Raw genomic sequence first — 142676 nt, forward strand, 5'->3', positions numbered from 1 at the left:
CAGTGCGGCCACGCCCACAAATTTGCAAAGCCGCAACTTTGATGCGGGCGCGGTGGTTTCGGCTACAATTACATAACACGAATATAAATTATGGGCGCGTGTAAATTTTTCAATTGCTTAATGAGCGGAAGTGGCCATCATCGTTATATGTTTCAAGTTGTACACGTCGCTTAAATGAATACCGCACGGAATATGAGTGTACTGGTGTGGGTATCACCGGTGGGTGGTGGGCGGATGGGCGTGGCTCGTCAGGTGTTCCGCATGCACTGTATAATTAATTACAATTAGGCGAATCGGGGTTTGATTGCAGGCAGGAGGTTCCTGTTAATTTGTAAAAGTGTTGCGCTTCAACGTTCCCAGCGAACATTTAATTTATGGGCCAGCTGTTAAATGTTGTACTTTGTGTGACAAATAGCCTGCAAAGTTGCATATATGCACTTTGAGATTTTTCGGGCCGAGGTAATTAAGGTTTCAAGTGTCGCCGAAATGTATGCTACGTTTTATGAGCCACAGCGAATGTGTGGAAAATTGAACAGTTTCAGTTTTAATGGAACATCTTTTATGTGTAAACCGAACTAAAAGTTCCATTAGTGCCAAAGATTAAATATTAAAAGCTCAACATTTTAAATCAGTTCGCTTTTAAATTTTAACAATTTACCCAAAAAGTTTTTTTTACCATAGAAGGTATAATACGATAACTCTGGGTTCCATTCTTATTTTAAGATGCCAGTGATCTGAGCTTTTAAAACCGAAAGTTGTTTTGGTTCATTTGGTTGATATAGTCTTATGAAATTACTATTAGGATCAGTATTTGCTACTAATGGAGCAATAACTTATTTATTTTTTGTGCTTTATGTTTGCGCACTCGGATAGATCTATAAATTCCTTATTTGGTTAGGCCTGCGCCGAGAATTGAATCTCTATTTTATTTCGTACCGAATTCAATTTCATGGCATTTAGAGCAGATTGCGAGTGGCGGCGGTCCGTCGCCGTCCGCCGAGTGACGTAAATTAAATTAGTGTCAGAAGAGCACTGTGTGAGTGAGCGTGAGTGAGTGTCTGTGCGTGCCTGACACGACCGACAAACATAATGACCGACCAACACCAACACTAACAGCAACACCAGCAACAGCAAGAGAACACAGAAAAGCGGCGGGCCGAGCGGCTAAAAAAAGAAACGGCGAGGCAGAAATTGTATGCAAATTATGCTTGACATTGTTTCAGCATACTTTTTGGCGTGTGCGCCAAGACAAAAGCTGACATTTAGCCCAAGGAGCATAAAAAGTGATACAAAACGCAGGAATGAGTCGCGGAAGGGGCAGTGTCTGAGGGGAGGGCGAAAACTTTGTGACATTTTTTGGCGCGCACAACGGAAACGTGCAAAACTGGCAAATTTATAATGAGCCGCGGGTTCAGAGCGCTGCGTCCGCTCCTGCATCTGCCACCCACTTTTCACCCCGGTATTATATATATATTTATATATAATATAAATTTATATACATACTTCCAGCCAGCGGCGTTTTCTTTTGCTCCGCTAAGCACTAAGCGCATTTGTCGCAAGGTTTTGACTTTAAAATGCGGAGTGCCGCAGTTCAAAAGGTTTCAGGTTGCCTGGTTTCAGGTTAATACCAGAAAATGCTTTTAAGAATTTTCATACCTTGATTTATTGGTTCACACGCATATCCACGCGGGCATTGAGCAGAGTTTACTGCCGAGGCATTTGCATTTCAAATATGCCATGAATTGATGTATGGAATTGCTGGGGATTCCGCTAGCTGCAAGTGGTGCACATAAAAAAATATACTCGTATTATTTCCTACTCATCAGAAATTGATAGCGAAATTGGAGTATCTATTATTTAAAATGGCATTTCACGTTTTTCAACAGTTATTAATTAAACAAGCGATCAGGATCAACAATCCAATTTAAGTCAAAAAACAAAAATCATATTAATTTGAAATGCACAATTCAAGTTTCCTTTAAAAGTAATTAATAGTCCATCACCAGTGAAGGACTTTTTTCCCGTGTGCTTAAACTGACGTCAAGGTTCGAAGCAATTTATTGCATTATTTATATTAAATCGCATAGCGAGTGCTTTAATTTAAAATTAAACACACAAAAGAAAGGCCATCAAGTGTGGATTGTCGTCTGCTGAATTCTCCGCGTTGGTGTTGCACTCGAATTTATTTTTCACGCATTTTAAATGTATTTCCCAGCTTAATTGCGATAACGCACCATCTTTTAACAATAAATGAGATAACGAAGGCTCAGTGGACGGCAATTGCAGAGCGATCGACCAACAATAACAACCGCGAAAAACATTGAAAAACAGAAAGAAATTGCCAGAATCAGCCTTCTCTGGGGAGAATAACAATTTGTTTATCTTTTAAACGCCACACAAGGCTTGGCTTGGCTTGGCTTATTAAATTTGCGGCGCTGTCCTCTTTTCATTTTTTGGCTTTCGGGGCCAAGTCCGCGAACTTTGAGCCAAGTAATCAGCTTGCACTTCAGCGGCAAGTGACGAGGAGAGGAGCAGAATGGCGAGGGGAAGGGGAAGGGGGAGCGGACTAGCCAAGCCGTTGACAAGTTGGCTAACTTTTAATGCAGCTCACTTAAAAGTTCTTGCCGGCTGAAGCGGCAGCCTTGCGTTTACTTTATTAAAAGCACGACGAAATCTTGATGCAATGTCAGCGCGAAATATTTCCATACGGAATGTTGCCTCGCTGCCGTTGGAAAATCTGTCTTAAAGGAGGCTCTTAAAGCGCCACACAGTGTCAGCCATTTTAACTGCATTAAACATGCTCGTACGGAAAAGCCGAGTAGGAAAAAAGGACGTCTGCTCCGCTCGAAAGCATCCGCATCACGGAAAAGACAGACGGAGGGAGCTGAGTCGATTGCCTGGCACTTGGACACATGTAATAATTCAATTGTGTGAACATCTATTAAGGAAGATTGATGACAAGCGCCGGGCAATGAGAGCAGCCATTCGTCCCGACTCCGCTGCATGTCCTGCAGGTCCTGGCTGGCCGGACTGTTGAGTCGGTGTCGGTGCGTCGCCGGAAAAAAACGGATGCACACGGACACACAAGCAGGGGATTCGCTCATACACAGGATAAATAAATAAATGCGAGGCGGGGGCAGGCAGATGGAGCAGCATCTATCATACAGGCGGCAACTCAGCGCTTCCTCCTCACGACGTCACACGTTTCCAAGGTGTGTGGGGCAGCTCGGATTTCCCGATCATTCTGTTTTCAGTACCGAGTAGGAGGAGGATACAGGGGTATATTGTATTTCCTTAAAATTATGTGATACTTTTAAGATATAAAATCTACTTCATCTGTTCAATCAAAGTGAAATGGTTTCATGCATGCCAAACGTTAAATTAACAAATACTGGAGAAAGAATCTACTTGTTTTTACTGAACCATCTAACCATCAACTTTTATCCTCCAAAAGGAAAGAATATCAACTGGGTATCCCATATTCGATTGTCTACCCAACACATCTCCACCTTCCTCTTTTTTATTGTACACCGCAGTCTCGCATGTCAAATAAACGCTGTCAAATGGAAAATAATTCAAGCTGGGTCAGTCGTGGCAGTCGTGTTTAAAGCGCTAACAGGGGGAGCCGTCCAAGCGAGACGGAGCCGAGCAATATTGACTTACTGCCGGGCACTTTCAACCTTATTAAGTTGACACTGGGAACGCCCCGTCCGATTGTATGGCGCTCTTAAAGCCCCGTCGCCGCCCTTTATGACAATACGCTTGAGTGCCCGTCGCAGTGGCTTTAAAAAAAGGAGTGAGAAGGGGAGGGGAGGAGAGGGGAGGAGTGCGATAAGTGGAAACAAGCTGACATTTATGCAGTTTGCTCAGCCAGCCTGCGGGCAAACCGTTCGAGCACGGCGAAAGCAGAGCATACATCTCGGAGCAGAGTGCACATATTTTGCTGTTTCAGCTGCGGCTGCGACTCTCCGGCAGCAACAAAGCCAATACAAGGAACTAACGAGCTTATTTCCAGACACCACCAGCTCAGTCAAAGTCGCAGGAGCTGCGAGCTGCAAGCTGGGAACTGAGTACTGAGTGCTGGGAACTGCTGCCTGGAGGCTACATCACATGCATGATTGACTGCGCAGTTGTGCAGCGAAACGGCTGATAGTCTATATAGAAACATACGAGAATATGTAGGGACAGGACATCGGAGGGATCGGGGCAAACAGGTGGCCGCCGCATCGATTGTCATAAACTGCGGGCACATGTCCCGGGTTTCCCGCCACTTCATTTGGAAGTTTGATGAGTTGACTTCGGTTCGCCGACGGATTACAGCAAATCAAGTTCGAGGTCTCGCTGATGCATTCTGGTAGCAGGAGGATGCTTAAGCTTAAGCCAATTAAGAGACGCTGGCTAAGTAATGGCAGACGGAATCTGGGGAAACGGAGCGTATACGTAATATTAAAGGCAAAGAGATACTCCGCTAGTTGTAATAAAACTGCATTAAAACTACAATGTGAAGGGCAAAAGGTAAGAGAAACTCAAAAAAGAAAAAAGCGCTTAGCTCACCGGCTTCGGCTGCCAGTTAATTAAAAGTTTATTTCTGCTTCCAGGGATGCAGCAAAAGTTTGGCCTCTGAATAATTATCAATCAACTAGGAGTCGATACTTGATCCCAGATTATCAGGGGATACCCTCTTTGTGCAATCAGCAAACAAACAAATTCTACTCGCAAATAGTTAAAACATTCCACTGTATCCCTGGCTTCAAGGACACGCAGCCGCTTGTTATTAAGCTTCACAGAGCAGCACTTTATTAAACTATTATTAATTAAATGCTAGTTCTGCTTATCAATTAAAATTGACTACCATGGCAGCGAAGAGCGGAGGATAAGGAGCAGAGCTGGCTAGTTAAGTGGGATTAAAAGGCGCTTCCTTTGTCTCCAATTCCCCAGTTCTACATCCTGTGCCATGGATGCTCAATCACTCAACTCGCTGCGGAACCGAAAGAGGACAATTAAACAAGCAATTAACAGACGATCAAATTGAGTGAGTTGCCTTGTTGTTTGTCACTTGTCTTTCGGTTTTATGTGGAAAACCAATGCGAAAACACGACGATAGCAAACAGCGAAAACCAATAAAATGAACTTGTCATAAAATTAACGCATTTATAAAGCAAACAATGCGGGATTAACAACAGCGGTCCTGCTCCTGACACAGTCATCCGCCAACAAACGGCACTGATGAATATGCCAGTCGGAAGAAAGGACATTTGTGGCCAAGAGGGAGGAAGCAGAAGTGGAAGGGGAAGGGGAAAGGACGAATGGGAGCGAATGATGGTATAAAAACTGCCGCGTGCCGTATGCCGAACTATAGGCATTTATAGGCCATTTTTATTTGCACGCTGCGGACGAGTTGCGTGAGAAATAAACTGCCACTTCATTTGCACAGTGCCCGACAAACAGATAAGACAAACATCGCCCTGAGCCGGAGCATCAACATCAACAACACACTTCAGATCATCATCGTCGGGATGTTTATGGCAGACCCACGGCCACATAAACCAGTCACTGTTTATTCGCCTCTCGTTAAGTTAAAATTTGCACACGATTTGTCTGAAAAGTTAAGATACTCCAAATTTCATATCATAACTAAAAGATACGGGTTTGAAATGATTATCGTTCATATGAAGTTCATTGTTTTTTATGAGCTTCGATGGGATTCAATGAAATGGTTGGTATATCATAACATGTATAATAGTTTAGTGGATTATAATCAATCAAGGGGACACTTGAAATATTTTGTATTATATCTATTAGTTTAACTGTTTATTGTTTATCACCAGGGTACTTAAAAGTCGTTTTTCGTGCCGAATCCTGATACCTTGTGAAGGAATCATGCCAATATTCGGCTTTATCGACGTAGTTATGAGAAAGTCGCGCCGTTGCTGGGGATGTTGTTGTCACTCCTCGAACATCGAACATTGCACGACATCTGGCGCACACTTTGCGCCTTTGCCCACAAATTACTGCAGTCAAATTGATCGATTGTCTCGTGCAGGAGCGACAGGGACGACGAAGGACCCAAAGGATATGAAGGGGAGATACGTAATGGGGCCACGGGAGGGGGCGACCATTTTATGATATAAGGCAAGAGGCACTGAACTGTGGTAAACGATTTGTTGTTGTTATTGTCTTGAACATTGCATGCCACAAACACGCACACATCCACACACTCACGAGCATACCCATACACACACACACTCACTCAGTTACAGCCACACTCACACAGATGAATTGAATTAAATTGGATTCGTTGAGTTTGTGTAAACAAAATTTTAATGTCTTTTTGCTTTTGAAGTCATTCACTCAAACTCAAGTTGGGCTGTGCAGCCCAGACTCACACACACACACGAGCACACACCCACACAGCTGCACACCGACACAAAGGGCCAGGGGAAAGGGGAAAGGGGGACTTGGAGTCACCATGATGTTGATATGTCTGACATAAATTTCATCAACTGTCTAAGTTAATGACAGTAAATTTGTTTGAAAATTGCTTTAAAATGGCAGGGCAACCGAGTAGCGCAAAAACAGAGCAGAGATGTTGCCGGAGAGACGGGTTCGGTTGAGGCTGGTACTTTTGTTAGTTGTTAAGGTAGGCACATACACAGACACCCTATAGACCCCTCCCCATGGAAGACACTCACGCACACAAAGACATCGCTGGGGCGCCATGTCGCTGTGACAGCCATGCGCCAAAGACGCTGGCGCTGGCAAAAGAAATGACTGAATCCAGCGAAATGTGTCATGATAACTCAAATAAAGAATGGAAGCCAACCCATGCTGAAACCCGCTGTCGCAGCCTCCGCTGTCCGTCCCTCTTAACCCCACAATGGCCCACGCCCGCGATTTCCAGTCAGTCAACCAGCCGCGAAATGCAAAGTGCGCGGCATTCGCGGCAGCGGAAGCGACTCGCACACACACACATGGCGCAGGAAAAAAATGGGGAAGGAAAACCCAGGGGTGGGGGAGAAACTGAAAAAGGAGCGCACAGGATGCGCGGCTAGGATGAACTTATTACGTAAGAGCGAATTTATGAAGTGAAACGAGTTAAATGCCAGGCCAAAAGCAACCCAGGGGGCGTGGCGCGCAACCAGAACCAGTAACCAGGATCAGCCACAACACACAGAGAAAACCGACCATAGTACTGTGCTTTTGTCAACAAAACGATTCATTTTAATAAAGTAAACAACCAGTTCCGGTAACCAAATCAATTTACAATAGGGTAAATCAAGCGAAAAAACCCATTACATTTGAGCATCTATATTTTTTTCAGCATGACCTACTTTTAAAGAAGTACAAATTCATAGCATAACAAAAAATTCACTTAATAACCAATGTTTAACGTTCCCTTTTGTGTGCCTAAAAATATTTCAATACAAATAAGTTGATACAGAAGAACAGGGCAAGATGACAAATAACCTAATAATATCGCAGTGTTTTTACTCCATGTTGCGACAGCTAAGAAATCATTTCGCAGCCTGTGTCTTGTGCCCAAAATTTTTAATCTGATGATGTCAACACAAATTGTGGCCCGCAAGTCGAGAGGGCCAGAAAAACACAGCAGCAGCATAAACGCGGTGGGAGGAAGGAGGGGGCAGGGGTCGGGGGGCAAGGACGTCAAGGACTCCGCAAAACGCTCTGGCTGGCAAAAGGTTAGACGGCGAGTGTCAAGCGCGGAGCTCTCGCCTTCGAGTGGCGCACAGCTAGGATCTGAGAATCTGCGACTGCAACTGCAACTGCCACAGCGGCCTTGTAGTGTCACTTGCAGCACATAAATTTGCGCGGGTTTTTTATTATTTTCCCTTTTTTTTTGCTCGTGCGCGGCATTATACAACTGCAATTTGCAGTGCCGCTGCAGGCGGATCCTGGTGGAGAGGCGCTAATGCAAGGCACCACAGCGTGAAGGATACGGGCATGGCCTGGCTTGTTGAGAGCGTCTCCACCCCGCCCCGCGAGCTCGCAGCTCGAAAATGCTAAATGATGTCAGTGGACAGGTAATCATGGGAAAGGTTTAAGCCCAGTCCCAAGAATGTGTGAGTTGCGATACGAGCGGGATGAAACCACGCTTCTTTACTGCGTAAAAAGTTTTACGCTTTTTGTAATGTTTTTTGTTTCCGATTAATATCATTAAATGTTAATTAGATATTAAAACTCAACAGATGTTTGAAGAAGCTATCAATACTGCCACACTAAAGAGTAAATTTCCTGAAAATAAAAAACTTCATTATTTCAATCCATTTTGCAAACGAAGAGCACTTCTCGCACAGTTGGTATAACTCAATTAATTATACAAATGGGTTTTTTCAAAGATCTACTGTGCATAATCCTTTTTTCTAAATCAACGTATTATATCATCATAGTTCGATTGCTAAACGCATTGTACGTGTCAAAGTAGTACAAACCACATGCGGCTTGCCGCTTGGATGCTTTTAATTAAGCCCGAAATCCAAATACAATTAAACGGGCAAAGTCAAAGCAGTCGGGCGCTGCCCGCGGTTTCCTGTGTTATTAGATACGACTATCGCAACATTTGCTCACCCCTCCCCGGAGAACAAAGCTGGGTGCTGCGAGCCGGGAGCTGAGAGCTTGGAGCGGCCCCAGGTTGTCCTGCGGAGGGACACTCCGCCCCGCAGACCCGAGCCAAAAGTCACGAGTTTGCATGTGTTTGGCCATATCTCGTTAAAATTATCGACAGCGCCCGCAAGTATATCAAATTTACGGCACCCACAGTGCATGCATAACAAGTGAATACTGTTGTGGGGCTTTCGGCAAATGGAAAGGGCGGAGGGGGAGGGGGCGCAGGAGTGGGAAGTGAAGCAGCTTGGGGCGATCGGAGGCAGCAACAATTGCAACATAGAGATAACAACGACGACGGTGGTGCCAAACAACAGTGTCCAATTAAATTGCATTCCGACGCGTGTGCGCGAATTATGGAACCCGAGCGAAGCGCCGTTTATTAAATTTCAATTCACAATCAATAAGCCGGGACGAGCGGAACGGCAAGCAGAACTGAACAGAACAGAGGATGCCCCATGAAGATGCCACGCTGCAATTTAATGAAAGTATCACAATGATTGGTTTCCACTGGCGACTAAGCAGCGGCAAAAATGTCCGGCATAATGAATGGCATCGGGCAAAGACACTGGGCGCCGTTGAGCGTCGTCTTCGTCCGAGTTGCATTAGTCGCCAACATGGAAATGCTATATATAAACCCGGACAGGAGCCTTGGCTGACAGGCAGCTTAAATCCTGCCGAAAGCTCCGACTACCGCTCCTGCTCCTGCTGCTGCTGCCGGTCGTCCTCCTGCAGCTACTGAAAGCTGCCCGAGAAGCATCAGTGTCCACAGCTTCAGCTTCAGCTCTAGCATCACCATCAGTATCAGCGGCCCCAGCAAGATGCATTGTTTGGTGTAGAATTTAATTTTAGTTTAACTTTGTAATTTATCGATGCCGTATGTCGTCGACGACGAGCTCAAGCAGCGCTCCTCTTTTCTAAAATGGCAGCGTCCGAAACGGAAAAAGGACCTTTTTGCAAGATGAGCCTTGGCGGTGGCACACATGGAAAAATTACTAAAAAGCCAAAACTTCGTTTGTATCTTTTTAGCTGGAACTAATTATATGTATTCTGGAATTGGCATGTTCATTATTTCAGTAGTTTCACTAATACATTACAGCAAGGATCTAAGCAAAATTTTCAAAACATTTCGGTAAGGTTTTTTCCCAGTGCTGTGGTGGCTATCAAGCGCAGCTCGCCGCTGACATCGTTGCTGACTACCTTCATTAGTGTTTTGTTTGGCTTTGGCTAACCATGGGGGACAGGCCGGGATCCTTTTTTGATGTGGGCTGGTGCTTTTTGAAGTTTACCCCCGAAAAAGTGCACAGTTTCGCCGCTGCAAGTTGCCAATCTCGCTGCTGCGCTCCCTTTTTCTTCTCCGGTCTTTTTGTTTCCTTGTTTTCCCCCATATTGTTGGCCGGTCGGTCGGTTGGATGGTCGGTTGGGCGGTTCGCCTTACCAGCTGCGCTCTATCTTGCATTTGTCTTCATCGACAGCCAAGTTGTTAGCTCTTTCATTTTTCTTTCGGTCGCAAAAACTTTGGACTCGTTCTCATTTGCCCGCTTTCCACTTAATTCCCATTTTGCCCCAGTATCAGTGGCTAACTCGTTTGTCTTTTCAGTTTCAGTTCGCTTTACGAATACGTATACGTAATGACAATTAGAATTGACAGACAGAGCGCTCCGAAAGTTGCCCCGGCCAGTTGCCTCCGGCAGCTGTTATTGTTGATTGCATCTAATCCCGAAGATTTTATACTCGAACTGCAGCTCGAGGAGCACCCACTCCATTAGTCCTTAATGAACAAGTTACAATTTGGGCAATGGCAGCGGGAACGGCAACAGCAAATGCAACGGCAATGGCAACTTAGCCAACCCATGACAATCCCTCTCGTCGGTCTCATCAATATGGAATTAGAGCCCTTGTTGCAAAGGGTGGAACGATAGTTCTCCTTGGCTTGTTAGCAACCGCATTACGTGATGCCTGCTTTTAATTTGTGGGAGGGGGCGAGGAAGTGGGTGTCGATGGCGGTGTCGGTGTCGGGACATTCACCCTAATCAGGCATCCCAGCAAATCTGGGGGGCGTGGCACTCGCATTTCTGCACTTCTTGGAGATACTTTCAAGTGCACTTCGTCAGTTATTCAGAGTCTTTGTGCGGCCAATTAATATGCTCGCATTACAAATATGCGCTCAATTACGCATAATTAGTCAAGCACGTGTAGCCACGCCCCGGCCATTAGACATTGGATATACAAAGAAAAAGAGTGATTATGGAGGGGAAGGCGGGCAGAGGGCGATGCGAGGTGGTCGCCAGTCTGACTGACTGACTGACAGTCTGTCCGTCCGGCTGCCATGTACATGAAAATCCAATTTCGCGTGGGTTTCATTAGCAGCTCAGCTCAACTCCGCTCCGTTCGGTTCGCTCAGATGTCTCCCACTCGTGTGGGCGACTCAAGCAATTTGGCTGCGCGCTTTCAAACAGAGGAGGACAAAACCGCAAAAAATAATTAAGCACTCGGCGAATTCGCCGCTTGACAATGTCAGCAGCCCCTTCAGCGGCAGAAACGGGAGGCGAAAACAGTAGCACAAATCAATGACTTTCGGGTATTGAAATATTTTCAGCCATCGCTACTCCTCTGATGCGGCTTAGTCTTAGGCTGAGTGGAAAACCTCGTGGCAACGACGGCAAACAACAACGGACATGTGTCGCTTAACATTGTGCCAGAGGCACTCGCAACGTGGGCCGCGATATTGAGTTGTCTGCCCATCAGTCAGCCAGCCAGATAGTCAGATTGTCATCCTGGCAGTCAGTTAGTCAGAGCTCAGGATTCAGTACTCGGGCTCGATGCTCTATGTTCGGTGCTCAGCTTGCTGGTCGGCATCAAATGAAGTGAAATCGATGCGCTGCTGACTCTATTCATATGAGCCAAGTAGGGACAGCGGGACGCAGGACGGCCACTCAGCCAGTCAGTCATTCGAGGACACTCAGAAAAGAATCAGCAACATGGGTTCGGAAGACTGAATGCGTTCGTACAAGGATTATAGCCAGCAGTGTTTTCCTCTTTTTTAAATTCTTGGCAAAATAATGTTTAGGTGGTTTTGATGGTGTTTAAACTAATATTATATAAACTTTGTTTGACTGTTGGTTTGTAATTAAACCAACAAAATGTTTGTGTTTAATAATTAAATGAAACATGAAACTGCCAGAGGCAAATCTGTCCCAAACATTTGTGTAAGCGCTCTAAGAACTACATTGTTCCGCCAAAGGCGATTTATACTGTTTCTAGCAATTAATTTGGTTATTTTTTCTTAGAGTGCATGAATCAGCCAGCAGAAACCGGAGAGCAGCCATCCAGCTGCGGAGGACGACATGCGGGCAGCTGTCAATGTGTCTATGGAAATGCGCGGCGCACATTTGAGTGGATTTGCTAACTGATTTTGTCGAACGGACGACTGGCGGCGCTGCTGATTGCGATGCCGCAGTGTCCGAAGTGTTCTGGCGCTTTGTGCTGACAATCGAATTGTGTTGACGTGGCTGGATTATTACTTCATAAGCTGGGTGAAACAATAAAATAATAATGCGAGCCCAAACCACTGCTATCAATCGCCAATCGGCAAAAGCGAAGCAAAGCAAAGTCGAGCCATCGACATCGAAATCAGTATCAGCATCGCAATGTCAATTATCAGCGATTCCTTGCCAACGGATTTGCCCTGGCAAGCCCTTCCAATTCGACAAACCCATTAACCATTTCATTCGATTTTCGTATGCGAATCCCAATTGCCACTGGCATTCCCTATTAGCAGCGGCTAAGCTAATTTGCTGCCAAAGACATGGCTGAAACGTGGGGATCCGCCTCGGAGTCTCGGAGTCACTCGAGGCCACCACAATGCCAATTGTCACTGCCGGCGGGGCGTGGCCGGGTTTGGTAATAAGCTGGAGGAGCGTCGAGTTCATTTAATTGAGACGGAGATCAAATCAATCAGTTTCGTCGAGACAACGAGATTGCTGTTTGCCAGCTACCCAAGCGAATAAATGCTGTTAAAGCAGCACAAACCCCACAACAAAGTACTTACGCATTATTATTCATCCAACTAAAACTTTGATAAAATGTATTATAGATCACCTTTTCACTGGTGTGCCAGAATGTTTGCAAATTTCTGTGACGAACACTGTAAAAATTTGTAATTAATGCTTTACAAGCTACCAAAACTTGCGCTGTTTATTTTAAAGCTATTAAGCAACAGCTGTGGGTTATTTTCCCACAAAAATTGAAATAAAACCAAGGGGAAAAAACCACATCATCATTTTAATGCATTTATTTCATTGACAGGGCATGCAAACCGAAAAAATGTGCCCTCGGCTGCTGATGCGTCTGATGGAGCCACAATGACGTGACAGGACGAAATGGAAAGAGCCGAAACGAAACGATGGGGCGCCAAGGCAGTTATTTCCGTTCGCAGGCGAGCCCCAAAGAGTCGGGAACCTGTTAAGCACTCAATGCGTATAAGAAAATATTCGGAAATAAGTTCATTCATATGGAGTTTGCCGGGAGCGAGTGGCTCTTCGACGGGCGCACAGTCCGTGGTCGGACCTTTAAATGGATTTTACGGAATCCTCATTTAAATACGCAACGGGAGGCAATCATGGCGAGCAGCTTAGTTCTGATGGGGAAATACCCTAGAATGGGTTGTTAGACTTACAAAAAAATCAAATCAGTTAAATAAATAATCATTCGTTCAAAAAAAGTGGAACCAATTAGTGAATACAAAGAGTACAAAATCCGTTTATTGTTTCGGTTGACGCAGCGAAATTACACAAACAGTTAGCACAAAAATAATATCAAAAACTTACATATACTATTTTCAGTTCGTTTATGTATCAATGAAAATTCTATCAACACCTACCTCTAACAAATCGCTGAGGGTATGCATATGTATGGCTTTTGTGGTATATGGAAGCGAGCGAGCCAGTTCAGTAATCGCATGTGCCTGGCCGCAGAAACAACCCACATGCACACACAGCTGCCCTCGAGTGTGTGTGTGAGTGTGTGTGTGGGAAACCTGGAGGGAAAAGAGGGGGAGGAGGGGTGGGGCAGGAAACCGGGAGAAAATGGCCAAGGACGGAGGTCAGCGGTGGAGCGCTGGACCGGCATAAAAAGCTTGTTCTATGCAGTCGTTTAGCTTAACCGCAACATTATGTCGAATGCTGGAATCTTCAATCTGCTGATGCTGCTGCTGCTCCCAAGCGCACTGATGGGGTTTCGGGTAGGGCGGGGGGTTACTTGGCCAAAAGTCCGGGAATCGCCTGGAGTTTATGGCTCGGGTCAAGCGTGAAGGCAAATTCATTTGCCCCACATCCGTGGAACGGACCTAAATTCCCGCTGAAATATGCAGAGCGATGCGTACGCTGTGTACGCTGGCATTGTTTAATTTTGAAATTTTTGCCCAGAGAACAGCAAACCCGGGGAGCTTAATAAGCAAACCCTGGGAATGCATTCCTCAGCTTTCGGCTTTCGGCTTTCAGAATTCAGCATTCAGCTCCCAGTAGCCAGTTCCCAGACCTTGAATGCCGAATGCGTTTAAATGGCAATTACCAGTCAAACATTTGTGTGAGCGCTTTTCACTTTGAGCAGCAACTTAATTCAATTGCCGCTGCACTCAAAAAGGAAGTTTTTGGAGATCAACTGGAGGGAACGGAGCTCGCACTCCGAGACCGAGTTCCCAGCCATTCTGTCAGGCCCGAGTCCATTAAGTTGCCTTAATTATTTAGCAACCTTAAAAGCGATGCCTTTGCGTTTTTAATGCCGACGAGCCATTGCATTTAATTATGAGCACTTTTGTCTGCTGTGCCGCAGTCGTTACGGAGTTTAACAAACTTTGTCGTCTTGACCCTGCCCCCCGAAAAGGGTCGCCCCAACAATAAATAATACAAATCTAATATGATGGGGAGGGTTCTTCGGCGGCGGGAGGCCAATAAATTGTGGAAAAATTCCGATGGCTGGCCGATTGGCTTTTGCCACCTGACAGTTGAAACTTTTGCCGAAAAGCCCAAGGAGCACATGCACGAAATCATATCCACGCACAACAAACACAAATCTTACCCGCACACACACTGGAATATATATATATGTATAGGATTGTGTGTATGTGTGTGAGAACTTGGGCCTGATCCCGAGACGAAGGCTAGCTGCGTCAACGGCACAATTTCGTAATTTTTATGGCAAAAGTTCTCTAATCAAATTTAATGAATTGTGAAAAAGGCAACAAATATACGACAACTTTCTGGCAAAGTTTGTCCTGAACCCGACTCGAGCATCTCGTGGCTGATATTTCTTATAAGTAGACGTCAGCCCAGCAAGTCGAGGATGCGGCATCGATTCGGTTTGGCGTTGTAAATTGGCGGATGTGATTTTTGTGGGCTGGCATTATTAAATGCGGCATAAAATCAGCCCAACCACTCCGCATTGAAGACTAACAAATGCGCACAGTTAGCAAGGGCAGCCAACAAATTGTTGTACACATTTTCCTCTCTCTTTTTTTTCTTTCATTTTTTTTTTTCGACTATGGCTGCTCTAGCCGGTTGTGTCCTTTGTTGTGCCTTGTGGCTGCCGAAGTGTCCTGGCATTGTTCGAGCACTTTTGCCGGCTCAAAGTTTGTCAATGTAACGGAAAACTGTGTTTAAGTAAATTTTTCATAAATTTTCTGTTTGCTGGTAGGGTGCAGATGAGTTGTGGAGTGTTTCGAATCGACGAAATAAATATGCAAAGCGAAGTTTGGATTTTTAATTTATTTATTTTAAAGCGAAGAGAAAAATGTCTAGGGACAGGGAAAAATCTACGTAAATTTAAGCTCCTCATGCTTTTAAAGAGCGAATCTGTCTAGCTTATACTCTCATTAGGTTAATTGCAGTTGGAAAGTAATGCTGCAATATTTTTCGAACTTTTTGCGTCCGTCACACTGTGTTTGCTGGCTGGCTGCCTTTATAATAAGCCGCCATAAATTGTTATATTTTATTAATGTGCCTCGAACGCGTCGAGTTCGTTGGTTGCCAGTCGGCCATATGGAAGTATTAATCAAAGCAAGAACAAAGAGTGTAGCATACATTTGAGCGCTGCAAAATTTCGGCTATTTTTCATTATACGCGTATTTTCGGGTGCGCTAGCCAAAAGTTTTGTACGCACACAGTAGCACAAGCAATTTACGCATTGCCACAAATATTCGACAGGCCTCTGTGGCAAGAAGGGGGCGGGGGCTTGGTGCCATTATGATTACTCATACGCTGCGTTTGCAACAATCATACGGCACGTTATTAGCTGTGTCAGCCTAACGAAAATAATGACAATGAGAATATGCCAAAAGTATTTGTATTTCCCAGCCCGATATGAACACATACACTTATATATACATATATATTGTATATTTATATATACACGTAGTTGGCCGAGCTCGTTGCCAGATGATGACGACGTCTTAACTCCTCATTTCAGTCGTCGTTAGCGTCTTGGGCCAACTGAATCGTTGAGATTTATGTCTTGGCATGATCTTTTGTGCTGCCAGAAGAGCTAAGAAAATATTTTATGAAATAATACACACAAAAACACGCTTAAACACACAAGCACGCATATGACTGTGTATATACCGGGGCATATACCACTCATTTTGGGCGTTAAGTGCTTTCTGCTGCGTCATCTTTTAAGTATTTGGAGCATAATTAGCTTGCCGAGTGCGTGTGTCGGCGGGAGTCGAGTGTCAAGTTGAGTGTTGAGTTGATTTTGGGCCAACTACAACGAATTCACAGGCTAATTGTTTCGTCAGAGGAGTCTGAACGTGTAATATGTCTGTGCGGTGGGAGTGCCGCCCTTTTGCCTCTTTGCTGCTAAAGCCGGTTAATTACGGACTCCCATTCAGAGTCATTCCGCTCTAAGCCTTTGCTCTTTCGGTCAGAAATGTCAGGAGTCACGAGTCGAATGGAAAGCCACATCAAAGATTCCCGGTCCACGGCCCAACCCTTTCTTCTTTTTTTGTCCAACCTTTTAGATATTTTGCGAATTTGTTAGCTAATTAAACAACGGTTGGCTGGCCATAAATTGCCGCTGAACTAGAAATGCTGGGCCCATAATTTGTATTCTCTGTGTTTTTTTCCTTGGCTCCTGGGCCCGCAAATTGAGTTCATTGCACTTGTCGGCCAGCCAGCGGCATGTTGCAGCCACGCGGCGTATGCGCAATATTTGCTGGCTGTGCAGCATTTCTTTGGCACTTGGCTGGCCAAAACGCAGTCAGCTGAACTTTGACAGTGGCGGGCTGTAATTTATGACTTGTTTTACAGGCACCCCCACATATACGAGCACACTCCATCGATAGATGGCGCCACTCGCTAGCGAAGGACTTGAAATATTTATGGAGCTTTCTTTTCGCTACAATTTTTTCCCCTCGACATTTTTTTTTCGGTTCGCGTTGTTCGCAATGGCTTGCTTTTCGCCCTCTGATGTGGTTTTATCTTGGGGACACGCCCCCACCCCCGCTCCCGCCACCGTGGACAAGCTTGTGCTTCTGGGTGGGCGGTCGGGTCGCTCAGTCAACAGTTGACTTTGCCTTTGTTTATGACATGTCCCCTCATTCATTTTAATTAATTCTAGCCAGCATTTCGCGCCCATGGCAATGACGTCGCAATGCAAACAATAAAAAACAAGCGGACAAAGCGATGGACTTGGAACTCGGACTTTGAATCGGACTTGGACTCGGGATTTGCCTGGACTTGGCGTTGGAGGATCCGGATGGACAAGGACCAGGATGAGGATGTGGGGTTCGCCTATGTAAAAATCACGGAGGCGTTTATGCTGGCCAACTATTTTTATTTTCATTCTCATTTTTATGCTCATTCTTGGCGGCTGCCTTACAAGTTGCCCGGCAACATTGCGATGTCGAGGCCAGGCATTGGGGGCATGGGCATTATTGACGTAGTTTATGGAGCCATTTATGACGATTCAACATTTTTATTTCCACCGCACTGCAGGGCAGCTGGGCGGGGGGGATAAAGCGGAGAAAAAATGAAAGGAACGAAAGCAGCATCAACTTAAATTTACTGCTTGTAAAAGCCGCTCGCTCCGGTGTGGGTAAATAAAAACAAAGGACGTGGGGAGGGCGGCGAGAACAATGCCAAAACAACGACGGAGTCAGCCATAGATAAAGCTTAGATGCGCAAAGCGTATCGAGTTTCTATTATCTTGGGGGAAACGTCGCGACGTCTAGGAGTCGAAAAGTTTTTACGCAAAAGACGGCGAACTTAAAAAATAAAAAAATAAATACCACGGAAAGCATAAAGCAAGAGCGCCAGGAGCTCCGAAAGCGAGCATCCACGGCATCCCCACACAAGCGCATAATGAAGCGCGTCATTATCCTTAAGATACATAAACAATGCCGGCGAGAGCGGCAGCTGGCTGGAGGAAGTGCAGCTGCAAGCTACACCTTGAGAAAATATCGAATGCCATAAAAACATCTGCTTAATAAATACTACACTGAATAGATTCAGATTTTACTTTTCTTTCAGGTGATAGAATTCATAGTACAGGATTTATTCATCCCACAATTAGTTCCATTGTATAATATAGACAATAATTTAAAAGCAAAGTGTATTGCTAAACTATAAGCCAAACAAGCGGCAGAAGAAACAACAATAGACAGGCGGGCAAGCGAGTGGAAAATACTTGGGCATTGTTTCTGCTCAGTGCTTAATTACCAGGCAAAAGTTCTATAGTTCCTCGAACTGGGCGAAAGTTTGCGGCATGCGAGGATTGGACAAAGTGACGTTACACAATTACCTTTGCATTGCTGCCCTAAATGCATTCCGGTAATTTTGATGAGAGCCGTATCACCCTGCCCAGAACCAGAACCATCACAAATATTTTCGAATTGGTATCCGATATCTGGGGTGACCCCCATTTCGATTATGGAATTCTCAATTAGCTTGCATAAACGTTATTGCATCGGCCAGACACAAACATGCAGGCGGAGCAGGCCGGGCCAAATAATGAATTTAATCGAAAAAGTGCATAGAATAATATGCATGCGAAATATTTTTAATAGATCGTTTTAGTGGCATCCTTTTGTGCATGCCGCATGCAAGTTTATTTTCTCAGAGAGCGGGTATTTTCTCTGTTTGCTTTTTGTTTCTTGCCCGGGCATTTATTGGTTTTTGAATTTTAATTAAAATTTGATAGCCAGCGGCGTCGAAAGCAGCAGCTTGGGCCCACGCAAAATGCTGGTTAGTGCAGGAACCTAGATTCCGGGCGGTGAGAGCCGCAGGATTCTGCTTTTATCCGGGCATTCGGGAGTAAGTTTTCCGGGTCTGTCCCTTATTTGTCTACGCCTCTGCCACTTCCTAAATAAGAGCCCCGCTGCTGGTCTGTTGCTGTTGCCTCATATATGCCGTGGTTTGGTTTTTGGCCAAGTGCACTTTCGAGCCACGCAGATATTTGTGCGCTTGTGTGCTCAATAAAAGTTTATAAAGCCAACAAATGCAGCGCCGATTTGATGAATGGGTTTAGCGGAGCGGAGCTCATTGTACCGGTTCGCCAATCAAATTACAGCCGTGGTTTTGGGAGCCCGGCTCAAAATTTCATTTGCGTTAAGCTGGCAAAATTGTTTTGCTTATTATGTTGCTCCAGTGCCGCAGGGGCTGGTGCTTCTGCTTCTGCTACTGCACGGTGCACATGGCGTATGAGTAATGTTTATATGAAAATTATGCAAAATGCATATTAAAAAAAAGGGAAACCCCGTTCGCTCACTCGCTCGTTTGCTGCTCTCTAAACGTTGGATGCAGTAAAAATGTGAGCCAAAAGCTTCTTAAGGATTAAAAACGTCAGCAATTTTGTGGTACACAAAAAATGAGAGGGCAAAAAAAGGAACAATGGAAGGAAGGGTTGGCAGAAAGGGGTAACAAAGCAAAGGCAACGGCCACAAAAATATTTAATAAATTTTACAAGTAAATAAGCACCAGCAGCAGCAGCCAGGCAAAGTTGTAAAAACTGCAAGAGCGCCGGATTTTTGTTGTCCGTGTTGCGGCATTAAGGGGCAGTCATGGGTTAAGGGCTAAGGGTTTGGGGTTGATGGGGGGTCGCTGGATGCCACATGTTAATGATAGTTCGCCAAAGCCGCAGATGCAGCAAATCTGTTGTGCCACACGGCGGTTAAACAGGGGAATGCCGAGCTTTGTGTGCCTCAGTTGAGTGACATGTAAATAAAAGTAAGTCCGTTCGGGGCGACGAGAAAGTGAAACGAATGCCGGTGAACGGCACATTTGGCTTTAATGCTGCATAATCGCCAAACAATTCCATTGCTCACACTCGGCCGACGCTTGGACCTTAGCCTTTTGACTTTCCTGCGAGTGTCAACAGTTTTTGCAAGCTGCACGCAGTGCCATAAACACACGACACAGCCAAAGGACTCGGACTCGGACTCGGACACGGACACGGGTCCTTCTGATCCCGGCGACGGCAGTGTGCAGCTCCTGTCGGCCCGGTTTCGGGTCACTTAAGTTTTATGTGGCGAAACGCGTTACCAAATTGCGTTCAAATTGCGCACGCAGATAACAGTTTTTCATTACGGCACATAAAAGCGTTTGCCATTGTCCTGTTCGTCCCGTTTTCGTTTTCGTTCTTGCTGTTGTTGTTGTTGTTTTGGCACTGCCAAATTGTTACGCCAACACGTGCCGCACTTTGCAGCTCATGTCAGCAGACAGGACATCCACATTCACATCCACAGCCCAGCCACATCCACATCTACTTGCACATGAACGAGACAAGGCAAAGGCAACGCACCACAGCAACAGGCACAGCACAGCTTTGTCCAGTTGATCGCTGGCCAGGGAAACTTGGCACTCCACCTCCCCCAGGGCACCCAATCCCTGCCCACATGTCGCCGTCACATCGCTGATGATTCCATAGCACTTAGATTAGAAGCTTTCCAAAAGCCCACACTCTAAAAAAAGGCCAGTGGTTTTTTTTTCATCCGTGATTCCTGGAATCGCACATCAAATACGGCTCAAAGTTGACAATTGTGGCCAACAATATTTAGTTCCCAGAAATGGTTTATTGAAGCTTAATTTTTATGGAAGTTTTAAAAATGTTTTACGTTTTATATTAAATGGTTCAAGAAAAAAAAGTTGAAATCTATAATATATACATTTTATATACTTTAAATTCAATTTTATTTATTGGCTGAATGACATACTTTCCATATTTTTCGCAGTGCAGACTAGCTTTGAAAGCATGCTTATTTACTGGCGCCAGTCGGCGGACAAGTTCATTTTTCAGCGGCCTAAGCGGCCGGAAGCCGATTCGAGTCGCCCGATTCTGATTTAAATATGTCGTCGGCAGCCGCAGAAAAAAGGCGAATCGGAAGCTGCAGAAATCCAGCATTATGTTATGCGGGGGCACAGAATGTCGCTGGGGAGATTGATGGGCGCCCGCCGAGACTTGTCTGGTGGGTCCTGGTCCTGCGATGTGCGGCTGCCATTGTGTGGCAGGATCTCCAGTTCTTCTTCTGCTAGGCGCTGACAATGAAAAACTTTTGTGCTTATCATGCGTGCAAGTTTCGCCGACATTTTAATTGAAAAATACTTAGCGAAGTCTCTGCGCTCGAGAGAGTGTCGGATGCTCAACTTAAAGCAGCTGTTCAAGTGCAGTGCAAGTGGCACGCATGCCGGGACAACACCTTCGCGGATGTCGGTGTCCTGCGAGCCGATATGCATCCTGGCTGGGCTCGAGTTTAATTGCTGGCTTAAGTTGCTGGCCCACTAACCTACTCTCCGCCGTGTTCTCTTTCTCTTTGTGTTTTTTGGCGCCTCGCGCTCTTCGGGCCACGACGACGATAGTGTTTTTAATTTGGCCGGGATTAGAACGGGCTCCGTGCTTAATTTTAAAAAATCGAGCCGAGGAGGAGGCGAGGATAGAGGCTCCCGTGGATGTGGGATCACGTTCTGGCTGGCACGTTTCGAGCTTTCTTATTACGCACTCGTAAAAGGAAACGGCTGCTACGGCTGACTTGTCCAACTCGTTCGGGATTATAGCCATTAACTTTGGCATTGCATATCGCTGCGTGACGTCTTTAGCGCGTGCAGCTCGGACCTGGCCTGTTTGTCACTGTAATAAACTTGGCAACAAATTGCCGGTCCGCGTGTCTTTCCACACTCCTCCGCAGCCCTCCCCTGCTCCTTTTTCTTTTCCTGACGTTTAACCCTTTGCTAGCATTTTGACACGCACGTGTCGAAAAAAAGACGCATACATTTTTAAGTGATTAAAAAAGTGCGCACACACAAATTCCCAGCGAGGGAGCCGAGCAGACAATGAGCAAAAACATTTAAATGCGAGCAGCGTGCAAAAAATAAATTGTTGTCAATGCGCGCGGCCGAAAAAACGTTGCAGCCTCTTATCAGGCGGAACAGTTTGGACTTGGCACACAGCATCCACAAGCGGCTTGGTCCTGTTCCGACTCGTTTTTGGACCGGGCCCGAAGCGCTTGGGATCCACACGGCCGACGGGATACGGTTCGGCTGCCATCCTGATCCGAGCCAGGACTTCGGGCCGGCGAGTCGCCTCGTTCCGCCGCGACTTCGAGTGCGAATCAGTTGAAAAAGGTCCTTCGTGCGGGTCGGTTAGTGTAACGGTGTTATTTCGCTCCCACTGGGAAAACAATACAAAATAAAAAAAAACTGGCTTGGCCCAAAAGTAAACAACAACAATAATTAAATAACATTTCGAGTGGCGTACATTCGGACTTATCGCTGGGGAATTCGGCGTGCAACACAGAGTAGACGTAGCAGTATAAATATATAAATATAAACACGAGATACGGGCAGTCAGTGCCCCCAGTTAGCGGGTTATCTCTGGCCCGCCGATAACGCGGTGCTCCGTGGTTCAGTGGCAATTTGCATTGATGAACTGTGCGCGCCGGCCGCCGTGCATAACAAAAACCCATCCGTCGAGCGGGGCATCGATAATCAGAGCCCCAGGACCAGAGCCTCCTGCCCGGTTGTTATCCTTTGAAGTTGTTCCCGGCAAGTGAGTGTGCTGTGTGTCTCAGTCGCAGTCGCAGTCTCAAGCGAAGCTTCAGTCTCCGTCAGTGTGCAAAGTGTGAAAAAGCGGAGAATAAATATTAAAAGCGGAACGTGCGTGGATTAGAAAGCATAAACCGGCAGGAGCGCCAAAGCCAAAGCCAAAGGAGCAGAAGCCACAACAACTTCGAAAGTGCTGAAAGCGCTGAAGTATTCCTACGCGCTCGCTATAAGGTTGGTATTCGGTATTCGGTATTCGGAACTCGGTATCGTTATGTACAAGTTTGAGTACCAGTTCAATGCACTAGCATTGCTCTTTGTTTTCCCCGCTGGGTTCGCATCCTGGGCCTGGGTTTCTCTTCTATTTTTATTAGGGCCGCGCACGTTGGCGCATAATTTACGCTAACTTTTATTTTGCCACGAGCTCTATGCCTTTTTGCTTATTTCCCCTGGCAAGTGGACCGGAAAGTTCGGCGGGCGAGCTGAAAAATTTGAATTTTTCCGTTAAGTGGGTCGCTCTAACTTGCACCTGTCGGAGGCCCTGGGCTTTTGGTCGCCGGAGCGAACATATGCCACCGGCCAACAATCGGTTGACAGTGCGGCCCCGATCTCCGGTCCTCGGTGATTTATGACAATCGAAGACAGGGGATCCTACCCCATTCCCCCTCCCCTCTTCCGACTGTCTGTCTGTTTACCCAAGTAGCTGGGCCTCCCAGTCTCCCAGCCTCCGTCCAACTGGAAACTAAATAATTATGCGGCTCAGGTGGGGAGAAGGCTGAGTCGGGTTGAGTTTAACGAACATTTATGCGAGTGCGGTTGTTTATGCTGAGCCCGAGTTATGTGGCACTCAAGAGGCGTGGCAACCGCACTCACACACTCACTCACACACACTCTCGCATTCCCAGTCGCACTGGGGCTCATTTCCCAGCCGCACTCGTACGCCGTGTGGCACTCGGCTGGAGCAACAACGTTTGCATATGTTCATCAAGAATGAATTAAAAGTTATTTTAAATTCGTGACACTCGCCTAATTTTGCAGGTCTCAAAATGTTTGTGCACGTAAAAAATTAGGAGCTGCAAAATTATCATGGAAAAAAGTTACAATCTAGTTAATATTGTTGGTCAACGAGAATTTTAACTGCAAGAAACTGCAGGAATTATTGGGGGAATGAAATATTTTCATAAGTAATTTGTCTAAATTAAGTTGTGAATCAGCACCTTTAAAAGATAACTCTTTGATAAAAATGCATACTAGAATATTAGGATGCCGCTCTGATTAACATCTTTTACTTGATATTCACCTAAGAATGAAGTAATTTTTTTCTCTGTGCGTTTGTGTGACTCGGAGGACTCGAGAGTGTGTTTTGGGTCCTGTCAGTTGTTCTCGGCGTTGCTGTGTTACTGTGCTCAAGTGGCGGAGGTGTCACCTGGCAGACAGGTATTCTCTGCGACTATGATGCTGCCACTCACGAGCTCTAATGCGAGCACACATATTGCATATGCGAGGAGATATTATGTATGTGAATGTACCGTACATGTGGATATCCCCCCAGCGGGGCAATAGTCTCCGGAAGGACTGGGCCTGGCAAGTGAATTAAATTTCAAATGTTTCTTAATTTACTTTTTCGGTTTCCCGTTGACAGTTCAAATTGCTATAACAAATTTCCTAGCGCTACGCATGCCACTCAGTCACTCGTTCATTCATTTCACTTTGCTCGCTGGCTCTGAGGGGGCGCACATGCATAAGTGAAATATTATGTACAACTGTCGGGTTTGTTTTTCCTTTGCGCATTTTCGCAGTTTTTCCTCGCCGCCTTTTCAGTATGTTTTGCCTTTTTTTTCCGTTCTGGTCGTTGGTGGCGAAAATAAATGAAGCCATTCGAGCGCAATCAGAATTTCGCATTAAAGCGTGGCGCACGCATTGCCAATGCGATTGTCAGATTGAGAGCAGCGAACCCATACGGCAATCCTATTCGAACAGCAGAGTCAAAGTTGAAACAGTTATTTCAGCTCAAGAGGTTGGCTTAGATGGCAGAATGTTGGCAGTGCCACGTTGGGAAATCGGCAGGAGGGGAAAATCAAGCAGGGGAAATCGCAGACAGGTGGCAAATGGAGTCAAATAAATTATTCTGAAAACTAATATTTGCGGATATACAGTAAACGAAGGACTTTTAAGTACCACAGAGTTTTTATTTCCCAGTACGACATTTTACAAATTATATTCCAATATTTAAATGTTCAATAAAAAGGAATTTTGTTCCGATTTTGTTAAAAGAACTTGCAATAAAAATTTGTATCGAATATAAAATCAAATTAAAGAGAAAACATTGAAGGAATTTTGAGGAGAGAAGACGAAATAAAAGCCAAAATAATTTATTCCACATGCAGTGTGCTGCGCTGCGGGCAGAGAGATATGTGGGTTATTGGATAAAAATACAGATGTAGAAAATGAGATAAAATTCAATTTAGTGAAAGCAAAATATTTCAGATCAAAACAAACCATTGAATTCCAAATTCTATAGTATATAGTATACGGCAAGCAAAATAGAGCCATAATATTCTCCGGTATCGCACTTTTCACTCGGCATCCTTGAAGTTACTTCATTACTTCGGTTCCGTTTTGCTGATTTCCTGGTCCTCGGGGATGGGTGCAAAAAGAGTAAACTGCAGGCAGCACTTGAGAACTTGGCTAAATGAAAGGAAACAAGAGGCAGCCATCAGCGTCTGTTTGCTCGGTTGTCTTAACCGCCGAGCGCTAAAAACCATTTACAGTTTCCAGTTAACTCGCAAGGCAAACGCAATTGCTGCGTGCAAAATAAATAAATACTTTGCCAACTTTCAACAGCCAGTCGTGTTTTTGCGAACAGCTCGCAAATTGAACTCAAAAGTAATGCTCTGGAATTACAACTTATTTGGAGTACAGCTGGCGGCGTGAACGCCGTGTCTTCAACCTTTAACTGCTGCCGCGGCCTTTGTTTCGGTGCCGGCCACAAAAACTGTCTCCAGCAAATGAAATTAGTGTCGAAACGCTGGTTCTGCGAGTGCTGCATGCCTCGTCAAATCCGTTTCCGTGGCAAAGGCTCGAAGGATAGCGACAGACAGGCGACAAGCCCTGGCCGAAACACAGGTCCTCCGCCCCCCAAAGTGGGCGTAATCGCTGGCATCGTAATGGCGCTGCCAATGCCTTTGGCAGTCTAGCAACCAACAACCAACAGACTGCCACCAACAACCAACAACTAGCAACCAGTAACAGCTATATCCACAACTACAACATCATTTCACATTGGTCTCAGCTACACAGCAAACTATTTTCGGAAAGAGTTATTAATTTTTAGTTTCTTCCAACTACTAGTAGTTATCAATAAATGGTTTCGAATTCATGTTTTATCCCAAAAACCAATAGACTTTCTGATAAAAGCGATACCTAGTTTCGATTTCCCAACTTTGATTAGCTATTTTTAAACCAGCTGACCTAAAAATCTTTCAAAATTCCATTACACAATATTTTGTGTGTAGTCATTCCAGCTGCCGTTGTTTTCTCTTGTTGCCAATGCCTTTTAAGTTGATTATGGGCTTCAAAAAAGGAGGAAACTAGGAGCTACAAAATAAAGGACAGCGGAGAGCAGGGAAAAAAAGTGGCGCCGTTGTGCTGAATGAAATTGATGAAGTAGTTTCAAAAGCTGCTACTGCTCCTGCTTTTGAGGGAAAAAAACCCTTCCTGACCAAGGTAAATAAGCCTTGTTTTTGCCTCCTGCTCTTTGCAACTTGTTTGCTGCTAAGTTTTTGCTGGGGCGCCGCGCTTTCACCTGCAAATTGAATGGGATTTCGGGGCGGCTGCCTGCGAAGTGCATTGCCCCGAGATCGGGGACAATGGAGTGCACGAGCCGCATTGCATTGTGGCCAAATGGAGTTCTCCGCGGCGAGTGGCCTCTTAGGCTGCGGCCTCGCTTTGATTAACTACAATCAGCGCTGGGGAATCGCTTTCAAAATTAAAATTTATTGCCAATTTGCGGCAGATTCGATTAAGCTTAGGCTCGTCTCCTTTTCGGTCCTGCCACAAAAGCCAAAGCGGAGCCGGAAAAACACTCAGCTGGACATGAACAGCGAAGGCGAAGGCAGCCCGGGCATTTAAATCCAATATGTAAATGAAAACAGGATGGGAGGCAGCAGCAGCAGCAGCAGGATCAGGAGCAGTAGCACAGGGATTGGAGCCGCTCCCCACTTCGAACTGTTGAAAAGCTGTTGAAGTTTATTGGAAAAATATTCAAATCACGTGGGTGGTCTCAGCTCATCGCCCGGCAACGTCGGCTTCCTCCTGGCTGTGTGATAAAAATGGCCAAGAAATTACTTATAGATTGAATGAAATCGTCAGGCCCGAGACTTCGGGCCAGGTTCACTATTGGCTATCGGCTCTCGGCGCTCGGTTCTCAGAGCTTTTGGCTCTGGCTTAGGCATTGCTTTGCTCTGCTGTGCTCTGGTTTTCCTCGAAACATTTTTGATCAATTTAAATGCCCGGCTAAGACAATAAAAAGTCTTATTGGCCCGGCTTAGCTGGGATTTCGAGAGGCCGAGGTCCCCCGACACTGGCGTTATTTTTGGCCCAGATAAGCGTGCAATTAAAATTGAAGTCAGCTCTCCGCCGGCTCTAGCCAAATGGCGAAATGATGTACCGGGCGGGGCCGCTGGTCGAGCTTCAAAAAACTTATCTAATAAGTGTCAGTCGGACAACGACAACGTGGGACAGAACAACAACGTGCTGCGGCTGACCCCCGACCTCAACGAGAAAGTTTCACTTTCACTTTCACTTTTGGGGTTCACGTTCGCTCGCCCAAGACTTTTGTCACTTTTCCGGGCGTTTTGAGAACGGAATCGCCGGAGCGAGGAGCCGGAAAATCAATGCCTATAAATTGCTTGACGCCTGCTCACGCTTATTTATAGCATAGGGATTTATGTTGGGCATATTTATTTATGAACAACAATTTGCCGGCTGCTTTAAGGCTCATTGATGCCCGGGAGAGAGTCGTAAATTAGCAGCCGCCCTGCAGCAACAAATGTAAATAGTTCAATAACAAAGGCGATGCCAGTGCCAATCTCTCGATCCCAATAACAATCACGGGCTGCAGGCAGTCGCTCCCCCCCAAAAGGCACATGGATGGCCAGGAATAACGTCTGTCGAGGGCAGCAATAACAAGTGGACATGTTTTATTTATGGAGCAAACGTAGACGACGACAAACGACATCGAAAGTAGCTGTTAAAATTGTTTTAATTTGCTGTTCGCAGTCGAATACACAGCTGAAGGGCGACAAGAACAAAAACAAGAACACCGTCGACAGCATTGGCAACAACAACAAGCCGTCATCAAATAAAGGCCCAGACAGAAGGTCAACTAGGATGCGAATGGGTCAGTAAGCCAAAGGCAAGGGATCTGGGCATCTAGGTTACAGAAAAGGTGCACGGGAAAAATAGAAAATAAAACGGCCTTTGGGATATATTCCTACTTTACTTTATCCGAACAAAACAATACTTTTTGCTATAAATAAAATATATTTTTAGAGTGCATTGGATAAGAGTTTGATTTAAATGCTTTACTTTGATATAAATCGTTTGAGGCTTTTACTTTATGAAAATAAAACATTAAACAGTAAAATTTATCATTCCCCAGTTACTTACAAGTTTTTATCCTACCGAGGAGCTGTAGATATCCCGCAGCTAAAATGCTTACAGAGTCGAAAGGCAAACAAACATGGGTGCAAATCAGTATGGAGGTCCTTGCGATGGCCTTTTTGTGGCGATGATGTCTACTCGTTGTTGGCTGGTTAAGTGACCAAATCGAGTACCAAATGGCCAACAGTCTGCTCGACCCGATGTAATAATTCAATTGTGCAGCGGACCAATGGCCCAAGATTGATGGCGTGCATTGCGAGTTGCCTTTGGCGACATTTGTGTGACGTGTTGCCAGCGTCTTGCGAATTCCGTTGGATGTGTGTGCGTGTGGGGCTGCCCTTCGAGGCGCAAATGTTCAAGCTGAAAACTTTGCCAACTTCAGAAAACAAAGAAGAAAAAAAAACGAGAAAAAGCTGAGAGCTGGTAGATGGTAGCAAAAGAAAGCCAATGCCTTCAGTGGATTTAAGTTGGCTTTGAGACTGGCAGCAAAGCCATCGTCATCTAGTCATACACTCGTTGCCAGATAAGCATTTATACGCATTAAAGCGACAGCCAACTTTTGACCAACTTTTCCTCTTGGCAAAGTTATCAAAAATTCCACTTGCGCAGTGAATCAAGTGCCATTTACTGATTGTGCCACGGTGCGGCGGCATGAAAGGAGCTGCTCCTCCTAATCCGCTTCACATTTTATCAGCGCTGTGACAGTGGCTCTCACATCCCTGCATCCCTATGTGTGTGTATTCATAAGTTGGCCTGGGCCCTGGGTCCTGAGTCCTTAGTCCTGCGTCCTGAGCCCGGCCTGAAGCGCTTTTAGGCGCTCTTAGCGGGCCCAAACTTCGAGTGGCTGAATGGCTGGCACAGCTGGAAGGGACGGGGTCGTGTTAAATCGACGCCTAATGCCACATCTAAGCCCTTAACTAGGACATTGACAGTTGTCCTTGTTGGCGGGAAAACCCCCAAACCCTCGAACCTCCGGAAGCTCTGGACACCCGAATGCGAGCATAATGAATTAATCGAAGGCCAGACACGCATTTCCCTTTGAGCCGCTAAAACTATTTAAGACAGTTCCTTCACGTTTATCTGGCCGCTTTGGCGATTTCTTTAACGTGCGAGAGCGAAAGACTTATTTAAAATTAATTAGAAGCGCATTAAATGGGATTTTTATTGGACGTGTTTGTGAGGCTAACGGATTCCATTGAGATGACCCAGAGTTGATTCGTGTACGAAAGTGATTATTCAACATTTACTTCCCATTTCTGGTGTATGTCCAATGGCAAATATGCAGATGCGAAGCGGCTTGGGCCGAAAATATGCTTTCTGGGCAGTCAACAGGCATTGCGCATACGACATGTGGGGAATGGAATGAATGGAATGAACGCTCGCAGTGCGGACCAGAAATAACAAGCGATTTTCGGGGCAAAATCAAAAATCAAGTCATTGCATCGAACTACGGCAAACACGGGAACATAACCGGAACGTACGCCCGGAGATAGATGGCCGGAGAAAAAAGGGGAGAGAAAGGAGCTGGAACGAAGCTAAACATTTCCTCAATTTATTGGTGAAATACGATTTGTGCCAAGAGACTTTTACGGACCGACTGCTGAGCTCTGCTCTGCTCTGCTGTGCTGCCTTGCACTCCAGATGCTTTTTGAGGCATCAGGGCATTTTATGCAAATGTGGCAAGTTTATGGTTTGCACTGCAGTTGCTTGTGCTGATGCTGGTGCATGTGCAAGTGCATGTTCTCTACGCAATCGAAGCATATGACTTTTAAGTGAACTGTGGTCATCATTACGCCGAGCTCCTCAAAGGCTTTCGATCGGGCGCACAACATACACGAACATAATTTGGTGCATGCCCTGGCCAGAAAAAGGATGGCCAAGAGAATATATTGCATAAACAGGCCTGGTCACGGAAAATATATGGGTTAAAGCAAGTTAGTGACAGCGACGGGAGGCAATAAGAACCAAAACGTCGGCATATTCCGGCCAGACTAAGCTACCAGTTCAGAGACCATGGCAGCAAGAAAGGGCAACAGAAGGAGAATTCATGTAAATTCAGTCGAGTTAACAATTGCAATTTTTGGATCTGGCCGCCTTTCTTGTGCCATTCGCAGGCTTTTCCTTTCGGTATGTTTTGTGCATTCGAAGCTCTGTTGGCTTACTGCTGCCTCTTGCATATTGACAGATAAATCAATCAATGTTTTCCCCCGGACCGCCCCGCAACGAAGAATGTTGCAAGTGGTAGTCGGCTTTTGGCTGTGGCATTTGGTATTTCATATCAGCTTCAATACGCATGTACACTCGAAGATTTTCAATTAAAACTCAATGTTTTCCGACTTGCAAACAATAACAAAAATGACTAATTTATCCCCAGGCACAACAAGCTGTTCTAACCGAATCGCTCGTTCACTACGTATGTTTTGCTCATGCAGTGCGAGTATCTTAGATAATCGAAAAACTTTTCCCTGCCAAGTCAAATGGCTCGAAGGGTTCTCCAAACTATATGTGTGCTGCGTTAAAAAACGATATCCGATTCGCTCGCAGCCGTTTTCGGAAACCCCATTAGTGCCTGACTGAGGCTATTAAAAGCGAAAAGTCAAAAGCGAAATTCATCCCTTTAACGTGCAACTTTTAGACCATAATTAATCATTTCTTGTGGCGTTTCGAGAGTGTGTGTGCGGTTTGGGGTCCCGTTTCGGAAAGTTTTAACTAAAAAATCGGCATTGGCTGCGGCATCAATTATAATTAGCTGGAGAGCAGGATCGGGCCTTAATTATACAATTGGTGGACCCGCGACGGTGGGCGCACAAAGGGGAGTTCTCAAAACTATGGCTGATTGCCAATAATCAAGTATACGCCGCGTGGCGCCGGGACAAAGTTTTAAAAGCTGCGTGATTTGCGTTTTACGCTTTTAGTTCACAATTTGTCTTCTATTGACGCTGGATATTGCGCATTTTAAACAATTTACGGGGGTATCAATATTTGCCGAATGTGTTTTGAATATCAAATGAGCCCCGAATCGGAATGGAATGCCGCCCGGGCCCTTTCACTCGGTTCAGTTCAGATTGGCTCAGTTTTCGGTTTCGGTTTGGCTGTTTGGCTCACTTGCCCTCAGTCCCTGTAAATTCATTAAAAATTTGCTGCCACACGGCGAACGCAAAACACAAATCCGCAGCGCAAATACAAATTCTGTGGCCTGAAAATGCGAATGAAAACTTTTGTGAGTTTGTGATAAAAGTCCCGGGCTCTCTTTTTGGGTCTTCCGGCGGCTGTTTCGGCGCACTATTTGAGCGTCTATAAATAAACACGGAAGCTGCTGAAGGGCTTTTCCCCTTTCGGTTTCGGGGCTCACGACATAAATCGAATCTTATTTATTTTGGTTTTGCAATTTCTTGAGCACGAGTGTGTTGCTTGCACAGATAAAACGTATTGAATGCCCCAAATCGCATGCCGGCCTACCCAGAAATATACGTTCGACGCCTTACAATCATTTGTTGTTGTTTCTAATGCCCTGGTCCTAAGTCCTTTTAGCACCCTCGCACAAACGGAAGCGATTTGTAGGGGTTGTCAGGGCATAGGAATTTTGTCATCAGGGTTGACCCAACAGCTACTGATTGATAAATGCACAGAGGGAAATAGCGTCATCAAAAAATAAATTACAAAACACCAATGAATGTCAACATAAGCAGTACCCACAAATATAAATCATGAAACCCATTTACCATTTCTTATGTCATGTATATTTTACAATGCAATGAATATAATAATTTATTTATGCATTGAAATAAATTATTTTTCAAGTGGGAAGAGGATACTTTTCTCTCAGTGTCAGGATCTATGGATGCGGTTATCCAATTATTTTGCCAGGACTTCCAATTAGATTTCCGTTAACCAGGCGATAAGAGCATTCGCTGGTCGCCTCCCTCGAATTGTGTGCGCTACATCTTGTTGCTTTATTTATTTGGCAGGGCAAGTTTAGCATGAATTCGGGTCAACTTTATGAGCAGCCACGCAACATTCTGGCCGGGTCGCAGTGCGTGTCGTGTTTTGGGCTGAATCTTTGCGTCTCCTGTGTGTGTTCGTTTGTTTGTTGAATTCTGCAAAATCCTTTCATACAGAAAATGGCAAACAAACACACCCCTCGCCCCCCTGAATGCGCACAGCAACTGCTTGTTTTACAGAGACAAAAGAGGGAGGACGGAGCGAATGAATAAATAAATAAGCCAGAGCCACTGCTCCTCCCGAATCCTTTGAAGGAGCGGCGATGCTGACTGACTGCGCTGGCATTTTTTGCCGGCGAGCAGCGGCAAATGGTAAATGGTAAATGAAATGCCGTGCAAGAATTTATAGAAATTTATTTATGCACCGCTCTGTTTCGCTCCTCTGGCTACAAAGTAAACAAATCTAGGGACGTGCCCCACATGCCCCGGACTCACCAACACACCCACTCACGTGTGGTATGTGTATCCCCAGCACGCACACGCACACAAACTCGGTTAGGATCCTTCGAGCCATGAAAGCGAGCCAGAAATTAAATTTCGTAAATTTGATTCGAAATGCGTGCGAGGAAATTCATTTAGCGCGGATTGTCAAACAATTGAAACGGCCTTTTACACTTAATTGCCTGTTTATGCGTCAATCAGTTTGGCCACTGAGCAGTTGGCCGTGGTTGCCATTATTATCCTGTCCCGGCCACGCCCAAAGGACCTTCGGCCCTTGTGCATTTCGTACACGTAGTGTCACGTTCTTCAAAATATGGAACGCTCACTGATTTTTAATGAAGCAAAGTTGTTGGCTTAGCCCAAAAGGTACAAAGTCAGAAAACTAGAACAAGTCAGGGCCAGAAGGAGCCGAAAAAGTTCGCAGTCCTCTGATTAATACGTGCACTAAACGAGTCCTGCCACCGCTACCTGCTGCTCTCCTTCATCCTTGCTGCTTTGGGTGCTTTTCCTGCTCCTCCCGCCTTTGCGGCCGTCTTCTCTAAAGTCCGGCTACATCGTTACGGTCATGTACGCAATAATTAAAAGTATCGAAACTTGTGTGTGACTCCCTTGTATCAAGCTGTGTGTGTGTGGGTGTGTGTGTGTCGTTAGCCCCCTGAGTGTGTGTGTGTGGGCACTTGTCGCCTGGCCGCGCGGCCACTCACTGTGGCTGATTGCGAACGCAAACCGGTTGGAGGACGCCGCGCCGGTGTGAGAGATATGCCACGTTACGTATACGACATGTGGTCGGTCCGCTGTGTGTGTAGTGGGTATGCGGTACGTGAGCTTCAACAATTGTACGGGATTTCTTTTTTGCTTTATCTCCCCATTCCATTGTACAGTTAGAAAAGAGGGACATTCTTTTGGAAAATCTAATTTTCTTTATATGCCCTCAAAAGTAGGCAACGAAATAAGTATCTTTCATTTAAATTTGGTTTCTCCAACTTTTTAGTAAATTCAAACCCAATTAAATTTTAGAACTGCATTCTATTCATTCAAATTTTTTCCTAAATCAATATTTTTAAATATTATTATTTTTTAATTAATAATTTCGTTTACCATTTTTGCGTTCAGTGTGCGAATGCCGGCTGACTGGCCAGTCAATTTAGGGGCATGGCCGCAGTGGCATAGATTGCCAGCGCAGGGAACAAAGCAAATGACAAATAAACAAACAAACAAACGAATGAAACGAAACGAAACGTAGCCATTGCCGTTGCACACGGAACGTGTGTATAAATAAAAACTTTGCAACAGTCGCCCCGAAGTCTCAGGAAAAAGAGTAAGAAGCGGCAGAAGGAAAGTCGGAAGGGGGGAAATGGAAAACCCAGATAGCCACAGAGCAGCGATGCCCTCACTAATACACAAATACACTTAAGTTATTGTTACTGTTATTTAGTTAGTTTATGCCACTTTGTATTAAGTGTGTTGGTTATTGTGTGTGTGGGTATGTGTGTGTGGGGCGTTGTGCGTGTGTTTGCTCTTTGTCTGTGCCCGTATTTGTTCTTCATTGTATTGCATTTTCTTCTGATTTTCTTGCCGACGCCACCGCAAAACCGGAAACCCATCCAGCGCTCCACGATGAATCAAACAACTCCACTTTGATTTGATTGATTTGCGCTGCGTCAGCTGGGCGCGTGTGTGTTGAAATGGGGCGAAAATGGGGAGGGGGTTCCAAGTTGAGAGTGCAAAATGAACAAATGAAAAATGGGGAATCGACAAAGCAAATAGGAACATGGACAGCATATGGAATTGTTTGCATTGGCAATCAGACAGCCGGCAAATACATTTGATAGGCCGACTTCAAAAATGCCCTCGAAAAGCACTTATTTGAGCCTTTCAAGCATTCGGCGAGTTTCATATGGCCAATATTTCATTTAGCTCGTTTATCATTAGCTTGTTTTACTGGAAAAGGTAGAGAAATATTGTCAGTTTTTAAGACAACTTTTAAAATTATACAATATGTTAAACCTTGCATTAAATATGCCATAAATTCCCTTGTTTACTTTCCTATAATTTGCCTGGAGTATTCAAACACTCAAAACACTCAAAGGAGCCCTTTAAATATTTGCCACTTAATATCCAGCCAATAAATCAGAGTAATGGCAAAATATTGCACCTTAAATTTATATTCTCGCCGAACAAAGCGTCTGAGAAGAGCATTAAGCAGAGTGAAGTATTTGCAATTGATTTTAGGGTTTCCAACCATCAGCAATTTATTCCCCGGCTGCGAGTGTGTGGTGGCACTTGTTCACAAAACACCGAGCAACCCACTCGAACTCGAACTCGACTAGGTGTTACTGCCGCAAAAATATATATGGGCGGTCTAGGCTTAGGCCCCGGGATTCAGATCCACTCGAGAGTCCCGAGTGGAGGTTTCTTTTTTATTCGCCGGCTGGCGGGAACATGAAAATTTACTTTGCATGAATTTGTTCGTCACGCTTGATTTTTTATTTATACATCAAGCGGGCAAACCAAATATGTCACATGGGTGTGCGTAGGCCGTGAACGGATTAGGAGCGTAGCCAGTAAATGGGTTTTGGGGGGCTTTTCGGATGGTAATAATAGATTCAAATCCTAGCGACTTTTTTGTTTCGGTGTGGGAACATCAATTAAGTGCGCTACGTGGGGTTTTATTTTGTAGTTAATTGCAGGAGCGAGCAGTTTCATAATCCCTTTTAGTCCACCTCTGAGCGGGTTTTTACTTTGGGGAAGGACCCATCGCCCTAAAGCACTTTCCGAGACATAAACTGATGAAAACCTAGAAAGGAGAGCACTCCGGTGAGCTCGAAACTTCGAGCTAATTAAAAGTCAAACAGGAACGACTTTTGTCAACCCCACACATCCATATGCAACAACATGGCTTGAATTTGACGCATTGCTCATACGCAATGTAGGACAGCAGCAATGTCGAACAATGGCGTTCCGTAAACTTCGACCGATTGACAGGACGTAACAGAGAGTAAAGGATATAGCTGGAACGAGGGCGAAACAATGCTGCCTGGCCAAACGAAAGGACAACGGGCAAGTCAGCGCAGTTGGAGTTGAATGGCTCACTGGCTGGTTGTCTGACTGTCTGACTGGCTGGCCATCCTGTTGAGGCTTATTAAAATTTTATTGTTCAACCCAGTTGTCTGGCCGAGAAGGAGTAGTTGACACGGCGAGGCGACGTGGGAAAGTCGGAGGCGTGGGCGAGTGGTGCCAAAGACACGATTCCGACGACTCTGCCACAAGAGGGGGCGTGGTCCGTCGCAGCGACGGTGGGCGGTGATTGTCCATTGATGGGACAAACAAAAGGCAGGTGCAAAGCGCGCACAAAGGAGCACTTACCCGTTGTCTTTTGTCCTCCGAGCGGAGATCATCATCCCGGCGATAAGTGGGCAGAGCAGCCACAAACGGGCTGGATTGCGTTCCGGGAACTTGATAAATTACAAGATTTCCAGCCAAATCAAACAAGACCAAAATTAGCGTGAACGACTCTAGGGCCGCAGCGCGCTTCCTGCATTTTTTCACGCATAATACCCCGAGACTCGAGACTCTGGTAATATTTTAATAAAAATGTCAGCTCTTGCGCGCTCGACAGGTCGCGTGACATGCTGCCACAGACAGGTGGTGACACAGCAGCAGCCCCAGCAACTCTGGTCTCAAGTGCCATCCCATCGTATTCTGAAAAATCCCTTCCCCTCCTCCTCGCAAACGCCCTCTTCTTCTGATGTATTTATGATGAGCCCGAACCGATCAAAAGAGAGAGAGGGAGGCGGAGGGTGGGTGTATGTGAAGCACGTTCTGCGATTTTGTGATTTTTTGCTGAAAATCCATTTGCCGCTTGCCGCCCGGGCTTACAGTTTAGTTTATCTGCGTAAAAATATTTAAAGGACCCTCGTGGCCTGGCATCGGAAATCTGGAATCAACGCATGTAGGCCTCATAATTCTGTCAGCGTCATAAACGCGTCGCTTGCCTCAACATGGCAGCTGCATGCGAATGGAATAATAAAAGAGGACACCCAATCTGCGAGCACAAAACCACCCACAACCCCGCCTATTCCGCATCCAATATGAATCTGAATCCGGCCGACTTTATGTTTTAATTTGATTTGATTTGTGTTGCGCTGCGCACACACACTGTATGTGTGTCGTATGTGCAAATATTGTTAAGGCAACCAAATTTGATTTATCACGCGCCCGCACCATTGGATTGCCCCATCCCCCACCCCCATCCCTTCGCCCCGGCGTCTTAATTGGTTTTTGGCGTGCGAATTTCGGGCGCGGAAATGGGCAGGGCAATTAGCTGCACTCCTTATGCCATTTGGGGGAGGGGGCGGCAACGCGGGAGCCCGTTAAGTGGCCACAAGTAGCAAAAAGCTGCCAAGTTCGCCCTCGGCGCAGGAGACAATTGCCGGCGAGGCTGCCAAGTGGAGTGTGCGGTAAAATCTAGGACATTTTGGGAAAAACTAAATCTCGTTTATGCCGTGTGTTTTGGGGAAATCTTAGTTGGAGAAAATACTCATTTGCAATTATTATTTAAATCCGTTTAATCTGGAAATCAAAAGAATATCTGCAATACAAATCCTAATCATTAATAACCAATTAGCCAAAGTTCTAAATTAAGAGTGTATTAAGTTTACTAAAAGATAGTCATTAACTATTCATTGTGGAAACACCAACAAAAGGGTGAGTTAACCATCTTAAAGGATTCTGCCTGAAATACCCCAGTTAATCGGATGAATTGAGCCTCTGCAAACTCGAACTAGAACTGGTGTGAACGCGGCTCGAAGGCGGACAGCTGCTTTTTGCCACCGAAAGTCTGCTGACTGTGCTGAGGATTGAACTGCCATTTTAATTATGCAGCAGGCGGTCGGGCCACGCCAGGCCGACATCAGCGGGTGGTCGTAGCTCAAGGGCGCGCCGAGGTCAGGGCGAAATTAATATATAGAATGGCAAAAACTTTGCCGAGTCGCGGGTGCGCCAGTAGCAACTGCCTCAACTGCTTCAACTGCCTCAGAGGCGGATTGCGGATGCGGCGCGAATGCAGCCGCCAACTGCATAAAATTTAACGAGAGACCCCGGCTGGCTGGCAGCATTCAGAAACAATTTGCTGCAGATTATGAAAATTGCTTAAGAAATTAAATTGCTGCAATGGCGGTGGCCCAGGGAGTTGGGCGGGCTGCCTGGCTGACTGGGCGGGCCAAAGGTCCTGCGGTCGCAGTCGCAGTCGCGGTAACCGCGGGAAATTTGCATTTCCATTTGCGGTTACGGTCGATTCCTGGGCCTGCTCCTTCCTTTCCTTTCCGTTCACTTCCCTTCCCCAACGATTCCATTCCATTCCATTCCTTTCTGTTCAGCTTTGCTCCTTGCGCCTTTGATTTGCCCCGGCACGTAGCAGGCGGTGGAAAATGGAGCACAGCACACAAAAAGGATTTCTGCTGCCTGTCCACTTTCTGCCTTGGTTACTAATTCAATTTGCAATAACAACAAGACCGACAGCGGTACGCTCTAATTATATTGCGGCTGGTTCGTTCGGTCAGCCAAAGCTGCTTAGGCCCTGAACTTTATTAAAAATATTTGCCCATCCCGCTTGAACTTCGAGTGTATTTACATACTTTGCGCGGGAGATTTTACGAGTCCTAGACCATTTCGAGCGCCGAGCACGCGCTGAGCCTATAAAGTGGCCCCGGGTCCGCCCTCTTTATACATTTTTTTACTGTTCAATTAGCATAATGGGCACACCAAAGGAAAGTAGCGGGGGAGCAGACAAGAAGACGCGACTGATCCTTTTGGCAAATAAATAAATGCATAAATATAAATACAGTTGCGGTTGAAAAGGAGCAGAGCTCTTTCCCTTTTTCTTTTTTTTGCCCCCCGCTTTGTGGTCGGTCTTCCGTTCATTTTGAAAATGGTCAGTCGGCAGGCGGCACATCATTTCCGGTTTGTTTACGCAAATCGAGCACATTTCGCATAATTTCCTATTGCCAAATAGCAGTGGGTGGGTGGCGGTCGCTGTGCACGGCATGCCGAAGTTACTCGCCGAACCATTCGCATATTTATATGTGCGCAATGTTTTTCTTGTGGGAAATTTTATGAAAATGCTTTCCAAATTGAATGAAAACATATTGACTATGCCATGACGACGACGTCAACGATGGCAAACGGCAAGAAAAACAACGTTGTTGATGGCTGACGGCGGGGATGGCAAAGCGTTTGATGTTAGCACTGCAAATACATGTCCTGTGTATTTGCCTATAAGTGTGTCGCCTGTGTCTATGTGTGTATGTGTGTGTGTGCGAGTGTGTGCTTGTATCTGTGAGGGGTCCTCGTATCTGAGGGCTTGCGTTATCGCCTGCTATTTGTATTTGCTACCCGCTGTGTGTGGGTTGCGGGGCTTTTTCTGTGGTTTTTTGAATATGTCTCATTTGAAATTGTTCCTCTGCTATTTGCCTGGCATTTCCCTTTTACGTATCCCCCCGCCTCCCCCCTCGTCCGTGCAAATTCCAATCCTGGGACTAACATGCTTCTTGGAATTTGATTTCGAGGATGTCAGCCTACAATGGGGCCGAGAAGGGCACACTGACCGCACTGGCTAATAAACAACAAAGCGCATAAATTGTGAGCCTAGCCAAACAGCCACTGCTCGCCCGACTGCCTACGCCATGGCCAATTGGCTGCAATTTAACAAAATGCATCGGAGCGAAGGACCCTGGGCGGAAAATCCGAAACAAAAAACTCAAATAAAGTACGGAAAAAATGATGAGGGGAGTTCAGGGAGCAGAATGAAGCCAGGCGACGAAGGGATTCCATGGGAGATCAAGCGCTGGAATGTTGTGTACTTTGTGAGTACATATATCTAGTATCAGGAGAGCAGATTGCTTTAATAGTTTACTGCAGGAATTTGCTGGCCATTGACTTGAGTTGTGGAATGTGCAGAGAAAGGTTCAAGGGTTTTGTGTAACTCGTACAAAAATTTAATACATAAGGAATTCTGTTTGCTTTTCTTTATTATTTGTTTTAATTGCTAGTTAGGGCATTAGAAATTCGACTTGTTTCGGCTTATTCCTTATCCTATTAGGGCTTTGTTTAACAAATGCTCGGTTGGCTCCACTCACTCCAAAGCCTTCTCCCTTAAAAACCGACGGGTTTGTCGTTTCTGTCGCTGTTTTTGCCATGTACGTATAAATAACATCCTGCCCCGCCGGCCGCCTCCTTTGACTCGCCGTGCATAATTAAATCAGATCACATTTTAAAATTCCATTTATATTTACCTCTTGTCGGACCTGGGTGACTGTCTCTCGGTCCTCGGTTTTGGGCTTTTCGGGACGGACGGGCGACGGCCCGCCTCGTAAATCATGATTAAAAGCTTCGGGCGACAGGCTAGCCGCCCAACTACTGCTATGCCTAACACGTAGCCCCGAAAAGTCGAAAAAAGGGACCACGGGCGGCAGGACTTCAAATAAAAAGCGCTGCGGCCAGCAAGACGACATGGCTGGCAGAGAGCTAGTTGCCGCAAAAGATGGCAAGCCGGCGAGATTCAATTCTGGAGATACAAGTGGCACAAGAAGAGCAGTTCTGCTCCCGGCCAAGGACTGCGGTGACTCACTTCTCCGCCCGAAAGGATGGGCAAAAAGCTAGAGGATGTCTCCCCACACAGCAACAAAGCGGAAGCAGCAAACAACACGGGAAAAAAGCGGAGAACGTGATACGGTGGGGTAGATCGTACATACTCGTATATGTTGCTCGACTTGTACATAAGGCGAGATAAATCAAATGTGGCGAGAAATTGCAACAACAATGGCTGGCGAAGCCAAGAGAGAAGTCGCCTTCGTCGGCGTCGCAGCTCGTAAAAAAAACGAGGAGGAGGCGGGCAGTGGGGGGATGGAAAAAAACTAGCAAAGCGAAAATGCGAAAAATTTATCCAATTTGGTAAAAATTTAGGTCACAGCCGGGGTTCCTCTCTGGAAGCGGCAAAAGCGCAGCAGCGGCATCCACGGGCCACAGGAAGAGCTCAAGTGCAGCAAGTGCTGGCCCATTGTCTCGCTCTCGTTTGTTGGCGAGCCGAGGAGCTATTAGATAGCGTGGCCAACGTGGCAGGACGAGAAAGGACTCCGCCACTCCACACTCGTGTGCCCGTCCAACGAAGCCAAACGAAACCGCACGGAACGACGAGGCGCAGCCGGCACAAAAGTGAGCCATGATAAATATGGCACAAGAGGGCCGGCAAAATATAAACATAAAGCATAGAGCTGAAGGACCAAGGGCGAAGGAGGCCAGTGACAGGATAGCTGGTCATAGTTCGGAGAAAGTTTGCAACTGCCAACTGGTTACTGGTTACTGGTAACTGGTAACTGGTTTCTGGCAACTGACAACAGCATTCCCAGCGACACACACCCAATTTACAGCAGAGCCCCACCACAACTTCCATTACTGACAACTAATAGCACATGAAATGAGTAAATTATCGCACACTTGGATGGCAGAGAGCTGCTTTCTGCTCGCTACATGCTGCATGCTGCTGGCTGCTTGCTGCTTGCCACCCCTCGTTGCCAGCTAATTTGCAGTGAAAAGAAAACCAACAAGCCACAACATTGCGTATACGTGATATTTGCACTCCGTGCGCTCCCACACCATTATGCGATGTGTCTGCCAGTTGGAAGATAAGCGGCAAAGTGCACCGTAAAAAATCGAATGCATATTTCACAAACACAAATGACACGGGACAGAAGGAGGGAGGGCGAGTAGAAATTGGTAGTCAGAGAGGCAGAAGGTAAATGGAACAAGAAGTTCGAAAGTGTCCTTTCCTTGCTCCTTCTGCTTTTGTCAGCAGTGCAATAGCATTTTCTGAATTATTTCGCACGATATGAACTCTTGCAACAAGTCCCAATAATTCTTAAGCTGCCAATGAAGGAAAAGGAAGCCCGAGCTCCGGCTGCCAGTAACTGGGCTGTTGCTCGGCATTAAATCAATGAATCGAACGGGCGAGCGGATGTCAGTAAGTTGCCATTTTGAGAAATTAAAAGTGCCCATTGCCGTTTTCATTTCCGCACTGCCATCGATTCGCTTCCGCCGCCTGCGGTCAGTGGAGCTCCCGAGGACCTCCCGCCCTTTCAGGTAATTCCCCAAACACAATCCTATTAAAAAGATGCGTAAGGATACTGAAATTACTTTCGCCGGCCAGCCGGCAAGCCGGACGGCAAAGGACCCTCGCAAGGAAACCCGCAAAGCACTCGATAATGATGCCCTGGCCACGCTGATGCGTCCGATAATAAGCTTCCTAATAACCCAAGGCGACCTGCCGAGACGTTTATGGGCGTGGCGCCCGGAATGGGCGTGAAGGTCCTGCTCCTGCCCCTGCTTTCCTGCCTTTACAGTTCGTCAATTTTAATGGTTTGGGTGTTGAGTGGAGCGGTGGACACACTCGGAAATCGCTGCTAAAAGTAATTCACTTTTATATTAAAAAGATTTTCGTTATGCCCGGGTAGGTCGCTCATTTGCATGGCGTTCTGTTCATCCTGTTTTTGTCCTGTCCCTTGGCTGGGCGAAAAAAAGTAATAAAATAAACAAGTGTCCTGGAAAAAAAGGACCGCGTGCAGTAAAAACTGGGTCTACACCAATGTCCGCCGACAAAATGGTGTGAAAGTGATTTATATTTTAATTCAAAAATGAATTATTTAGCACACTTTTTAATTCCTTTTGGTCTTCGTCTCTTTATTACGGCTCGAATCTGAAATTCTGATTACTTTTTATTTGCCTTTATTTCGGCAGTTTATTGCATTTGCTTTGGGCCAAAGAAATGCAAATATTTCGGCTCATTATTGCGCTACATTAAACAGGGCAAAGAGGCCTAAAAGCTGTTGACAGTCGGACAACAGTGCTTAAAGCCGGGTGCCCAAATGCCGTCACACAATTTGCTGCTTAAGCGAGCGATGACATGGCGCGGAAATGGGAAAAAGAACTTGTGCATACATGCATAATAAGGTGCACGAAGGGCCAAAGGAGGCTGGGATAACTAGTTCCTGCGGCGTAGGGTCTGCAGTCTGGAATGCCATTCCCAACGTATGCAAAGCGAAATCTGGTGGTCCTTAAATAAACCGTTCCGGGTGGTGTTATTCCGCCCATAAAGGCTGGCCATAACCGTTCCTTGGCCGGGTATGGGTAAATGCCTGCGAAATCGACAGTAAATTCTGCACTCTTTCTGGCATACTCTCTTGCAACTGATTATTACGGACACATAAGCAGCCCGGGGCCAAAAGCGCTAACAATCCCCGGGCCAAAAACAAGAGACTGCCCGGAAAAAACATTGTGGGGGCAGGGCCAACAAACTGCGAATAGAATGTGCTGTGCTCCGGTCGCAGCAGCAGACTGCAGCGAAAAAATTTGAATATAAAATGCGTTATGCTGTGGGATTGACAAAGGGCGGGGGGCGGTTGGCGGGGCAGGGGCAAGGGCACGGGATGGGGCATGGACCGACAGATCCTGCGGCAACAATGAAATTGCGTATGTAAATTTCATGTCGTTACCAACGGCAGCAGCGGCAGCAGCAGCATTGCTGAAATAATTAAAGTGGAATGCACCCGCAAGAAAAATACAGAAAAAATCGCGACACGGCCAGTTTGGAATCCGAGTTGGAGTTTCGCCGGAGTCACAGTTTCGAATGGCCTGAGTTGCCGGGGTCCTGGTCCTCCTGTTTGTCTATTGCCAGCTTGGCAGCTATTCGTTTTTTGTTCCTCGCCAGCTGAGGTCCTTCGTCCATATGCAAAACAGCGGCAGCAGCAGCTGCTCCTGCTCCTTGCATTGCAAATGTGCGACTGAGAATGCGACAGCGAGACACTGACTGCAACTTGTCAAAAAATGTCGCAACAACTGCGGCAGCAGCAGCAGAACGCTTTGGCTTTGCTTTGGCATAAATATGAGTGCCATCAAATTAATATGCACGGCATATGGCGGACGATTTTGTGGTACAACATGTTAAGTGCATTCAACGGCAGATGCTGATTCTACACTTAGCAAAGAAGTGTAAGACAAGAAAATTTAGATAACTTTAAAAAAAAGAAATTAAAGATACACAAAACAACTATAAATGTTCTCAAAAATGAAACTAATTCAGTTATGAATGATGAAAGATCTTAAGAAGTATATCTTAGATATTTTCTTATGACGAAATCCTAACTTTTTCCTCAGTGTCCTGCCTTAGTGCCTTGGGGACAACTGCATAATGCAGGCAGGACTCGCGCTGACTCCTTGGCATCTTGGCAGGTTTTTCACGCTCCTTGAGTGACGAGCACGGATGCCCGGCGTAAGTTATGATGCTTAGCCGCATTGCTGCGGCTGGCGTGGCAAAGATAAAACTCCCTTCCTCACGAGCATTTTTGTCAAGTGTGAAGGAACGCAAGGAGCAGGAGAAGCACGAGAAGCAGGAGGAACTGGAGAAACTGGAGGATCCGGAGCCGGAGGAGCGTTTAATTTGACTCGGAGTTGGCACCCGCAACTGTCCGCGGGTGCGAAGCTTTTAGCGGAATTGTCTGCGGCGTGTGTGCAGTGTGCACATGTTGCACTGTCAGCTCAAGTGGCAAGTGGCTGGGAAAAACCAGCGAGTCCTGTCGCCCTCACCTGTGCTCTTTGTTCATATTTCAAATGGATCTAACCGCGTCGGCCCCGTCGTTTGTGCTTAATTTAAAAGCTTTTCGTCAGAATCTCAGCCAAAACGGAATGCCAAGCTGTCAAGGCTGTCGATTGCATAACAACTGGATGGAAGTATCCCTCCACTTAAAGAGATAGTACTTTGGCCCACTCCAACGATAACTCCTGGCTAATGACATGTGAAATGTGTTGATAAAAAGCGTGGGAATGGCACTAAAACATTATAAATTTGCGTTCCGAACGTTTGGCAGCTGTTGATTCAGTCCACTCAACGCATCAGTGAGCAAAAAGTGGCCCGGCTCAGTCGAAGGAGGAGTGAAAAAGCCGGATCAGTCGCATCGTAACGCCCACCTCCCCCAAAGCGTCACGGTCAAGAGATGGGGCGTGGTCCTGCCCCTTTGCCACATTAGCTACGCATCACTGGACGTCCGTGTTTCTTGAGAGGGGAAAAGGATGGTTGATGGTTGGCCGGCAGGCAGGCGAGCAGGCAGATGCCGTCGCATTTGATTAGACTTTGTTTGCTCTTCTTCTCGGGCCTGGTAAAAAGGATATTGATAAAGGCATTGACCAAACACACTTCTCCTGCGTGTCCTTCATGTCCGTCGTGTGTTTGTGTGTGCGTCGGCAAAGGTGCGTCGCAAAAGTTCAGTCAAAGGTTTTCGCTTTGACTCGTAATTAATTTGCTTTGCTTTTATCCGCTTCGCTGGGCACCCGAAAAAGGGGCGTGGCAAGTTGGCGGTGGCCAGCCGAAGCGGCCCTTTCGGCCTTTCTGGCCATAAATTATTTTATTAAGCCACTTCGGTCGGCCCTTCGGCACGCCCCGAAGTTATGTGAATTATTTTGCAAAAGTTAATTTCATGCAATAAATTCTAAATCGCGCTGGCAACAATTTATGCTCTGCTCCACCGGAGGCGATTTCGATTTGTTTTTTGTTTGCTGAGGAGTCGGAACTTTTTCGGGGAGCGAGCGTGTGAAGCGAGACGCCTGCCCCAGAAGTATGCAGCATAATTACATTTTCAGCAGGTGATTAAATGGGCCGTAATTGTTTCTGGCGCTCCTGTTGTTGGCCGCACTAATAGCCGTAATTAGTGGCTGATCCCCCGACGGAGGATGAGTCTGTCCGCCGTCCGCCGTCCGGACTGAGCACTCCGGCCTAAGGGCTGGCATCTGAGGGCTCTGCTCTGACTTTAATTTATGCCCGCGTGTTTCCCAGCCGTTTGTTTGCCCGCCTTGGGCTACATTTAAATTACACGACCTCGGCCGCTGGACCTTTCCTCTCGTTTGAAAGCCAGTCGCCGCCAGTTGTCGGGCAATAAAAGTTTTTCACTCAAAACAATAATTGAGCGACATCCCCGGTCCACTTGACTTCACTCTGTGTGTGTGTGTGTTGCAGCCTGTTTGTGGATGTGTTTGTGTTTGCCCTGACTGCCTGGCTGCCTGGCACTTCGGGCATCAATAAGCATCTCTTGATAAATGTCCAATTTAATTTTGCCCTCTTTACTTATCTCCGGGAGGGACTGGCGCTGTGCCTTTGATTCGGCTCCACTGCCACCACCCACATGGGCTGGCTGACTTTTTTTCAGTTGTATGCAGGAGGAGCTTTTCCAGCTCTTTATCCCATTCTTTTCTCTCCCTTTTTTGCCGATTTTATTTCGTTTCATTGGCAGCATTTCTTACACTTTGTCGGCTTCTTTTTATGCGCTCTGTAATCACGATACGAGCGAATGAATGGCATATTCGTTTGCCACTTAAGCAGATAAGCATTTCGGCAATTGAGCGTCGGGATTATGGAGAGAAGTTCAATTTACAACCTGCAGGCAGGCGAATAATTTGATAAAAATATTACCCGGTGAGTCCGTGGACGTCACCTCACTCGACTCACTTGTTGCTCGCTCACAAACTTCCTGGTACTTCTCTCCTCGGGTTCACTGTACTCGTATCTGTCGGTCGTATTGCGTTTATCGGTCACTTTTTTCTTGGCTTCCCCACATCAATTCCATGATTTTCATTTTTTCCCTCTTTGCTGGCCAATTTATTTTCCGTTCATTCTTCTTTGGGGCTTTTTGCAGCATGCGCTTTAAATGTAATTTAATTCGTCTTCCATTTCTACTTGCAGACACTGCCGCCAGCAGACGGCGTCTGGCGCCGGAACTGTCTAGCGGGTAAGAAATATGCTGAGGCTTTGATTTAATTGAACTTGCGTCATCTCCCCTCCCCGAAATGGATGCTGGCCAGGCCACACTCAGAGGCGGGAAGTGTGCATCTGCTCCATGTTTAAAATACGGCGGCTTATTAAACAGCTGGCTGGCAGGGAGTGAACGAGGCGATGGAGTTTGCTAATGGAATCCCGACACTGATATCAGGCGTGCTCTCTATGCCCGTGATGCTACGATGCACTCAAAACAAAATAAATCTCAACAATACATATCCTTTCATTTTCCCACAGATAAGAAGTAAAGGTTGACGCTTAGAAAGTTTGTAAAATCAGTTACCCCCAATCAAGATTTATAAAGTTAATATTTCTTCTATCCAGAAAACGGAAAAATAACTTTCGAAAAATATGTTCGAGTGCATGCCATGTTGGTGCCACATGTGGGCCAGCACCGAGGCTAGTAAATATTGTCTCATTTGGTATGCTGTGTGCCGTGGCTAAAATCAATAAATCAAAGCTGGTCAGGCCTTCCTTGTGCGGGATGAGCAGGATCAGGAGCAGCAGTTGAAATAGCAGTAGGTGGACCTGGGAGCCCAGGGTCTTGAATGCGGCGTCACGAATGTCGCACTCTGGCGCGTGCCTCGGTCCCAGCTGGAGCTGCCGAACATATTTGCGTGCGCCAATGCAAACAATGCCGGGTTCGCCGGCCCACAGCCCCCAGTCTACAACCGACTAGCTAACTATCGTTTCAAGGCCGCCTGCTTGCGCTCGGTCCGCTATATTGCAGCCCGCATTGATGGCCCGTCTAATGTTTACAGCAGCTTCCCGTGCCCAGAGGTCCTGACCTGGCAACAGGTTGACCCCAAACCCGAATCCCCCACGCAGGCATGCAGCGCAAACTTTAACATTGCAACCCAATTCGCCATAGATATATACCCACATACCATATAGATATATATATGTGTTTGTGGGGGTGAGGGCCGGGTATTTGCCTGCATGTCAGCTGGGAACGAGGCGACCACAAAGGCAAATACGCTCGGCTAAAACTTGAAGCGGCTCAAAAGTTTCACGTTTTAAAGGCTTAACCCAACCCTTTCGGGCCACGCCCCCAGAGAGGAGCGCTGTGCTGGTTTTTTATGCGCCGCTCAGTGGGTTTAAAAAGCAATTCCGCAACTGTTTTTGCAGAGGCACAGAGCACAACGCACATCGCACAGCATACGGCATTCGGCATATGTACACATATTCCATGGTGCTCCATCGTATTCCGTATCCCAGCGGGCTGGCAACAAAGCCGCCGAGCCGAGCCGAGCAGAGCCATCCCAATACCAATGCCATTCCCAGGATCCCGCTCGGATCCCCAGTCTCCATTCCGCATTCTCCACACTCGGCTTCCCAACAATGCTGTCGTTATCGTCGTTTTCACTTCAATTAAAAGTTGGCAACTTTTCTTGCCATGTTTACCTAACTTGGCTGGGATGAGGCGATGGGGACGGGGACCTCGCTCCGATTGCCATTATGCAGATTCGTATGGCTGATTACCGAATTACAAACTGTAATGGCGGCAATTGTTTCGCAGTGCCTCCGACCCTGCAACTGTGGCATATGGCATATGGCACGCGAATGGCAAGTAGGCCGCAAGTTGTCACTGCAAAGAAAGGTGGTAAAAAATAACGAAGCCCCCTTTTACTAAATGCCGTCAAACGGTGGGTGGGGAATGTGGGTGTCGTGGAACAATGTCATGCAACAATTTGCAGCAGACACTCAGCCCCACCGCACTGCCACATACAAACAGTTCACACACACACATAAACAGCTCATATACACACATACTCGTACAGTTCACACATAAAGAAGGTCAGACCTTAAAGCACGTATCCGCCGTGTGGGCCGAACGACTTCCGTGCTGTTCACGCCCCAATGCGTTCGGCCCCTCCTCCGTGTCCCTCTTGTCCTCCTTCCGACCCGCTGATCCCTGCTGCCAGGAACGTTAATTGCGACAAGCCAAAAGGAGCCAAAGAAATGCCATCTGGTTGCACCTGGAAATGGCTGGGGAGACAGGTGCACGCAACTGTATAACAACTTAGTTGAGGGACTCGCCGCCCTCAAAGGAAATACTCAAAAGAAAGAGGACTCGGCGCACATTCGCATTAAATATGATATGGGATGTCCCCAGACTTTGCCAGGTGTACTCGCCTCTTACGGGGACTTGCCCTAAACTATATTTTTCAGCAAATAATTAGATCTTGTGTGGGGGACTCGCCTTTCAACTAAATAATGAGAGGGTTGTAAAACCAAAGCATTAAGTTATGTATTTAATCGAAATTATAAAATAATGTTGGTGATATCTTATAAAAAATTTGAAACCAACTTAAAGAAAAACTTTCTTTAGGTTAAAGAAGGTTAAGAAATTATAAGTATTAAACCCATACAATATACTTTAAGCTTGGCCATCTATAGCCAAAGGACAGGCAATGTAGAGTGCATATGTTGCAATCGGGGCCAGGATGAGTTAGGGGATAACCATTTTATAGAGGTGCCATTTGCCATTTACTCGCCGCCACTCGCTTCGCTTCCTTTCCATTGAGGCTGCCTGGCAGTTCGGTATCATTAAAATTGATTTTGCAGCAGGACGCCTGCCGCACGAAGGGGGAAGCCGAAAGAAAAGACCGAGAGCCGTTGGAAGTTGGCTTTTCTATTTGCCAAACACCAAGGAATTTGCTAAATTGCTTTTCAGCTTGCAGCAGCCGTCGCACACCTTTCAGGGGCGTCGAAAAGGAGGGACGGAGGGAGGGAGGAGGGGGCGAACGGAAGCGGGATCGGTAGCTACTTGGGATGTGCGTTTGGTTTTGCAATTAGTTTTTGCCCCGGGCCAACGGCAAAAAGTTGCAATGGCTGCTCAGTCATACAAAAGGCAAAAGGAGAGCGCCACACACGCAAGCCACATCATTCTTTTTATTGTGGTCTATTGTCGAGTTATTGTTGCGACTTTGGCAACTGTAACAAAAGCGATTAAAACAACCATAAAACCTGAGCCCATTAATAGCGCAATAATATTATCAGCTTATGTTCAATGCCTCATGCAGCCCAGCGATTCCCTTCGCCGAACTAAACTTTGTCTCTTGTATTTTCATTAACATTTATTGGTTTTTTACTTAGACGCCAGGACATAATAACTTGGTCCACACACAAACGCACACACAGGCATACATAAAATCCCGTCCCAGTTGAGTTGTTCGGGGCTGCAGGTCCTTCAGCCTCCGCTTCGGCTCTGCGGCTCTGGCTCACAATACTTCGCGGTCGTATCAGCGTCATCATAAAATAACGTTAATGACGGCAACAAGGTCGTAAAATCAAAATTTCTGCTATTTCAACGCTGAAACCGCTGCGGTTGCGAGTAGCTGATGTTGGCAGCTTAGCAACATTGTTGATATGAGACCAGACCAGACCAGACTGGGTCGGGTGGGGTAGGGTAGGGTCTTCGGGGTTCGGGTTGGGTTGGTTCCGTTTGGCCCTAACCAAACGGGACCAGATGAGATGAGATGATGGCAATGGCGACGGAGGAAAAGGATGTGGAGACGGAAACGGAGAGACCCAGACCAAACCCGAGACTGGTGCCCTTGCAACCCAGCAGGCGCCGACATGATGGCCTGGTTACAAGCCGCACAATCAAACGCACACAGACAAGCTGTAACATGTGGCGTATGCGTAACGCCACGGAAATTTAATTACTTTAAAGGCGCGCTAGTTGCGGCGACTGCCAAACACAAGTAGAGCCATCAAACGAGCTTCGATTTCTGAGTTATTAGCAGTAGCAGATATCAGTTCTATTTTCGCTTCGCCCTTGAGACTTATCTGCCCCACTCAATGCAATTGCCTAGAATAAACTCTCGATCCCTTCTCCCATGGAAACCTCTGCGCCCACTGTAAATTTAATTTAATGCGCTGCCACGGCAACTAGCTGAAAGGGTCCATATATTTTCTATGTGCTAGTGGGACGTGCAGCGTTTTAAATATTCATTAGCCAGCCGGCACCGCAACTCTCCAGTGGAGCAGGTCAGGGTCGATTTGTGTGCCGCAAGTGAGAAATGATATTCGAAATTAATTTAAATCACCGAAAATGTGAGCCACCAATGAATTGGCCATTGCGAAGGTGCACTTTCGATGGGACTTCCGGGCGAATCGATGGCAAATCGCTCTCAAGACCTTTTGCAGCCATTGTCTGAGCCCGGTTTATGGGTTTGGCTTGGGGGGTTTATGGACGAGTACGGGCGTTCAGATTTTATCGTGCCGGGCGTTAAAAGGTCGTAAACGTCTGCTGTCTGTGGCCTAAGTAAATCAGCATAAAACCTAACTAAATGAAGACAATCAAAGTGTGGCCACGCCCCGAATTGCATATATATGGGGCAACAATATATACATATACATGTGTCTCATTTAGCATCGGCCACTCGAATTGAGTCACAGCATCTGGCGGACTTGTTTGTCATCGTTTTTGTTGCCGCTCCCCGGCTCCTTGCACTCGAAATTATGCTGTGGCCAGGACTTTGCCTTTTGGCCCCATTCTTCTCAAAATATTTGCAGGCCAAGCAGCAAAAAGTAGCCCAGCAATATGGTAAACTATATAAAAATGTGCCCAGGCCAGCGGACAAAAGGTCGGGGATAGCGACGTCGTTATTGTCCTCATTGTCCTGGGCCTGGTCAAGTGGCTAGCATTCGGGACGATGACGAGGACGATATAGCCATATAGCAATACAGCTATACAGCAAAGGCAGAAGCAGAAGCAGCAGCTGGAGCAGGAGCAGCATCAGAAGCAGCGGGCAAAAACAGCAACAAGGAAGATTTTACTGTCCTAATAAAAGACAAACAAAGGACATTCGGGGTGGCCACCACGGAGCTCTTTCGTATCGCAATTTTCATTATTTTATTTGCCTATAAACGGGGGAGCCATATTTTCTGCAAGTGTATATGCCACAGCCATCCGTCCCACACACACACACACAAACACACAATCGGGCACTCCATTTGTTTATTTGCCTACACTACACAATTTTAAGGAAAATAAGTAATTAAAAAAGTCATAAAGTGGTCGGCTGGTCCTTCTAACTCGGCAATGGCCCAAGCTCCATAAAAATCAATGCCGACAGACTGGGGCCAGCAGAAAGTGGAGAGAGACAAGCGGTCAATGGGTCAGTCGCGCTGAGGTCAATTCACTTGACTTTAAACGATAAACATACTCGGCAACAACAAGGCAAACAACTTGTAAGCAATTAAGGCAAACGTATTGACTTCTCCTCCCTGGCCGTTTTGCGTGTGCGAATGTGCAGGGGATGTTGGCCCAAAGGCAAAAGGAGGATGTTGGCCAGAGGGGATGCTCGAACAAGGCGGCTGTCGCCAGCCGTCTGCCGTTGATATCCTTGTCGTCGACATGACGATATTTACCATTTACCCTTACTGCGCGCACGGTTAACGGGCGGAATAAAACCGGAGTCCCTGATCAGCATCTCCTGCAACTCGATATCGCAATGGTAGGCAAAGAAATTCGGTCAATTTGATTTAATTAATTACGTACTTCTGAAAACAGTTCGTAGGAATATTCTGAATCAGAAATCAAATTTGGTTTGGCCAGACTGAAACTTGATATTGAACCTGCAGTTGCACAATGGCGTAATTGAAATATTGAATAATAGCATAATTAAAATGACGGTTACTTTAAGTCCAACATATATTTATAATCTGTTAATTACAGACAGAATGGGATATTGTTAGCTGATACCTTTTTAAGATTCATCTCAAATAAAAGTTAACAATCGCTTCCGACCAAAGGGCATATCCATTTCGGTCTCTATGAAATTTCAATTTTCCCATTTAAATATTAACTGGCTGTCTAGCTCCGATTTCCCTCCTCTCTGCAGTTTTATTTTGCATTTGTGGCCAGTTTTCGGGCGCCACTGGCCAATTAAGGGAAAATTGTTTTGTCTTTGCTTTGAGCGGGGCATTTGTTTAAATGGATTTTTCTGCGTATTTTGATTTATTTAAAATACATATAATGGCATCCTGTCTGTGTGTGTGTATCGTATATAAATAAATTTCGGTCAATGCGCTGCACAAAGTAAAGCGTTTTTATTTTGCATAAAAAGTGTTTATGCGCTGGAAATTGAGGTCGTCAGCGTTTTGGAGTACATGTGAAAGTGCATGTGTCTGCGATTGTGAGTGCGTTTGTGTATGTGTTTACAAGTGAGCGAGTGTGAGTGGCAAGTTTTGGCTCAGGGCTGAAGTGCCACCCCCTCCTGCCGCCGAGCACCACCCACTTTCACTACAAGAGCCCGCTAAATGTTTGGCGACATGCTGGCAACAAAAAATGAAATTCTCCGCCTGTTCGCTGCTTTTACGGCTGCTATTGTTGCCGTGAAGTTGAGCTGTGTTAATGAAATGCGTTTGGGTTTTTTTTAAACCGGCACAAAGCGCAACTTACTACTTGCAACTTGCCGAGGCCGAGCGAAAACTTTTGCGACTGCCTCTCAAAAAAAGCCCGCGATTCGCAACAGTAATTAAATGCAGCGCATAACTGCTCCGAGCAGCGGCAGCATTTGTATACAAAAAAGCACCAACACACATTGACTATATACTTGGAAAACTATCTGCAATAAATCATTAAAGTATCTACTTTGAATATATGAAATTTCCATAAAACTCTGACATTTATTAAATATTTTTTATATACCTGATGTTTTGTGTTATTTATTTCTTTCAAGTACCTCCGTTTTTCTCTGTACATTTCCCTGAGTGCAACGACTTTGCCGCATTTAAAGCATTTTCACTGCTTTTTGTTTTCCTAGCATTTTGACCTAAAATTTTCGCAGCCACCGCACTAATGTCAAGTATGCTGCCGGCAGAGTTTTCATTTCTCGTATGCGGCAATTATGTGCCCTTTTCCGCCAGTCAGTGTGTGTGTTGTGCGGAGTGTGGGTGTGTGTATGGAGGAGTGTGTCTGGGCACAGTAACAATAATTGCGGGTAATCAAGTAATGCTCATTTCCAAGGCACAACAAAGTGTATCGCAACGATAAAGACATCGTGCTGGTAGCGGGGTTGCGTCAAATGTGACATGTTAATTCCAGGCGAACAGGCAGCCAAGTTAACCGCCCCGCTGATTGAAGTGCGACGCCCCAGCGATAAGAGCATTTCGCTGTGCCGACGTGTCACGGAGGCCGCCGATTTTCCCTGGAAAACCGCTTGACTGCCTACATATGCGTAAAAGGTGCGACACTTGAGAAACGCTTCACTGCGTTACGTATACGCACAAAACTGCGGTCTTATAGGGCTCAACTGTGAGCAAGGCAAGTAGAGAGTGGGACGGGAAAAAAATGTAGGCAAACAAGAGCTCATTCAAATGCGAAATAAAACAAATTTTTTACCCGAAAAATGTTTATTTGTGAAGAGCCAAATTCAAAAAGTTTTATCTAAAGAATAACACAACAGGGTTTTTTTTTTTTGTTCGAACCACTTAAGAAAATCGGCAATGTGAAGGGGTAAAAAATTAGACCGTAATGGAATGGAAAACTTTGAATGCAGTTCGATTAGGAATCCAAACACATATGTTTAGAGGTATGCCACTTTGGAATCAGATTAAAATTGGTCGAGTTATGGGGTAAGGATAGTCCATGTAGAGTTACCTTTTTGCAAGAGGAGGAAAAATCTGACATGAATAGAGTTGAAACCAAAAATTTGACCATCTTCAAAATAAAAATTTAATTAAGAATGTATCCACAAATATTTTGAGGTATGCCACCTTGAAATCGGAATAAAATTGTGTCGGACATGATTGTGGCCCAAAAAATCGACCATCTCTAACTTAAAATATTTATATGCAGTTCTATTCAGAATTCGATTAAAAACGTTTTGAGGCACTCCACTTTGGAATCAGATGAAAATTAGGAAAGCTGTGGTCACTAAAACACAGGTTGCCAATAGCTGATGTTCACACTTGGAAATAAATAAATACGTATACGTATAAAAAAACAAATAGAAGACCAATGGCAAACATATATATTCACAGCAATTTTAATAAATGACAGCAGATGAACATCAAACTACAATTTGCCACCGTCAATATGATCTTTAGGAAAACATCCTAATTACTTGCTTGAAATGAACGAGTTATATTTAAAGCTTTAAAATTCGTCCGAAGGTTGTTGAGTTTAAAAGCAAGAACGAAGAGCCATGCGAAATATGTGGTTTGCCTAAAAGCCACAAATAATATTCGATTTGTGGAAACCTCAAGCAAAAATGCTTGGGCTATAGCAATATTTTTTAAACCATTTTGGTTAAAAGCAGAAATAGACCAAAAAAGTTATGTAAGACAGGAAAATTCCTCGTTTATCTTCCCGAGCCATCAATACTCGGCAACTTTTTAAGCCATCCTCCATATTCTGGCCTTTATTTTAATTTATTTGCCATTCCGGCACACACTCGCACACTCGCCCAGATAAACACGCATACCCAGTGCTCAGGCATCAACGCTTTGGCAAAAGGCTAAGGGAGTTGGCTTTTAAAAAATAACAAACTTTTGCTTTGCTTTGTGCAAAGGGCTAAGAACAGCACAGAAGGAGCAACAACAGTTTAGCCGGCGCGTGTGTGCCGAGAGCAGCAGGCTGTCAAAAAGTTACTTATTTTCTTTTAAAAACTTGTACGAGTCTTTCTGCGCTCCCCTCTCGACGTCCTGATTGCTCCGCCCTGTGCGATGTTTACACAGCTTTTGCTTTTGATAAGGTTAATCAAAAGTTTTTTAATCCATTCTGCATACAGGCAAACATAGACCGACATCCACACGAGGGCGCGAGGAGATCATCAGTATCAGGATCTCGTGTGTCCTCATTATACATTAGTGCCCGACGAAAAGGGCGGAGGGGTTGGGGAAAGGGACGGGATGGGAAGGGAAGGGAAGGGAAGGGAAGGGAAGGGAAGGGAAGGGAAGGGAAGGGAAGGGAAGGGAAGGGAAGGGAAGGGAAGGGAAGGGAAGGAAGGGAAGGGAAGGGAAGGGAAGAGAAAGCCAAGGCTACTTTGAGCCCGCGGCTCATTCGAACTTTCCGGCGCTGCAAAGTGAATTTCATGAATGCCAAATTATATGTATTTGTTTTCCTCAAGTTCTCGCAGCCCGCACTAACCGGCGGAGAGGCGAGCTGGCTGTTTAAAAATCGCATAATTTATGTGCCAAAGTTCAGCGAAATCACTTTGGACAGCGCGACTCTGGTGGCAAAAACTTTGCAATTAAGCTCCGAGAGACATTTGGCAAACGGCAAAGTGAATCGAACCGCTGCCCTTCCTCCTCCGGCCATTAAACCACGCCATCAGTCCGCCACGCCACTCGATTCTCCAGTTCAGGTTGCACAGCCAGGTAGCTGCAACTTTTGCGATAACTTTAAATCATCTAATTATGAGTAGCAGCCATCGGACAAGCCCGCCGCCCCGCAGAAAACAGCAAAAACAGGGAGCGTTCGGGTGGGCGGGGGAACTGCCAGTGGCAGCATTTAATTTCCGCTGTCTCAGCTCAGCCTGCTCACCTCCGGAGACCGGAGTCCGGAGTCCTGAGTCCCGCCGAGTCCTCGGTCCGCACCCCTCGAAACGAAACGCCCGGCCTTCGAAACCAGGACCCCGACATAACTGACACTTTACTTCATTTCTGCTGACTGGAATTAATGGCTTTTGTTGGCATAGTTTTAACGCTTGAAGTTCGGCTGCCGGTGCTGTGTGTATAAAATTTATGTTCGAATTTATTGCAAAGTTTATTAGACAATTCCCTTTTTTGCAAAGTAATTTTCGCCAAAGAAACCGAAGGGAGAATTTTTGTGAAATTTATGAGCTTCATAAATGACCGGGGCACTGGGAGTCCGGTCAAGTTGCTGGCGGGGCCCACGCGGCGTATGAGCAACGTGCCAATTGCCATGATTTCTGCAAAAGGCAGGAGGAATGGCACGGAGCACGGAGCATGGAGACGGAGCACGGAGTTAGCTCGGTAACAGCTCTTCACATTACGAAATGATGTCGGCTGAATGCAAAAATGCCATAAATATGAATGAGCTGCCGTGCAGAAAGCAGAATCCTTACCGCATCCTCATCCTCAACCTCATCGCCGTCCTCATCCTCGGGCATGCCAACTGATGTACTTTATTTGTTACAACATATTTAACTGTAGTTTTCCGCCCACCGACCCCCGGGCCACCACTCTGTGGGCAGGCTTTTAGTTTCAGTTTTCTGCTTCTGATTTATGGCGGCGCAGGCAAAACATTTCAAAAGCCAGTCGAGAAACTGTGTCAGGGAGCAGAGTGTACTATGTGTGTGTGTGTGTATTTGGGTGTGTGTGAGGGTTTGGCCAGGTTGCTGGCGGACAGAAGTTGCTCGAGAGGATGGAGGAGGGGGTCCAGAAGTTCACTCATAACTTGCTGGCCCCAGTTTCACCCAGGCTGTCCATCCGCCTGCCACTTGTTGTGTGCCTCATCAAAAATGTATTAACGAGCTTGCATAGCAGAAGATTTTTATCTGCCGGCGTTGATTTCATTTTGAGCTTAGTCCGCACACCCTCGCCGGACTCTTGCCCGGGCACTGGCTTAGATTTGTATCTCCGGCGTGTTTTCAACACGTGCATGCAAAGTTGTTTGTGGCAGCTGCGACGACTTCGGGCGCCGCTTTTCCTTCGTTTCGCCGTTCTCCTTCCGGCGAAACTTTTAATGGCGCATTATTTCGTGCTATAAATTATGACTAAGGCCGCGCCGCGTATTAACCGACGGCAGATAAAAACTGTTAACATTTAACAAAGTCAAGTGGCGCCAATGACAAAGCTCTTTGACATTCGCGCTGATGGACCAAGGGAAGCTCCCGAAAAAGGTGCATTTTCGACCCTAGAACCACTCCGGTTGCCCCCTTTCATTTGGCGTCTAAGCAAGCGGAAACAGCCGGAGGGAAAAGGGAAAAGTTTCATTTCCAGGCGTGACGCGATCTTGTGAAAAAGTTTCGCAGTAACACACAAGAGCAGGCAACAGAAAAACAAGGCCAAAACAGAAGTAGTGCGCACAAGTTTCAAATGCCACTTTATCTTGCGGCTACGCTACGCCTAGAAGCGTAGAAGGTCCGTACTTTATTTTCTCTCGGTGTGTTTTTGCGGTTCGTCGTGAAATTTATGTGGCTGCTGCGGATTTTTGAGCAAAATAAGCAACTACCGACGAAAAAGTTATGAGCTTTGTGTCATAAAATGCCACCGAAACGGCGGATGCGATTCCACCTGCATGGCCATTGCTTAAACGAGTGTTTGTGTGGGCTGGATGTTTATGCACAAGCTCATTTCACGCTTCCGCTTCCGTTTTCTATTATGTAAGACATCAGAGTAGCAGCGGAGAAAAAACAAAATCATAAATTTGTAATAAAATAAATATTCCTTTATCCCTCTGTAGTCTTCGCCCGGGGCACAGACATAACTTCAGCTTAAGCGCACGAACCCAAGGGACGGGGTTAAGAGCAGGGCAAACAATGTTTTCTGGCCAACTTTGTAGCTTTAGCCTTGGCAAAAAAAATTAGCAAAAATTGAATTAAAAGCGGAGGCTAATGAACGCGTAGATTTTCGGCTTGCTAATCAAATTAAATGCAGTCAGAGCCTGATGAGGAAGCCCGGCGAAGTGTACGCGGAATGGAAAAGGATGCGAGGATGTCACGCAGGCCAACATTAACCCCAAAACGACTCGGGGTGGCTTCAATCTCAGCCGGAGGCATCGTGGTGGCTGGCTTGTCATGATGCCACGCATCGTGTCGCCTACAATGTGGCAACATAAAACTATTACCACGACGACATGAACACAACTCCTAATTACCCAGGGATTTGCATTTGTCTTGCGACGTGCACAAACACACAAACACAGAAACACAAACACGCCGAGATACGGAGAAAGGGGATATGTGCTGCGTGGGCGTGGCATTTCGGGGGGCGTGGGTGTCATAAACGAATCTTATCTGCCGCGCCTTTTTCTGGGCTCTGGGCCACGCCCCCTTCCAGCCATCGCCTGTCTCCGGCATGCAATCCCTATCGCTCGCAATCTGTCCTTTCTCTTTTTTCTCCTTTCTGCTCTTTAATTTAACGGCTTGTAGCGGAAACGCAGCCGCCATTTTCTTTTCACTTCATTGCCATCGCCATGTCGCTGGTGCTTTCGTCACTACCTCGAACCACTACCCAAAACCCACCCAGGAACCACACAGCCGCATTGCAACACCCCCTGCCAAGGCCCACTCACTACTCGGCCCGAAAGTCATTAGCTTGTCTCGTTTATCTTTTAATGAGTGTAAAATAAAAACGACATGGGAGCGGCTGCTTAAGAGCTTACCAAAATTCCGGGACAGAGGCAAATTATCGGGCTGTTAAGGCTGTACGGCCCACGTCCCGTTTACCCGCGTCCTTATCTGCAGCCAAAGTCAGGGGCCAAGGAGCCGGGTAATCTAAAAGGCCTACTAATAGGCAAATGCTCGTCATTAACCCAATATCCGGAACAATGGTGCCAGCCACGAGCATGGAAAAATATATCGAGAGGAAAGCTTCAAAGGATGTTGACTTCGAGCATGCAACATCAATGAAATCTTTATCTAAGCGCAAAGTATGGAGCGAGAAAAAAACGTACACAAAGCTTATCCCAATTTATTGCTTAAATGAAGTTGCCCAGAAATAAGAAGTCAAGTACTTGAAAAACTAGTTCCTAAACTAGAGTCACAGAAACTTTTAAAATACGATAATACATGTTCAAGAAATAAATACATATATTGTCTTCTTGACACGATAATCCGATTTAAAAAAATGTATATAATTTTCTCTGTGTAGCTGAGCATTTTTTCGCTCTAATGCATTTGCTGGAGTTTACTTAGTTTTCCGCTGGATTATAAGCGCAATATTTTCCGAGCTTCCTCGGGGATGCCGGACTCCTTGTCTCTTAAAGATTATTGTCCGCTCCTCTATTTCCAACGCACTTCCGTCATTTGTTTGGCTCTCTTTAAAGCTTTGCAGCTGGATCCCTGCTGTTTTACCATCGCCGACTTCGACTGGAGTTGCTGATGCTGCTCCTAATCTCTGGCTTCTACTTAACATTAAGCTTGCCTTTAACCAACATTTCCACACAAATCAAGTATACGCACTGGGGGCTGGCGACTGGACAGCAATGTTTTAGTCGCTCCCCGGCGGAGGGAGCCATGAGCCATTTCCCTGTTTTCTGTTCCCAGCTCCCAGACCGCCTCTTCCTGTTTATTCTTAAGCTGCCACTTAATCCAGCCACTTCATCCGCTCCTCGCCGCCCATTTCCCCGGACAAACAGCCACGCCCCTTTCGGGATTCGCCCAGCAGCGTGTGTTTGCGTGTTCCACGGGGCGATGGAATACGGAAAACGGTTACGGACTACGGTACGCAATTTTTTGTTGCTCCGGGTTTCCTTTTTTGTCGCTCGCCGTCGCTGCCGCCGCCGCTGCTGTTGGCCCTTAATTAAATATTAAACGCGCCTAATTGCGCATTTCATAACTCAGGCAACGGCAGGTAATTAATTATTTACGTTCAACTAAATTGAGCAGCGCCAGGCACACGGCTCACGCACAAACTTTCGGCGCCGCAGGGCAGCGAAACAAATGTGTATGCTGAAAACAAAAATCGAGCCTGGATGGGTTCTGCCGAAGTTTCAGCCGGGTAACATGTAAATTAATATGTCTACGGCAGGCGATACGGAAGAATCATTTGCGGCCCAATCCGTGCGCCTTAAAGAAAAAGCGGCAGTCGGAAACGCAAACAGTTGACTTAACATGCGTGACTTTGATGTCGAAACTTAAACCCGACAACCTCGGGGGCATTTAATTATGCAAAACGGGCGAGAAGCAAGAATAGTGCTCCCGGTGCTGCTGCTCGTGCATAAAATGAGCGACTGGCATGATTAGCTCCGGCATTCGCACATAGTCGCCCCGTCGGACCCAAAAAACAATCCGAAGCATCGAAATTAAAACCGAGAAATCACAGAGCTGCCGTCCATTGTTCGGCCACAATTTGCACAACTTTTGTGCAGCCAGTGGTTGGGAAACTTTCAGTTCAGCAGGGAGCACACACAGCGATGGTAGGGCTGCGATGGAACTTGCTCCAGAAACTATTTTCATAAATAGCGACGCCCAGCGCCAAATGCAAACAGAACCGAGTCCGTCGTCCCGACGTCTGGTCTCCGGCGGTGCCACGCCCCCCGGGCAGCCCCGCTCCAATCACCACCGCCTTCTGGCCAAAAGTCCTGACAGCCGCCGGACAGCCGGCGTGAATCCTTTAAGTTTCTTTTGTTCGGAATGTACTAATGCCGGTTTTTCACTGTGTGATTTATCGGTTTCGAGGTTCAGAGTTCGAGTTTCAAATGCATTTTCCATGTTCCCCGGATCGGGGCTCCGCTGTCAGGGCTTTGGCACTCCGGCCGAAGAAGCTCCAACGAACCTCAAACAGCCTTGGTTACCTCTCGTTTCTCAGGGAGGGTGGGCCAACTATTTGGCTCTTAAATTGTCAACTCATCTCGAAGAGTAGTTTTTTGCGAGCCATAATAACCGAATGATAAAGTTTTCGTGTGGGAATGGGGAACAAATTGGACACAAGTCGACTCTCCACAAGTCAAATATAACATGAGCTTAAGTGAATGGCAATAGCTTTTTGAGTTACAAAGTGAAACAATATTTTGACATTTGCACACCACTCCGTCAAAAAGTAGACGTTTAAACCTGGTGTTAAATAAAAATAATTTGAAAATTGAATGGTTATCAATTTCCATTCCTCAAAATGCCTAGTGTCAAATGCCAATTATGGCGCATTCGAACCCAGTTCAAATCTAGTTAGACGATTAAATTGAACACTTGCAGCCGAGATCTAATCAGATTTCGGCTGCCGCCTCACGGTAGAATGGATGGAAATTGAAACTACAATCACAATTGCCGTCAAAGAGACGTTCGGTGGCTAATTAAGCCGCTGGGGTTGGCCCAAGTCACAGTGACAAGCCGCAATCGGCGTTTTGATTAAATATTGACCCCAAACGGGCTGCTGACCACGTCTTCGTCGGCTATCGCGCTGCCTGCAAACAATTACGGCTAAATTCATTAGTGAGCCATGCATAATTAAGGGAACAGCAGGCGTGACACCTTGTTCGAGGGCATTCGGGTGTCTTTTGGTCAGAATGCATGAGTGGCTCTTGGTTGTTGGGTGGTGGGTGGTTTAGTAGTAGGAATGAGGGGAAGGAAGGAGCGATGGCGTTTGATCAGCTGGGGCATAAAAAAGAAATCAATGTCCTTGCAGGAAGTGCCTTGGCAATTTGCAATCCTTTGTGCCATTACACAAAGCTTCCGTCGTCTACAGTCTGCATCCTGGCGATGGTCCTGCTCCTGCCCCTCCGATCTTAGTTGGCTCGCCTGCAGGCAAACGCTGCTGCAATCAAAGCGTGGCGTTAGTGTTTCAAACCAGCAGAAGCAGCGGCGGCAGGAGCATTAATCCTTCATTGGCAATCAGGAACCTGTGATGAACTCGCTCTACGGAAGTTGTAAAAACGCCAACGCCGCACACAAAGCAAACACGGAAGGGTATTTTCGGGGTATTTTCGGGAAACCCAATGGCTGGCGGCTTCCCTTTTGAGCCACCAAAGATGGGGGCTAACCAGTGGCACGGAACCGATTATAGTATTCAGCATTTGGATTCTGATTCAGATCCGACCCTGCGGGGCATTCGTCAAACGACGCATCAACCGAGGCAATTGTTTCGCCAAGTTTCCCTCTCGCTTTCGCTTTGTTCATTATGTACTTTCTGCTCCTTTCAGTTCAGTTCAGTTCTTTTATTTTCATTTTGGTTCGCCTCACCTCACCTCGCCCCGACTCGTTTCGATTCGTTTGTCCTTGGTCCGTGGAGCGGCAAAGGGGGTCCTTTCGGGCCGGAGGATGTGGCATAAACACTGATTGATTGATTAGAGGCTTGAGCCGGAGAGCTCGCAAGGGGCAGGAGCAGCAGCAGGAACGCAAGTGCTCGACTCGCACGGGGCACTAAACCTAATGAGAAGCCCTCGAGCAAGTGTCGCATCAATCAAGGACGCATTTAATGCGTTATAAGTGTGTGCGTATGATAGCAACGATTTCTCTTGATTTGCGATTATTGTTTAGGTGTATATGCTTCGTCTGACAGCCGGCGATTAGCAAAGTGGATCAGCGAAATGAATGAGTTCCAGGACCGCCACAGCTGACTGCGTCCTTTAAGCGCACTTTGGTCCCCTTCTTAAAGCAGGCCTACTTTTTTCCCTCGCAACAATACCAATTTCCCCCGTCTACGCACTGTCGACGTGGCCAGCCGGCTCAAGTGTCGGCGATTGGCATCAATGGCTCCGAAATCGATGCTAACTGGAGCTCGAGCAGAGCTTACCTGCTGCTGGCTCAGCATACTGACCTGTCATGGCTTCCGCATTAGAAACCGGTCAACAACCGGTCTCCTTTAACAACTTTTTCCATGCACTGAAAAAATCAATCTGAAACATGGTTTTCCACTTAATGATAAGCTGCTTTCGAAAAGAATTGAAATGTCCCAATGAACTGGGATTTTAGCTTAATATCTTCGAAAAGTTTTTCCAGATAAACTGAAGCTTGTGAACTTTGCAATTATATCTATCCAGCACAAGCAGAGATTTCCCGGAGTGTACCTATTGTTACACATCCTTTATTGACTCTATCCTGCGAACTATTTCATGTCATTCCAGAAAATCATATCAATTGGCTCGGCCACGGGTTTTCAACAGTCAGCATGATAGCTGCACAGATGGGTTTTCTGACGTGCTCTCCGCTCGTATTCCATTTTAGCTTCGGCTCCATCCCATCCATATCCCGCGTAAGGACACTTCTTCCCCCTCCATCGCTTTTTTAGACCGCTTCTTGGACTGTCTGTTGCCCCCCTGGCAAAGTGCTCATTATCAGCTGAAATGTTGTCAATTACGGATTTTCGTTTGTTTTGTTTTGATTTGACTTTCAATTGAATTTCTCCTCGGAATTTGAATATCCGGCATTGTCCTTTGTCCTTGGCGCTGCCATCGTCACGAGCGGTTGCCTTCCCAAGAATCCAAATCCGCCGGAGCCCCCCACTCCCGGTTTTCCCATTAAGTTGAGCGCCCTTTTCAAAGCTGGCTGCTTATGATGAGCTGGGTTCTTATTGGTAAACTGCAAACTTTGTACATAAAAAATTAATTTGATTATTTTTCCCCAGCGCTTAGATTTGCGTTAATGACGCCATAATCAACTGTTTTATAGCACTTTAAAAAAGTTAATCCGGCACATATACATGCACTGGACATTTTATTTGGCCGGAGCTGTAACTTTTTTAATTACACGGATTTCATGACTGAGGAGGGCGAAATTGTAGCCACTTGGAAGCGAGGAATAATTTGTTAATTTGCGCTGTTTATTATTTTGATCTACGCACTTCTCTTAATTCTGGTTAACGCATATACCTTAAATCAAATTATTCTCTCTCGTTTAACCCACCAGTGCGCTCAAAGGCGGTTGGGTGAGCATTTGCTGTGCGGAGAAATTTCAATTAAAATCATAATGAAATATTTGAAAATTTGTTTTTATCAAATTTGACCCGGTCTACCAATTTTGTGAATTCCTAATGCCAGAAAACAAAGACAATGGCCAGAAACAAAGGCAGAGCATGCGGCATTAGTTCGCAGGATAACAAACCCTGCCAGGAACCGCAAAATAATTTCCCCTTGTGCCCCGAAACAGACAACAGACAGGCTATTAGTCAGAGAAAGCCTGCTCCTCGGCCATTCAAACAATAACACCGAAACATTAAAGTTCAAAATGATGACCCGAACATAATCGACTTGCCTACAATAATATTTAAATTTAATTTAAATGCTCACATGAGGGCATTTAACAGAGTCGGTGGTCCTTGGCAAACCCGCAGGCAAACAAATCGATGAGGATGTGTCTCAATCTGCCGGACAATTTGCAAAACGATATGCTCGGAATGGAAGGTCGTTGGGCGTGCAAAATGCAAAGGCAACACTTCGTCCTTCGGCTTGTGTGGGGGTTAATGCGTTTGTTGTTTTTGCGGCACTGGGACTAGGACGATAACTTTGAGTCGCATGCTTAAAAGCACAAAATGATTGGAACAGCACAGCAGAGCATCCCGGTCCGGACTAATGGCATTTTATTGCTCCATCTCTCCGGATCTGGCTCTGTTTCTGGGTTTGTGTATATTTTCGGGGATTGCCGTTCGAAATTAGAAGCAACCGCTCTGCGCACTCGACCTTAAGACGATGAACGTTCAGCTGGGTGCAGTAAATGACATATAAGCCCCCGACCCGGGCTTAAGTGCTTAGGGCGCCTTGAGTTAATGCGTTGATATGATGATATCATTATCAAAATATCCAGACCCACCGTACGCTATCTGCAGTTGTATCTGTGGCTGTTTGCCTGCGGGCCATTTGTAACTTTTGACCATTAGCTTCTGTTTTTGCGGCCAAATGAAAGCAAAACAATTGGTCTTGCTGATTTTGTGGTCTAATTGATACACGAGGCAGACGTCTTGTCCTGTCAGCCAAGTTACAAATGCAACCAGCAACTGACAATTGTTTTCAATGTTTCGGTCAGCGTCTCCTCCTGTTTTGCAGCTCTTCCTCCTGGTCGCTGTCCTTCGTCACCTCCTTCCCTCCACACATCCAATCTATTTCAGTTGTCAGGGACACAGTCTCTCCTGGATGCCGAATTCAGCCCCCAGCTGTCAATCAGTAGGTGTGTTGACGGACGGGTCTGATGCATCTGTCTGGGCAAATGCTGCGTATGCTTAATGCCGTTTGGCACACACACACACACACACGCAGACGCTATGACACACTTGCACTCCCAGTTGTGTGCTGTTTAGTTAAAGGTTTTTGTCTTGCTGCAAAGTTTTTAAGCACGTCGAGCTGTTGAATCTTACGGACGCGTGTCATGAAAGCCTTACAAAGTTGTCAAACGGGCAGGGGGCACACATAGGATGTACTCTTTGTAGCGCAGAGCCATAGACAGAAACAAAGAGCACCGAGGATAGGATAAATAGACTGAAAGATGGAGCAACGTTTCAATTTGCTGCTCTGAAACTTTGACAAGTAGCCAGCCAGTTATCAATAAGCCTGAGAGAGCATCATCTCAAATATGATTATACGGTGCTCCAAACTTTTTCTCATGCACTGCAACTCTTTACAGCAGCAGCAGAAGCAAAAGGAGCAGCAGCAGCAGATATTGCGACTGTAGCGGCAACAAACAGACATGGCCAGCAAAAGGATCCGGCCAGAGGAGGAGCGGAAAGGAAGAAGGATGAGCGCCTGCCGACCGGGAGTCTTGCATACGGCATTCAATATGCTGGCGTTGAGCTGGATTATAATCTCGGAGTTATTGCTCAGTGGTAAGTGTTCAAAAGACCCATATATAAATGGCATATTGCAGGGCTTCCCGTTCTGCGTGCCCACTTTCATTCCCCATTCTCGTCAGAAAGTCTGTCATGTTAAACAAGCTGAATTTATTATGCCAACTGCGTGTGCGGGGCGTGGTTAAAATTGATTATTTAATCTACCAAATAGCAGTTTATATTATGCACTGGTCCTCCCACCAAGCCGACCAGGCCAGAAAACCATTTCGACCAACTTTTCCCGCCGAATGTCGGTGAAGTAGTCAATTTATTAAATGCCCCGGGAGTGTGCGAGCACTGGCCTTTGATTAATATTGGTTTGTTCAATTAAAGTTGCCATAATTTGACCAACCACATGCCTGTCACTCCACTCGTTTCCGTCGATACCGCAAACCGCCGGGAACTTTTCGAATGACATGGAGTTCATTTATTGAACACTCTTTGTTGTTCGCTTTTGTGAAGCGGTATAAGAAGTATATTCAGGTACAATGAATACGAAAACATTAAAATGTACTAAATGCCATTCGTTCTCAATCAGCTATTATTCACAAGCGATCTCGGAAATGTTATATTATTGCAGAAATCAAAGTTAATTGAACGTTTTTTGAGATGAGTATGATTTATCTTGCGGATTAACCTTACCTTAAATTGTTGATATTCATCCATTTATGCAAGTTGAGTATGTTATATGTACTTAACAAAGAAGCAGAGTATTTAATGCAATGATATTTTAATTAATTATCAATCAGAGTAAGATGTTGAGGATATATCCTTTGTTAATTGGCTCTTAACTAATAACATAAACAAAACAGCAACTCTAGAAACAAGATAACTTTAGTATTTTCACGTAGTAGTATTACATTTATTCCTCTTACCAAACAGAAGGTTGCAATTCGCCAGTTGCGAGATACACAAACACAACTCAAAATTAGCAAAACTACCCTTTCACGTGTTCTTATTGTTAATTTTTCACACAACAATCAATAAAACTCGCGATCTGTTTTTAAGAATATGAAGACGGCCGACAAACAGAGTTGCCACTTGGCTCAAAGTGCGATCGGTGTATCGATATTAATATCGTTATTCCACAGCACATTGGCGAATTTAAAAACCTCTTTAAAAACTAATTCGCCATTATATTATTTATTTAATCTTTATAGCCCATTCAATAAATTGTAAAATTCCTCATGTTAAACGCTTTAAAAATAAAATAATTTTAATTGCATATTCAATTGCACAGTATGACACTCTTCACTTAATTAATTTTACGCGCCGTGCTTATTCCATAATCATATTGGCATATCTCTTTAGTGGCGTTTATTTAAATTCGAACTCGATTCGGATGAGTCTTGTTTAATGTTGATAATTGCAGCAACTCGCGTTAAATTCAGCAATTTCCCCAAATAAAATCGAATAAAATAAATAAATTGCATTAAATGCAAGTCAAATTTGGGCCGTACCGTCGGCTTTGTCATAAATTAACATGCAAGTGGGGCTCCCTTTCCTTTGCCGCCTGGCTGGGTAATTGGGTTTTATTTTTCCCGTTTTTCATTTTTTATTCAGACGAATGTCTCCCTTTTTCCCACTGGCCATCGCATAATCGAATTCGTAAGGTTTCGCATACGCCATGTGGGTCGTGACATCGGGAGATCCTACGGTTAAACGACTTTTGGGACATCCTTTAATATTAATGCCCGCCTCTCCCGCCCTTTTTCAGCTCACTGCCTGAAGGATCTGAAGATATTTGTACCGGAGGCCGTCGTCATGGGAAATGCAGCGACATTGTCTTGTCAATACGATTTGGAGCAGGTAAGCGACACTTCCTCGAGGAGCAGCAGCCATGGATATTGTCGTCGGCGGCGTGCTTAATTATTATAATTACTTGCACTTTGTCTTGCCGAAGACACCAGTCGCTCATTGTCCTGGCTGCTGCCACTCCTCCCCCCCTATCCGCCCAGGCTTTTCATTAACGCATTTTCCTCCGTTCCTCCGCAGGCGGCGTTGTACGCGGTGCGCTGGTACTTCGGCCAGGAGGAGTTCTACCGCTACGTTCCCCGCGAGGCCACGCCCACATTTGTCTTCGCCGTCGCCGGCATTAATGTTGATGTAAGTTAAATTAAGCATGGGATCGCACAATATGCACTCGCTGCCACTTTTTATCCTATTAAGAGCGATACTTCTGGATTTGAGGACGCTAGTTCACAGATGGTTGTGAGACAGACACTCTTCTGCGGGTTTTTAAAAATATATCAAGATCTTAATCCTTTAAAACTATAGCAAGAAACAAACATCGTTTAATTAGAATAACTTTATTTAAGAGCCAAGCACTAACCTAGCCCAAACAATAATTCATGCTCTATAAACTATGCTAGATTTTTATGTTTTGTTTTTCAACTATAACTGTAAACGGTGTATCTTAGTCGGAGTCCCCGATCATACATATACATCTTAATTCCTTTATTTTTCGCTCTCCTATTGTCGGCTTAATGGACAAATCACTGGAGCAGCAGGGCATGTGTTTCGTTCGGACCGAGTTTGCATTTCAACAAATGCAAAATGGGAAAGCATTCGAATGTTGTGCAAATATTTAAATGCGGACAATGCAGGGGCTCTGTCCTGGGGCAGTTGCCACGAGCATCTTGCCGCCTCTGTGTCCCGCTTTCGGTGTCACCCATTTTATTTCTATTGCTGTGCTATATTTGTTCACTTTTATTTACAATATTCGGTGGTGTTTTGCATTTACAAGTGTGCCTGTAGCTGTGTCTGTGCGTTGTCTGTGTATGAAATATTCCGCTCTACAATTTGGAAAGTGCCACAACACACACACGAAACTGACTGAAATATTGCGAAAAGTGCAAAATAGTTTATGGCGCGGCTGCTGGCAAACAAAACGGGCAAATAAACAAACGAGTCCAGCAAAAGCAAGGAGCGGATGGAATAGCCCACCTAGTGGCGAAAAATGCTCGGCATTCGCTTTTCCATGCTGCACTCATTAATAAAAACAACAGCCGCAAAGTAAGCGATAAATTATTCGCCCAGAGTGGCGAAATTCTTCGGACACCTTTTAAAAATCACCGCCCTTCTTACTTTCGAAATGAATTGGGGGGCAAGACTACACGTTCTTAACACCTTTTAAAATGTTAAAATCAGAGGAAAAACATTTTAAAGCTTTCCGTTTATAGCCCCCTTAAAGTCCCGAGATAATATTTTCTGGATTTACGTACCAAATTACATCTGGTTTGTGCTGATCAAGTGCTTGTACGAGTATTCAAAAACAAGTCACAGTAACTGCGTCGATTTCCGAGGGATGTGGAAAACGAATCGATTGTCGTATAATAATAAATAAATAAAATTGAATTTGCCATGAAAAATTTGTGCGGACGAAATATAAATTGAAAACTCATTCGTCCGCACATAAAACTGCAAACTCATTTACAAACACTTCGGGCCACATTTTTCAAATGCGCCAAAAGGGGGAACGTTAAATAATCATAAATAATGGCATAAAACGAGGGCGAATGATGGAGTAATGTTTGTTTTATGTAAGCGAAACAAAGCAGCCGAGGGTTGCCGTCTCCCCGATAGAAACAATTTGCCCCGCTTCCGTTTCCGGTTCATCCCATCCAACCCATGCCACCGATATCTATTGGTCTTTTGGCCATCTCGACTTGGTCGATAATGGCGTGCTGGCCACATCAATCAGCGAGGACTTGATTAATTTGCTTTGATTGTGTCTTTAATTTGCACTCCCATGCAGTGGCCGAAACAAAAGGAAAGGCGAAAGGAATAAGCGAGTAAGCCGAAATAAAACGAAATAAAGCGGAATAAAATACAAATAAAATAAAGGGGCCCTGCTCGGATGTTAATTTGCCACTAATTAGCATTCAAAGGCATTTTTGCACTAATTAAATATTTCGATTGCAGCCGGCGGTCCTTGGCGTTCGGTGGGCGTGGCCAAAGCCAGTGGGCAATGGGAAATGGGAACTGGTAACTGGGAAGTGGGTGTGGCGTCAAGCTATGCGTGTTAATTATTTCCCGCTTTTTACCAGCGATTCTTTCCTCTTAGCGATTTTATTTGGCCTTACATCGCCAGCGAATTGGAAACTATTCAAAAAAAACGAGCACATACACAGAAACCAATGGCATTGAGGTTAATGTGGATTTTTTTTGTAGCCTACTTATGGCAGCAGCTGGAAACTCATTTTAATTTGAGCAAATTTCCACTCCACTCCCGATGCGAACTGCTTGAGACGCAATCAGCCGTGAACCGCAAAGGTGAAAAGCGTAAGAAAAGATGGGAAATCCGAGTGGAGAGCGAGCTGGAGCTCTGGTCGATTGCATAATGCAAATGATTTAGCCAGCGTGCTCGCCGTGCAATTAAGTTTGAAGGTTGGTCATAGTTTTAGACCCCCGACGATGATGCTGCCGTGGCCGAAGCCATGTTAAAAGGTGGCTTTTCAAAAGTGCAAAAGTGCAAAACTACTACTACACAGGGAAAAAGTAAGAAAAAATGGTGGAAAAAAATGCTCCACACCCCGGGGCAGCTACAAATCGAAATGAGGCGCCATCAGCCAGCAGCTGTGTTTTCCAACTTAAATTGATAGTTGCCGGCACTAACGAAGGCAAACGTCAAAGGCCAGCCCGCAAATGGAAATGGAATTTTTAAGTTATGCCAAGGCAACCGGGCCAAATGAAGGGGGCTCGGATAGCGAGCCAGCTACGAAATTGTGGCAAGTGCCTTAATTGAGATTAAAACATTATAACTTGACTTGTTTTACTTTTGCTAAATCATTTCAAACAGCTAAACACGCTTAATGAGAAAAGTTACGACCGTGCCAAGTTGTCGGCCATTATGCATATGCATATTCACATATCTGTCTCTATGTGTGAGTGTGAGTGTGTGTGGGGGTGTGCAGTGTGTGGTGTGTGTAGGGTGTGGAGCGTGTGGTGTGGGGGCGTGTCATAGGTGTGGAGTGGGCGTGGCACATAAAGCATCGAGCACTTGAAAGGCAGCTGCAGCTTCTGATGATCCTGCCGCTGACATCCCAGGCACTTGTGGGCGCTGGGTGCTGGGGGCGTGGTCGACCGGAGTGCACTCGTGTCGTCCACTTGAGCGTTATTGGAATGTAAATGTATGCATATTAAGGCGGTGGGCAGGAAGTCGTTCCGCCGCCGAGTCGCGTCGACAAAACTTCAAAAGTCATTCAGCGCGGCAAAGCAACAGCCACGCCTCCCCGCCCTCCCCCATGCATCATCACTTAACAAAATATTTCAAGCCTAAAGATATACAAACATATAAAAGATAAACTCTTCTTCAATTGCTAACCATAAAAACACAATGATTTCATAGTTTCAAACTTCATCTTTCAACTTTATTTCATGCACCTTTTTTTTTACCAAATGCTACCTGATGCATTATCTGAAACTGTAGTCCCATTTTCTCTCAGTGATCTACCTTACACATGTCGCACGGGGACCTCAGCTAGAAAAAAAGTAAATATATGAAAGCGAAAAGCGGAAATACACAGGAAAACCATCATGTTAAATGTAATTAAATTTTTAATTTAGAGACAGCGCTCGCTTCGCTGGCAATCTTCAATTAAAAACACAATTACCAGGCCCGCCCGCTGAGTGGGTTGAGGGTCATCCTGCGAAAGGGTGAAGGGTGGGGAGGGGGAGAAGGCATGTCGAGCGGGACAGGAATAGGATATGCCAAGTGCTCCAAAGTTTTGTGGCTTATTCATTGTCCGCTACAACAATAAAATCGCCAGCAAGCAGCCAGCCGAAAGGCCTCGCTCCTTCTGTCTCGCTCTCTCTGCCGTCGGCTTTCGGGATCCGTTTTCCCTCGATTTTCCTCAGACCACTTTTCCAGCCGCGAAGCTCTCAGAAATTTGCGCCCCGAAAACTTTTTGCACACTGTCAACACGGAAGGAATTATTCCGCATTAAGTTTGCGGTAATGGCAGCGTCAGTAGTACTCGCACACACACACACACACAGACAGTGTCCTTTTGGCTTTCGGAGGACGAAGTGTCCTGGATGCTGGCGCGTTTGCTTTTAACATTGTTAATAACCCGACACGCCTCGCATTTATGCACAGCAATGTGCGCTTAAAATTAATGCACTTGCCACTGGGAAATTTCAGCGGAGGTCGAAAGGGAAAACTGGCGACAGAAGTGACCGAAAAAGTTCACCGCTCCGGGGTGCCTCGCAGTCTACGGTCTCGGCCAGGACTGCTGATTTGAATGTACTCCCAGGGGTTCTTTTTTTTTTGGGTTCCTTAGGCAGTTGTTAATTAGATGCACCAGACAGGAGAAGGAGGAAGGCATTAAGGGGTCAAGAGGGACAGGCTATTTATATTTCGCTGATCCAGGCGAGATTTAAGGTCTAATTGAGTTTAAACATGTATTGCAACAAAAGTTTCTTTAAAATCTATCTTAAAACGGTTGATTCCATTAAAGCAAGTTCTTATTTTCAACTTTAAACTCAATGCCATTAGAGTTCCCCCTTTTGGAGTTCACTTCAATTTCCATTAACAACTCAAGCATGTCATTCGCAGGCATTTTCCCAACCCCTTTCCCCCTGTTGTTGTTTACGCCCTTCTGGCGGCCTTGGCTAGAAATTGTTGTGTGACAAATGGCAACAAATAAACATAATAAATAAAAGGCGAAATGCATCCGCGAAGGGGCACACCGAGCTCTCCGCAATCGCAGGGTGTAACTAGCTGGGTCCTTCGTCCTTCTGCCCAAAGGCCGCCAAATGGCAGAGGTTCTAGAGTGGAATGGTGGGTGGTTCGGCGGGTGGTTCGGTGGGTGAGAGACTAGCCCCATCCACATTGGCGTGCTGTTGTCTGCCTGCGCCAACAATGAGCACAATAAAAAGCCATGCATTTTCCAAACACCAAAAATTGTTCATAGCAACTGCTCTGGCAGCGAAAGAAGAATAACAACCGCACCGGAAACATCTCATTCACTAAATTTGTGGTCGGTTTTTCGCCAGGCGTTAGGCAGTCGAAGTTGTGAAATGCCAACGGCAACTGGAAAATTCGGGTGGCCTGGCAAAATTGGTTGGGGGAAAGCGTAGTAGGAGTGCCGTTAGTTACAACAATGCTCGAGGCAACGGAAATTCGGCATGACATAATACGTGCACATGTGAGTGTTAGTGTGAGTGCGAGTGAGTGTGTGTGTGGCAGGAATAGGAGTGTGTGGTTGTGTGGCCGCGACTTGAGTTGGTTGATACAGCAATAATTCATAAAGTGTTGCATGCAAACGAGGATGCTGCAGCTGAGCCAGGCTCGCATAGATACTCACACAGATACTCCGCATCCGAGTAAGAGTGTGCCTCTGTATGCCTGTGTGTGAGTGTGTGCGGCATGCGACAGCGTTGGCAAAATTAAAATTGCCGCACAACAAACAGCGGAAACTCGGCGAGGAGCAAGGACGAGGACGAAGAGGAAAGAAAAAGGAAAATGGCTGTGGGAAAATGCAGGGAAAATGGGAAAAGTGAGCCAGGGCACTGCAATGAAATTCATTGTATTCTTACAACTCGACGACTCTGGCAGCTCAGCTCAGCCGGGCCGAGCGCTTTTTTGCAGTAAAGTTATTATTTCATAAAGCCAGAATTATTGAAACAATACTTTACTCTCACACATGGGTTGGAGGGGTTGGCCTGTGTGTGTGTGTTTGTGTGTGTGTAAAATATATGGGTGGGGGGAAAACTCCTGTGTGTGTTTGGCATGCAAAATTACGCTTTAGTGGCATCATTTTTTTTTTGCTGCCAGAAAGTTGCAGCTGCGGCTGCTAAAGCAATATAAAATATAAATAGAAATTAAAATCCAACAAATAAAAACGGAAAACGGTGAGGGCCGAGTCGGGAAAAAAAAACTTTTCACGACAAACGCAACTTGAGTTGAGTTTTCCCTGCCTTTTCTGCTTTTTTCTTGTAGTTGCCCGCAGGAGCAGTTACAAAATGGCTACAGTTTCATGCGAGTAAACTAAAAGGATGTGTGTGCGGGTGTGGGAGTGTGTGTGTGCGAGTGTGTGCGAGTCGGCTGGGCACATCATTCCTCAAAATGGCAGACATTTGTTTGGCGCAGCTTCCTGGCGCTGCCACTTCCGCTTCCGCCGCAAAGAGCCACCGAGAGCAGCAACAAATAAAGTCACATGCAATTAAATAAATATGACAGTCGCAGCAGCCCGAACAACAAGAAAGAGCCCAGCCGCAGCAGCCACATGAAGCAGTTGAATAAATAAAGGGGACAGGAACAACTTTCCGTATATGTTTGATTACATAATTAGTGTCATTTAATTAGAAGGGGTCGAAATCCCCCCGGGCGTTGTGAAAACGGAACGCATTCGTATTGCCTGCACAGTAAAATAAAATTATTTGCTTTTCAAATATTCTAATAAAGTGAACATTACTAGAGATTCAATCCCCCGCAATTCAACTAAATAACCTGGCTCGAAACAATAGATGCAATTATTATTTCATGTTAGAAAGCAATAATAAGTTTTTAAGCGGCTTGAGTTCACAAGTTTACTTGGTTTACATTGCAAATATAATATGTAATGAAAATATTATATATTTATCAGATTATATTAATTGCACTTTATTTACTATGCAAGCTTACCATAGTAAAATAGTGTCGGTTGTTGATCCTCGATTGTTTCTGAAAAGTTTAAACAGCATGGTTTTAATATTTATCCCAAAACTTTTCGATGGCAGGGGCAAGCAGTTGACTTCCCAAGTTGCCAGCTCTCATAACTCATGCAAACCAGTGCAAAATCATAATGTATCTCTGGGCCAGTGCGCATTATTCATGGTCCCGACTCCTACTCCTCCCGTTCCCCTCTGCATATAGAGAACCTTATCAATACGTTTCGCATTTGTTTTCATTTTACGATTGCGTAACGAGATCAGCGTCGACAAATCCGAAAGCCACTAAAACCACAGCTCGCCAGGGGCCACGTAGCCATTCCATGGCCAATATGCCAATTGGCAACCGCCACTAAACAGGCGGAATCGGAAGTGGGGAGGGATGGGTTGGGTTGGGGGATAGGGTGGTGGACCAGAAGGTTTCTAGGTGCCTTTCGGCCCTTATCGACGGCGTTATCTGCGAATGAACTGGCACAACTGGCTGGAAAGAAAACAACAAACTAAATAGGAAAAGCCAGGCCAAGCCGAGCAATGCGCCAAAGTGTTGAAACAATCGTAAAAAGCTGTTGTTTGCCACGGGGCACTAGAAGCGGGGAATGGAGGTTCTCAGTGGATGCTGCCACCAGAACTGCCAGTGCCTCTCCCTGCAGTGGCAGTGGGATATATATCCTGCCAATGGGAGCCGCCAACTACAACGGCAGCCACGCCGGGATTAGTACAGATGCAAATGAACAAAGCGATGGCAACGTTCGCGCTCTGGCTTTGGTGGCATATGCAAAACTCGAATGGGTTGTTCTCGCTGCTGCCTGAACTTAAATACAAAAGGCCAGGACTGCGATAAAAGGACCACACACACACGTATATACATACACACACACACACATACACACGGGGTAATCGCGAGTGGTTCGCTGCTGAAGTGGATTTTGAGTAGGATATTGCACAACAGTTTGCCAAGTGGCAAGCGCTCGCTGGCAATTAACAGAATATGCTAAACTGCGACAACGAGAGCAACTCGAGAACCAAGTGGCTTCGAAGCGGGCATACCCTGTTAAAGGGCCAGCGAGAGGGTGAATTAATCGGCCGGGCAGCCCGCAGGGTTCGGCATTTCCCAACCCAATCGGAATTCGGCTTCTGGTACTTACTCATGCTCTGCTGATTATCAACGAAAGCCCGATGCCTGCGCTTTTCATGCCGATCAGCCAAACTTCCTAAAACGAAATTTGCCGAAATGGGGAGTTAAATTCACATCGGATATTGGCAGAACCTATTTCAGAATACCCGTTCATGTTTTCTAAAAACAGAGTTATACACAAAACAACAGTTTTGCTTAATTTTCTGATGAATCAAATAGTTAACATCCTAGGATTTTTCAGTGCATTAATACCCCTTTCCCAACTTGCAGCTCACCAAATCGGACGCCACGTCGGTGACGTTGAAGGGTGTCACCCGGGAGCTGAGCGGCAGCTATCAGTGCGAGGTCTCCGAGGACGCACCGCTCTTCCACACGGAGATCCGCTCGGCACACATGCAGGTGATTGAGCTCTTCAAAGGCGATCCGGTGCTGCAGGTGAGCAAGAAGATGATTGGCGCCAACGACCTCTTCAAGGCTGTGTGCACGGTGGGTCCTGCGTTTCCGCCGGCCAACATAACCTGGTACATCAACACGCGAAAGGTGAGTGGACTGTCATTTCAGAATATGCACTTGGTAAATAAATTTAAGATTATGCATAAAGCACTCCATTGAATAAATTATAAGTAGTTAGCATTTTACTTTTATGGGAGATTTTTTATATGATTCAATACCTAAGTACTGATATCATTTCTCATTCCCCCAGATATTTAAGACGGCGCTCCAGCGCATCAGGTACGTGGCCTTCGACGGGGGCAAGGCGCAGTCCGAGCTGGAGCTCTACCCGCACAGCGAGGTGCTGCAGGTCTTCTTCGACGGGAAGTACCAGGGGGTGGACGTGATCTGCGAGGCGAACCTGCTGCACCTCTACCACAAGAACAGCGTGGAGCAGGTCGAGCTGAGCATGCTGCCGCCGACCATCTCGCCGAACCTGCTGGGCCTCGAGGGCTCGAAGCGGTACGCCAACGGCGACCCGGACAACTCGGCGCTGACCGGCGCCTCGCAGCGCTGCTGCATCTGCTGCGGAGCCCTTGGCGCCCTCTCGCTGGCGGTCCTCACGCTGGCGGCGACTCAGCTGTGACCAGAGCGGACCGCTTAAATCGTCAACTGGCAACGGAACGCAGCCGGACAGTCACCCCGCAGAGGGAGTAATTAAAAAACAACACACAGAACGCCGTTCGAACAAGTGAAACGTGCTTAATTTCAAAGAGACAACAAAGGAAATGCAAAAATCAAAAGCGAAAAAATATTGTGGGAGGTGGGGAAAATTGTTGATGACAGCGACCCTGCACTGCCAACGCCTAGTAGCATGTCCTTGTATTTTATATTTTTTTTATTTGCCTCATTCGCCAAACAAAACAAAAAACAAGCAACTGGGTCGCAGTCCATAAGTTCAAAGCGAAGGAATATTTTCAATGCGTTAATTAATTTGCGGTGGCTGCATACAAAATTCTGATAATAAACAATACATTTAATATAAGTCAGACGGGGCGCATTTCCACACAGAGCTCGGGCAAAGGTCGGTGGAAGGTTAAAATAATAATAGTAAAAGTAAATATATAGCGTAAATTTAATACGTAACACGCGTAATTACATGTTGTGGATACAGGCGTAACGTGTTGAACTCTTCGAAAAAAAAAACAAAACAAAAAACGAAAAACGCCTGCAGAGAAAACGAAGTATAGAAAAAACCAATCCATAAATTTAAATAAATTAACACATGCACTTGCAAACAAAACTTGCAAATCAAATTACATAACAAAAGAAAAACAACAATTAATAAGCATAAGTGAGACACATTTAAATACTAAGTACACCCTACCCTCCAACTACCGCAGCCTAGGCACATAAGTTATGTAAATAATTACTGTAAAGAACTCTACAAACGAAAAAAACAAAATAATAAATTAACAAACACGAAACCCTCACATGGGCAAACATTAATTAAAGCTAGAGCAAAGTGTGGAGAAAGAGTTAAATACAAAACTAATTAAGTCCTTGTGAAAAATCAATGAAATCAAAAAAAGTCAAAAATTGATATCGGCCAAATTCAGTTTGATTGGATTTGTTTAATTTTCAATTGTGGCTTATTTGCGGTAGCATTTGTCCATTTTTCTTTGAAAGTTTAATTTCCGTTGAACGGTTTGTGTTAGCAGCATAAGATGGACTTTGTTTTAGATTAAATTTACATAAATAAATGCAAAATATATATTTATCGAACAAAACTTGTCGAGGCGAGAGAATTTAGTGCGTATATGTTAGTTGGAAGATGTTAAGAGTATATTCTGTGGAACTAACTAAAAGTAAATCCAAACTCCTTGGCCAAAGGACTATTTTTAGATGTTCATGCGCAGCGCTAACTCACAAAAAGATTCAGGTTGCGTTTGATTGTACATCAGGCTCCGCATACTTGTATTTCTCAGCTAAGAATCGAAAATTTGGAAGCCTTTCCAATTTCAGTGTAAGCTCGAAAAGCAAAATATTGTAAATCAAAACAAACAGCAGAACGATATTATTTTAGCGAGTTGCGTCAGGTGGAAACAACTGAGACCCCAACTAAACTTAACTAAACTAAAACGGCAACTAATAATAAAATGTAAAATCAAACTTAAATACAGGAAAACAATGAAATAACACAAGCCAACGAGAGCCGAGCGAATGAGTCAACAGAGGAAATTATATATTAAATATGCATAATTATGAATAATTTAATGCGAGTTAAGCAAAGCCAAAAAGGTCAAACGAAATCAAACCACACAAAAACCGACAAAGAGCACGCCGATGTGGGCGTGGAATTTAGCTCAAAATTAAATGCGATAATGGCAAGAATTATATGACGAAATAAATAAATAATATAAAATGTACGAACCGTGTTTTATTGCCATTTAACAGGGGCTTAAATATCTCTTTGCGTAGCGACGCACTTTAGGTGCGCATAATTAAGGCAATGATCCCGTTATTAACGCACACATACAGGGGTGTCCTGCCAGGATGCCACTGTAGAAGTTGGTCCTTGTTCTCGCGTCTGCCCCACAACAGCTGCACTAACATGCAACACCAGTTGCCAGTTGCCCGTTGCCAGTTACCAGCTGAAGCTGATACCGCTGACACAGCCGGCGAGTGCTGAACACACAACAGGGGACCAGGATCGAGGAACCAGGGTGCGAAGACCGGAGACCAGAGTCCTGGGAACAGGACCTACATGGGGCCATCGCCAGCGTCTCATGTTTTGTAAATTAAGCAAACAAATTAAGTGCACTTGGCGCCCGGCTGGCACACACACTCTGCGCTCCCCATGTAAACACATTGCGATTGTAACAAAAGCACATATATCAAAACACGTACGCCGGCTGCAGCCCTTTGCGTTCGTCCTTGGCCAGAGCTGCCGCTCAAGGACACCCCTCCCCCTTCGCCATGCGCACACCTTAGTTTGTCTTAATTAGTTGCAGCAACAGCGGGAACGCCACATCCCGTGGCACGCAGCAAAGGCCACAGAACGGCAAAGCCACCGACTGCAGCGAGGCCGCGACCCAGCAGCTAGTATTATTTACAAGCCATTGGCTGCCACCAAGAACCAGCCACAGTTTCAACTTTGCCCCACCACCAGCCACGCCCCCTTCCCCACTTCTCATTCGCCTTCAGGTAACTTGCCTTCTCAACCCTGTTCGCCCCATAATTGTGCAGTCATCGTGCTGTTTAAAGTTTTACACGTAACCATATTGCCAAAGCGCTCACCTCGCCCACACACACTGCGACACACATGGCGTATGCGTAACGCAGAATGAGTAGGCAAAACGCCACGGCATTACGTATACGTGCTGAAGAACTCAAAACGAAGACCTCTTCAATCCTGCTCAATACTGCTGACACAGCCACTAAGTAAACATGTAGCTCATTCTGCTGAGTAAATCAACTATAATTACACTTGGCAACAAAGGAGTGGAAGAAAATTGGGGAAAGTAATGATAGTTATTCGGAATGGTAAGTGGGAGAAACTCTATTCACTTCTCAGTACAAGTCTTAAATTCTGTAGATTTTTGCTTAGAAAAACGTATTGATATTAATTAAATTGAATTAAAACTATTCAAAATGTTTTTTCACTATCGGTGAACTCTGGAAACTTTTCAAACTTTGCTGAAACGTGTTTTCGATTTGAATGCCAGCTTTAACTACTATATATAACTGATGCTAATCCGGAGTCGCTGTGCGGGTAAGCCAATACTAATGCAAATGCGCCATTTTAATTAAATGCGTATCGGGCCACAAATAATGCAAATGGGATACTGGGAAACAGAGGGCTGCTCTGCTAAAAACATCAGCCAAATGAGTTGCATATTTTGAGCCATGATCTCTCGCTCCCTTCGAAGTGGGAGCTTTGAAAAGCCGGGACAATGTTTCACAGCCCCTTTCTCGGGGGCGTGGCTGCGTCGAATGATTTGGTTTATGGTCCCTGCATGCATTTAACAACACAAAACGTCGGCAGCAAACACAGTGGCCATTGGCCGAACGGCCAGCTGACTGGCTCGCATTGCGAACGCAAAAACATTGTTAAAATACAGCAACATTTTTGGATTTATAGCGCGCTAATCGCGGCCAAACAGCAAACGGGAGTGGGCGGCCAGCGGCTGGGGGAGTGGCATTCCGAATTGTAATGGAAATTGAAATGCAAATGCACGGCATGACATTTACGAGTGCTCCTTCTGCAGTGGCAACAACATCAGACAAGAGCCAGGACAGCCGCTGCCAAAAACTCCACAATAAAATGTTGCAACTAAATACACGGAGAGAAGAGCAATAGGTGGGCTTAGTAAATAGTTTAAATTGCCTCCAGGAACTAAGAATGTTTTATTTACCAAAAAGATTGCCGACCCTTTAAAGTTGTGTTTATCTGGTGGAATGTTTAAAGTCCTCAAGATATTAGTCCCTGAAATGTTGTTCTTTTCAGCAAAAGTTGCAACTCAAGTTTTAAGGAAGTCAAGCTATGAATATGTTGAGTTTTTCCCCCAGTGTTTAATGCGGCGCCTGTCGCTAAAATCGACGTGCACTTGGCAGTCGGCTTACTTGGCCGGCATTGTGTTTTCATTTCGCAAATGCAAAACAAGACGCTGCCGGCCACGCCCTCGAATCGAGACAGCCTATAGATTTATGGCCGCGCAATTAGCGGAAGAAACAGATTCTCGCCGGGGATAAATATAAATTCATGGCCTAGTCGAATTTCAGGCGTGGCTCCCCGCTTTCCGGGGAGGAAGTGCCGGGCACAAACGTCGTTTTACGACGGCAGAAGAAGGAGATTGGGCCCGAAAACTGGCGATGAACATCTTTTATGACAACCATCCGACGCCTCGGACATGCAGCTGTCGGGAACGTGATGAATGCAGCTCTCGGAGACGACGTTGCATCATAAATTCAGCAAGTGACGTTTAGCAGCATCAAGAAACGGCTGGATCCGGACTCAGAAGGTGATGGCGATGTCGGTGCCATAATGCTGCAGCTACGTGCATTCCATTTGGCTCTGATTCGAGGCCATTGATCAATTCAAGCAGCTTAAAGCCATAAATTGCGAGCTCTGAACTCGAAACTAGCAAATAAACACACTTATTATGGCCTGCGTAGCGAGATCGAGGTTCGGAATGTGAAATGAATCCGATGTCGGAGGCGTTTAGCCAATCGCTTGAGCAAATTGACTTTGCCTGTTTTGTCAGACGTTGTTTGGCCTGGAAATTTGTTAATTCTGCGTTGAATTAAGATAAAATCTGCTTACACTGGCTTATGAAACCAAACATCTACTCAAGCCAAGCCCACTCCACCAAGGCCAACCCTTTTCCGTTCTCCGTTCGGGAAAACTCTTTTGTTGATGGCCAGGGGGGAAGGGGGGGATTTCTCCCCGATTGTTTTCAGATTCCGAGAACAACAAGAGCAACTCGGCTACAGTTTATTATTTTTGCTCATCAGTGGAGCCTCCTTCAACTCCCACGCCCTCTTGAGATAATTTTGTAGGCGCTTTTTTGGGCTGGAGAAGCGGAGAAGCCCTTTTACAGCAACAATTTGTAGCGCAGAGATTAAAACTTTTAATTTGCTTTTAATTAATTAAGTTGAAAATCACAGTGAAAGTCACCGGATTCCTCGCCCAACTCTCTCTCATTTACACGCCGAACAACCAGTTGGCAAAGCCCTTGTCGTTGATTTTTCGTAAATGAAAGTTGAATTTTTATAGTTGTTTAACTTGCTGGGCAAACTCGTTTACCTGGCGTTTAGTTTGCTATCATTAAAGTTTGCCCGGCTTAAAGCGTGTGTCTGCTATTTCGGAGCGCTCCACCATTAGTTTCTGACCCAATCATCCACACGTTCTTCTGTGGTTACTTGCACGCCGACTTGGCTGGGAGCATTCATCAAAGTAAAAGTGGAAAAGTTCCTCCTCTGCGGGAGTGGCCATATGCAATTCAATTTGCATGGTGTCCTGCGCACCAGAAACAGAAAGCCGGTAAGATGCCTTGATAATGGCCAAATAAGTTAAACAACCAGCGGAGAGACGAGGCTATACCTAATTGAAAACTTTACTCGATCAGGGCTCCCCGGAAATTGGCCTGCTCATGCGGAGCATCGGAATATTGTCTGTCTGGCGGGTTTAACATTTCCACACTTCAGCTACTCATGTGAAAGCAGTCAAGGCAATGCCACCTGATATTTAAAGGCAGCTGCAGCTTTTGGCCCGAAAGCAGGCTACACAGGCTACACGATTGTTACATCACTCGATGCAGTCGAAGTCCGCCGTCTTTCGGTTTCCTTATTTTTCAGCTTTTACCCTTTGCCATGTATCTTTTGGCGGATTCTACACTAAGAATAACTGGCACTTTCAAGTCGACTTGGGTTTCAAGGCTGCAAAATAGAAAAATAACGATATTTCATTTCAAAGTGGCTTGCAACTGTGTCATGAAAGCAGGACGCCTAGGATATCTAGAACACCATTTAAATATCTGAAAATGTGGGTTATTCTGATTGTCTCCGGGGAGCCAAGAATGATTAGGTTTTTCTTGTAGTGCACATATTTTGGGGCTGCCTCACGTGCTTGCCGCTCCTTTGTATGCTCAACGTGACGGAAATTAGCGTGGCTTTCGTCTGTGTGCGACTATGTGACTGCGTCCCGTATTTATTCTTCCACTCCGCTGTAGTTATGACTGTACTGTACAGAGGCAGACACACATGCAGCAGCACCCTTAGATTCCCGAAAATTCTCACTGGTATTTCTTTTTTATTAATTTTTTCTCGCTGGCTCTGGCAACTGTGATTGATGTGTGCACATTGCTGGGGGGCTGGGAGGCTGGGATACTGGGCGACTGGGGAATTCCCCTTCGACAGCCGCAAACAAACATTTTACGTTTGAGTACGCGCCACTTTTGGTTCGACGCTCCATTCTGCTTTACTTCGCCAGAACACGAATTTGCGCATATTTGCTTTATATACAAACACGCCGAGGAGCGCTCACATGCACACACTTCACAATCTTTTATCATAATTTCGATGCTGCACGCCTCATAAATTTGTTTGCTGAAAACATTTTCACTTCATTTATTAGAAAAAACAGACGGCCCACTGCGTTCCGACCCGACCCACTGGGAAAATGCAGTTCCACCAACCGACGGCAACCATCCTTTTATCAACGCCCCTGAAAGCCATTTGCATATGAAATTGCAGCTGACTGTTTTCCATCTTGGTCAATTATTTGGGCAAGGCGGCCGCGCTCAGCCTTTTATGCGTTAATTGCTTGAAAATTGAAACATGAAATTAAATGAAAACAGCCTTCGACGCGCCACTGTCCGCGGCATATAACTCATTCGCCGCGTGCACCATAGACTGGCAGCCGGAATAACCCACTGACGGACAGACAGACATACCGCCTACCAACCGCCGAGCGACCGCTGCCCGCCACGTGCAGGTAATTAATAAAAGTTCAGCCCTTGCCGGCCACCCAAAACCACATTAAGTCTGTGTGAGTGTATAGTTGCACTGCAACAAATTTAAAATATTAAAAATATTTGTGATGGGTCTTTACAATAGAGTTATACTCTGTTTTTTTTTTTAAAGAAATACATACATTCACATTTTCGGGTATTTATATTTTAAAGAAAAACAATCGTATAAATATTTCATAAGTAAAGTATTTCATAAGTAAAGTAAGTAATAAAGGTAAAGTAAATTGGTAACTTTTTATGCTTTCACCCACGATTCAAATATATAAAATGCACCCCGGATCGTATCGATATGATCCTTTTTTTTTTGTTTTTTACAGTGTGCCAATGTGTGAGAGACAATCAAGAGACATTTCTCAGCGATGCCGGGAAAGAAGGAGGAGCTCGGAAAACGTTCGGGAATTATAAAATGCCAGTTGGCCCAGGATGCGACGTTGCGCCGCTTGACAAGTGACAAATAAATGCGCTTTCAATGTGTTCGCTGTTCTGCCCTCCTTGCCCCTTCCAGCACTCCCCTGCCCCAGTGTCTCCGTTAACCACTCGATCCTAGCCATCCTCCCTGACAACTGCAGCAAAGGCAGGAGCTGCAACGTCCTCCGTTGCGTCTGTTAAATATTGCAATATATTTCCCCGCCCCTCGAACGTTCGAAATTATGAAAAATTCACCCTGACATCGTACCGCATGTGTGGGCGTCCGTTCCCCGGCTTTTGTATAATTTCGTGTGTTTTTATGCCGCAATATTGCTTGCATATTTTAATGAAACAGCCACATGACGGCTGCCGAGAACATGGCTGGCCAGGACCGAGCAGGACCAGTCAGGACGGGACAGGACCTCCCAGGACCCACCAGCTGCAGATCTGAAGGAGCTGCCGCTGGCAGCCGTGACTGACAGCCCGCCAGGAGCATTTACGCACCTGACTCCTGGCTGGCCCACTCACAAACAACCGCCATAACTTATTGACGGTTTAACTGTGCGAATTGTGCTAGTGGTACACGACGCATACTCGGATATATTTTTCCGGTGTACGAGGAGTTCATGGCAAATTAAATTCGTCCCCAATTAGCGGAAAAAGCGATGAGGGTTTTTCTGAAGCATCATCTCAATTTGGTTTTGCCCAAATGGGAAAGCGAGGGAAATGTTCTTTGAAAACATTTATAAATAAAACGTATTAATTTAATAGTCGAGCATGTGTTTTCCCCTAATTTAAGCTCCCATTTATTTCTGATAATATATCCAAAACAATTTAGTTAATAAGTAAGTTCTGACTATGCTATTGTTAGTCCCCATTTCCTTTATTTGTACTGGTAATTGGGTAAAAACAGTATTAACCCTAATCATTTTAATTGGACCTCGCCTTAGTATAAACAAACAAACAACAGGAGTTATGGCTGTGCCACATCCTTTCGCTTTTGCAGATAGAAGGATCCTGCGAGCTAGAAGACTTCAATGGCATTCCGGGCACATCCGCCGGCCGATGCTCGGTCGAAATTGTATCGAAGCAATTGGTTCCCCCACCGTCCTCGTGGCTCTAACTTTATTTATGAGTCAATGACGTCGCCTGCAACTTCCTGTGACGTGACAATTCCCCCAAGCACTTGGCACAAAGAGTCCTTGCGAAAGCGAGAGGCGCCAAATGAAAACACGTGACGCCCGGGCAATTGGTGGGCAACAAAGCTCCAGCTTTTGAGTTATGGCCGAACGCAATGGCGTACACAAACAAAAGGAGGAGCAGCTCGGAATTCCCGGACTCCGGAAGGCAACCCACTGGCCACGTTTGCATTTCAATTGACTTTCCGTGAGCTTCGCTCTCTACGTCCACATCCACATCCACGTCCTTGTCTTCCTCGTCCTGCGTCCTCCGTCCTTCGCCACAGCTCTCTGCATTTTTCACGATAAAATCATAAATCAGCGCTGAATCAGGTAAATAAAAATAATGCTCAAACTCTGTATGCAAATTGAACCGAGAGTCGGAGCAGCGGAGACTTATTCGCCGAGATTTGACTGTGGAAAAATATGATAAAACTTGAGCCAGTCAAAAACTTTCCAACTCTGGCCAAAAACTTCACGTTGCTTATGCGAATGAGACGGGTGGGTGGTGGCCAGGATTCTGAATAATATTGTTGAAGACAACGCTAGATTTCTGTAAAAACTTTCGCCCGCTTCGGAAGGGTTGGGTCGGGGTAAATGGAAATGGCTCAGCAATCAGGCTATGTTAATTAGCCAGTGCACTAAAGGGCATATCAAATGATTCAGAACGAGGAGCAGCAAAGTCAAATGGTAAATGTCCCGTACAGGACACAGCAAAACTAGGGTGCAAAGAGTTTAAGGGGGAAAATGCAATGACCAATATAAAATCTGATTGAGAACAAGGAATCAAAGGGAGATCTTGATCGATAGATGCTAAAGTTACTGCACACAAACGCGGTAGTTCATTGATACTTGAACTTAGCATAACCTTTTCAAAGCAAAATACAATATTTTATCATAATTATTGCATTTCATTATTGTATTATTGTTATTATTTTGATAAAGTACTTTTCAAGGAAGTGGAACATGCGTATGAATGGCGTAAAAGCACCATGTTGACTGGTGTAATTTGCGGTCACTGCAACCACATCACACAAGCACATTCGCATGACGCAAGCTCGCATTGACCAGCGCTTTATTACTTCAAAAATGCGGCATTCGGCCGAGGCTCAAAGGGCTCGATCGAGTTCATGCCTGCGATGAGGCGAATCGCTGGCCAATTACACGGCTTTGAGGGCATCGTTTGGCATTGGCCCGCTCCTGGGGCTTCGACCCGTTAAGTATCCGCAAAGCATGCAATCTCTGCCAGTTGCTGGAATTCGGCATTGTGGCAGACAAAACAGCATCCAAATTGTTGTGGTTCCTGCTGCCCTGGCTGCCCTGGCTACCATGGCAACTAGGCCCGATGCAGGCGTCGTCTTAAAGTAGGCCCAGTTTATTAATTAACACAACCCGGCCAACTCAGATTTTGGCTTTGCATCCTGCACTTCGAATCCGTTCAGAGACGCCTGACCGCACTTGGTTCAATTCGATTCGGTTCGATTCGATTCGAGCCGGATGGCAGGATGGAACCCAGGATGCAGTGCACAATGGCATGCATATTGAAGTGCGATTGCCTGGCTTTGAGCCTGCACCTCCTGCATCAATTATGGGCATTTCAAAACTGTTTGCAACCATTTTCCAAATGTTCAGCTGGCTAAACAAAAGGCCTTGGCCCATGACCTGCTGGCTCCATGGAAACCGTTCTGCGCGGAGTCTATTAAGAGCTTTGTGCTTATCTCTACCGGACAGATCAAGGGTTAATAGGAATCGATTGGGAGCCACCTGGTGGCACGGGTTCTCACATTTTCCAGGCCGATGGTATCGAGTACTCACAAAAATATAGAAAGCAGAAAGACCTCTATTGAATCCAATTTGGTCCCTTAAAATTCAAAGGAATTGGGTTGAAAGAGGTTTTTCGAGATGGTATAGGTTTGTTTGCTTGATGTACACTTAAAAAATGAAAAAAAAAATAATATTTTTATAAACAATAAAACAATAAAATAGTTTCCCCATTTATTGTGTCACCGAATACATGACAATTTTTATAAGCCTTATATATAAAGATCTTTTGTCTTACCACTTAAATAAGGTTTCCCTTAAAGCACAAAATAAATAATCTCGACGATATCCTCAAGATATTTTCTTTCGAAGCAAATAGCTGGAAGCTTCCTTTTCGATGGGTTCTGGATGCGCAGTGCAAGATTGCAGCTACACACACACACACGCACATACCCATACACATTTGGCACTAATTATGGAGCATGGCTCCGGGCCCAGGACCTCCTTTTCATTTGACTCACCGCCTTTCTCAAAGGCACGCCCCGCATCATTTAAAAGTTATTAAGCACAAATGCAAACAGACGAAGGCACCGTTCGAGTTGTCTCGAAGCCATGGTTCTGTTTATCAAACTCGAGTGACGTAGATAAATATGCAGTGGTTGCACGGAAAGAGGGGCGGCGGGTGGTGGTCGGGTCCTGGCAGGATTCAAGCGGAAACGTAGCTACGCAAACAGAGACACTTATAGAAAAGGAACACAAACACACGCACACGCACACATATGCAGAGCGAAGTCAATAAATTCTCATTTCGCTGGATGCGTGGAATATTTCACCTGCAAACAAAGTGTGCTTCTCGCAACTCTGCGCTCCGCAGACGCAATAATAAATACAAATAAAAACATGACGCATAAAGATTACAGCCACCGCAAGCAAGAGCGTGTTGGCAAAAGGAGCCAACTCATCCAGGAGCTTCGATGGTGGAAGGCCCCCGCTGCCATCCACACACTCTCAATCCAATCTATATTAAGTATACGCACCGTTTGAACCATGCATTTTAATGATGTCTCCGTTGCCCCTGGCTCGTCACCTAATCTTTCGCCCGAACTCCTGGCCTTTCCCCCACTGTCTCCCCCCTTCCCCTCTTCCTTTCCCACCTTTCACCCACACAGCTCACCTGCTGTGACGACGTAAATGTTCATTTATTTTAATTAGTATTGAGCTGGGTTGTCCTCGCACTGGAGGATTCGATAGATCAAGGTAGCTGGATGTGACGGGGCAGAGGACGATATCGCCAAACATTTTATACACTGGCAGAAAGGGAGTCAGTTTGGGGACAATAAGATTATAGTTCTCAAAGCTTTAAATAATCCAGGTGGCATCCCTGTATTGTGGCTTGCACAGTTATCGATAACAGGCAGTAATCGTTATCAGCTAGTGTCATCCCCAATAAACAAGAGGCCACGTTTTTTGAAAATATTTTGTACGCAATAAGAATGGAGGATCAGGATAAAAATATTACCAAGTCATATGGCGGCTTTGACTCCATATTGAGCGCCGTTTCACTAATCAGAGTCGATCAGGCAAATAACGATTTAGACAGTCGATATTCCTGGGAAACAGTGTCTTTCCATAACAGTGGAGAAACTTATCCTTTATCAACGCCACAGAAGGAGAAAGGGGAAAATACAGCTTTTTCAACGCCTCAGAAGTCAGCAATAAGGGTAAAGACTGTACCAGACCTCAACGGCTTCGAAAATATGTCTTTAAATGAAGGGGTACAAAAAACTACACCACCTCAGGAGAGTTTTGAAGAGACTTCCAGGACAAATGAATTAGATTGCGATACATTTTTTAATTGGCCTTATCCGGGCGATTCTTCTCCACCGATTCAAAGTCCGATGATTTCTGAACCTACAGAAACCGCTGATAAAAATGGGTTCTACTGCGATCCATTTCACAATGGGTCTCATCAGGACATAGAAATGCCATCTTTTTCAGAGACTCCTAAAGTGGAAATGTTTTCTTTAGCATCGCCACCGCATCAAGAGGATATTGCAAAGGATTCATTAGTTTTTCTATCTTCATTGCGTCAGGATAAAATCTCAGAGATCCCGGGGATTTATAGGCCGGACACTAATGATTTTGAAAATGTGCCTAATCAGATAGAGATTCAGCAAGAAATTCTTATGAATCCCTTGGCTTCAGATTCTAGCACTAATTCTGAACAGGAAACATCCCAACAGGAAGATACTCAAAAGTCTACGGACATATCTGGGTCAGAGGCAAGTAATTATGGTAGTGAACCCAATCCCGGACTTATGCTCTCACCATCTTCTCAGGAGGATATTCCAGACATTTATCCATCGCTTGTTCAACCGCCTAGGGAGAAGGTTTTCGAAAGCCCATTAGAGGTTGACAATGGTTCCTACGAAAATCAATTTCAAACCAACAACGAAATGCTAATGACAAAGAAAAAATTAGATGATAAAATATTTTATATACTACGCGACAATGGATCCGTCCACAAGGGACACCTGCTTAAGTTTCGAAAATCAGAGAACACAGAAATGCCCAACGAATTCTACGTGCGTTACAACGATTTGGACAACAAAATGGATGCCTGGGTGGGCGAGGACCGCATTTCGGACACGCCGGAAGGTTTGGGTGGATACCAAGGTGGCAGGGAAGGCAACAAACTCACAGATGAGGAAAAGAAAAACAAGAAAAGTCAGCCGATCAGAAACATTGAAAAAGTGCAGTTCGGGCGATACGAGATCGACACTTGGTACCACAGTCCATATCCATACGAATACGGCGAGGTGCCAATTCTCTACGTTTGTGAGTTTTGCCTGAAGTACATGCGCTTGCGGGAGTCCTATGCCTATCACCTTCATGATTGCAAGCAAAGGCAACCGCCGGGCAGCCTAGTATACCGGAACGACAATATCTTCATTTTCGAGGTGGATGGCGACAAGGAGAAGCTGTACTGCCAGTGCCTCAGCCTGCTGTCCAAGCTCTTCCTGGAATACAAGAACCTGATCTACGACCCTTGTCCCTTTAAGTTTTATGTGATGTGCGTTAAGGATCAGGATGGCCACCACATGGTGGGCTACTTCGCCAAGGAAAAGGAATCGGAGATGAACTACAACTTAAACTGCCTCCTCGTTTGGCCGCCATTTCAGCGGAAGGGTTATGGAAAGCTGCTAATCGCCCTCAGCTACGAAATTTCCCGCAAGGAGGGCTTAATCGGCGGACCGGAAAAGCCGCTATCGGCTTTGGGCAGGCTTTCCTACCGCGGCTTTTGGGGCTACACACTCCTCGAGAAGCTTAAGAACCTGAGGACGAAGCAGGTGACCATTAAAAAGCTGAGTCAGTTAACTTACATCGCGGAGGAGGACATTGCCTACACTCTGGAGGCTGTGAAGCTGATGAACTACTTTAAAGGTGACCACATCATATGCACCAATCGACATATAATCGAAGCACGACTAAGCTTGCCGCAAATGAGGAAGCCAAAGTTGGTCATTAACCGCAAAGGTCTTTCCTGGAAGGTCTAACAAGTGGTCCTTAGTTACAGTAAAATATACACATAAATATAGATTCAAGAATAGCTTACTATTAATAAGAAATTTTAAGATTGATTCTCAGGAAATGTATTATTTTTTGTTATTTAATCCATCAAAAGATAATAAAAGATGCAGCTCCACAGAGTTTGTCCATTGATTTTTTTTCTGTGCACCTAAGACGGTCTATTAAAAAACACATTAGAGAGATAACAAATTTTCAAGGCCTGTGGGTGCAGGTAAAATCTTGGAATTAATGAAAAATCAATGACATCCCTTGGAATGGATTTCTAGAGCACATTACTATTGGCTGCCAACTTTGATTGCGCAACTTTGATGGCAGCAGCGCGGGATATGCACTTTAAGTGGAGTCAGTCGGTTGTTAAGCAATTTCAGAGCTGGTAAAGTTGACTTTTGCACTTGCACTACTTAGCCCGTGGCCCGCAAGGCAGCCCACTTTCTGTTCCAAGGGCCACTCACTTTGCCGTGTTGACGGTGCCGAGTAAATATTTCCATTTATGCCCCTATACAGTTATTGAGCCAGCGACCACGTACCCCGGTCCCTGGGCTGCGGGGCTACTTGACCCGGAGTCCTGGCAACTGCGAAAGTCCCTGGCACGTTGCTAATGTGCATAGCCATTAAGTCGGGGCTGCGTGTTTTGTTTACGCAACGCCGAGAGCTCCATAACTTGGCAGGGGGTTTTCAGAGAGGCAACACAATACTGTGGCATTGCCATTCGACTGTTGCATGTTGCAAGTGTGGCTGACAGGTAGGAAAAAGAGGCGGGGCCTTGCTGCAGAAAATTACATTAAATCGGCTGGCTGGTGGGTGTGTGAGGGAGTTGGTAGGTTGCCCTAACAACAACTAGTCAAGGTAACGCGGTAATAACCGGGAAATGGAATCAAAACAAGCAGCATAAACATTTTCAACGGCGCTGGCTGGATTCGAATTCGACAGCTTTAATCAAAGCAAACCCCTGCTATATTTTCGTCGGGGAAATGGAATATACTTTCACCAAACGCTGTTAACAAATTGTGTAGCTGGATAGTGTGGGCGAAAAGGAAACATTTCAAGGCGTTCCTATTTGGTTTTAGACGGGCTGGCAGTGCTGCCGCTTTGGCATCGGCCATCGCCGCAACTGTTGTCCTGGGATACACAAAAGGATTTGCAGACGCCCAGGACGCGGGAGTAAATACAACAGCGCCAGCACATCGCGGCGGAAGCGAAACCGAACTGCACAGCGGCAGTTGAAATTGATTGAAAGAACAACAAAAACGGAAAGGTGGGTTGGCTGAGCATCCAAGTGCGGAGCGCGGGATTCCTGCCTGTAACCAGAAATCCTGCGAAATCAAGGCAAACGTTTGATGTGCAGCCGCGCGAAGACGCCGACGTGGCAGCCAAACAACCGAAAGAGAGCAAGCAAAAGGACCCCGAAAACCACTCCTCCACCCTTGAAGCCCACTTGTTCATCTACCTTCAAGGACCTATTCAAATAAGCACAGACCGCCATGTCGCAGACCCAATTCGAAACCGGCTCGGATAGTGTCGATGCCCCGCCGGAATCCTTCAGCACCGACGAACCACGAGTCGTGTGGCTGAAGACGATTATTTCCAATTTGCTGGGAGTTTTCGAGCCCAAATACGTGAATGCCACGATCAACAAATGTATGCCCGCCGTGGACGCTTTCTTTCAGCGACGCTACGAAAGCCAGAAGGATCTGGAATACGTCGTCCTGTTCTTTTGGCGCACCTTTTACGACAAACTAATCGAGGAGGAGATAACCGTGCTGGAGGAGGTGCCACGTCCACCGCCGACAGTGCCCGACAAGAAGGGCAAGGGCAAAAAGAAGGGTGATGCTCGAATGGCGGGTGGAAAGTCCGCTGGCAAAGCCGGAGCAGCTGCAGGAGCAGCCGGAAAAGGACGCAAGAAGGCAGGACAGGAGCCAGCGGCTCCGCCTCCGGCGGAGATCAGGAACACATCGAGGAGGCCAACACAGGCGGAGAAACCACAGATGCTGAGGTAGAAGGCGAAATGGAGGGCGAGGAGGAGGCCACCGTCGCCGGCAGTGGCAAGAGCTCCGCCAGATCCAGACGTGAGTATATTAAAGTTTTGGATAGATTCAACAAGATACATTTACACAAAAACTTATTTAACCAGTTATTTAGAAACATATGTATTGTAAAAATGTTTGCTAATCAAAGCTCTTAAGCCATTTAAATTTGAAGAGGGACTTTACTTCCACTGTTTTAAAATGTATGGTAGTTCGTAAATATTATTGTACCGGGAAACTTTCCGCATTACTTTGCTTTTTATCAACCACTTAATATACATTTATACCCCCTCTAATATTTTCAGCCAGCTCTGATACGGAAAACGGTAAATATGATGCATTGCGCGAGTTTCCTTTGTTTCTGTCCAACGATTTTAATTTCAAAAGTTTCAGTTTTTCGGCTTTTCCTCTTTCATTTCACCCAGCCTTCTCCATTTTGCGATGCATAAATTTTTAGCCCGTCCAACTTGATATCAAACGAAAATCTTGGTCCACACTTTGATTCGCGCTGCCCACTTCACATCATAAATATTTAAGGGCCTCATTTTCGTTTTCCCGGCTGAAATTCATTTCTTTTGTAACTTTTAATTTGAATCACCCACCCCAAACAGCCGCCCGTCCAACTCATTTGATTTTCCATTGCCTGGTGCAAAGATAAGAGCAAAGTTTCGCGGCTCATTCATTGCATTTAAATGGAAGCGCGCAACTTGCCACAATGCAAATTCCAACCCATCAATCTCAATCACAATCGTAATCGCGGAGCGGCATTCGCTTACTCCGATTTGACACGCCCATTTTCGCACCCTCCGCTAATGCACTCCCCCCATTTCCTAGGCTCCAAAAAGAAGAAGAAGCCGAGCTATGTCCCAGTTTACGTGGAAGTGAAGGTGAGTACTGTGTGAACAAAGCTAATTGAAAGGCACAAAGGATGTGCAAGAGGTCCCTGATTTAAATAGAAGGTGATGTAATAAAGTTGGTAAATTTTTAAAAAATTACAGAAACTAGTTCCTGCGTACGTGCAGACGCCACAAATTCATTGCCACTTCGGACAGATGGAGTCCGAGGATCTCGACCCGAAAATAAAATACACCTACATAGTGCGGAAGAACAGGAGGGAGATACGTGAGTACTTCTTATAAAATACTCTATATTTAACATAAGATTTGGATAGGTATAAGTAAATCAAATTTCTGTCAACAAAGCAAATAAATTTAAAATCCGCTTTTAATGAGTTTTTTCATATCCCATTATTTTTGCCATCCCTTTAATTTCCCAACTTAATGTCTTTTCAGCCTGGTTCAATGAGATACCGACTTGCTTCGCACAAATGCCGCTGTACTTTCTGATTGGAACCGTTCGGGGCTCACTCATCAACTCACTGCGCGATGACTTAAACTTGGTGAGGCTCCTTAGTTAGAACCCCTTCGCACTCCCCCGTAATCGGACATTAAAAGACGCATCGACAGAACCAAAATCACTCAAATTTGCACCCGATTCGCTCATTTCACACACCATAAAACGTTGTTCGATCAATCAAGGACTTTAAGGCCGGTTCGCCATTGTTTCAAGCTATCGCTCCTTTGTCCGCTGCGTGTCCTTTCGTCCTGAAGTCCGCTCTCCGACCGCAAAGCAAAATGTTGTGACGAATTGTAATTAATTCCCGAAACAAGGCAGTCATCTATCAAAATGCCCGCTGTGCCGCAAGATTTTTCCGCTTGACTGCATCGCTCGGTGGAGCTGTGAGAGGATTTCGGGTAGAGGGTGGTGGGTAGTGGGTGGCTTATGGTGCTTTGGGCGGCCGGTGGTGCGTAGGGCCATCACGCCCACTGAACCGAGCCTTAAGCGGTGACCGCCAACGCAAATTGCTTCATCATAGCTTCAAAACGGGCTGCGGTTTCCATTAGGCTGCCGCCCAAGACTTTGGCCTTGCGATTCTGCGGTCCGCAAAGTGGGTGGTTGCCTTAATATTAGCTTTGCATAGAAATAAATTGGAAAATAAGTTTTCGGCGAATCGGCCAATGGGGCGAATCAATTAGAAAGTCTACACAGACCGCAGGCCGGCAATATCCTGGCACTCCATCTTTTAGACCATTGTACATGTGCATTTGTTTTCCCACTCCTCACGCTCTTTTTTCCCTATTTTTTTTTAACCCACACCAGGTTTACAAGAGCGCCATTCAATTTCAATTTCGCGAACCGGCCACAGCGGACAGCCAGCAAATGGACAGTTATGAGGGGCAGGCCGCAGGATCCGGAGGAGGAGCGGGCGATGCCGGCGAGGATATATCCAGCGAGGCCAAGGAATCGGGACCGGGTCTATTGGAGCTATCCAAACCATCGGAATTTCGTTTGAGAGCGCTTAAACAACAAAAGTATTTAACTTTTAACAAAGGCAGAGAGCGGCATTCGTTGCTCCGCTGGCTTCTGGGCAAAAATCGGGGCCGGGTTTATTGGTTTCCAGCTGCTGGAGTGGAGGAGTGACTGGAACTGGCTATGGCTCTGGCTACGATTGTGAATGTTGGCTTTCTTTCGCCCCTTTCTCTGCTCCTTTTTTCCTGTTCAGATTTTTTTGGTGCAAATTTTTTGTTTGCCTTTGTTTTGCGCTTATCGCTGGTTACCATCGGTTGCCACAGTTGCCTTTTCCCCCTTCCCCGCGGCTGCAGGGAACCAGAACCCTTTTCGCACATAAATTACAGCGCATCCGATAAGAAATTTTTATTTTTAATCGGATTTCATGCTACCATCAACGGCGCCGTTCTCCGTTGTCGTCGGTGTGCTGGCCCTCGTTGTTGTTTTCTGGCCAGTTTTCCATTTGTTTGGCAGGCAGCATTTATGGCACATCCTGGCGCGCCTCATTCATCCTTGCATTGGCCTTTCATTGCCGCCTCGCGAATGCCACTTGACCGCCACAGTTAAAATTTTCCCCTTTCATTGCCGGCATCTTTTTTTTGTTTTGCCTTTTCTGCCGTGCAGATTAAAAAATGCCAACGCAGGAGGAGTTGGGTTCATGTCCATGTCCAGCGGAGTATCCTTTGTTACGCTTTGTATTTGTTGCTCATTTTGCTTATCGGGAGCCTTTCATTACGCTTTGTGTTAATTTTGCATGCTACTGGCTACTGGCCACTGGCCGCCGTTAATTGTGTTTGTTTGTTTATTTGCCACTCTCTCCGATCCTTTTCGGCAGGAAGAAGAAGCACGCCGAGGCGGCTGCCAAAAAGGCGAAGGCCCAGAAACCGGAGGGAGAACCCACAGAGGAAGACGAGGAAGGCGACGCCCACAAAATCGACGCCGCCCATTTATCGTCGTCCGAAGAAGAGGGTAATTAGATATTAAAAAAAAAAAAACTAAAAACATTGCATTCATTCATTCAATCATTCATTCATTCATCAGATATCGTGAAGTAAGGATCCTACAAATTATCCTTTTAATTAGAGTCCTTAGATTTCAATAGAGTTATAATATTTCAAAAAATTTATACTTTTAGTTACTTACCGCACTTTTCTTTGCAGTGGAAGTGAAGGTCGAAAAGCTGACGATTGCCCAGCGTTGGGAGAAAATGCTCACTGAGACGAAGGCCAAAGTGGAGGCCGAACACGCCGCCGAGGAGGTCACGCCCCCAAAAATCACGCCCATCCAGAGACGGATACTAAAAGAAATCGAGGAGTTCCAGAGCGAAATCACCTGGACCATCAACCACATTGTCTGGGCCTTCAGCTTGCCCTCGTCCTACATACTTCCTGGTCAGGAGGAGACCGAGTTCGAGGACGCCATCATCCGAGTGCCAGTCGATCCCAAGCGATTGGATCTGGTGATCACCTACACTCAGCAGCAACTTGAGGAGATCGTCGACGGTTGGATCAAATACCTCAAGAAGACAATGAAATCTTTGACTGATGCCAAGCTGGATGATTTCACTCCGATGGCCGAGCATCGATATTGGCACAAAATGGAGGTGGAACTCTACGGCACTTTGGAGCAGTTGAAAACTGAATTCGTGGTGGCTGTACTTCAAAGACTTACTGATGACAATTCCCCGGTTCTGGCCGAGTGGCAAAACGTTTTGGAGAAAACAGAAGCTCGCTTTAAGTTGGCCAAGGAGAACTCCGATTACTTAGGTACCATCATAGACTATCTGGAGGTGAGTGTATTCGATTTTTGTGGTGCTGTAATGAGTATTAGTTTTTGATAAGTCAAAGGAAAGTTTGCTTTAGTTACTTACCCTAACAATTTCTTAACGGTTTCCGGTTACAAAAACAGTTTTAATTAATCGGAAACAGGGTTGATATGTACTTATAGGCAAAGCAAACACAAATTTGAAAAGAGTGGCAACTCTTAAGTTTTTGACACCATAAATTTTGGTTCCCTTTGGAACCCAAACCTTACAGTCATTATTTTGAGAGGCATTTTTAATAATTAATATTTCATGCAAGAAATATGCACAAAAAAGACTAATAATTTTTCGTTTCTTTATGTACCCACCAGAAAGTGCGCAGCTATGAGAGCTTCAAGATGGTGGTGCTCCAGATCCCCAACATCATGGTTGGGCTGCGCCACATCTGGACCATGTCCAGCCACTTTTGCCGGGATCCCGAGATGCAGGTCTTGCTCTGCCAGATCTCCAATGTGTTCGTTCAGAAGGTGAAGAGCATCATCAACTTCGAGAACATATTCAAGTAAGTCGCTTTCCACAGAGCTACGAGTTAGTTTTTTTTAAATTTAATTAGAGGTGGGCGCGTGAGTGGGCTGCTTATGCATGACAAATGTAACGAAAAAAATGTATCGTTAAAAACCCATAAAATTTTGAATTACAACATTTTCGACCTACAACTGATTCCGATATATCCACAACCGACTTTAAAAAATTTATTTTAATTTGAACCGCCTATAAGCCACAAATTTGGGGAATCAAATAGGGGAACTGTTCTTAAATTTGAATACTAATTTTATTCCCCGTTGACAGGTACTCGGCAACCTACACCTACGAGACGGCCACCAACTGTGCCAATTTACTGCGCTGCTGGAAGCAGGCCTACAAGCTCAGTCGCCAGCACATCGAGGATTCGGGGGCAGGATCCCGTTGGGAATTCGACAGCGTGGCGCTCTTCAACGAGGTCAATCACATCCATCGCGTGGCCGTGGACATTGCCTATGTGGGTCGGGTGTTCGTCCAGTATGAGAATCTTTTTGGACATCGGCTAAAGGCCTGCATTGCGGATCCTTCAATTGTGGACAATTTGATGCGTAAGGTCTACCGTATGCTCGATGATTTGATCAAGAGCGTGGACTACGACATGTTCAGGCCAGGAAACTGGGAGAACTGGGAGTACTCTCTGGAGATGTTCAACAAGCGGCTGGACAACGTTGAGAACGAGGCCAAGAATGTGATCGACCAGAGCATCAATTCGCTGCTGTCTTCTGAAAAAGGCCTCGATCTGATCATCAATGCCATGAACATCGATACGAGACAAGGACTCCAAGAGTTTGTGTCCACCAAACACGAGAACCTACTGCGATTCTTTGTTACTGAGATTAATGCTGTAGAGCGGGTGTTTACGGTAGGTTAAGGTGGATAGCTTTCTGAAAAATCTGATTTCTATAACCTTTCTTTACCCAGAAATTGAAAAAGTCACCGCCCATGGCAAAACATCAGCCGGCCAAAATAAGCGCCATTTTCTGGGCCCGCCTGCTTGGCAAAAAGCTCAAGACCTCTGTGCTGGCATTCAAAAGGGTGGAAGATGAGCCCGCTATTAAAAATAGCTTCCTTAAGCGCAGTTCCTTTAAGCAGTACTTCGAGTTGATGACGGTAATGTTCCAGTTTGAGAAGGTGCTCTTCGAGAACTTTATCCAGACCGCCACGTACCTCGTGAACACGACGAACCGATCGAATGTGCTAAGTATTCGAATATGCAAGGAAGCTACTAGTAAGGATTACCACGAAAATACATTTGAGAACCTTATCAAGTAATTTGTTTTTCCCATAGTGGCCTATATCTCTGAAGCCGTTCAAACCCTGAAGGCAAAACCCCGGGAAATTCAGACTAGCGGCGGTTCCAAGCGTGTAACTCCCGTGAAATCGAATCTTGCGCAGCTTCAGTCAAAAGCCTCCAGTGCCTTTAGTTTAGCCGAATCGGTGATAACAGAACTCAGTTCTTCGTCCGAGGATGAGGCCTTGGCGGTGGGCGACACATCTCAAAAGAAGCTAATGTGCCGCATCAACCGACTGACCGTTTTAGTGGCCATGATCATGTGGATGCTCAGCAGTACGCGAAAGGCCAACATACAACTGCAGGAGTGTATATCCTTTATCAAAATGGTCAAGGAAAAGAAACCCAAAGATGTCACGCTTATGGATAAGCACTGTGTGAGGACCTGCGAATGTGAGTTATGGGGGCATATAATAATTTTTAAGTTTAATCAATTGACTTTTATTTAAGTGCTACAACGTGCCGAGTCACAGTATCTGTTGCCCATTTGGCGCGAATTGGTGGAGGACAAGACCCTGATCGAGTATGACATGGACTTTGTCGTCAATCTAAAGCGCGATGTATTCGATGTTCTGTTCGAGGCCCAGCAATTTGAGCACCTGGGCTTCACACTTCCCACTGTGCTGCGTACGGCGATCATGAAGAAGGATCTGCTCTTCAAGGACTTCGAAAGGATGAGCGAAGTGATCGAGAAGTACAGGGCGATTATCAGCAACCTCTCGATGTCCGAGGTGATCTTCCTCCGGGGCCACATTTATGACACGGAGCTCTTCATCCAAATGGGAGTGGGGCGCTACACTTGGACCTCCTTTAACATAGGCAAATTCTGCGATCAAATCAATTCGCAGCTCCGTAAGCTCACTTCTATAGTCTCGCAAATCAACTTTATTCGCCTGGATCTGCGATCTCGCATTGATATGATAAAGAGCTACAATTTGTTTAACCTTGATGAAGAACTCAAGGGTGAGAGAAAATCGATTACCTCGGAACTATCCGAGAGCATGCAGGAGCAAAAGAATACGTCGAGAGGGTTCAAATCCACGACTGGCGGAACTGTGACTATGTTCACTGTCGAAAAGGCGGTGCCCGCAGAGGAAATGGCAGAGCAAATCTGTGGGTCGGGCATTTATCCCTGTCAGGGATATTTCGAACTGCTGGAGGCCTCGCGCAATCGGAAGGCGGCGCAGATGAAAAAACTTTACGATTCCCTGGGTCCAGTGTTGGTCAAGTTGGAGAGCTTGGTACTCGGAACATTTTCGGGCAGATCGGACCGAATGAAAACCTACTATGAATTCTGGGAAGAAGAGACATACAAGTGCATTGTTGAGTAAGAATTGGTTAGGGGTTTTCTATACTTGTTGTTCTATTAACCTGTTTCTTTTAAGCATGACATATCAGAATCTCAAGTGCTTTATAAACCGACTACTCTCCGATAAACCCATGTTTGAGGTCAACGCTGTGCTTCTAATGTCCGAGATCGTTTTAGAACCTTCAGTTCAGGAGCTGCAGAACACCATAGTAACTGCCACTAAAGACTACATCTCGAGGATGAAAATGTTTACACGCTGGATGACCGGAACGTGCATCGCCTGTCCTCTTGTGGAAATGGGCAAAGCGTTCAAGTACAACTACACCTACTATGAGGACGTTATCCAGATAAAAGCCATTGTGGATTTGGTCATAAACATACACGATTTGGCTGTTAAAGTAGCCAACGAAGCTAGGTGTTTTGTGTCTCAGTAAGATCGCAATAAGAAGCAGAAGAAAGCAGTCAAATTAATGCACCCTGTTCCTCAGATTTCGCAAGTACTTCAATCTGTGGGCCTTCGAGAAAGGCTACATCTGCCAAAAGTTCCTGGAGAAGCAGGTGACGCTCATCGAAATCGATGAGAAATTTACATTTTACTCGTCCATTGTGGAAACGCTGGCCAACACCCGCAAGTACCAGGACATCAAGTGTGTGCGCATAAATTTGCAGCCTCTGCTGGAGAGCATAACGCAGCATGCCCAGGATTGGTGCACCACACTTGGCGAGGAGCTGTTGCGCCATGTGAACGACAACATGAGGGCCATGCGTAACGAAATCAAAGTGAGTCTGGCTTCTGTAAGATTTCACAACCTCCCTGCTAATCCTTGCAAATATGCGGCAGACCCTCAGCCTGAACCTCAACAAGACCACACGCGAGCTGGAGGACTTCAAGCTGGTCATGACCACCATTGCCACGGTGCAGTCGACGACATTGTCCAACGAGCAGAAAATCCACGAAATGCAAGAGACCTTCACCATTCTCAGCGAGCACAAAATCATGGTGAGAAACGTCTACTATTTTTCGATTTTTATCTCGAAGATCGGGCTGATTTGATTCAATTTCGCCGTGCATTTTCGCAACCCAATCCAATCCCTCTAATAGCTGCACATCCCTTCCGTTTAATGAAAGTTGCTTAAGTCTGCCAACCATGGCGCTTATTTGTGTATTCAAATGAGCAGTTTTACAAAAATCCCATCGAAATCCCAGCCGAGCTGGACTGAGACCACTGTCACTGTTTCTATTTCTGTTTACATATGCATATTCGGCGGTCGGTCTGGTTGGGCCAGAGCCATTTGGAAATGGCTTTCCGCTTTTTGGCGCAACCACCGCACAAATGGTTACGTAAATGCAGCTGCAGCAGCAGCAGCAGCACCAGCAACAGGACTATCCGGACCAAAGTCCATAGTCCAGATTAGGACCACTGCTGCGTATCCCCGAATCTCCGTCTGTGTCTGTGTGCTGGCCATTTTGGGATCCGTTCGCTTCGTTTCGGTTCGGTCCGTTCATTTATTGATGGCATTCCGTTGCGGCGGCGACGTCGCTTAGCTTTGGCCAGACAAAACGGAATTAACTTGCATTTTATATAAATTAATGAACGAATGAATGCATACAGCCAGTGCCAGGCACTGTGTAATATATGTACAGACGGGGAGAAACAAATAGTTGTTTTCTTTTTTAATGATAATTTATATCTTTATCGCCAATGTTTTCATTTAGAAAATTCCATATGATATAATGTTTCTTATAACACTTAACATATATATTGAACAGTAATTACTTTAAAAAAGGAGTGAAAGTAACATTACTTCTATAGATCAGTGTTTCAATTTCTATAAATTGATTTTGCTATTTTTGTGACCTCACCTGTATATATTGGCATTGCAATTGCTCGAAAGGGCAAATGAAAATTTATGCGGTGGCGGCCCTGAAAGCTATGCTATACTTTTTTCCTCTGCCTTTGTTGGCTGTGCATTCTGGACTGTTGGTTGTGGGTTAAAAGAGCGGGGGTTTGAACACCATGCTGGTCGTTAGTGAATTTCGGCACTTTCATGATTATTATTTGCACTCAGCTATAATTGAAGGGCACTGCTTAATTTTTATGTGCGTTGTGTTTATATTTCGAGTCGCAATTTAATTCGCATCCGCCTTTGCAGTTCCCCTACGAGGACATGCTGATGGCCCACCACCTGGAGAAGCGCTGGAAGAGGTTGTTCCTGTCGGCCTTGTATCGCTACGAGAAGCTGCAACCAATTAAGCAGAAATTCGCCGACATGACTTCCGTCGAAATCGATGAGTTCTGCGATGATGTAAGTTGTCGAAGGAAAAGGAAGTCCCCTTGGGCCGGGGAGGTCCTTCCTCTGGGGCGCGGCAATGGGATTAGGGCTGGGGGCTGCGCTGCCGACTTTGCATTTCCGCTATTTTGCGTTCTTTCTCTGCAGTTCTGTTTTGTTTCCTCCCATTATTATTTCCTTTCAATGGCATTTTAATTGGATTTTTCCGCGCGCTCAACCATTATTGTCAATTGTTGGCGGCGAGGGCTCTGCTGTCGTCAGCGTAAAATGAATTAACTTGAAGTGTTTATCATTTGAATTAGAGCGCAAGTCGGATGTGGTGTGGGGTCAGGAAAAAAGAGTCCCTTGCTGCTTCTGCATGCTGCACTAACCACGTTCACTTTTCCTGTCAGCTGGGCGAGTTTATCAAGGACTACGATGAGAACGGGCCAGGATCCGTGGGTGCCGAACTGGAGCGAGGTGTGCGTCTGATGGATCCCTATGGGCAGAAAATCGCCGAGCGAGAAGCTCGACGGGAAGAATTGGCCAACGCAGAGAGGCTATTTGATATGGCCATGGTGGACTACCACGAGTTTGCCCGGGTGCAAACGGAGTTCGAGGGTTTGCAGCAGGTTGGTTCTCAAAAACGTTCTTTACTCTCAAGATAATTTCCATTATTGTCCACTTGCAGCTGTACAAACTCTACAAGGCGCAGAAATTCGCTCGCGAGGGCTGGGGCAAGACCTTGTGGGCCGATCTGGATCCCAATGTGCTGACCGAGGGCGTTGAGAGCTATCTGAAGGAGTTCCGGAAATTGACCAAGCCGGTAAGCTTCTCCGGGGAGCGGCAAACTTTGCCAATTAAACAAAGTTTTTCGGCCTGCTTGGATTTTCATAAAATTACACAGACGCCTCGGAACAACAAAAGCAAAATACTTCTGAACTGTGAACTCGATGTGGATGGAAGGGCGTCTTATGATGCCACTTTAAAAGCGAAAGCATGTCGGGCTATTCGAATCCAGAAAAGAATATCCCACATTATTAGAAAAGTCTGGGGTTCCAGTTCGCTGACTTTCTAAAGAGAACGAAGGCGGGGAACAATTCAACTGATTGCCCTTTGCCTGCTGGGTATTTCTGATTTCCATACCTGAGCGTTTTATGGTTCTCCTCGAGCCTTAGTTAAGCAAGAAATGAGAATTTTCTGGCCACGCCTCGCAGCGACACAATTTTGCACCTAAACTGATTATGACAAATTGATTTATTTACTTCACTAACAAGTTTTTGAGGAATTTCGCTGGCCGGGCCAAAACTTTGTTGCAGCCAAAACTTTTCGCCATCGCCCATACAAATGAAGTGGGCGTTTTCTCCCTGAAGGGGCGTGGGAAAAGGGGGAGTAGTGAGAGGTTTGTAGTAACCCACCACCATAACTCCGGCGTAGATTAGTATGGAAAATATTTGAAATCGCGGCGATTAATATAAATAGCGTAGAGGCGCAAACAAATTTGAATATAATCATACGACACGCACATATTTTAATGCAGTTTTATCGCGCATAATTTCAAATGCCAGACCCTAAAGCACAAACTACCGAGAGGCTCTACATAATCAGCGTGCTAAAATGTAAATCAATTTGTTCAATATTGAAAATAATTAAAATGCCAGCGGGCTGTCCATGTCGTCGCTCCTTTCCCCGCCGCATACTTTGTCCCTCGTCCTGGCCACCGACTTGTTGACAGTGTTGCTGCCTCTGATGCTGCTGCTGCTGCTGCTGTTGTTGCTATTTCAATTTATGTCCCTGAATGGTCTGCAGTGCCATGCATTTTGCATGTGCAAACAAACGGCGTGCAAACAGAATGCGCTTTTTGGGTAAAAGCAACGATGGTGGCAGCGCAGCTAAAGCACAACCGAGACCCGAAAACCACTCGCCACAGGACGCGCGTTCGTCATAATTCAATGGGGGCGACCACAGGCGACAACCGCACTATTGTTTCAGCTGATTTTCGCCAGCTAACTAACTAACCGACCAACCGCCCCACCTCTCCCAATGGGAATTTCTCGCTGCAGGTGCGCACGCTGCCAGTTGGCGTGCAGCTGGAGATCCACATGAAGCAGTTCAAGGGCACCGTGCCCCTGATGGTCAGCCTCAAGCACGAGGCCCTGCGCGAGCGCCACTGGCTGCAGTTGATGGAGAAGACCGGCCAGTACTTCGACATGTCGCCGGCCCGCTTCACGTTGGAGAACATGTTCGCGATGCAGCTGCACAAGTATCAAGACATCGCCGAGCAGATCCTGACCAACGCCATCAAGGAGCTGCAAATCGAGCGGGGTGTCCAGGCCGTCATCGAGACCTGGGCCACGATGGCCTTCAAGACCTTCAAGCACTACAAGGGCATGGAGGACCGCGGCTGGGTTCTGGGGCCAGTGGACGAGATCATGCAGGTGCTCGAGGACAACGCCATGAACCTGCAGTCCATGGGAGCGAGTCAGTGAGTAAATTGCTTCCAGCAGCCCTTTAATGTTAATAAGCATGTGCAAGATAAACAAGTTTGTTTAGATTGAAGAGTCTTCTCGAGTAGTAACCCCATCTAATCCACAGATTTATTGGGCCTTTTCTGGAGACGGTGAACAAGTGGGAGCGGACCTTGGCCCTCATCTCGGAGATCATCGACGAATGGCTGGTGGTGCAGCGCAAGTGGCTCTATCTGGAGGGCATCTTCATTGGCGGCGACATTCGCACCCAGCTGCCGGAGGAGGCGCGGAAATTCGATGACATTGACAAGTCGTACCGCAGGGTGAGTAATCCGGGCTATTTGCCTGTTCTGGTTGTTTGCCTCGGTTATTGGGTTGTTTGGCCACCGAAAGGCTGTGCCGGAAAGCACACTTAGTATCTGCTACAATTTATTTGAGTTGATTTAATGTGTGCCGACAATATGGCGACTCCTTACTTAACGGTAAACATAATACGCATGCAAACGACTGCCTTTGTGTATGCGTAATTGTGTAGTCGAACCCACACACACACACACACACTCACACACACACTCCAGAACTCGGAAATATCCCAGAAGTAGGAGCAGGAGCAGGAGCACATCACATCACACATACGCAACGTAAGCCCGAGCTGTGTTTACAAATGCCAAGCACTTTCACCTTCCACTACTGACTGCTGCCTGCTGCCTCCTGCATGTACGACTGTATGGGAATACGGGCTTTCCGGGTTCCGGGGTGACCTTCGTGTGTGGATAGATTTGTGTTTGTGTTTGGCGCTTAACTTCACTTAACCTTGCCAGCCACTGGCTTCCTTCGTTTGCTTTACGTTTCATTTGTAACATTTGCCGCCATATTTGATGCCATTTGTGAAATGATTTATTATTTTGATTTGCTCTCGACACTCGTGTTGAGTTCCATACACTCCGATGAAGAGTGCCTCTTATTAGGCTTGACCGACTTCCAGATCCTTAAAATGTATTGTGCCACTTAGGGCTTCAACTTGCTTCACCAACTAAGAGTGTAATTAAACGTTGAGTGGGTTCGACTAACTTTCCAGTTAAGTGCAGGCTGTAAAGTTCCCTTTCAATAAGTATAATATTATTAAACATGTTGTTACCAGTCAAATAAACAAGGGAAATCTAATGGCAAATCACTTTTATAACAAAAGAACTAATTTGTAGAATATAATACAATATTATCCGATAGAGCACTCAAAGTGCCGCATCTCGGGGATTGTTTCCTTTCCTACTTGCCCCTAATATGTTTGATTGTGTTTCGGGTTGGTCGTTGCGCTCATTGCCTTTCATAATAATTTACTGCCCCGACTGGCGATGCCGCTTCCTGCTACATCTTCCTCTTCCATTGCAGATCATGGTCGATTGTGCCAAAAATCCGTTAGTGGTGCCATTCTGCACACTGCCGGGTCGCTTAGTGGAAATACAGGGCCTGGGCATTGGCTTGGAAAATTGTCAGAAGTCGTTAAACGAATATTTGGACTCGAAGCGTCGCATTTTCCCGCGTTTCTATTTCATATCCACCGATGAGCTGCTCTCGATCCTGGGCAGCAGTGAGCCATCTGCAGTGCAGAACCACATCATTAAGGTGGGTAAATCGGGCGGGGTTACGCCCCCAAGTTTCTGGGCGGTCTCCATCTTCGAGCTGCTCTCGTGGTGGTTATGTTGGTGGTGGTGGTGACAACAACAGATTTGCCAAACTGCCAGCGACATTATTTTTATGTACAACCCGGCGAGTGTGTATACTCGTACACACACACACACACACACACACACATGTATGCGGAGAGTCTTGCCATAAAAGTTAATGTCACTGTTTATTCGTTCTGGCCAATGTCCATGGCGGAAATTACGCCAATTTCTGCAACACATGCATGGCTCTCCACCACTCGCCTGGGCCGTGGTAAATTTTTATGAATTTATTTGGCTTATAAATAATATTTTATTCCTCTTTTCCATCCGTTTGCATTGATTTTGCAATTTTCAGATGTACGACAACATCAAGTCGCTGCGCCTGGTGAAGGAGGGCAGCCAGACGATTGTTACCGCCATGATTTCCAGCGAGGGCGAGGTCATGGAGTTTCGGCACTCCGGTAGGTACTTACTATCCTGAACTCGAACTCGATTCGATTCGGAAGCGGCGCACCGGATTCGGGGTTCTGGGTTCTCGATGCTGGACAATCCAGCATGCTCGGCAGTCAGAGGCCTCCACGCACTGATTGCCAATTTTAAAATTGAACTTTTTTTATGGCCATATTGTCTGCTGACTGCCGGCGCTGGCTGACCAATTTCTTTTAATTAATTTGAAGCCAGTCGCAGTTGGAGATGATTGCGTCTTCTGCTCTTATTGCCATTGTTGTTTTATTGTTGTTGCATAACACTTATTGATATTGGCAACTGGGGTTTATTTATGCGGTTATTGTCTTTTCTCTCTCTCTTCTTATTTTTACCGGAAATCAGCTCGAGCAGCGGGACGCGTGGAGTTCTGGATGAACGATGTGCTGGACGAAATGCGGCGCTCCAATCGCTTCATAAACAAGACGGCCATCTACGATTTTGGCACGGATCTGCAAATTTCAAGGTAAGTGACACCGTCAGCTGGGCATAAAACATATTTTATGCCTTCCCTTCCGCTTCCCTCCGTTTCCCTCCGTTTCGTTCTGTTCGCATCCTTCTGGGGGTCCGTTTCGCATCCTTGGAAACAGCGAGTGACACTTCGGCAGCCAATTCCTTTTATGGCCGGCGATTTACATTGCGGCTGGGGAACTCTCGACCCCGACCTCCACTTCCTCCCATTCCAGCGCGCACTGTATAATTTTGTCATTTCGCGCGATTTATTATTTTGTTTAAGCCGTGGGGCGCATGGCCGGGCATATTTATGGCCAATTGTATTAAATTGACAGTCATTGGGCACTTTCGATTTCGACTTTCAGGCCCGACTGGCTAATGAACTACCAGGGAATGATTGGACTGGCGGCGAGTCAGGTCTGGTGGACCGCCGAGGTGGAGGAGGCCTTCGACCAGGCCCAAAACCACGGCAACATGAGGGCCATGAAGGACTTCCTGGGCAAGAACAACTACCAGATCGAGGAGCTGGTCTTAAAAGTGCGTTCCAATCTTTCGCGCAACGATCGATTGAAATTCAAGGCCCAGTGCACGGTGGATGTCCACGCGAGGGACATCATCGACAACTTTGTGCGGGACAATGTCCTGGACGCCAGCGAGTTCAGTTGGGAGAGCCAGCTGCGCTTCTACTGGATCAAGTTCTACGACAATCTGCATGTGCTCCAGTGCTCTGGCAGCTTTGACTTCGGCTACGAGTACATGGGTCTCAACGGCCGCCTGGTCATCACCCCGCTCACGGATCGCATCTACCTGACCATCACCCAGGCGCTGCTCATGAATCTGGGCGGAGCTCCGGCAGGACCAGCCGGAACGGGCAAAACGGAGACCGTCAAGGATCTGGCCAAGGCCATGGGGCTGCTCTGCGTGGTGACCAACTGCGGCGAGGGCATGGACTACCGGGCAGTGGGCACCATTCTCTCCGGCTTGGTCCAGTGCGGCGCCTGGGGATGCTTTGATGAGTTCAACAGAATAGACATCTCCGTGCTCAGTGTGATTTCCACCCAGCTGCAGACCATCAGGAATGGCTTGATTAGGAAACTGGAACGGTTTGTGGTAAGTACAAATGAGATTATTTCTCATCAGCTCTAGTTAATAACTTTATTTTGTAGTTTGAAGGCGTTGAGATCAAGCTGGATCCCAAGTGCGGCGTGTTTGTGACCATGAATCCTGGCTACGCTGGTCGCACGGAGTTACCCGAGTCCGTGAAGGCTCTCTTCCGTCCAGTGACCTGTATCAAACCAGATCTCGAGTTGATCTGCTTAATCTCCCTCTTCTCCGATGGCTTCCTAACCGCCAAAGTGCTGGCCAAGAAGATGACCGTTCTCTACTCCCTGGCACAAGCTCAACTATCCAAGCAGTGCCACTACGATTGGGGTCTGCGATCCCTGAACTCTGTATTGAGAATGGCCGGTGTGATGAAGCGCCAGTCGGAGGATCTTCCTGAGGCGGTGGTGCTGATGCGAGTGCTGCGCGACATGAACTTCCCCAAGTTCGTGTTCGAGGATGTGCCGCTCTTCCTGGGGCTCATCAAGGATTTGTTTCCGGGCATCGACTGTCCCCGCATCGGCTATCCGGACTTCAATGCGGCCGTGCGTCATGTGCTGGTCAACGACGGCTACATTCTGCTTCCCGATCAGGTGCGTCCCTCCGCCGGTTTGTGTCCCGTCACTTCCCTGTTGACAGGCGGCCATCACGTTGACACTTTGTAAATTGCGCCATGTCGCATAATCGCAAATGAAGGAAATGTTACAAAGCACTTTGCCCCGATGCCTCCTGGTGCCCTACGTTCTACGTCCAATTTCAACTTTGCCTCTCCGACGCCAACTGCTGACAATTTTCACTAATACAATTTTCCATTTCTTGCTCTCTCTCCTTTTCCATCTCCATCCACGCTGTACCCTCAAACTCCGGGCGAAATCCTTGCCACTTTCATCAAACAAAATGTTGCGCAAATGTCCGGCCACCTCGCCTGCCGGAAACGGACAACTGGACATGCTGGACATGCGATGTCAACCTGCCGGCCTGGCCAACACCATTTATGACAACTAAATCCCAACGACGGCAACGCCTTCTCCTTCATCGTCGTCGTCGTCGTCGCCGTGGTGGTACTTTACAGGAGGACAAAGTGGTGCAGATGTACGAGACCATGATGACCCGGCACTCGACCATGTTGGTGGGTCCAACAGGTGGCGGGAAAACGGTGGTCATAAATGCCCTGGTCAAGGCGCAGACCCACATGGGCCTGCCCACCAAGTGCCTTGTGCTTAACCCCAAGGTAAGTGGATTCGGCTCCGTTCCCTAAATTCAGGCAGCGCCCAAATTGCCTCCCCCTGCGAGCACTTTCCGAGTTGCGCCCGCCCTTTTATGAGCGTTGGTGCATGTCCTTTGGCCTCGTCCTGTCTTCAAATTGCAGCTCTCTGTCCTCCGCATTTTGCTTTGGCAAATCTGAGTTTTTAAGTGCTTGTGAAATCGTTCAATTGCATGCCATTGTAATTAGTTGATGCAATATGGAGGAGCATTGGATACTGCGATTGGGAAGCAATCAAACCTTGCCTTCCTCCCCCTGCTCGACTTTCATTATACGTATTGTGCCTGCATTAAAGTTTAACCAAGTGTAATTTGGCCATATGAGAGTTTGTTTACCATCTCGTTCGTTTCGCAGGCCTGCTCTGTGATTGAATTATACGGCTTTCTGGATATGGAAACGAGGGACTGGATTGATGGATTGTTTTCAAATATATTCCGTGAAATGAATAAGCCCATCGAGCGTGAGGTATGTGGAGGGGGCTGTATTTGGGTGGGATTAGGGGTGCCTCTGTGGCAAACACCTGGGCAAGTGACTGCGCCAACCACACGGGAATTAAAGTGCAGCATCAGCGAATCCCACACCCGTAATTTGGGTTCGGGATCGAATGGAGCTGCTTGTGGCTGCGCCGCATCATTCATGCGGAAATCGCATTCATACAGTAATAAGCCGGGATTGCATAACCACTGAAATAGGGCATATGGGTTTGGTAAAGAGCACAAGGTAATAGATAAAAGAACTTTAGCAATTTTGAAATTTATTCAAAATAAAAGTGGCCATAATTATTGCTTTTTTGATTTTTAGAGGGAAAAGATTGAATATTTTTAAGACATAAATAAAATATTAATTAGAATTATAGCCATTACCCTTATAACTTTTAACAATAATTTTCACTGATTTTGAAAAGTATATTTCAATGTTTATGGATGTATTTCTAAAAGTGCAATTCAAGTGAATTTAAAAAGCTTTGACTTAAACTAATGTTGCAGGGTAACTTTCAAATAAATTTCCTGGCCGTTTTCGCCATTTTTTATTGAGCGCGTCCCAACTGATTTTTTCACCCAAGCCCATTCATTCGGCTCTGCGGAGTAGTCCTTCGTGGGCGGCGGGCTTACTGGGGTGAGCTTACCGGGCAGAAAGGAACTCCGGTGACAGGCGTTGTGTAACGCACTTAGGCTAATGCATCCCGATGCCATCTCGCCGACAGGAGCGCCGCTACGCCTGCTTCGATGGAGATGTGGACGCCCTGTGGATCGAGAACATGAACTCGGTGATGGATGACAACAAGCTGCTGACGCTGGCGAACGGCGAGCGCATTCGCCTGGAGAACTACTGCGCCCTGCTCTTCGAGGTGGGAAACCTGAACTACGCCTCCCCCGCCACGGTTTCCCGGGCAGGAATGGTTTACGTGGACCCGAAGAACCTGCGGTACAGTCCCTACTGGCAGCGGTGGGTCCTCACCCGGCCGGAGCCCCAGCGGGAGCTGCTGAACGACTTCTTCGAGAAGATCATCACGCAGGCAATAGCTTTCATTTTAGAGGGTCTGGATGGCACCACGCAGGGGAATCCCTTGAAACTGGTTATTATGCAGACGGATCTTAACATGACCACGCAGTTCTGCAACCTGTACGACGCCCTGCTGCCCAACTACGTGATGGACAGCAAGAACTACGACGAGCCAGTGCTGCAGACGTACAACACGGACACTCTGGAGTGCTGCTTCCTGCAGGCCGTCTACGGATCCCTGGGCGCCTGCCTGCTGGAGAAGCACCAGATCGTGTTCGACGAGTACATGAAACGCATATCCGGCTTCCCACTGGTGCAGGACACCCCGGAGAGTCCCGCATCCGGAGGGCAGTTCCCGCAGAGCAAGCCCACGCTGTACGACTACTTCTGGGACATCAAGGACAACGTGTGGAAGGCCTGGGAGTGGGTGGTGCAGCCGTACACGCACGACCCGCAGGTGAAGTTCAGCGAGATCCTGGTGCCCACGGTGGACAACACGCGGACAAACCGAACACTGAGTCTGATGAGCGAGGTGAGTGGTGCACGGCATGCAATGGATGCACGGGAAAGTCATTACTCCCGGCTTCCTTATTAATGTTTGCCCCTATTTCGACTGCGGTTGCGGTTTCGTTCACCCAATAACCAAAACTCCTCCTTCCCGTTTGCAGATCAAACGACCCGTTCTGCTGGTGGGCGAGGCGGGAACATCAAAGACGGCCACCATCATGCAATATTTGCGCAATCTCAATCCGAGTGTCAACGTAATTGAAAAATCTCTCTGACAAACGTCGCGTTCCCGGCTAACATGGCGCCCCCAACCTTTCGCATCCCTTTCAGGTCATACTCAATATTAATTTTTCATCGAGGACCTCCTCGCTGGATGTGCAGCACACTCTGGAGGCGGCCGTCGAGAAGCGCACCAAGGATACGTACGGGCCACCGATGGGCAAGAGAATTGCCTGCTTTATTGATGACATGAACATGCCGCAGGTGGATGAGTGAGTTCCGCGTCGTTACATCAGGAAGACACAGAGTGACGAGCTCCGGTCTGATTATTTTTTCCCTGCCCCTTTCCCCCTTGCCCCCTCCACAGGTACGGCACCCAGCAGCCAATCGCCCTGCTGAAGCTATTCTTCGAGCGCGGCGGAATGTACGACCGCGACAAGGATCTCAACTGGAAGAAGTTCAAGGACCTCACCTTCTACGCAGCCATGGGAACGGCGGGCGGCGGTCGAAACGAGGTGGATCCCCGGTTCATCAGCATGTTCTCAACGTACAACATCATATTCCCCAACGACGAGTCCCTCATCCAGATCTACTCGTCCATCTTCAAAGGCCACATGACCTTCGTCAAGTTCCAGGACAAGTATATGATGATAGCCGACATGATTGTACACATGACACTAAAGCTGTTCAAGGTAAGAAGTTTCTTTATTACGGGATTCAACCAAGTTATTTATAAATAGGAAATATCATTTATATCAGTACGAATCGTTCAATCATAGCATATATGTATTTCTCTAACCTCTAACCTCATGAAAACCAATTAGGGATTACATTTTCCTGACATATTGCTCAAAGATATTTCTGTGACCCCCGTTTAGGTGTGTTCCGTTGAATAAATTTACCAGCTTTAGCCAGAATTTATTTCAATATCAAAGAACACCTTGACTGCATTCAGTGCAAATTCAGTAGAAGAAATCAATTCCTGAATAATGCTTTAAGGCCTCTCACAAATTTTATGAAATTCGATTTACATATGCAAATAACGACAATTTTTCATAATCTGCTTTGCCGTGCCGCCCACCATTTTGCCGGCTCCGTTCCTCGTACAATGGAAATGGAAATTATTCAATGGTCTGTAATGCACTGCGACGTCGGGCTTCGTCCTCTCCATCGTCCTTGTTCTCAATCTCGTAGCTGCTCCATTGGTTTTTCGAGTGCAACTCAGTGCCGTAGAGCCGTAGTCGTCGCAGACCCGCCCCGTACTTCTGCACCACTCCACTCCACTCCACAGGAACCACTCCACTTTGCCCTCACAATGGTCACCCGCCTCGACGGCTGCCTAGTTGACTGTATCTGGGCCTCCTCTGCCCCTCTCCTCCGCAGCCCGCTCCCCATCCTAAATGTATCTGTATCTGCGACCCGTTCGGTCTCTATCTCTGCCGGAATATCTTGGCCGGAGCGAAATTTGATTATGTTCGAGTATTGAACTGCAAGGAGATGGCTCTTTTCGCAGCTGTGGGCGTGGCTCCGAACTGAGGCCGTAGTTTATGGTACTTTTAACAATTGTTGACACTAAAATATTATCGCATTTCATTGCGTGCAGATAAAAATGCATTTGTCGCCGCAATTGCCACAAGACGAAGGGCTTGCCTCCCCCACTCCGCCTCCATCGAAAACCGAAAAATGTTTGGGGTGAAAATGATTTACTCACACCTGCTGGCCCCTCGTCCTCGAGCTCCCAGTTCCCAGTTCGTATGTCTTCTTTACACACTCGGGCAGGATATTAATGCCCCACGAAATGGAGTGAAATGAGTTATTTGAATAGAATTGCCGTTACTCAGATGCGCGCTCCCTGCTGCGGCGACTGCAACTCGATAATGGCTGTAAATTCAGCAACTTGGCAATGTCCCCAGGGGGCGGGGGAGGAAGAGGAGGTCCTGGCTGCGTCCCTTGCGAACGCATATTGCTAGTCGAGATAAAATTGATTTGTGTGGCGGGGTCTTGGGTGCTGGCTACATGGGTTATTGTCTGTGCTGCCTGCTAATGCTAATTGCTTCCTGTCCCCCAGATTGTGATTGTGGATCTGCCGCCGACGCCCTCCAAGTTCCACTACATCTTCAATCTGAAGGATCTGTCGCGCATTTTCGCCGGAATGCTGTTGATCGAGCCCACCTGCTTCAAGAATCTGCGGGACTTGATCAGAGTGTGGCGCAACGAGTACACCAGGATCATCTGCGATCGCCTGATAGCGGATTCTGTATGTTAAATCTACTTGGAACTGTTTTATTCTTCTAAATGTTCAAATTTAAATTATCATAGGACATTGCTAATGTGCGTAAAACTCTGGCTGCTGAAGTGGCCGATCGTTTTCCTCCGTCCTTTGAGGAGGAGCACGGATTCATTGATGCAGCGGAGGCGGAAGCAGAGGCTCAAGCTCGACTGCTCTACGAACCGTCTAAAACAGACATGGACATGGGAGAAGAGGAAGGTGAAGAGGAAGAGGAGGGCGAGGAGGCACCTGCGGTGATACTAAATCTTAAGGACTACGTCCTGCGGGATCCGCTGCTCTTTGGTGACTTCCGCAACTTCACCAACGAATCGGAGGCCCGTTTGTACGAGGATTTGCTGGACTACCCCTCTGTTTTCTCCCTGTTCACCGAGATCCTGGAGGAGTACTGCGAACGCAAGCAGAAGATGACGCTGGTTCTCTTCGAGGACTGCCTGGAGCATCTGACCCGAGTCCACCGAACACTGCGCATGAATCGCGGCCATGTGCTGCTCATTGGAGTTGGTGGCAGTGGAAAGAAGTGCATCACCCGACTGGCATCCTTCGCAGCCGAGTGTGAAGTGTTCGAGATCACCATTTCACGAGGTTACAATGAGGCCGCCTTCCGCGAGGACCTCAAGGTCCTGTACACCATAGCGGGCGTGAAGCGGAAGAAAGTTGTCTTCCTGTTTACGGGAGCTCAGGTGGCCGAGGAGGGTTTCTTGGAGCTGATCAACAATATTCTCACAGTGGGTCAGGTTCCTGCTTTGTTCCCAGATGAAGACAAAGACGGCATTGTCAATCAAGTGCGCAAGTTTGCCGAGGAGGAGGGTATTTCGGCTTCCAAGTAAGTGGGGATTATAACCAGATGGATAATTCACATAACTCTTTTATTCTTTTTACTTTTTTTTTCTCGCCAGAGACGCTGTTTGGGCCTACTTCCTGCGCACCTGTGCGGAAAACCTTCACGTGGTCCTCTGCATGTCTCCGGCTGGCGATGCGCTGCGCAATCGGTGCCGCAATTTCCCGGGACTCATCGGCAGTACCTACATCGACTGGGTGTTCCCGTGGCCCCGACAGGCATTGTACGCGGTGGCCAAGCTCTTCCTGACCGAGCATCGCCTTATTCCGGCCGACCATCGGGATGCCATCGTCGAGCACGTGGTCCATGTGCACACCACCATCCAGCAGTACTCGAAGGACTATCTGGCCAAACTGAGGCGCAACAACTTTGTGACGCCGAAACACTATTTGGACTATATAAATACCTACAGGGGATTGTTGGGTAATAAGGAAAGAAGCAGTTCCATTAAATATAAAAGCTAACTCTTTACCTTCGCAGAGGAAAAGGCCAAATTCATCACCCAACAACGATCGCGTCTTGGAGAGGGAATCAAGAAAATCGAGGAGGCGTCGGTGCAAATCGACGAGCTCCGCATTATTGTCACGGAGCAAAAGAAGAACGTAGCTGTTGCCTCGGAGGAATGCGAGGCCATGCTGGTGACCATCGAGTCGTCCACCCAGAAGGCCAATGTAAAGAAGGCTGAGGCATCAGAGAAATCCGTTGAAGTGGAAATCAAGGGCAAGCAGATTGCCATCGAAAAGGACGAGGCCGAGGAGATCCTGGCCGAGGCGATGCCGGCCCTCGAGGAGGCCAGATTGGCTCTGTCCCAATTGGAAAAGGCCCAGATCACGGAGATCCGATCCTTTGCCACTCCACCAGCTGCAGTGCAGGTGGTCTGCGAATGTGTGGCCATTCTGAAAGGATATAAGGAGATCAATTGGAAGAGTGCCAAGGGAATGATGAGCGACGTGAACTTCCTGAAGAGCTTGATGGAAATGGATTGCGAGGCGTTGACCCAGAAGCAGATAACCCAGTGCAGGCAGCACATGAAGAGCGGAAACCTGGAGGACATGGCCAAGATCTCCATCGCCGGAGCAGGACTTCTTAGATTCGTAAGGGCTGTTTTGGGCTTCTTCGACGTGTACAAGGAGGTGAAGCCGAAGAAGGAGCGGCTGGACTTCCTCGTAGAAGAGCAAGACGTGCAGATCAAACTGCTCAACCACTTGAACTCTGAGATCCAAAAGCTGGAGGAGAAGCTGAACCAGTTGAACGAAAACTATGCAACCTCCATGAAACAGATGAAAGCCCTTACTGAAATGATGCAGCAGGCTGAGCGGCGGCTGATCGCCTCCGATAAACTGATCAGCGGCTTGAGCTCCGAATTGATCCGCTGGAGCAAGGAGATGGCCAGCCTGGGCCAGCAGCTGATCGACAGCGTGGGAGTTTGCCTCATCAGTGCCTCGTTTTTGGCCTACACAGGCGCCTTTACCTGGGAATTCCGCAAGGCGATGGTCTTCGATGACTGGCTGGAGGACATCGTTTCCCTGGGAATTCCCATTCAGCTGCCCTTCAGGATCGATGGCTACCTCACCACCGATGTGGAGATCTCGCAGTGGACCAACGAGGGTCTGCCGCCCGACGAGCTGTCCATTCAGAACGGCATCCTCACCATGAGAGCATCTCGCTTCCCCCTTTGCATTGATCCCCAGCTGCAGGCGCTTCAGTGGATTCGCAAGAGGGAGTTCCGCCACAACCTCAAAGTGCTCTCCTTCAGCGATTCGGACTTTCTCAAGCAGCTGGAAATGGCCATCATGTATGGAACACCCGTGCTGTTCGAGGATGTGGACGATTACATAGACCCGGTGATAGATGACATCCTGCAGAAGAACATTCGCATTCAGGGCGGTCGCAAGTTCGTCATGCTGGGAGACAAAGAGGTGGACTGGGATCCTGGTTTCAGGGTCTACCTCACCACCAAGTTCTCCAATCCCAAGTTCGATCCTGCCGTGTACGCCAAGGCATTGGTTATCAACTATACGGTGACCCAAACTGGGTTGGAGGATCAGCTGCTGAGCGTGGTGGTGGGCACCGAGCGGCCGGATCTGGAGGCTCAGCGAGAGTCCCTGATTGAGCAGACCAGTGAAAACAAGCAGCTCCTGCAGCAGTTGGAGGACTCGCTGCTCCGTGAGCTGTCCACCTCGACGGGCAACATGCTGGACAACGTGGAGCTGATAGAAACTCTGGAAAATACGAAAACCAAAGCGGGCGTCGTCATGGAGCAACTGAAACTGGCAGCGGATACGGCGGCTGACATTGAGGTCCTGCGAAACGGTTACCGACCGGCTGCCAAACGAGGAGCAGTGCTCTTCTTCGCCCTTTCGGATATGGCCACTGTTAATAGCATGTACCAGTATGCCCTGGCCGCCTATCTGGATGTCTTCGTCTACTCCCTCCGCAAAGCTGTGCCGGATGCGAGTCTGAACAAGCGACTGAACAACATCATCAAAACGCTGACGGAGAACGTCTACTGCTACGGATGCACGGGCATCTTTGAGCGGCACAAGCTGCTCTTCTCCTTCCAGATTGCCACGAAGCTGGCCCAGAGGGACGGCATCCTGCTGCAGTCGGAGCTGGACTTCTTCATCAAGGGCAGCATCGCGCTGACCAAGAGCGAGCGGTCCAATCCCTGCAAGTGGCTGGGCGAGAAGAGCTGGGAGGATGTGCTCAAGTTGAGCTTCGACTTCCCGGAAACCTTCGGCACCTTGCCAGACCACTTTGGTCGATTCAACGCCGAGTGGAAGGAGGTAAGTTCGTAATGGCTTGGCTCGGGGAAACTATTGATTGTACTTTGGGATTTGTAAGAGCTCCAAGCGATGTTCAATTGGTGGTCTGAAATGGTTTCAAATTATTGCCATTTAAAGCATTTGATGAAACAGTTACGTATTTTATTACATTTTATTCTTACTGATAGAAACAGCCAAGATGGATTTCCGGTTCGATTTCTACCTTTAAAAGCGCATTTTAAATGTTATTTCAACTGTCCAAACACCCCAGTCGCTGAACCCCAATGGAGGGTTCAACCGTACGCTGCTAAATGTTCATGCTTTCCATATTTTTCGTATTTTCCTTTCCGATTTTCCCGCTGCTCGCTTGGGTGCATCATCTTCAACGTCAACGTCAACTGCGATGCCGTTATCAAATTGCTGCTACTGCTGTTCTGTGGACGGTGCTATAAAATGCACAACAACAATAACAACAAAAACATCAACGATGGACAAACAACAACAAACATGCAACAACCACGAACCAACCAACAACAACCCAACAACTTGGACTTCGGATGGTCGGTCGATGGGAACGAAACGGCTTCTGATTCTGATTCTGACTGGCATGTGGCATTCACTGACTTCCGTTCCGTTGCCGACGCTCATTTTGCCTGCACTTATCGCCATCGCCATCGTCATCGTCATCCGAATGCCCATGAACTGGCTGCTCTGGGTGTTCTGGCTTTCTGTGTCCTGCTCCTGTGTCCCGTGTCCTGCCGCCTGCCTTCTGCCGTCTCATCGCCCAGTGGTTCGACTTGGAGAATCCCGAGGAGGTGGCATGTCCGGGCGACTACAACATCAATTGCAATGCATTCCAGGCAAGTGTACTCACCCACTCGCTTTGCATGCTTTCAGCTTCGAGTGGTCCTGGCCAGGAGCTGCTCCTCCAGCTCGAGCTTCAGCTGCTCCTTCCCCTCCTCCTCCTTTTCCTCCTCAGATTCCTCCTCCTGCTGAACTTGCAGTTGCCGTCGCTGTTGCCCGTTTGCCATTGAGCGTTATTGGATTTCGTACTTTATGTCCGCTTCTAGTGGATTATTATGTACAAGCGAAGCGGCGCTCACCCACCGAAACCACCGGCCCAACCCCCAACGAACCCAACCCAAAAGAACGCCACCTCGGGGGGCGTTTAGTTTTACTCGACTTTTGCTACGTCCTGCAACTTTGGCGCACATTTTCCTCTCAAGTTATTAGCAGCCTGTTTTTGTCAGCCAGCATGCTGGCAGTATCTCTATATATGGACGCCTCTCTGTGTGTGTGCATTACCATATTTTATCAATTTTCCAAACCATTAGATGAGCGGCAATTTGCGCCCGCAGTCGCACTTGAAACCAGCGCCAAGCGAAGCGAGCCCAATTTGCACTTGAGTTCGGCTATAGAAGCCGCAGAAACGTTGGCAACACCCGAGGGCAACAGCGACAGCAACAGCAATATCAGGAGCAATAGCAACAATGGAGCAGCTACTGGCCAACTATGGAGGACCGATGACGAGCTGTCAGCGGTTCATTGTCATCTGAGGGTATTAAAATGTCTAAGGCGATGGGCTTCTCCCACAGAAATTAATGTTCCTGCGCTGCTTCCGCGTGGATCGCATCTTCCGGTGCATAAATCAATACATCGTCGAGACGATGGATGAGTTCTATATTATGCCTCCGGTGGTGAGCTTCGCGGCCATCTACGAGCAGACCTCCAGCACGATTCCCGTGTGCTTTGTACTGAGTGCCGGTTCGGATCCCACCAACGATCTGATAAAGCTGGCGGACACTATCGTGGGCATGTCCAACTTCAGCCACATCTCACTGGGACAGGGACAGGAGAAGGCTGCTCTGCGACTGCTGGACACAGCCATCAAGCAGGGAATGTGGCTGATGCTGCAGAATGGACACCTGCTGATCAGGTTCGTCCGGGAGCTGGAGAAGTATCTGGACCGCATCGAGAACCCGCACCCGGACTTCCGACTGTGGATAACCACAGATCCCACGCCCACCTTCCCCATTGGCATTCTGCAGAAGTCGCTCAAGGGTGAGTTAACTGTGATTCCATTTAATAGCAAACATTTAATAAATAATTTACATATACATATATCAATTTAACGAAGGATAATTGCTCTTTTATGTTGCAATATAATTTTTACATTATCGAATTATTCAATTATTGAATAATTAGTAATTATTTAATATACTGACCCTCCTCCACAGTGGTCACGGAGCCACCCAATGGCCTCAAGTTGAATCTGCGCTCCACATACTTCAAAGTGCGGCAGGAGCGCCTCGAGAGCTGCTCCCATCCCGCCTTCAGGCCACTGGTCTACGTGCTGGCCTTCTTCCACGCAGTCGTCCAAGTAAGTGAGCCATCAGAGCGAGCAACCCATAGATATCGCTATTTACTGCCGTGAACCCAGCTGGTCGAGTGTGCGGAGTGGAGTTGTTTATTTATTAATCTCTTAATTTCTAGCAGCTGAAAGCTTTTCAGAGCTAAGTTGCACAATTGATGGAGCAGCGGCAGCGGCAGCAGCAACAGCAGTTGCAGCAAATTGATATTGATCGTCCGCGCGGAGGCACTTCGATTAATTTGTGTAACCATTTTCCAATCCGCAGGAGCGCCGCAAGTACGACAAGCTGGGCTGGAACATAGCGTACGATTTCAACGACACGGATTTCGAGGTGTGCACCGAGATCCTGCGCACCTATCTGACGCGCTGTGGCTCGAAAATACCGTGGAACAGTTTGAAGTACCTAATTGGCGAGGTGATGTATGGCGGAAGGGTCATCGACGACTTCGACCGGCGCATCACCAACTGCTACATGAACGAGTACATGGGCGACTTCCTGTTCGACGAGTTTAAGGTCTTCCACTTCTACGAGGACGAGAACGTGGACTACTGCCTGCCGGAGGAGGAGACCATCCTGAAGGAGGACTACATAGGTGAGCGAAGGGGATTTCGGAGGGTGCACTTCCCCCGGCTATTTACATATGTAATGCATTGATAACAGCGCACATCGACAAACTGCCGCTGGTCAACAAGCCGGATGTATTTGGTTTGCATCCGAACGCGGAAATCGGTTATTACACAATGGCGGCCCGCAACATTTGGAACAGTTTGATTGAGCTGCAGCCGCAGACTGGTGAGCCATCGCATATATAACCAATATCTGCTCTAGATAGCAATCCCCAATCCCCCAAACCCAAACCCCAATCGCCAATCGGCAATCCCCACAAAGCCCACATTTTACCCCGGTTATCACACGCTTAACTTTCCGCTAACCGTAGATAATTCGAATCGGATTCGGAGCGAAAAAAGTAATGATAATAATGTAATATAGATATGCGCGCGGCCAGAACTGGTAAATGGTTCAATTTGCATGCAACGTGTGCCAATTGTCAGCCGTTTATTACATTTTATCTTGTTGATTTTCATTCCGAAGCTCTCGCTCCACTCTGCTATGCTATGCAATGTTGTACTTTTGGCATGTTGAATTTTTAATTTAATTTAATTAATTAGTTGCGGTTTTGCAATTAACTTTATTGCATGCGCCATTATTGCCGGCGCACAACAGCAGTGCACACATTAAAAATTAAAATAGAACCGCACACGTGGCCCACACGACGGATCGGGTCAGATTGGAGGGCACATACGACGACTATACTATACTATATGTACATACACGGGTGTGCACGTCCTCATAACCATTCCCATCGGCACTCACTCACTCACTTTCATCGCACTGCCGCAAATCGCAGCGAATCGAGTTCAAACCTCACCGCGGCGACCGCCATCAGAAGTACCAAAAAATGGCGAGAACGTCACACAAAAGTCGATAATTTTGCGTTACGGGCTTAAACGTGTTAAAACCGCCATCAGAGTGCACTTTCCCTGCCACGCCCCAGCACCCACCCCCCCATAGCCGCCCACTTGGCACGCCCCTCACAATCATGCATATTTATGTGTGTGTGGCCTTGTAAATAATTGTATATACAATTTGGAATACTTTTTTAAATATATTCGCACACATGAAGTTACCAAGTGGACACCACCGACCGAAGTCAATCCTGGTAAAGTATTCAGCGCAAACAGAAAACAGAAAAGCCACCCAACCAGCGCCCATTTAGTGTAAATAAAAATAATAATAAGAACAAATATTTCCACTGATTAAAAATCGAGTTTCGCCATTTTATTTCAATTCATCGAGATACGCACCAAGATACGTGCGAAAAGAAAAAGCGTTCAACTGCAGCAAATTTTTTAAGCTCTACCAATGAATACGATTTTTTCTATCTGCCGGACAAAACTTTTAAATTTAAAACATGTTTTTGTTAAAAATAAATTTGTAGATATTATAAATTAAAGCATATAATAGAGTAGGACCAGGAAAATCTAAAGTTTTCTAATTAAATCAACCGATCAATGCCAACATGCCCGAGTTGCTTCGAGTAGGTCCCTAAAAAATGGCGATAATTTGCATATTCATGAGCTTTAGTATTTGCTAATTGACACTTGAACAAAAAATAAAGCAGGGACCGAAAAAATGTTATTTGGGTGGCAGATAAAGGGAGAAATTAATAAAATCCACATACATAAAAACAGGAGCTTAACGAAAAAGGCAAGGGGAAAACCACAGGCTCTGCATATATTACTGGGCCATTTTCCTTGCCTTTGTCCCGACACCTGCCAGCACCACAATTCCGCACTCACTTACTCCCTTTTCCAACTTATCCAGGTGAGGGAACCGGAGGAATAAGCCGCGATGACTTCATCGACTCGGTGGCAGCAGGCATCCTGAAGAAGCTGCCCCCTGCCTTCGAGACCTGGCGCATCCGCAAACAGATCCAGATGAGCCTGTCGCCCACCGGAGTGGTGCTCCTGCAGGAGCTCGACCGCTTTAATCTGCTGGTCGTGCGGATCAAGAAGACGCTGGAGCTGCTCCGCAAGGTAACTAACTGCTCCGCTTTATCCCGGGATTTTCTCGTATATGGCTGTCAATAGAGGCCGCACATAAATCCTTCAGCCTTGTTTTGCATTTCGCATTTGTTTATGCATTTGCCAACTTGGCCGGCGACCAAGCAAACAATGTCCAAATTTGAATGTGGGTGTTGGGCGTTGGTAGATAGGAGATGGGCGCCGAGGGAGATCCCGCCTTCGAGCTAAGGCTGCATTTTGTTGCCAAAATAAATTTACAAATGCAAATGAACCCGGCTGCTGGGTGGGCTGTCTTTGTCTTGGCCCCGGGATCTGCAGTCACGCCCACACATGTGCCTCTCCATTGTGCCTTTTAATTTAATTGCATGCTCTCCGCAGGCGATTGCCGGCGAAATCGGCATGGACAATGTGCTGGACAACATTGCCAACTCGTTGTTCAATGGCCTCCTGCCAGCCGCGTGGAGCAAGTTGGCGCCGGCGACATGCAAACAGTTGGCCAGCTGGCTGGAGCATTTGCGGGTGAGTCCTTCGAACCGGTCCGCCGTCCTTTCACCGCCGCCTCTCGCAGGCGCAGCTCATTAATCAGCTAAGCGCAAAATCAATCAAGGTGAGTTCGTGTCCACTAATCAGGTCTCCGCCCCCCATTTCCCTATTTCCCCAGCTCCGTGCCGTGCAATACAAATACTGGACGCTTTCCGGAGAGCCCCTGGTCATGTGGTTGTCGGGTCTGCATATTCCGCAGAGTTATCTCACGGCCCTAGTGCAGGTGAGTCGCCATTGTCACACCTTAACTGGTGGGACACTCAAACAAACCTCTACGTATTTTCAAGGAATGTAATTAAATTGCTATTACATTTTCCGTTTTAATAAGTTGTTCTTTAATTTAAAAAAATAATAGTTTTCAGGTATTCTTTATAAATAATAATTTATCTCAACTTTCATTGGAAGGAGGTTTTTCAATCAGCAGAGAGTGCATATTTTCCCTAATTTTCCCGAGTGTAAATTTGCATCCTTTCAGATTGCCTGTCGCCGAAACGCCTGGCCGCTGGATCGCTCCACGCTGTTCACCTACGTAACCAAGTTTGCGGACCCCGACGATGTGGAGGAGCGTCCTGTGACGGTGAGTTGGCCAACAGGGAGACAGACCCACTCCTCCCCCGGAACTCTAAATGCAAAACGATGACCCAACTCCATCCGGTTCCCGGTTCTGAGTTCCGGGTTTCGGGTTTCGGGGGCTGGCACTAATTTCGTAATTAGGAATTCTGTTTGCATTTTAATCGCTCAACTTTTTGCAGGGCTGCCTGGTGCACGGTCTGTACATCGAGGGCGGGCGCTTTGACTTGGCCACTAATCAGCTGGCGCGTTCCCGTCCCAAGGTTCTGGTCGAGGAGCTGGCCATCCTCGCCGTGGAGCCCATTGAGGCGCACCGTCTCAAGCTGCAGGTTCGTATGGGTTCCCAGTTCCCAGTTTCCCGTGGGGATGGGATATTTAGCTGGTCAGGAGGGACAACCAGGATAGCTGGCTACGTCGCCGTCTGCCAGTGACAATTACTAATGTGCAGTTGTATCTACATATGCCGGGGGCGGCGGACGGCGGAAGGGGCGTGGCCACGCTGATATTTGTTTAAATGCATAGCACTAAATTACCAGCAGCTTCCGCAAAGCGTTCAGCCATCTGTTGTGCTAATTGTTTCCGAGTTTAAATACCGGACGGCTTTTGGGAAGTAAAAAGGAAGACAATTTAAATTCGGGAAACCGTGAACTTGGTTTTGCTGACGGGTTCTTACTGTTACTTTTACCCCGCAGAATACTTACCTTGCCCCGGTTTATACAACATCGTTGCGAAGGAACGCCATGGGCGTCGGCCTGGTCTTTGAGGCTAATCTGGCCACTTCCGAGGATCTGAGCCACTGGATTCTGCAGGGCGTCTGTCTTACCCTCAATACAGATACCTAGGACGTTTCATTTATAAGAAGGCTGACTATTTGTTAATATTAGTTGTTCGTAGTCGAAATGTTTGTACCACATTCTAGTACTTCCGTGTAAATAAATACTTAGATCAAAATCTTGAAAATTAAATTGAACAATTCAATATTTTTTTTAGTTACAAATAAATACTAGGCCTCTAACCAACCAATAGTAGACTTTATTTCTTTCCACCCTCTTTCAAAGTTTAAATAAAAGCCGTCTTTATTTTAGTATTGATTAATATTTATCGAATGGATTTTTCTAAGCCAAATAAATCTATGTTTACAGCTCTGTAGTGGCAATGGAGTTTAATATTAGTACGTAGGTTGCTAGTGCCTGTCAATAACGTGATTTGTGCCTGAACCGTCTGCTGATATACCTCCGCTCCTCCGCCCGGCATTACCTGCGCCGCCAGCACCCGAAGCAGCCCTTGAACTTGTCCAGAATGGTCGACTTCATGGAGGGCAGCAGGAGCTCCAGGTTCTGGGTGCCACCGCTGTCGTCCGACTCCAGGTCCGACTCGATGGTCATCTCCTGTATGCTGAAGGTGTCAGTCAGTTCGTGGTTCTGCTGGCGGCGTTTGGACCGCTTCAGTTGGGCGGGAAAGAAGGATATTTCCTCGGCCTCATCGCTGCTCTCAGACTTGTAATCCACGAGGGGTTTGTGTTCGGGCTCGCCCGGAATGGGAAGTCGGTTGATCGGTATCAAAGTGGACGATTGTGTCTTGGTCGACTGTGTACAAAAATAGATTAATAGTCAGATACACCTATTGCAGCTAAGCCCACCTGCTCCTCCTGAAACTGGGTGTAATTCCTCCTGGCACGCTCGACCTTCAGCTCCAGTTTGCGCTGCAGTATGCGGCAGGTGTTGGGTGGCTCATGTCCTCGACCGCCGGTCGCCTCCTCTTCATCGATTTCTATGGTCGTGGGGGCATAAACCTTCCCAGCCCCCCGGAATGCCACCTCAAACTCCAGATCCGAAATGTGTTTGGGTGCTCCGCTGGCCGTTTTCTGCAGTGACGTTGTTCCGTGAAAAATTGCATTGCCTCCTCAGCTGTTGAGGTCGCTGATCGAATTCACTTACCAGCAGGCCAGCTGCCCCGTCCTCGTAAATGTTGGACTGCCTGTCCTCGCTGTCGATGCCGCTGTCCTCCATTTTCAAACCGCACTTTGTTTAACTTTCTTTTAAAAAGTGTAAAAAATTGCACGCGATGACAATACAAACAGCTTTTTTTAATATCTTCCTCTTTGCGACTCCCAAACTCCAATCAACCCCAAAGTTCAGAGCGCAGGCTCCGGAAAACAGCTGCTGCGGAAAAGCTGGGGAAAAATCAATAAACCCCTTTACGAAAAGCGTTGCCAGATGGCGTGGCTTTTTGAAAACTTGGGGGAAACATCCCCCTAGATTGGACATCTTTTATACGTATGCACTCTTTATTATGTAGTTTTAATTTATTTACAATTATTGGTTTTAGGCTTAAATGCTTTACTCGTTGCACAGAAATGTAGTCGTAGAAACTAAAAAGTAGAATGCAAATTCGTTTTAGCCGCTTTTTTCCTCGATTGAATTAAAGGTTACTCGTAGTCAAGAATAAATAGGAACACAAACATAAAAACACTAATACTATTTGCTTTTGTTCTGGAAGAGAGTAAAATACTACATGCATTAGAAGTTCGTTCGTACTTGATCTTTAGGCTTTTGGCTATTGTCTATGGCTAGGCAACGGTTGGCTTTTTGGTCTCTCTGCGTTTGGATTTGGATTTCCCCTCCGATTCGGGGACGTCCGAGAATGGCGATCCAATTATTCTTGGGTGGTGCGTTTAAACTCAATTCAATGCGAAAATCAAAAGAAAAATACTCTGCTCTCTCTCTATTTGTGTGCACGGTGTGGAATTATACCGCATTGGGATGCTGGGGCTGGGCTATTTGACCCGCCAACGTGCAGGATCGGCAGCAGAACTTGGTGTAGTACGGGTTGAAGCAGTATTTGCCCTGGACGATCAGCTTGCAGTTGGCGAAGTACGGATTGTCGACGCACTCCGGCGAAACAGGTACAACAGCTGGAGAAACAACTAGTTTAGTAACTTCAACACTCATTTAAAAACTGAGAGCTTACATTGAATGGACACATTGGCTTCACTGCTGGCGTAGGTGTACGCATTGCTGGCACTGCAAGTGTACTTGCCCGAGTCCTCGGGGGTCACATCGTTCACAACCAAGCGATGTGGCTGGTCTGTAAATATATAAGACATCCCAGAATATTTAAAATAAATAAACAGTACAGAGTATAGAGTAGATTAAAGAACCTACTGATCTGCAGACAATTTTAACTCATATAAAGATTCTGATGCACTCACATGTAATTTGAACCCGCTGGTTGTTGTAGATGGGCACGTCATCCTTGGTCCAGGTCACATTGGGTTCCGGATAGCCTTGCACGGCGCAGTTCATGACGATGGTGGACCCGGCTGTGTAGCTGTTCTTCGAGTCCAGGGCCAGCACGGCATTAACATTGACTGTGAATCGAAGCAAAACGGGTTAGTTACTCCGTCTCTAAATTCTCTCTCTGTCTCAACAAACAAATCAAACACCATGCCAGGCCAGCGGAAACATGCAAGTGTGCGCTACTTACCCGTGGGCTCGGGCACGTAGGCCGGTCGAGTGGGTCGGAAGGGATAGCTGGGTCGTTGGGTCACCGGGCGAGTGGCCGGAGCCAGGACGTACTGCAAGTACTGGGCGTCCTCGTGGGTCAGTGCCCGAACAGGACCCACTGCCTTCAGAGTGACGCGCAGCGAGACAGGACGCCGCTGGTTGTAGACCTCACAGGTGTACAGGCCAAGATCCTTCAGCTGGATCGAGTTGAACACCAGCGAGTAGTCGCGGGCCATGAGGTTGTTCTTGAGGCCAAACATTTCCCCATTGCGCCACCAACTGACGTGCGGCTTCGGATGACCACCGGCGGGACAGCGAATCACCGCCGGGCGGTTCAGCTGCACGATCTGGGTGACATTCTTGTCGCCATAAATGTAGGCGGGAAGATTCTCGGCAGCTACCATCACCAATTTCAAGCAGGGATTAGGAAAAAGCAGGCAGCATGCGCAAAATGTGCAACATAAAGCAGTTAGTTACATAGCCAACACCAAAAAGAGTATGAGGAAACAGCCAAAGTTGGTTGACCAACTATCAGTAAATCGTTACTAAAACCACTCCATAGGAAATAACTTCTTTTGTAAAGTGAACCCGAAACTTTTTTATTCTTAACGACATCAGGTTTCTGGATAATCATAACGGACATAGCGGACAGTAATAAAAAAAATATACTTAAAGGCTTTTCCCATTTAGTAACGTGTAGTAGAGTAAATAGTAAATAGCATAAATAGTAAAGAAACAAACGCACCTGTGACCTGCAGAGCGACCTCTCGTCTCACAGGATCTCCGAGGCCATTGCTAGCTACACAGACATAGGTGCCATCGTCGGTCTGACGCACTTGGACAATGGTGAGGTCACCGTTGGGGGTCAGGACATAGCGACCCTTGTTCGTGTTGATCTGTGGACACATTCATGCATTTAAATCTAAAGATCAAAGGGGGTTACCTCTAGTTAGCTTACCACCAAATTCCTGAGCGACCAGGTGATGTTCGGAGCTGGGTTTCCGGTGGCGAAGCAGCGCAGCACGGCGATTCCTCCGATAGCGGCATGAACGTCCAGCTCGGTGGGTCGCTTGGGCTCCAGAGCCACCCTGACATCTCCGGGATAGACGACCACCGGTGCCTGGGTTCTGGGCGGCAGGGTGGGTCGAGCGGGATGCACACAGAGCTGTCCGCAGCCGTCGTTGCAGCACTTGGTGTCTCCGCGACAATCCGCATCAGTGTAGCATTCACGGGCACATCCGCTGGCATTGGCAGACAGGGCAGGACACTCGCCGGGCTTGTTCACTTCGCGGCAGAGTGGCGCGAACTGGCGATCATCGGTACTTGACACATCGACGGCGCACTTCTGGCCCTCCGGACAGCTGTAGCCCTCGCAGGGATCCTCGCAGACGCACTGCGTGCATTCTGGCTGGGATTGGGCGGCCACGCGGCGAACTCCATACGGGCATCGCAGTTCCTGGCACTCTGCATCGAAAGTATCGCACGGACTTTGTCCAATTCCGTTGTCCAGGTCGTTGGTTTCGGCTAAAAGATGATTCGAATGGGGTTAAGTAATGCTTAAACAGGATGATCTTCCACCCGAGTAACCCGTGCTAACTTAAGTCTAATGAAAGTGCACTAATCGCAACTACAAATGCTACTTCAAAGTATCTACGAAATCAAGCAGTTTGGGGTGAGCGGAGTGCAGGGTGCATTCGTGGTTGGTGGTTTGTAAGGTGCAGAGGTGCGGAGTGTTCTGTGGTGCAGAAGAAGTGTCTGGTGGGGGCTTACGTCGGCATTGGTTCGTGCATGCCTCGAAGGATCGGAAGTTGTTCTGGTTGCCGTTGCAACCCGCGTAAATGAAGGACATGCAGTTTCCTAGCGAGTCGTCGTAGTACCATCGGCGCTCGTGCACCGAGGGCCCATTGCAGCGGCCAGTCACCACCGGCTGCAGGCAGATGTCTACTTACGCAAGAGAAGAATCGGTTAGCCCAGCTACTCCAAGACGAAGCCCCAACCCCCCAATGTGTTACCTCTGGCCGAGTTCACCGTCGGCTCGCGACCGGCTATGCAAACCGTCTGACACTCGTACAGATCGTTGAAGCGGTTGCCGGTACCGTCGCAGCCGCCGTAGGTGAACGGCTCGCAGGCCTGGCTGCGCTTGTTGAAGTAGTAGCGGGTCTGCCAATCAGTACACGGTCCGGACGTCGCCGGCTCATTGCAAACGTCTGACACAAAGGATTAAAGCACCTGAAACACCGAGGTCCCCTCCCGATCGCCCCACACTTACCCACATCCTTGAACTCGCCGCATTGCCGTTCGCACTGGTCGCGCGTCTCGAAGCGGTTCTCGTTGCCGCCACATCCGGTGTAGGTGAAGGCGGTACAGGCCATGTTCTCGTTGTCGTAGAACCACGCGGTGGTGCGGTTGTCGCACTCACCAGCCTCTGGTGGCTGGCTGCATACGGGGTTGGTCTGCAAAGGGTTAAAGATACATAAGTCTTGCATAGAAAACATCTGTTGGATGGGGATCACGAAGCTAATTTTGTGGGGCAGATTGGATCTATTTGACTCTGTGATTGACTTACCGGTGCTGGTGGTTGGGGCTCGGGCTGTGGGGCCTGACCGCGGCAGAAGCTGAGACACTCCCTCTCCGACACGAAGTTGTTGCGGTTGCCGCGGCAGCCGGTGAACTCGAACTCGTGGCATCCGCCGGTCCGCTCGTCGAAGTACCAGCGGAGGGATAGCTCCCGGCATCGTCCTCGGACTGGCGGCAGGGCACAGGTGGTCTGGGCGTCGTTGCACTCGCTCTGGCACTCCTCCTCGGTGGCGTAGTTGTTGGCGTTGCCGCCGCAGCCACTGTAGACGAACTCGTCGCAGAGTCCCTCCTGGCTGTTGTAGAACCAGCGGGTCTCGTTGTTATAGCAATTGCCAGACTCGGAGGGCAGGAAGCACTTGGACGTGTCGGGATGAGGTTCCTCCACGGGTTCCTCCGGTTCCGCAGGCTCGGGAACGCCGAAACGGAAGTCTATTTTTGGATCGCACTGAGCAGTGCAGTCCTCCTCGGACTCAAAGCGATTATCGTTTCCGCCACAGCCGCCGTAGTAGAACTGCTGACAGATATTCGCAGTAGCATTGAAGCTCCACTTGAGTTCCCACTGATCGCATTCCCCTGGATCAGCCCTCTGCCTGCACTGGTCAGCAGGTGGGGCAGCTGGGGCAGGTTGCCTTGTGGGAGCAGCCACTGTAGTAGGCGGGTAAACTGCCGGAGGAGGTGGTCGCCTATTGCAGCGCTGCAGACAATCGGACTCCGTTTCGAAGCGATTGCCATTGCCGCCACAGCCGCCGTAGTAAAACTGCTGGCACCCACCGACCTTGCTGTCAAAGGACCACTTGATTGTCCAGTCGCCACACTCGCCCGGAGCTTGTGGCTCCTCGCAGATGTCTCCCCTACTGGGAGCTGGCGGGGGTGCGCGGGTGGTGGTCGTCGGCTCGGGCTTGCGATCGCAGCGGGCCAAGCAGGACTCTTCGGTGGGGAAGCGATTCTCGTTGCCGCCGCAGCCGCCATAGTAGAACTGGCGGCAGGTCTGGTCCTTGGTGTCGTAGTACCAGTTGGACACGTAGTTTGCGCACTCGCCCACCTCGGCAGGGATCTCGCAGATGTCTTTGGCTGGTCGGGCGAGGAGGGGTGGGAAGAGCGTGTGAGTAGGGCAAGGTGTTTGGGGTGGCGGAGAACGAACACACTTAAAGCAGACAACATCGAAAGCTTACCAACTTGCCGGGGGCAGTGGTCCTCGCAGGACTCCTGGGTGGGGAAGTTGTTCTTGTTGCCACCACAACCCGTGTAGTAGAAGGGCACGCAGCGCTTCTCGCTCTCGGAGAAGTGCCACTTGGCCAGTTTCTCGCTGCAATCACCGGTTTGCTTAGGAAGCGCACATTGGTCTGGGATGGTCGTGGGGTGGTGGAGGTGGTGGAGGTGTTGGGTGCAGGGGGTATTCGGTTGCGGGTGCGGATTCAGATTCGGGAAGTCGGCATAGCAAGTAACAAGCAATCATGCGCATACAATAAACCATGTAACCAAGCAGTTTTCGAAGAGGGAGGAGGAAAGTTTGGGAAGAACATACCGTTAACCAGGATGAAACAAAAGGATCAAGCTTAAAACTACTCGTAAAACCGAGCAATACATAGCATGCATTTAAACCCATTTCCCAATACAAGACACCGCAGCGGAATATATCAGATCTCAAACCTTTGAGCACGCCCGGCTGGCGGCAGTTGTAGTTGCAGGCGTGTTCCGTCGGGTAGTTGTTCTTGTTGCCCTTGCAACCTCCGTAGGTGAAGGGTCGGCAGACGTCGGTCTGATTGTCGTAGTACCATCGCTCAAAGTTACCGCTGCACGGTCCGCTCTCCACGGGCTGTTCGCAGGTGGCTGCAATAAGGACAGATTTATTATAAGCATCGTTTACCTTGATTTACGTTTATAAGAAGTAAGAGGTACTCAAATTATTTATTTTCGGTTTTTTTTTGGATCCAACTTCTTTAAGCTGTACTATACGATACTTACGAAGATTCTCGCTGGCAGCGCAAGTTCCCTGGCACTCCTCCAGGCTGTCGAAGCGGTTATTGGTGCCGTAGCAGCCGCCGTACTGGAACTCCTCGCAGCGGTTGCGCTCCACATCGAAGTACCACTTCTTGGTGAAGACCGTGCAGGGTCCGGAGCTCTTGGGCAGCAGGCAGACATGCTTTCCGGTGTAGTCCTGGCAGGTGTCCTTGCACTCGGCCTCGCTCTCGAATCGGTTGTCGTTGCCGTCGCAGCCGCCGTACCAGAACCGCGCGCAACCTCCGTAGGCGATGTCGAAGTAGTACTTGACGCTGAAGTTGCTGCAGGAGCCGGTCTCCTTGGGCAGTCCGCAGGCCTTCTGCGGGGGCTCCTGGACATTCTCGCAGCCGCCGAACTTCTCGTCCGTCGCCTTGCTGACTCCGTCGGGGCAGCAGCCGAACTTGCTCTCCACGCAGGTGCAGCCCTCGCCGTCGGGTCCCTTGGCGGGTGTCTTCTCGTCCTCGCAGCACTTGAACTCCGTCTGGGTGCAGTGGCATCCGTGGTGGTGGGGTCCCCTGGCGAAGGTGATTCCGTCGGGGCAGCACCCGAACTGGGTGGTCTCGCACGGGCAGCCCTCGAACTTGGGCCCCTTGGCGGCGGTGATCTTGTCGGGGCAGCAGCCGTGCTGGGTCGTCTCGCAGGCACATCCCTCCTGGTTGTAGCCGTGCGCAGGCGACTTGTTGTCCGGACAGCAGCCGAAGGGCGTGTAGTAGCAGTCGCAGCCCTCGTTGTTGGGTCCTCGGGCGGCCAGGATGTTGTCGGGGCAGCAGCCGTGGGCACTCTCCAGACAGCAGCCCTCGTTGTTGGGTCCGTGGGCCGGGGTCTCGGAGTCGGGACAGCAACCAAAGCGCTCGCGAGTGCAGGCGGCGCAGCCCTGGCCATTTGGACCGCTGGCCGCAGTCCGACCATCTGGACAGCATCCGTGCTCGGACTGAGCGCAGCCCTTGGGAGCCTCGGGCTCAGTTCCACAACCCTTGAAGTTTTCGCCCTTGGCGGGAGTTTCGGCATCTGGACAGCATCCGAATTCGGAATACGAGCAGGACTTATCGGAGGCTTCAGGTGTAGTCGAGTCTCCGGAACCCTCCAGCTCAGTTGTCGACTCTGGTTGCGACTCCTCTGTGGTGGTTGTGGGTGGTACGGTGGTCGTTTCGGGACATCCCTCATCATCCTCTCCTTCGGCAGGAGTGAAGTTGTCGGGACAGCAACCGAAGAGGCTCTCAGCGCACTGGGACTTCGGACAACCCTTATGATCCTTGCCCTTGGCGGGAGAAACTCCGTCCAGACAACAACCGTATTTGGTGTCCTTACAGGTCTTGGCAATCGGACAGCCCTCATCGAAAGGTCCCGTTGGAGTGGACTTACCATCTGGACAGCAACCATACTCGGACTTGGCACAGGTACTCTTCTTTGGCTTACACTTGCGGGGCTTGCCCGTTGTAACTTCAGACTCGAAGGAGTAAGGAGTGCTGGTCGAATCGTCATCTTTGTCGCTGGTGCTCCAGATATCGCTGGTAGTGCTGTCAAGATCTGTAGACTGAGAGCTTTCTGTCGATCCCTCTGTTGTGCTGTCGGTGGAAACCTCAGAGGTGCTGTCAGTAGATCCCTCAGTCGTGCTGTCAGTAGATCCCTCTGAAGTGCTCTCCTCGGTGGGACCACTTTCTGTGGTGTCACTGGTCTCTCCACTAGCAGTGCTTTCCGTAGATTCGGTAGCGTCTGTGGAGGAGGCCTCCGAGGAGGCGGTGGATTCAGATGCTTCTGTAGATCCAGAAACGTCAGTGGAAGATGAAGAATCGATGGTGGTGGAATCAGAGGTTGTGGAATTGGACTGGTCATCAACGGTACTTCCTTCAGTGGTTGAAGCGTCACTGGAGCCAGCCTCAGTGCTCTCGGTGGATCCGGATGAATCAGTAGACAATGTAGTGTCTGTAGCTTCAGAAGAGACTTCAGTAGAGCTATCCGTAGAGCCATCAGAAGACCCATCTGTAGAGGCATCAGTGGAACTATCGGATGAACCATCTGTGGATGCATCAGTAGACCCATCAGAAGTACCATCCGTAGAGGTTTCAGTAGAACCCTCAACAGTCGTAGCATCTGTCGTTGATGCATCGCTTGACAGTCCAGTGGATTCGGTGGCTTCCGAACTGGACGTAGAAGAGGAAGCCGAATTTTCAGTGGAACTTTCGGATGAAGACGATGCGTCGCTGGTTGAAGATGCGTCGGTGGTTGATGATGCATCCAAGGTTGAAGACTCTGTAGTATCAGTGGAAGACTCAGGAGTGCTTTCGGTTGTAACATCCGATGTGGATTCAGTAGAATCTGATGATTGTGTCGAGTCGGATGTGGCACTAGAAGTACTGTCCGAGGAACTCTCCGTTGAGCTGGATACGCCACTTGTAGTGCTATCGGTATTATCACTAGAATCTGACACGGATGAAGACGAAGCCTCTGTGGAAGATTCACTGACATCCGATGATTTGTCGGAGGAGTCAGTTGAGGCATCAGTCGAGCTAGAGCTTTCCGTAGAGCCACTTGGGGTAGAGTCTGAGGCATCAGTTGAGCTTGAAGAATCTGTGGAGCTAGTAACATCAGTTGAGTCCGATGAGGACGCGTCTGTCGATCTCGAAGCGTCAGATGAACCATCAGAGACCGCTGTGGATTCTGTAGAACTATCCGTAGAATCACTTGAATCGGACACAGAGGACGACGGGGCTTCAGAGGTCGCATCGCTTGAGCTTGAGCTTGAATCGCTAGAGGTAGAATCGCTAGAGGTGGAATCACTCGAGGTGAAATCACTAGAGGTGGTATCACTAGAGGTGGAATCACTGGGGCTCGAATCACTGGAGCTAGAGTCGGCTGCCGTTGAGCTGGACAGATCGGTGGAAGCATCGGAAGTGTCCTCGTCATCACCACTTCCTTCAGTGGAAATTCCACTGTCGGTAGTTGTGTCCGTCTCATCTCCCGATCCTTCAACTGTGGTAAGAGTAGAATCGTAGGTGGACGGGCTGTCGCTTTGCATTAGTTCCTCAGCCTCAGGTGTGGTTTCAGTCTTCGATGTATCATCGAAATCGATAATGTCAGCATTCTTGTCAAGTTCTGGCAAGTTGTCGCTGATCAATTCGATGCCCTCTTCATCGCACTCCTCCTCATCATCTTCGATTGGCTTATCGGTGTTTGTCAAGGGCAAAATCTCGTCTTCAGTGCAGGCTTCTGGATTGCATTTTTCGGAGAGAGATTCTACCTTGTCCTCGTCGCAGTTTACAGATTTGGTTCCATTGGCCAGGCAGAGGACCTCACGGACTCGCTCACCACCTCCACAAGGCTTACTGCACTTCCCCCAAGGTCCAGTGAACCATTCGCCAGGACATTCCTTTTCCTCGCCCTCGCAGTCCTGTTCAGCCTCTGGTTTTGATTTCTGATCGCACTGTGAGTCATCACTGGCTGGTGTCACCGTCTTGCCATCGAATACTCCGCAGATGACAATGCGAGATTGAACGCCCTTTCCGCATGGAGCGGAGCACTTGCTCCATTCCGAGGAGAACCACTGCGCCTGGCACTTGGGCGACTTGCATGGTCGAGATAGGGTGGGTACCTCCGGTTCGCAGAACTTCTCCGGATACACCTTACCCTCCTTGTTGCCACAGATGGCGGTTCTAGTCTCAGTGGTTTGACCACAGGCATTACACTGTTGAGTAAAGAATTTAAGGACTTAAGCATAAAGAACTAACCAACTTAATCAACAAAACATCTCACCCCGCTCCATTGGGAGATAATCCAATCAACGCCCTCGCAAGGCGCCAAAAGGCAGGTCTTCTCCACCTCCGGTTTCTCCTCCACGCAATCCTCTTCGGGCAGAACTCGCTTGCGTCCATTCTCCTCGATGAAGCAGGTTACCTTGCGCGTCTGCTTTCCCTCACCGCAGAGCTTATCGCATGGTGTCCACGGTCCCAGGTGGTATTTGGGGCAGTTCTTGACGTCGCGATTGCACTCCTGAACGGTGGCCGGTTTGTTACCAACCTCCTTCAGGCAAACTGCATCTTCTTCAACCGTATGCTCGCTAGTAAACAGATTTTGCACATATTATGATTAGCTCTCCGAAATAACAGATCTACTGCAAAACTTACCCTGACGACGAGATTCGCTCGCAGGTGACGGTCCTATTTTGGGTGCCGTCCGATCCGCAACCCTTGGAGCACTTGGACCATTCTCCCTCCACCCAGTGGGGAGCACAGGGCTCAGTTCCGCAGGCCTGCTCTTCGACGGGCTTGGACTTCTCGTCACACAGCTTAGGATTAACTTCCGCCAAAGTGATGCGGTTGTTGCAGGTCACCACTCGGCTCTGGGTGCCACCGCCGCAGGAAGCACTGCAGGGACTGAACTGGTGGTGCGTCCACGTGTGCGTGTCCTCCTGCGAGTGACTGAGCGACTCCGGGATGCTGTACTCGTAGTCGAGGCTGATGTTCCTCTCCTGCACCAACATCACGACGAAGATGCTCTCCGAAATGGGGCCGCTGCAGGTCAGTTGATCGGGGGCCGCGAAGCCCATTGGCTTGCGTTGGTAGTTCCACCACGAGTTGGCGAAGAACATGGGGCGCGGGAAGTCGATGCGCCAGTCGCCGTTCAGGTAGAAGTGACCGCTGTGGTTGCGGCAGGCCAGATAGTTGCTAGAGGGCTGCGTCTCCTCGACACGAATGTTGGTGGCGCCCTGCGGCAGGAGCAGCAGGTCGTTATAGCCGGGGGCCAGGTCCTTGGTGTTGATGGTGTTGCGGATGGTCTTGCAGGTGCTGCCATCGCCGCCGCACTTGCGGCACTTGTCCTCCTTGGCGTCGCTGCCCAGCATCATGTCGCAGCCCACGGGCATGCACTCCCCGTTCACGCAGACGTCGAGGTCCTTGTCGTTGCACCGGGTTCCGTCCACAACGGTCTCCCTCTGGCGGTAGTAGAACCGCTCGCCCTTGGGCATGCAGTTCAGCTCGCAGGGATTGGGCGCGTTCGTGTACGGCACCCACTCGTGCAGGACGCCGTCAAACTTCTGGTTGTCGAAGCGGGAGCACTGCTGCGCCCGGAAGTCCGGCTCCTCCTCCGGGCAGTCTTGAGTGTTGCAGGAGAAGTACCGACGACTGCCGCCGCTGCAAACTGCCTCGCCATAGTCACTGAGGGATATCGAGAGGGTCACAGTTTTCAACTTAAAATATTTGAAATATTATATACAGAACTATTCGCAAAATAAGTTAATTCTCATTTAACGAAATGATATTGATATAAGCTGGTGGTGATATATAGTTCTGTACTCACTCTCTGCGCAGACACTCGCGAGTCTGGTAGGAAACTCCTCCGCCGCAAGTCCGGGAACAATCCGAGGGCGTGCTCCACATGGACCACTCGTTGGGGTCGTCCCCCTCGCCACCGGGCGTCACCGAGCTCTCCGGCAAGTACATGTTCGCGCCATATTGTCTTTTTTGTCTTAGTCCCGGCTGTGAGTAGTTCAGCGGATTAGCTGTGGGACCTTACAAGATATCCTCAAAATACTTACGAATCTACTTTGGGAATCGTGGATGCCGGCCAGAACAATGAATGCTACCAAGGCAGTTGAGCTGCAAGAGGGAGAGCGGGAGGCAATTTAATTAAACGCCACCCAGACATAACCTCGCCCAACGCGGCCATTCATTAAAACCATGGGACCGCAGTCACGTGTTGACTTGTTGCACAGATATTTGTTGACTCTGCCTGTGGACACACGAGTGCCCAGACTCATTAGGGAAGCAACAGGCCGAGGTGGAGGAGGGACAAACTTCGGCCGGGACTTTCTCGAAGAGCCAGCCCAACTGCGTCCAGCGAAGGGGCACAAACAAACTTTTGTGGGGCTTCGCGGCGACAACATGATGAACTTGTTTATGCTCGCTGGCCAGAGCAAGCAAACATTGAACTTGTTTTTGCGGGCCAGTGCTGTGCAGTGGATACAATGCATTCGATGGAGAGGATGGGAATTCAAAGGGGGCGGGTTGAAAGAATGGGACTTGGTCAAGTTACATTTGCAATTTCTTCGGTAACAATTTCTTATTATGCGCCGCGCGCACGGACCATAAATATGCAATGCCACATAAACAAGACATAATTTAGCAGGGCTTCCTGCCGATTTGCCAAAACGAAAGAAGCGCAGAAGCAAGCAAATAATAAGTACCGCAGCCGGGGAGAATATACGATTATGCCGCAGACAATTCGACGCCGCGGAATCCCTGACTGCGACTCCTTAACTTTTGCAAGGAGGACGACGCCGTGGCCCGAGGACAAGTTGCGTGAATATGTCAAAGGCGTTCAATGTTGCAGGCACTGCGCTCGCCTGCTCGCCTGCTTGCCTCTCCGCTTGTTGGGGGCTTGCCAATTTAATTTCTGATGCTGCGTGCGGGGAGCCTTTCGGTTTGTTCCGCTTGGACGCCTCCGACTGATGGCGCTCGGCTTCTGCCTTCGAAGGACCTCCTTTTGGTCCTTGCCGCCGCAGCAGGCGTGCTGCTTATGACAGCCACAGAGAGCCGGAGGGCCGGGCGCCAAGTGCGGCCATAATTTTTATGCTTCTGTGTTGGCATTTTAATGCAATTTGAGCGCATTTCCCTTTTGAAACCAATGCCAGGACACCTATTGCTTTGGCAAGGACAGCGCAGCCGACAACCGACAACCGACAACGGCACACATTTCACAGTCCATTGAGCTGGCGTTCGGAGGGCAGGGGCGTCGCCCAGTCGCCCTGTCGCCCTATCGCCCAGTCGCCTCCTTCGGCATTGCGTCATGCAAACAGGACACCGCCCGAGTCCCGGGACCAGCTCCCAATTAATTGGGCAGTTCCAAGGAAACCGCTGAGGCGGCAAAAGCCGCAGAGTACTGCTTGATTTCGATTTCATACGCGACGTCTGCTGATTACGCAAAATCCTCGGACCAGATCACGACTAAGTGCGGATGTTGGGCTGGGGGAGCGACATTGTTATTGCCACATGCGGCGGATGCCACGTGACACCAGCACAAACAGTTGGCGCAGTCGTCAAATAAGTTACACATGTCATGCGGACCGCCGAAAGCCGCCACAGAAATGTCAAACAAAAGTCAGAGGAAATGCTAAATTCGGAGGAAAGTTTACAATAACACGGCCCCCAATCCCTGACCCCATTTGGCGTCGTGGCCCAGGATTTAGTCGATGTAGTTGGCTGGCAGGCGAGATCAAAGCCGCTGACTAAGGGGGCCAATTATCGGGTCGCGATGCCATTCTGGCCCGAAACAGTCCCACAATAGCCGCCCATTGTTCATTGTGCGCCGCATTACAAAGGCATTTGGGAGCCGCTCTAAGCGGTGATAATATTTTAAGGGGCAACTGCCATCGCAATCGCCGCATAGATGCAGTGAGAGCGCAGGGAAATGCTCCCTTTTCACATTTTAGCTCCGCAATTGCAGCCATTATCAGTCAACTTGAACAACTGCAGCGTGGATGCAAATCCAGGCCAGAGATACGCACTCTCTCCAGACCGAGTAGCTAAGAGATATTCACTCCGCATCCATGCCAGAGATATTCACGATCGTGTAATTGCTTTCAAATGCCTTCCACGCAACAAGTGCATTCTGTTGTACAATTTGTACACTTAAGAAACACAAATGGAGTTTTTAAAAAAAGGGGACACAAGTTAAATGAAAAATTTATTGCAGTCTCAGTATTTTACATGACTTTATCGTCAAAATATTATTCTAAACCTTGAATAAATAAGGGTAACAACAAGTGTTTCCTACATCCGCATTGGGTTTTTCCCACTGTGTAAGATGTTGCAATGACCATCGTAAATAAAGCGCCTGGTAATTAGCCGAAAGAACAACATTATCAACGGCACTTACTCCACAAGTGCGTGCACTTAGCCGCCAAACTCAAGACCGAAAACAAATTATGGCTCATTTCATGCCTGAAAAAAGGAATCCCAAGCTAAGCAAAAAGTATGTATGAGGCAAGTCCAAATCCAAACAATCTCTGCAGCAACACAAATAAATTCTGACCAGATTTCACACCTGAGCATTGAGCATTGAGACTGACGTTGGATTTGTTTACATGACTCATCCGCGAGGTCGAGTAACTAGAATCCCCCACTGCAAAGTCCGCCCACTTGTAGCGAGGAGCGATTCCTCCGGCCTTTCCCATGCCAATTGATCAAGGCGAGTTCCGCAGAGGAGCGCTCATCGAAAAGCGAGGCATGCAATATGGGAGCTGCCACCATGAGGATGCCGCATAGCTGCCTCCGCCACTCCCGCGGCCCTTTGATGAAGATGGAATGCCCATGGCCCCCGGTTCGCCAGCTGCAACCGTTTGACTTCTGCTGGCCCCTTTCGCTTTTTATGGTGATTGTGGAGAACGAACGAGAGGAATTCGCTGTTGCAGGCAGCCAACTGATTTAATTGCAGCCAACTGAAAGTGCGGATAAAGGCACCCCGCCTACACGGAAAAAAACGCAGGGCAGTATACACATCTCTTAAAGTAGACAAATGATTTAAGCTCATTTGTATCTGCAGCAGATCAATCCAGGCAGTGGGTCCTAATCAGCTTCGTTAGTGCGTTTTATTCGGCCGCAGAGTAGCAGGCAGCAATTACGCAACAGATCCACCTCATTAGTCGGAAGGATACGTGCAGATGTGTGACACCCGTTTGCTCAAATACAATTACATAGTCATACAATTATCGCAAGACAAACACAGACTAATGCAAAACGCCAAATTGTGGCTGAGGTGTGGCCAGGTAAATGTTCATGATGCTGCTGCTGCTGCCGAAGCTCCGGCGATGATGGCTCTATGAAGATGCGGGCTTGGAGGGCGGGTGCAGCGACGACATTTGTTGCAACGGAAGTAAATGTTTGCATTGTTGAAATTTTAATTGCATTTGCATAAAGCAAAGCACACTGGAGGGGAGCCCGGGACTGCTGCTCCGCACTCTGCACTCCACTCCAATGGCAATAGCAATGGCAATTCGCTCGGCAGCTGCCATTTTGACTGGCAGCCAAACACTTGCACAGCCCGGCCAAGCAATTATCAATTTCGAAATTAATTTAAGTTAATTGAGTAGTGAAAATAATAAACATACGCCTGTGCCCCGAGGTGTTTACGAAATGCAGACAGAGCAATGCAGGAGATTATGCAACATTCTACCACGTTCCTTCCTTCCTTCGCTTTCCTACAAACCTACAAAGTTGCAGCAGCAGAGTTTTCGGGGCCAAGAGGCGCAACAAAGTTTGCTCAAAATGCCTAATGAAATATTTGCCACCCGTTTGACCAAATGAGCAGAGCAAATGAGCAAACACAATGCACACTTGAGCTTGCAGTCTCAAACTGGGAGAAACTGGAAGAAACTGGGAGATAGAGGGCAAGAAAGGGAAAGAGTTTCGCTGTGCGTTTCACTTTGGCAACTTACTGACCCATAAATTTCACTCGCTGTCAACGGCGGCAGCCAAACGTTCGACTTGTAAACAAATTTTTATGGCCCATGTTGCACCAGCCACTTGGAGCCGCTGCCACAAGAGCATCAACAGTGCAGCACAGCTAATTAGAGGCATCATAATGCCGCCGCCGCGACTTCCCATCCTCGAGAAGACCCCCGCCCAAACATTGGCAATTTTCTATTTGCCCAACTCATTCGGTTCGAGATTGCAACAAGCTGCTTGACTTCACTTATGGCTAATAGCTCTCGAAGAAGGGGGGCGGAGGCAAACGGGTTTGGGCCTGGCAACATCTACTTTTGCACCCTTTCGAACTTTGCCCTCTGCCGGTGGGGGACTATTAAACAGGCCTCTGTGTAAACATTTTAGCGCCGGCTTGTGATAAAAAAAAAATTGAGAAAAACTGCTCACAGGATGCCAAATGAGCTGGCATATTTCAGCACTTAATTAGCGTCGAACTAGTAAAGGGGTAAAAAAACAGAAGAGTAAATAAAGCCTGCCGAATTATTCAACAAACGAAAACTATTTTGGGAATGCTTCTTTTTATAGAAATTGAGTTGTGATAGTTTCGCCCAGCGAACTCAGCAGCAGAATTGAAATACATAATTTCAAACAAAAAGCAGCGAGTAATTAAATTCCTCATTACTTATGCTCAAAAGAAATATCTGACTTAATTTCAACAACCTGTTCTCGGAACGCCGCTGATGTTCCAATCTAAAATAAACAATGACCAACTCTAATTCCTGACGCACATGAATTTCAGTTATTTATAATAGCCTTCACACGAAATGGTAACCCGGGCAATTGGGTTAAATGCTATCATGTCAGCAAGTACCTGACGGATAAAATGTGGAGCAGACATTGATTTATAGCGCAATTACGGGTTCATTCGATTGTTTCACTTGTCAGCTCTTCCAGTAGCCAGCAGAGGTAAAGACCTCTCACAGATTCCCGCTGCCAGTCGGGCAAAACAGGCAATCGGAAGTCGAAAAGGGCTGCGTCCCTGACCCTCGAAGGGCCACCAGTTTGGCCTGCTGCACTCGGCTCAGTTCATTGGCTGTCATCGAGATGCGCATCACGTTCTCGAGAACACCCCGGCAAACCGATCGTCGCCTGTCGTCCGCCAAAACATTTTTATGGGTTTAAATTTTCTGTTTTTTTTTTGGTCTTCTGCCTGGCGGCGAATATTTCACTTGTTGCTTTCTGC

General features: G+C 47.1%; 5 protein-coding genes and 1 long non-coding RNA gene across 11 annotated transcripts in view; 4 read left to right on the forward strand and 2 right to left on the reverse strand.

Annotated features, from left to right (window-relative positions):
• Nucleotides 1-22244: 22244 nt before the first annotated feature.
• On the forward strand, nt 22245-78673 carry LOC108102302. 3 transcript variants are annotated; one of them, XM_017183171.2, is made up of 7 exons: nt 22245-22883; nt 46536-46581; nt 65822-66020; nt 67741-67832; nt 68019-68129; nt 76083-76352; nt 76516-78673. In XM_017183171.2, exons 3-7 carry the CDS (start codon nt 65885-65887, stop codon nt 76888-76890), a joined length of 984 nt encoding a protein of 327 aa, XP_017038660.1. In that variant the 5' UTR covers nt 22245-22883; nt 46536-46581; nt 65822-65884; the 3' UTR covers nt 76891-78673. The 3 variants fall into 3 exon arrangements, with proteins under 3 accessions (XP_017038660.1, XP_017038661.1, XP_017038662.1); XM_017183172.2 differs by having other exon boundaries at nt 65825-66020; XM_017183173.2 differs by lacking the exon at nt 46536-46581 and having other exon boundaries at nt 65825-66020.
• An 11020-nt stretch (nt 78674-89693) lies between these two features.
• On the forward strand, nt 89694-90683 carry LOC108102269 (males-absent on the first protein). The gene has a single exon (XM_017207020.1). It carries the CDS (start codon nt 89694-89696, stop codon nt 90681-90683), a length of 990 nt encoding a protein of 329 aa, XP_017062509.1.
• A 1023-nt stretch (nt 90684-91706) lies between these two features.
• Nucleotides 91707-124898, forward strand: LOC108102297 (dynein axonemal heavy chain 10). Its single transcript, XM_017207059.2, is given in 47 exon segments — nt 91707-92646; nt 92649-92783; nt 93576-93628; nt 93740-93863; nt 94034-94140; nt 94902-95113; nt 95926-96059; nt 96251-96879; nt 97224-97414; nt 97702-98296; nt 98356-98662; nt 98723-99118; nt 99176-100052; nt 100111-100464; nt 100523-100814; nt 100876-101034; nt 102189-102341; nt 102719-102937; nt 102997-103131; nt 104369-104790; nt 104901-105096; nt 106163-106396; nt 106796-106901; nt 107269-107389; nt 107742-108486; nt 108543-109070; nt 109550-109708; nt 110096-110206; nt 110946-111776; nt 111913-112005; nt 112082-112242; nt 112338-112662; nt 114039-114227; nt 114290-115083; nt 115157-115521; nt 115579-117884; nt 118652-118723; nt 119459-119924; nt 120101-120243; nt 120500-120827; nt 120896-121027; nt 122621-122832; nt 123199-123339; nt 123482-123586; nt 123839-123940; nt 124116-124262; nt 124626-124898. Coding segments are annotated over 47 exon segments (15204 nt in total). The 5' UTR covers nt 91707-92198; the 3' UTR covers nt 124776-124898.
• Nucleotides 124899-125008: 110 nt separating this feature from the next.
• Nucleotides 125009-126117, reverse strand: LOC108102295. Its single transcript, XM_017207058.1, has 3 exons — nt 125871-126117; nt 125573-125797; nt 125009-125519 (listed from the first exon to the last, which is right to left on the reverse strand). The coding sequence occupies exons 1-3, from the start codon at nt 125940-125942 to the stop codon at nt 125187-125189; spliced, it is 630 nt and encodes a 209-aa protein (XP_017062547.1). The 5' UTR covers nt 125943-126117; the 3' UTR covers nt 125009-125186.
• Nucleotides 126118-126201: 84 nt separating this feature from the next.
• Nucleotides 126202-142676, reverse strand: part of LOC108102294 (papilin) — a 20109-nt gene continuing 3634 nt past the window's right edge. The window contains exons 2-18 of one of the 4 annotated variants that reach the window (XM_017207056.2): nt 137548-137608; nt 137310-137488; nt 136139-137167; nt 135768-136071; nt 131982-135699; nt 131667-131846; nt 131189-131359; nt 130006-131087; nt 129709-129892; nt 129452-129646; nt 129210-129380; nt 128398-128963; nt 128185-128335; nt 127420-127836; nt 127145-127303; nt 126904-127020; nt 126202-126847 (exon numbers count right to left, since the gene is read on the reverse strand). In XM_017207056.2, coding sequence (XP_017062545.1) covers nt 126681-126847; nt 126904-127020; nt 127145-127303; nt 127420-127836; nt 128185-128335; nt 128398-128963; nt 129210-129380; nt 129452-129646; nt 129709-129892; nt 130006-131087; nt 131189-131359; nt 131667-131846; nt 131982-135699; nt 135768-136071; nt 136139-137167; nt 137310-137488; nt 137548-137608 — 8851 coding nt within the window. In that variant the 3' untranslated portion in view covers nt 126202-126680. The remainder of the gene's footprint in view (nt 126848-126903; nt 127021-127144; nt 127304-127419; nt 127837-128184; nt 128336-128397; nt 128964-129209; nt 129381-129451; nt 129647-129708; nt 129893-130005; nt 131088-131188; nt 131360-131666; nt 131847-131981; nt 135700-135767; nt 136072-136138; nt 137168-137309; nt 137489-137547; nt 137609-142676) is intronic. The other 3 variants (XM_017207057.2, XM_043209270.1, XM_017207053.2) reach the window with 3 other exon arrangements.
• Nucleotides 138931-140910, forward strand: LOC108102296. The gene is made up of 2 exons (XR_001772158.2): nt 138931-139982; nt 140046-140910. It is a non-coding gene; the product is annotated as an uncharacterized LOC108102296 (long non-coding RNA).

The sequence above is a fragment of the Drosophila ficusphila genome, unplaced genomic scaffold, assembly GCF_018152265.1.
Source record: "Drosophila ficusphila isolate 14025-0441.05 unplaced genomic scaffold, ASM1815226v1 contig_791, whole genome shotgun sequence".
Taxonomy (NCBI): Eukaryota; Metazoa; Arthropoda; class Insecta; order Diptera; family Drosophilidae; genus Drosophila; species Drosophila ficusphila.

Bases quoted from the DNA above. Each gene is read 5' to 3' on its own strand.
- LOC108102302 (XM_017183171.2), top strand. From the start codon at position 65,885: ATGGCCAGCAAAAGGATCCGGCCAGAGGAGGAGCGGAAAGGAAGAAGG. The intron at 68,130-76,082 runs GTAAGTTAAATT...CCCAACTTGCAG, and splicing joins TCGCCGGCATTAATGTTGAT to CTCACCAAATCGGACGCCAC. The intron at 76,353-76,515 runs GTGAGTGGACTG...TCATTCCCCCAG, and splicing joins GGTACATCAACACGCGAAAG to ATATTTAAGACGGCGCTCCA.
- LOC108102269 (XM_017207020.1), top strand. From the start codon at position 89,694: ATGCCCAACGAATTCTACGTGCGTTACAACGATTTGGACAACAAAATG.
- LOC108102295 (XM_017207058.1), bottom strand. From the start codon at position 125,942: ATGGAGGACAGCGGCATCGACAGCGAGGACAGGCAGTCCAACATTTAC. The intron at 125,798-125,870 runs GTAAGTGAATTC...ACGTCACTGCAG, and splicing joins ACGGGGCAGCTGGCCTGCTG to AAAACGGCCAGCGGAGCACC. The intron at 125,520-125,572 runs GTGGGCTTAGCT...TTTTGTACACAG, and splicing joins CCCAGTTTCAGGAGGAGCAG to TCGACCAAGACACAATCGTC.